Below are 124,102 nucleotides of genomic sequence, written 5' to 3'. Positions count from 1 at the left end.
GGCATGGGTAAATGATAGCTATTCAGATTTATCTGTTAACAAAAAAATGTCCTTGTGCCTTGATATTTACTACTGCCTGCAGTTTCCTTTTCTGCTCTACATATACACTGGAGTGACTGGAAAGTGCCCATCCTCTTCCCCGGGAGACAGAGAGAGAGTTGTATCAGTCATAAATTCATCTTTAAAGCTGAAACCAGGTTTCTTGCTAAACCATATACTCTCTCTCCCTCAGAGAGAGAGAGAGAGGGAGAGAGAGAGAGTCAGGCAATCACCCAATCAATGAACAGACTTTACATATTTTGCTACCTTCCAGTACTTTGCCCTCTTTTAGAGGCATCTCACCTACCTGAACTACCTATTGTATATGACAGACTTGGCCTTGCTTGATAGCTCTGCTTCAGAGACTAATACCCCCTATCCCCACACCCTTCCTGGGAAAGAAAATGGAAAAAAATTGTGTGTCCATGCACCTTCAAAATGAAGAGTCAACAGTACATTTCATTTCTTTCCTCCTTCCCCCATTCTCTCTTTGGTTTAAGAGTTACATCCCATGTTCTTCCTCACTCCCATTTATTAAAAACAAATATACAGTTACATTCCCTACAATACAGCATTACCATAATCTTCCTACAGCTTCTGGGATGACCTGAGATGAGAGGAATGGGATGCAATCAACAGCAAAATGCTGCTTATGTTTGAGAGAGTGAGAGTGAGTATGTATCAATGTATAAGGGAAGAGGTACATTTTGAAAAAGAGTATGGGCCAAGCAAGATTTTCTAGATAAATGTTGTTGATGATCCTTGGAGAATGGAGGTTGCATAGTTGACAAGAGGACTCCCAACCTCTTAGACCAGTGGTTCATTTATTTTATCAGAGTGGTCTGCAGGGATTGTGTTTGTAAAAAGTAGTCCATGTGTTCTTTTCTTGATGCCCTTTTTCCAAAAATGCATGCTGTTACAAGTTTATAAAATCACCACAGTATTGAAAATACTTTTATCTTCTAACAGTCATAAAAAATAAAAAGTACCTTGTACAAATATCCATTCTGGTTACAAATACATATTTTCAGAAAGTACTTTATAATAAAAATCTTTAAATCCCATATATTTACAACTTCATAAACTTTTACCAGGTCTCATAAAGTAACTGAGAAATTCTATAAGTAAAAACAATGGATTTTTCATCTCATAATAAAGGAAGCAAAAGGACTTGACAAAGAAGGGAAAAGGATATCAAAGGGCAACTATCTAGCCAAATGGGTACTCTCACTTCTCAGCATTTAATAAGAAACAAATGATAGAAGATGAGAAAAAAACCTAAATTTTGCTCTCAGGGACTCTGATAGATAGGTCTGAAGGTACTGAAAATCTGAAGGTACTGCTGTGAGCCTAATTATCCCTCCTCCTTCTGTAGTGGATGTTAGGCAGGAAGGGTGGGACTCCAAAGAGGAGAATTCAGTCAGTAGGAGGCTGGTTAGGAAGCAGTGAAGAGGAACAGCTTCCATTGGGGAGAAAAGGTGGGTTGGAGTCCAATGTTGAGTAGGATTGCTGCCTGTTCAAGCCTCTCTAAAGGGAAGGTAGACCTTGATAGGAGACTATTTGGATGTACACAAGCATTGCTGGTTGTCTTAAGTCAAGCTATGGCAAATAGTGTCCTGACAAGAGGGGGGTGGAGAGCTAAACCAAAAGGATGAATGACCTCAGAAATGCCGATAATTAAGATCAGCTGGGGCAAAGACTCCTCTACTTAGAGTATGGGGGGGTGGGAGGAATTTCTTTGGTGGTGGTTATTGTTTTTGCCTGTTAGTTTGGGCTGGGATTGAATTTTTGCGGTGACCTTATGGGTGGCTGAGCCACATAAACCACCAGAGCAGGTAGAAAATACTTGTTGGGTAAACTGAGGCAGAGAGCCTCCAGCACTATGCTTTGCCACAAGGAGAGGCAACTTGTGGACAGGGCTATCTCAGCTACATAGAAAGAGTAAGCAGATGCATCACTAATGGTGGTCCTCAAGTACAAATAAAATATTTCTCCAGTATTAAAATCTTAATCTAATTCAAATAATTCAAACCATGTTCTAAAAAAGAAACCCAGCCTGTGGCTGTTAGTCACTATGATTTCAAAGGGAGCTTACCTCCTAGACATTTTTGAAAATCCCACTAAGCACCTCTGCATCTTTAGGGGCCTCAATACGTTTAAAAATCTGGTTCTGTGGGCCAAATCATGTAGTCTTTACTTAGGTTTAATTCAGTCATTACTCAGGCAAAAAATAACTCATCTCAGTGCTTAGTTTGTTGACTTCAATAGGATTTTTTTGAGTAAAATATGAATTAAGACTTCAGAATTTGTGTACTGAGCAGAAGTGTCCTCTACAAGTGATGTCTCCTTTATCTGGAAAATGATAAAATGGTTATATAAAAAGATACAGAAAGAGAGGGGAAATCTGACAATACAAAAGTGGGGAAGCTGAGAGTATCAGTCTGTGCGTGTGTGGGCAGGGGTGGGTGGGGGGAATAATACATGCAAGGACAAAAAAATCAATGTCTTTTAAAAGGCTGAGGCAGAAAGAGACCAAAATCAAAGAGTGAGCAAAACACAGAGAAGACACGAAAACAGAGGCCAAAGAGCCAAAAATAATCAAGGCAATGGATAACTACTTTCTGGCTACCTAAAATTTCCCCTGTAACTTCAATTTGCAAACTTCTGTTTACTTATCCTCCAGAAAATTGTCATGTCAAGTTATTGACGCAGAATGGCATTAATACTTAACCCCATGGGGGGGGCTGCATTTCAGTACTGATGACTGATCCATGTATATGCAGCAGTCTGTATAATACACTGGGATCATTCAAGATGGTGATATAAAACAAGTTATTGTTATTGGAGGCTGAATAAAAGAGACCAAATAGAAATGAAGGTATAGTCTGACACATGCTCAAGAAAGAAGAAACTATAGTACAAATGAAAGAATATGAACTATTAAAACCAAAAAAGAGTCAAATATTGAAGGAGAGAGAAAATAAGCTAAAAACAATTAGAAACAAGTGGTGAAACAAAAGGAGTGAAAAGGGAAAATAGATACTGCAAGGCTATTGTAGTCAATATAATGGAACAATAATATATCAGTATCCCTTTCTATAAAGTTCTGATTTTCTTTCTCTTTCCCTTTTGTACCCAAAAAACATTCAGTAGAGAACTCAATTTTTAGAACTAGCTTGAAAAATAAAAACCTCAAAGTAGAAATCAGACAATTGTTTTCTTAATATCAGAAGAGGAAGAAATAAATATGACTGAGGTATATAGAATCATGTGTAAAGAAGACTAATTGGGTATTCCTATTTTACCTTTCCCATAATGCAAGTACAAAAAGGCAATCAATCAATCAAAGGCAGAAAATCTGAAATGGATAAAAGGAATTATATGTTTAGTTGGTGTGTGTGTGTGTGTGTATAACATAGAATTCATTGCTACAGTATATCTTTAGACAAATAGTTTAGTAAGATTTTTAAAGGAGTACTTATTTATCTGTCTAGGATAAACGTGCAGTTACACAAATTAAAATAAAATTGCAAAGACTATTGATCATCATGCTTCGGAGTTTATCTGTGTTTTTCAGCATGCTAGGTGATGGGAGGAGGGGAAAGGAAAAGAGCAGAAGGGGTGGAGAATATTACATGACACATCCTCCACCCCAAGCAGCATGCGGCCTTCTGGTGAGTGGGAAACAGGTATGGGAGCCAAAAAATGAGAGAAAAAGCAGAAAGGAGAAAAATAAAAGCAGAGAAGAAGGGACAGATTTTGGAGATGTTGTGGTAGATTTTAGTAACAGCATCAGTGTGGCAGGGTTGAAGGAAGAAGAGTTGAAGAGAGGAAGGATGTTCCTGTATTTAAGACAGCAGCCTGGGACTCAGGAGATTTGTGTTCAATTCCTATCTCTGCTGCAGACCTTAAGTAAGTCATTTAATCTCTCTGTGCCTCAGCTCCCTGTCTGTTAAATGGAAATAATACTTCCTTTATCTGTCTCTTCTATTAGGACTGTAAACTGTTATTGGCGGGGATTGTCTCTTACTGTGTCTGTACAGTGCCTAGCACAATGGGCCCTTGATCTTGGTTGAGGTCTCTAGGCACTACCGTCACACAAATAATAAAGAATGATAAAAAACAAACTGATAGGTGGTGAACCTGTGGGACAGTGAGAAAAGTGGAGTTGTCGGCAGTTAATGGAGAAGATAGGGGAAGTGCAACCACTGAGGGGAATGAATGACATCTCTCCACCAACATTTTACTATCCTGCCTATTCTCATTCCTCTCCCTCCCTCTCTCCCAGCCCAACCCAACTCAACCTTTTTCATGTGGTTGCACCAGGGGTTTGGGAGAAAAGATTATTCCAGGTTTTAACATGTTGAGTATGAATTGTAGGTGGGACATCCAGGAAGAGATGTCAAAGAGATACTCAGAGGGCGTTTTTGAAGGGAAGAAAATATTAGGGGTGGATAAGTAGTTCTGTGAGTCATCAGCACAGTCACTGTAATGACTGGATGAAGTTGTCTAGGAATAAAGTGTAAAGGTGATGGTCAAGGAGAGGTCCTTGAGGAGTGGATATGGTATATTAGTTACCAAATCCTGCTTTTTAACAAAATATTTCCCTGATTCACAAGCATTTGCCACTGCCAGACAAAATAATGGACTGGATGGATCATTGGTCTGTTTCATTTTTACAATTCCTATGTCTCTGGGAAAAGATGCAATGCCTCTTTTTTGTTTTTATAAAAGAGAAAACAAAACAATTACCAACATGTTAAAATATTATCTCATTAGAATTCAGCTAAGCAAAGGGCAAAATGAACTCACTTAAAAAGGAAAGTGAAAAAATGATATAATCATAAAATGTATGTTAAATAATGCAGGAACCTAATGCAGTATTATTAAATATGTACTTTAATATGCAAAGCAGTACACCTAATCAGGGACAATCACCTGTACTTTTAAAAGACATTCTTAGAATAATTGAACATTCAGATTTAATTTTAAATATGCTTTACATGTTTGGAATATCATAAAACGTGTCTATGAATAAAACAGCCATCTGTTAAACCGCCATTTTAAATCGTTCAGCAACAACACAACATTAGAAAATGTGAACAGATGGTTAATTGCAGTGCTCGTGATTGAATATCATTTGCTTATTCATACGTTACTGTTTTGTGTTATGAACACATACACATCCTGTAAGGAAGGTTTTTATGGTTATGTCAACCAATTAATATCTCCTGTATTGTAGAAAACTACTGTGTTATAAAACCTTTAATTCTTAGGTGCGCTTCTCACTGTCTTGGAAATACGTATTTAGGGCCTATCCAGCCAGTATTGAATCCACAGCTGATGGATCTCTAAAACTGCACTAGAACCTAAGAACTAGCAGCCAAAAGGTTGATCCTGATTCTAAGGGTGAGTAAAGTCTTGCCTATTCAAGGATTCTGTGACCATCCAAGACTCCCATGAGACTGTGAAAAAGGGTCAATTTTACATAATAGATGCTCTTTTTAATGGTTTTATAAACCTCAATTCATAATCAATAGGACATGTCAAGGATGCTTTGTGACTCACCCAGCATCCTAATGCAGACTAGTACAATAACTGAGGTAGTCTTCACAAGATGACAACCCAAAGATACAGCAGGGCTCCATTTTAAAGCAGAGCCAGGTAAAGGAAGAGAAGAGCCATGCAGCCCAAAGATTATGTCCACCTAAAAACTGGTGTTTAAGAAGACCTGCCTATGTTGTTATCAGTAAGATTTCTGCTGAGAAGAGAATGAAGGGTGTCCTCTTTCAGACATTTTCCAAGTCTCTGAAATGACCCCTTTTTGTACATCTTTAATAGAAGCATCTAGATACAGGGCTTGGTCCTGCACAGGGCCAGCTCCAGGCACCAGCTTTCCAAGCAGGTGCTTGAGGCGGCATTGAGAATGGGGCGGCAGTCAGTGTCCCGCAGCAGCAATTCGGCAGCAGCTCCACTGCTCTTCTGGACACCAGCTACACCGCTCTTCCGGGCATGGCGGCAATTCGGCAGCGACTGCTTGGGGCGGCAAAATTGGTAGAGCCGCCCCTGGTCCTGCAAACTCTATGTCAATAGGAGTTTTGCACACAGAGGTTTTTACAGGATCAGGCCCCCTGTTTCTCAGGGTTTGTGCTTTTGGGGCAAAGAGCCTGCTTCTCTGCAGCTCCAGAGGCCCATTGGCAGTGGAACTAATGTTGTTCTACTGTGCAAGGGCAGAGAACTGAATGCAGAGTGACCCTCTCTGGGCAAGCATCCTGTATAGCAGCACACAGGGGCAGGAAGAAGTGGAACATGGGTAGCCTGAGTTATTGATTGGGATATGACTGGAGGATTTGCTATTGCATGGGTCCTCTTGTCCTTTCTTCCCTTACAGAGGGAATGTGTAATGGCACATGGAGTCTACAGCAGACACTGAGTTGAAGCAGGCTCCATGGAGCAGCTGCTCTGCTGCTTGGGGAGTGGATGTTTCCCATCATCACTGTAGCTTATAGGAGGGTTGTTTGGTTATGTTAAGCAGAAATATATTAAAGAGTTAATAGAAAATAGGTTTTGGCCAAAGTTAGCCTCAGTATAGAGGAGTATGGGAAATGGAGCTTTTTAGTGTAAGTAAAAGTTGGGGACAGTAAGATGAGAAAACAAGATAGCAAGGACGGGACCTAGGGTTATGTTGAGGTTGTTTAGGTTATAAGTGGTTTTAGTAGGATTTTTAATGAATGTTTTTGAGAATTTTGGATGTTTTATTACCATGCTATTTATACTGATAGTATAGGAAGGACGTTGGTGCAGATGTTAATTTGAATAATGTATAATGTAAACAACCAATGAAGAGGTGGTAGAAATGTGAATATGGTAATAGATAGGTTTAATATAAATTAGTATTATAATGGTTTATAAAAAGGAGTAGCCTTGCTAAATTGGGAGAGTGTCGATTAGCATCTAAAGTGTAAGCATCTAAAGGTTACAGGTAGGGCTGTCGATTAATCGCAGTTAACTCACATGATGAACTCAAAAAATTTATTGTGATAAAAAAATTAATTGTGATTAATTGCACTTTTAATCACACTGTTAAACAATAAAATACCAATAATTCATATTTATTAAATATTTTGGATGTTTTTCTACTTTTTCATATATATTATATTCTATGTAGTAATTGAAATCAAAGTGTATATTTTTGATTACAAATATTTGCATTGTAAAAATGATAAAAAAAAGAAATAGTATTTTTCAGTTCACCTCATACAAGTACTGTAGTGCAATCTCTTTATCGTGAAAATGCAACTTACAAATGTAGATTTTTTTTTGTTACATAACTGCACACAAAAACAAAACAATGTAAAACTACAGAGCCTACAAGTCCACTCAGTCCTACCTCTTCTTCAGCCAATCACTAAGACAAACAAGTTTGTTTACATTCACAGGAGATAATGCTGCCCTCTTCTTATTTACAATGTCAATAGAAATTGAGAACATGCATTTGCATGGTACTTTTGTCGCCGGCATTGCAAGGTATTTACGTGCCAGATATGATAAACATTCGTATGCCCCTTCATGCTTCGGCCACCATTCCAGAGGACATGCTTCCATGCTGATGACGCTCATTAAAAATGTAATGTGTTAATCAAATTTGTGACTGAACTCCTTGGGGGGAGAACTGTATGTCTCCTGCTCTGTTTTACGCATATTCTGCCATATATTTCATGTTATAGCAGTCTTGGATGATGACCCAGCACATGTTGTTTGTTTTAAGAACATGAGCACTGCAGATTTGACAAAATCCAAAGAAGGTACCAATGTAAGAATTCTAAAGATAGCTATAGCACTTGATCCAAGGTTTAAGAATCTGAAGTGCCTTCCAAAATCTGAGAGGGACAAGGTGTACAGCATACTTTCAGAAGTCTTTAAAGAGCAACACTCCGATGCAGAAACTACAGAACCCGAACCACCAAAAAGGAAAATCAACTTTCTGCTGGTGGCATCTGACTCAGATAATGAAAATGAACATGCATTGGTCTGCACTGCTTTGGAATGTTATCAAGCAGAACCCGTCATCAGCATGGATGCATATCCTCTGGAATAGTGGTTGAAGCATGAAAGGACATATGAATCTTTAGTGCATCTGGCACATAAATATCTTGTGATGCTGGCTACAATAGTGCCATGAGAATGCCTGTTCTCACTTTCAGATGACACTGTTGTGACGTTGCACCCCATAATGCTTTATGGAAATATGCTTATGAAAGTAAATATGACATAACTGGAATATGTTTATGCTAGATATGCCATGTAACATAGCTCTGCAAAGGTTATGATCCACTAGATATATTCATGCTATTTATATGCATATATCATTTTTGTATTTGAAGTTATGAATATTGGCTATGTACTTGTTAGTTTTAAGTAGCCTCAGTGAAGCAGCTGGTCAGCTTCCTGAGAAAAGACTATTCTCAGTAAGTGCCCAATCAAGAAACACTTAAGCTAACAATGAACTTGGAGATGCCATTCCACATCTGAGCTTTCCTGGGAATGTGGCCTTGCTGGTAAGGAACTCAGTCATGCATGGACATGTGACTTGCCCATGTGACCCCAAAACTCCATCTTGGAGCTGGATTCTGGCTAGGAGAGAGAAGGGGGTCTCCACCTGCAAAAAAAAGTCTATTTAAGCCCCTGGAAGACCCCTCCATTTTGTCTTCAACTGGCTTAAGACATAGCCTCTCCACCCCAAAGGATACCTGAAAGAAACTGAAACAAAGGACAGTGTGACAGGGTCAGGCCAGATGGCTATAGGAGAGTAATTATTTTTTTTAAGCAGAAAAGAATTTTATTTATGTAACACTTACAAAGAATCACCAAAGAGGATAAAGCAAAACTATGCAACAAAACAAAAGCAAACAGAAGGTATAACACAGCAGCCTTCAGGAGGGAGAAGTGTTCAGGCTAGCCTGGGCCCAGAGCGAGGGGGCTTCCTTGACACTTGTGGGCTTTCACCCTCCTGAGTTACCTGGTGGCCTAAAGCGAGGGGGCTTCCTCGACACTCGTGGTCTTCCACCCCCTCGAGTTACCTAGTGTCACGCCCAGTGTCACCGATTATTCCTCTCCTGAGAGTGCCCGACAAGATGGGCATGGCTGTGGGGTGGGCGGTTTGGGGTGGGAGGGATTACACCCACGTGTTATAGGACCCCTCCTAGGTAACAGTGATGATGGTATCCACAGCGGCAACGGCTGGGGCTGGCGTCTCTCGCTCTTCCCCTCAATCAAAGGGTCAGACGGAGGGAACCGGACGGGGTCACCGAGCAGAGAACCCTGGACAGCGCCCACCGCTCCTCGAAGGCGTCAAGGGAGTCGGCGGACGCCGCCCAGAGGAACTCCGCCCGGATACGTGAATGTACTGAGGATCGGAAAAAGGCCCTACAATCGCAGGACGCTTCATGGGCCAACCTCCTCTCTCTGGTTTTATAAATGGCTGTTTTAGCCAAGGCTAGGAGGAGGTTGACCAGGAGATCCCGCGATTTTGTGGGGCCACAGATGGGAAGTGTATAGATAAAAAGGTGAGGGGAGAAATGAAGCCAGAAGCGCAATAGAATATTTGTGAGGAGCCGGAAAAGGGGCTGCAATCTGGCACACTCTAAATATACGTGCGCCAGGGTTTCCCTCACATTACAAAAAGGGCAAGTATCCGGAATGGGGGTAAACCGTGTCAGAAACATGCCCGTGCTCACAGCTCCATGAAGGAGCCGCCAACTGATGTCCCCGACGGGCCTCGGGACCAAGGTGGAATACAGGCTGGCCCATCGAGGTTGCTCACCCTCCAAAGGTGGCAGGAGGTCCCGCCACTTTGTATCGGGGCGGGGCACCAGGGTGTGGGCGTGAAGGGTGAGTGTGTATAAATATTTCCGTGGCGCGATTTGGAAGCTGACTGGCTGCAGTTCATGCAACCGGCTTGCAGTGAAAGGGTGAGGGGTTTGTTGGGATCGGCAGGGTAGGGACCCAATTGAAAGGTCCGGCGGGCCTGGGGTAGAGGGTGGGCGGGGTGCGCTCTCGCGCAGGGCTCGGTTGAGTTAAGCCCAAGCAGCGGGCGTCAAGGTGGCCTTCACCTCCTGAAGAACGCGCCGGGGGGTACGAGGGCTGGAGAGCCCCATGCACCGAGCGAACGTCAGGGGATCCAGCCAGTCTCCCCGGTTGTAGTCCAGGAGGTCTCCGACTCTTGTCACTTCCGCCAGGACCAAACTCTGGCGCACCGAGCAGGACTCCGCCACCTGCACACGGAGCTGGGGGTTGTGTAGCAGGGGCTCCGTGAGGAGATCTGCTCCCACAGTGGCCGCCATGGACCTGGTTGTTTAAAACAGTTTCCAGGTCCGGAGGAGGTCCTGATAGAAGACCGGCAGCCCGGAGCGGTCTCGCGTAAAACCTCTCGGACAGAGATAAAAGAGCTGCCAGTCGTATCGGAGCCCTTGGAAGCGGCGCAGGAAGGCGTGCGCCAATATGCTCCACGTCGAACTTCCTGCACTATAAAGGAGCCTCTGCAGGGCCTGGAGGCGGAAGACACGGACCTGAGTGTGCAGACACTTCAGGCCCTGCCCTCCATCCCAACAGGGACCCAGTGCATTCCTGACCAAAAGAACTCTAGAATCGATGTCCGGACGTTGCTCAGGAAACCCGGGGCCGGGACCAGGGTGTTGAGCCGGTACCAGAGCGTGGACAGGACTAGTTGGTTAAGCACCAGTGCTCTCCCTCGGAGGGAGAGACATCGGAGTAGCCTCGTCCATTTCCGGAGCCGCTCTATCACCCCACCCTCTAAATTTTGCCAGTTCTCCGGCGGGGAAGGGTGCGTGGCAGAAAGGTAAATGCCTAGGTAGAGCAGTGGACCCGCACTCCACCGGATGGTCTGAAGCGTGGGTGGGAGGGAGCTCACCTGCCGCCAGTCCCCCACCGCCAAGCCAGAGCTCTTGACCCAGTTGACTCGGGCGGAGGAGACTGCTGAATAGATGGCCTGGCAAGCCTTCACACGTGCCAAGTCGCCCGGGTCCTGGACCACGAGGAGCACGTCATCGGCGTACGCCGACAGGACCAGCCGCAGCTCCGGCTCCCACAGCACCAACCCTGTCAACCTCCTGCGGAGGAGACAGAGGAAAGGCTCGATCGCCAGAGCGTACAGCTGACCCGAGAGGGGGCACCCGTGCTGTACTCCTCGCCCAAAGCTGACCGGCTCGGTCAGTGTCCAGTTGAGCCTAACCAAACACTCCGCGGGGGCGTACAGCACCCGGAGAAAACTCACAAACTGAGGTCCGAATCCAAACGCCTGCAGAGTGCTCAGGAGGTACCCATGGTCTACTCTATCGAATGCCTTCTCCTGATCGAGAGACAGGAGGGCGAACGACAGACCGTCTCTACGCCCGAGTTCCAAAAGGTCTCGGACTAGAAATAGGTTGTCAAAAATGCTGCGACCCGGGACAGTAAAGGTCTGGTCTGGGTGGATCACGTCCGCCATCACGGACCCTAGCCACAGCGAGATTGCTTTCACTACGATTTTGTAGTCCGTGCTAAGGAGTGAGACGGGACGCCAGTTTCGTAAATCGCAGAGGTCCCCCTTCTTCGGCAACAAGGCGAGCACTGCTCGCCTGCACGAAAGAGAGAGGACCCCGCCCTGCAAAGACTCAGCCCAGACGGTGGCTAGGTCTGGGCCGAGAATGTCCCAGAACGCGCAGTAAAACTCCACGGTCAGCCCGTCCATGCCCGGAGATTTATTGGTGGGCATGTGACGGAGGGCTTCTGAGAACTTGACCAGGGTGAGAGGCAGCTCTAGCCGGTCTCGGTCACCCACGCTGACCGTGGGGACTTCCTACCAGAGCACCTTGCAAGTGCCAGGATCGGTCAGATCCGGGGAGAAAAGGCTTGTGTAGAAGTCCCGGGCCCTCCCACACATCTCCACCGGATCCGTGAGGGGTGCGCCGTCTTCTGCTAGAAGGCAGGTGACGTGTTTCTTGGCCCCCCTCGTTTTCTCCAGGGCATAGAAGAAGCAGGAGCCGCGGTCCATCTCCCGAAGGAGGCGGATGCGGGACCGAATGAAGGCACCTCGGGCCCGGTGGTCCTCGAGGGCCTGGAGCTCCTCCCGCTTCTCCCGGCACGCTCCGCAGAGGAACGGGTCCTCGGGGCTGGCGGCCAGATGCCTCTCCATCTCTAAGACCTCCCGTTCCAACTGCTCTATCACTGCATTTCTCCGTCGGCTGGTGCCCCGGGTGTAGTCACGGCAGAAGAGCTTGGCGTGCACCTTCCCTAGATCCCACCATCGCCGCGCCGAGGGAAAGGCACGCCGCTGCTCTCGCCAGGCCAGCCAAAACTCCCGGAAGGACGTCACAAAGCCCTCATCCTCCAACAAGCTGTTGTTAAAGTGCCAATAGGCCAGCCCCGGCCTCTCTGCATGGAGGGAGGCTGTTATGGTGGCTAGATGATGGTCGGAAAATGGGGCCGGCCGAATGTTGGAGGAGTGGGCCTGTGAAAGATGGAAACGGGATAGATAAATATGGTCCAATCCAGAGTGGTGTGAACGATGGGCCTCCACCCAAACAAAGGTGAACGTGGAAGTGTCATCTGGGTGGTGGTCACTCCAGACGTCTACTAGGGAGTGATATTCAACTATTTCTCGGAGAATGTTCGCAGCAGCCGGGCTCAGCACGGGGCTCAGCACCCCATTCCTCGAGGGTGGTGTTAAAGTCCCCTCCCAGGACTAGGCACTCGTGAGAATCTAGGGTGCCGAGGAAGTCCGACACCCGTTGATAGAATTGTGGCTGTTTCAGGCTCGTAGTCGGGGCATAGATATTAACAAAGTTGACCACGAGCCTCTCCATACGGACTCGGAGATGCAGCAGGTGGCCTGGCACGGCCTCAGTGACCCCTAGCACCTCGGGCCGTAGGTTGAGGGAGAACAGGGTCGCCACTCCAGCTTGCCACATCATGAAGTGGCTAAAGTAGACCCCGTCCCCCCACTCCAGCCACCAGCTGTCCTTGGCGGTCGGATCCGTATGGGTCTCCGTTCCCGAAGGTAAGAGAGCACCTGGGACCTGCGGAGAGCCATCCTACAGCCCCTGGTGTTCAAGGTTGCGATAATGAGAGGCGTCATGCGGAGGGCTGGGGGGGTGGGGGTTCCTTATTGGCGGGGGGGTTCGCGGCCCCCGACGGGTCACGCAACAATCCGTGACCCATCCCGTAAGTGAGTAAATCATTACGGAAGCCGCGGGCCCTCCTGTAGGCCGCAGCACCGCGCCTTCCTTTCCCTCTACCCTCCTCTGTAAGGGCCCTTGTGGCCTGGAGGATTTGATCAAAGTCCCCCCATAGCTAGAGAGCCAGCTGTACCCTGTTGCGGGCGCCTCGGATGTTTTCTAAAAACTTCCGCAATGCATTTTGCAGGTCATGCGGGGGTGGGGTTGCAATTTCCGGGTTGTTCTCTGGTGGGGCTCTTGGTGCAGCCTCGTGGTCCGCTGAGGCGGGCAGGCAGGGTGCGGACCACCGACGGGGTGTCTGACAGGCTAAAGTTATTAGGTCCATCTCACGCCTTGGGGTAGAAGGGGATGGCAGAGGGAAAATTGCAGCTTCTAATGGGTCGTGGCAGGAAAATGCAAAGGCTGCTCCCTGGGGGGAATCCGCAAAAAACGGAAAAGAAATAATCCCAGGGGTGGCAATAGCATTGCAGGAGGAGGTGTATTGGGCAGGGACAGGGGTGGGGGCGGGGGCAGAGGCAGAGGCAAGGCTCTGGGCTTCGGGAGGCAAGCAGCTGAAAGGTGGTGTCTCCTGAGCAGATTCGAGGGTTGGGGGTGGGGGAGGGGGCTCCCAGTGATGCTAGGCGCAGGCTCTGTGGTGGATTTGGCAGCCATGGCATCAGGTGGTGGACCACCTTCTGTAGGGTGCCCGCCCAGGAGGGCGGTTAGGGGGAGGGAGCATGGGGAAAGGGGGACTGGGGTGAGGTTGCCCAGCTCGAGGCCAGCCGGCAGTAAATCATCCTCTCCCTGGGTGACCGGGGTCAAACCTAGGGCCTCAATCTCCTCATACATGGAGGAGAGGTCGTCTTCTGCTACCCTGGGGGCCCCTCCTCTGGGGCCCGCCTTGACGGTCGCTTCGGGGTTCGCAGGGGGTTCGGGTGGTATCCGGGTAGAAGGGGTTTCCTCAGGGGTCTCGGAGGGGAGGGTCTCCCGTGGAGGGGAGATTCTACCTTCCAATGCCATTCTGTCTTCCCCTCGCGACACTGGCGGATGGATCTGACTCGTGGGCATAGCGGAAGGCTCAGTATCAGTGCCTCCCTTCCTGGTCTTCCGGGGGGCCTCCGCATCGGATGGGTGAAGTGGAGCTCGAGCCTTCCGCTTGCCTCGCTTCCCCTGGACTAGGGTCCAGCCCTCCATAGCGTCGTCTGGGGGTTGATTAGCAGGGGTCGTGTCGGGGGCAGAGGCGATAGTTCAGGGGTTCGGGGGGGTAATGGTGAGGCAGCATGAGGGGTGGGGAGTTCTCCTTGGGGCGGGCCCTCTCCTATACCCGGTAATAGCTTTGCTGCACCCTCCTCTATAGGCTCTGCTGGATTGTTAATAGCAAGGGTGGGACTTCCTTGCTCGTCTGGGCGTTGTAGGGGAGGTGTCTCTTGGGCCCGGATGGGAGCAGCGGTGGGTCGAGCAGGAGGAGAGGTGGTTTCAGGTGCCGGGTGGCCAGGGGCATCGGCAACGACGGAGCCGACGTCCTGCTGGGTCTCGGGGGGCTCGGGTGCCCCTCCCCGCTGGGTCAAAGGGCAGTCTCTTCGGATATGCCCCGCTGATCGGCAGAGGTAGCACCGGGTCTCTCCGGTGGAGTAAAAGACCCGATAGCGGGCTCCCTGGTAGGGGACTAGGAAAGACCCCTCGAGCGCCTCTCCGTCACGCACCGGCGCCGGCGGTAGAAGCTGCACTTGCTGTCGGAATGAGAGGACGTGACGGAGGGTGGGGTCCTTGCAGCCCAACGGGAGAGGGCTGATGACAGAAACAAGTTTCCCCAGGGTGGAGAGAGCAGGCAACAGGGGGGCATTGGGTAGAAAGGGAGGGACGGAGGTGAGGACTAGGCGAACGCCCAGGTACTCTAGCGGCTCCAGGGGGACAAAGACCCCCCCCACTGCCAGGCCCTTCTCCACCGCCTCCTGGGCGGCAGCCTCCAATGCTAAGAAAAAGACGACCTTCCCGTACATTTTGGAGGCCACCACGATAGCCGTGGGTCCTACCACCCTCGCCAATGCCTGCACGTATGTCTCCACGTGGGGCAAGGCGGGCACCAGGAGGCAACGGACTCCGTGCTTCCTGGTCATGGTGGGAAAGGGGCCCCGGCCGCTATTGATGGTAGCGGAGGTGGTGGGTGGGCGAGATGACTAGGTGGCAGGCGGGGGGGGTGCCACCACCCAGGCATACATCCCGGGGGCCGGGGAAGGGACGCTCGCAGAGCTGGTGGAGGGAACAGCGGGGAGGGACGCCATGGTTGATGACGAGGCCACAGCTGTGGGGGCAGCCCCTGCCATGCGAGGGCCTGGTGGTTTTAGCGGGGCCCTTTCCTTTCTTCACACCCTGGCCTTTCCGGCCAACTTGGGGGGGTTTCCTAGAATCTGCGGGGGCGGTGGACATTACAGCGGCAGTAATCACCTGGGTGCCTCCTGCTGCCGATGCCCCAGCGGGGGCGATGGCAGACGTTTTGACAGCAGTGGTGGGGGGGAGGGCTTGAGGGTTGGGTACGGGGGAAGGTGGGGGAGGGGCAGCTGAGGTTGTTAGAGGGGCCTCACCCCTCTCATTCCCCGCCATTGTGAGCAGGGAGAGACGGAGAGACACCAGAAGGAGGACGGGGGGAGGGGGAAGCAGATTAACCACTCCTCTCTGCTGGGCTGCAGGCGGGGGGGGGGTGCCAAATGGGTCGGACTGGACGGGGAGGAAAACAGGAATTGGGGTCCGGTAATAGGGGCAAACTGTGGGGTAAACAGTCCGGGGGGGGGGGGAACGGGGACGTGGACCCACGCACGTTTGTCCAAAGAGTCTCGTTTGGTCGGCTGTTGTGTCCGGTCCGAACGGCAAAATTCAAAGCAAAAAGCTGAATCCAAAGGCAGGTGGCAAGTTGCCAGCAGGGACGGACGGCGGGGAGGGCCGTGACGGTTGTAATAGTGTTGGGGGGGCACCGATGGATCGGGGGGCAGCTCCGTGCCACACCCCCTGTGCCCCCACAAACGCAATTAAAACACAGTCAAACTCCCCCCACATGAGAGTACAATTTAAAAGTTACTCAGTCTTACGACCCCCTCCACGATGGTTCGTAGCTTCCCTGGGTGATTTTTTTCTGTCGGCTATCTTCTCTTCCAGCTTTGTAATGAGGCTTTCTGCAGGCCAAGAATGTTGCAGAGATAAGAAGAATCTTCCTAGTTGAGTACGGGTTTAGAAACAACAGCAAAACGGCTGGGTCTGGGGGCTTCCACTCCCCTCCTCGGGTAGCGGGTCAGCAGTCCTCCCCCCCTCCTCCGGGGGTTTCAGCTGGAGCAAAAGCGGTGTCCGAGAGCAGGCGTGGGGGGGGGGGGGGGGCTGGCACCAAGCTGGCAACCGACCAGCACTCAAACGGCAGCAAAAAAACAGCAAAAAAAGAAACAAAACAAAAAAAAGCGTCTGGCCCGGTCGGGGGGGGGAACTAAGCAGGGTCAAAAAGTAAGAAAATCCAGGCCAGGGGGCTTTAGGAGAGAATAGAAAGCAAATAGAGTAGCAGCAAGCGAAGGAGGACCCTTTTCCCTGGGTAATGGAGCAGGGAAGGTTTTTCTTTTTTTTTTGAAACAGAAAGGAAGTTTATTTGTAACACTTACAAGAATTACCAGAGGAAACAAAACAACTATGCAACAAAACAGCGCAAACAGAAGGTATAACACAGCAGCTTTCAGGAGGGAGAAGTGTTCAGGCTAGCCTGGGCCCAGAGCGGGGGGGCTTCCTCGACACTCGTGGTCTTCCACCCTCCTAATTTCCTTGGTGGCCTAAAGTGGGGGGGCTTCCTTGACACTCGTGGTCTTCCACCCCCTCGAGTTACCTAGTGCTGCGCCCAGTGTCACCGATCCTCCCTCTCCTGAGAGTGCCCGGCAAGATGGGCACGGCTGCGGGGTGGGCAGTTTACGGGTGGGGGGGTAGACACCCATGTAGTATAGGACCCTTCTTAGATGACAGTAATAATGGTATCCACAGCGGCAACGGCTGGGGCTGGCGTCTCTCGCTCTTCCCCTCAATCAAAGGGTCAGACGGAGGGAACCGGACGGGGTCACCGAGCAGAGAACCCTGGACAGCGCCCACCGCTCCTCGAAGGCGTCAAGGGAGTCGGCGGACGCCGCCCAGAGGAACTCCGCCCGGATACGTGAATGTACTGAGGATCGGAAAAAGGCCCTACAATCGCAGGACGCTTCATGGGCCAACCTCCTCTCTCTGGTTTTATAAATGGCTGTTTTAGCCAAGGCTAGGAGGAGGTTGACCAGGAGATCCCGCGATTTTGTGGGGCCACAGATGGGAAGTGTATAGATAAAAAGGTGAGGGGAGAAATGAAGCCAGAAGCGCAATAGAATATTTGTGAGGAGCCGGAAAAGGGGCTGCAATCTGGCACACTCTAAATATACGTGCGCCAGGGTTTCCCTCACATTACAAAAAGGGCAAGTATCCGGAATGGGGGTAAACCGTGTCAGAAACATGCCCGTGCTCACAGCTCCATGAAGGAGCCGCCAACTGATGTCCCCGACGGGCCTCGGGACCAAGGTGGAATACAGGCTGGCCCATCGAGGTTGCTCACCCTCCAAAGGTGGCAGGAGGTCCCGCCACTTTGTATCGGGGCGGGGCACCAGGGTGTGGGCGTGAAGGGTGTGAAGCGTGAGTGTGTATAAATATTTCCGTGGTGCTATTTGAAAACTGACCAGCTGCAGTTCATGCAGCCGGCTTGCAGTGAAAGGGTGAGGGGTTTGTTGGGATCGGCAGGGTAGGGGCCCAATGGAAAGGTCCGACGGGCTTGGGGTAGAGGATGGGCGGGGTGCGCCCTCGCGCAAGGCTCGGTTGACATAAGCCCGAGCAGCGGGGGTCAAAGCGGCCTTCACCTCCTGAAGTACGCGCCGGGGGGTACGAGGGCTGGAGAGCCCCATGCGCCGAGTGAGCATCAGGGGATCCAGCCAGTCTCTCCGGTTGTAGTCCAGGAGGTCTCCGACCCTCGTGACTTCCGCCAGGACCAACCTCTGGCGCACCGGGCGAGACTCCGCCGCCTGCACACGGAGTTGGGGATTGTGCAGCAGGGGCTCTGTGAGGAGATCTGCTTCCACGGTGGCCGCCCTGGACCTGGTCATTAGAAACAGTTTCCAGGTCCAGAGGAGGTCCTGGTAGAAGACCGGCAACTCGGAGACGTCTCGCGGAAAACCTCTCGGACAAAGATAAAAGAGCTCCCGGTCGTATCGGAGCCCTTGGAAGCGGCGCAGGAAGGCATGCGCCAGTATGCTCCACGCTGAACTACTTACACTATAAAAGAGCCTCTGCAGGGCCTGGAGGCGGAAAACGCGGACCTGAGTGTGCAGACACTTCAGGCCCTGCCCTCCTTCCTTCAGGGGTAAATGAAGAACTCCAACCAGTGACCAGTGCATTCCTGACCAGAAGAACTCTAGAATCAATCTCCGGAGGTGGGTCAGGAAACCCGGGGCTGGGACCAGGGTGTTGAGCCGGTACCAGAGCGTGGACAGGACTAGTTGGTTAAGCACCAGTGCTCTCCCTCGGAGGGAGAGACATTGGAGTAGCCTCGTCCATTTCCGGATCCGCTCTATCACCCCGCCCTCTAAATTTTGCCAGTTCTCCCGCGGGGAAGGGTGCGTAGCGGAAAGGTAAATGCCAAGATAGAGCAGTGGACCCGCACTCCACCGGATGGTCTGAAGCGCGGGTGGGAGGGAGCTTACCTGCCGCCAGTTCCCCACCACCAAGCCAGAGCTCTTGACCCAGTTGACTCGGGCGGAGGAGGCTGCCGAATAGATGGCCTGGCATGCCTCCACTCACGCCAAGTCGCCCGGGTCCTGGACCACGAGGCGTACGTCATCGGCGTATGCCGACAGGGCCAGCCACAGCTCCGGCTCCCGCAGCACCAACCTGTCATCCTCCTGCAGAGGAGACAGAGGAAAGGCTCGATCGCCAGAGCGTACAACTGGCCCGAGAGGAGGCACCCCTGCCGCACTCCTCGCCCGAAGCTGACCGGTTCAGTCAGGGTCCAGTTGAGCCTAACCAAACACTCCGCGGAGGCATACAGCACCCGGAGAAAACTCACAAACTGAGGTCCGAATCCAAATGCCTGCAGAGTGCTCAGGAGGTACCCATGGTCTACTCTATCGAATGCCTTCTCCTGATCAAGAGACAGGAGGGCGAACGACAGACCGTCTCTATGCCCGAGTTCCAAAAGGTCTCGGACTAGAAATAGGTTGTCAAAAATGCTGCGACCCGGGACAGTATAGGTCTGGTCTGGATGGATCACGTCCGCCATCACGGACCCTAGCCACAGCGAGATTGCTTTTGCTACGATTTTGTAGTCCGTGCTAAGGAGTGAGATGGGACGCCAGTTTCGTAAATCACAGAGGTCCCCCTTCTTCGGCAGCAAGGCGAGCACCGCTCACCTGCATGACAGAGGGAGGACACCGCTCTGCAAGGACTCAGCTCAGACGGTGACTAGGTCTGGGCCGAGGATGTCCCAGAACGCGCGGTAAAACTCCACGGTCAGCCCGTCCATGCCCGGAGATTTATTGGTGGGCATGCGACGGTAGGCTTCCGAGAACTCGGCCAGGGTGAGAGGCAGCTCTAGTCGGTCTCGGTCGCCCACGCTGACCGTGGGGAGTTCCTCCCAGAGCACCCCACAAGCGCCAGGATCAGTCGGATCCGGGGAGAAAAGGCTTGTGTAGAAGTCCCGGGCCCTCCCACACATCTCCTCCGGATCCGTGAGGGGGGTGCCGGTTTCCGCAAGAAGGCAGGTGACGTGTTTCTTGGCCCCCCTCATTTTCTCCAGGGCATAGAAGAAGCAGGAGCCGTGGTCCATCTCCTGAAGGAGGCGGATGCGGGACCGAACGAAGGCACCTCGGGCCCGGTGGTCCTCGAGGGCCTGGAGCTCCTCCCGCTTCTCCCGGCACGCTCCGCAGAGGAACGGGTCCTCGGGGCTGGCGGCCAGATGCCTCTCCATCTCTAAGACCTCCCGTTCCAACTGCTCTATCACTGCATTTCTCCGTCGGCTGGTGCCCCGGGTGTAGTCACGGCAGAAGAGCTTGGCGTGCACCTTCCCGAGATCCCACCATCGCCGCACCGAAGGAAAGGCACGCCACTGCTCTCACCAGGCCAGCCAAAACTCCCGGAAGGACATCACGAAGCTCTCGTCCTCCAACAGGCTGTTGTTAAAGTGCCAATAGGCTGGCCCCGGTCTCTCTGCACGGAGGGAGACCGTTATGGTGACTAAATGATGGTCGGAGAATGGGGCTGGCCAAATGGCGGAGGAGTGGGCCTGTGAAAGATGGAAATGGGATAAGTAAATACGGTCCAACCGAGAGTGGTGTGACCGATGGGCCTCCACCCGGACAAAAGTGAACGTGGAAGTGTCATCTGGGTGATGGTCACGCCAGACATCCACTAGGGAGTGATGTTCAACTAACCCTCGGAGAACATTCGCGGCGGCCGTAGGTTGGGGGAGAACAGGGTCGCCACTCCAGCTTGCCAAGTCGTGAAGTGGCTAAAGTATACCTCGTCCCCCCACTCCAGCCGCCACCTGTCCTCGGCGGTCGGGTCCGTATGGGTCTCCTGCAGGAAAACTACAGAGTACCCCCCTTCCTGAAGGTAAGAGAGCACCTGGAACCTGCGGAGAGCCATCCTACAGCCCCTGGTATTCAGGGTTGTAATAATAAGAGGCGTCATGCGGAGGGCTGGGGGGGTGGGGGTTTCTTGTTGGTGGGGGTGTTCAGGCCCCCAGCGGGTTGCGCAGCAACCCGTGACCCATCCCGTGGATGAGTAGATCGTTTCGGAAGCCGCGGGCTCGCTCATAGGCCGCAGCACCGCGCCTTCCTTGCCCCCTGCCCTCCTGTATAACGGCCCTTGTGGCCTGGAGGATTTGGTCAGAGTCCCCCCATAGCTGAAGAGCCAGCTGTACCCTATCGCAGGCGCCACGGGTGTGTTCTAGAAACTTCCGTAGTGCATGCCACAGCTCATCGGGGGGTGGGGTTACAATTTCCGGGGTATTCCCTGGTGGGGCTCTTAATACAGCCTCGTGGTCCGCTAAGGCGGGTAGACAAGGTGCGGACCACCGACGAGGCGTCTGACAGGTTGGGGTTATTAAATTCATTTCACGCCTTGGGGTGGAGGGGGATGGCAGGGAAAAAATTGCAACTCCTAATGGGTCGCGACTAGAAAGTGCAAAGACTGCTCCCTGGGGGGAATCTGCGAAAGGCGGGAAGGAAATAACCCCAGGGGCGGCATTAGCATTGCAGGAGGAGGGGACTTGGGCAGGGACAGGGGTGGGGGCAGGGGCAGGGGTAAGGCTCTGGGGTTCAGGAGGCAAGCAGCTAAAGGAAAGTGCCTCCTGAGCAGAGTCAAGGGTTAAGGGGTAAGGGAGGGGGCTCCCAGTAATGCTAGGCGCTGGCTCTGTGGTGGTCTTGGCAGCCATGGCATCAGGTGGTGGACCACCTTCTGCAGGGTGCTCGCCCGGGAAGGCAATTGGGGGAGGGAGCATGGGGAAAGGGGGACTGGGGTAAGGTTGCCCAGCTCGAGGCCAGCCGGCAGCAAATCATCCTCTCCCTGGGTGACCGGGGTCAAATCTAGGGCCTCAATCTCCGCATACACGGAGGAGAGGCCAGCTCCTGCTACCCCGGGGGTCTCTCCTCTAGGGCCTGCCTCAACGGTCGCCTCGGGTTTGGTTGGTATCCAGGCAGAAGGGGCATCCTCAGGAGTCTCGGAGGGGAGGGTCTCCTGTGGAGGGGGGACTCTGCCCTCCAATGCCAGTCCGTCTTCCCCTCCCGACACCAGCAGATGGATCTCACTCGTGGCCGTAGCGGGAGGCTCAATATCAGTGCCTCCTTTCCTGGTCTTCCAGGGGGCTTCCGCGTCGGATGGATGCAGCGGAGCTCGAGCCTTCCGCTTGCCTCGCTTCCCCTGGACTAGGGTCCAGCCCTCCATAGCGTCGTCTGGGGGTTGGTTAGCAGGGGTCGTGTAGGGGGGCGGAGGCGATGGTTCAGGGGTTCGGGGGGGTACCGGTGAGGCAGCATGGGGGGTGGGGGGTTCTCCTTGGGGCGGGCCCTCTCCTGTACCCGGTAATATCCTTGCCACACCCTCCTCCATAGGCTCTGCTGGATTGGTAATAGCAAGGGTGGAACTCCCTTGCTCGCCCGGGCGTTGTAGGAAAGGTATCTCTTGGGCCCGGACGGGAGCAGCGATGGGTCGTGTAGGAAGAGGGTTGGTTTCAGGTGCCGGGCAGCCAGGGGCATCGGCAGCGACGGGGCCGATGTCCTGCCGGGTCTCGGGGGTCTCGGATGCCCCTCCCCCCCGGGCCTAAGGGCAGTCTCTGCGGACATGCCCCGCTGAGCGGCAGAGGTAGCACCGGGCCTCTCCGGTGGAGTAAAAGACCCGAAAGCAGGCTCCCTGGTAGGGGACTAGGAAAGACCCCTCGAGCGCCTCTCCGTCACGCGCCCCCGCCGGCGGTAGAAGCTGCACTTGCCGGCGGAACGAGAGGACGTGACGGAGGGTGGGGTCCTTGCAGCCCAACGGGAGAGGGCTGATGACAGAGACAAGTTTCCCCAGGGTGGAGAGAGCGGGTAACGGGGCAACATTGGGTAAGAAGGGAGGAACGGAGGTGAGGACGAGGCGAATGCGCAGGTCTTTTAGCGACACCGTGCCTTCTGGTCAAGGCGGGGGAAGGGCCCCGGCCACTGGTGATGGTAGCGGAGGGGGGGGGGAGATGACGAGGCGGCAGGCGGGGGGAGCCCGTCACCGCCCAGGCATACGTCCTGGGGCCGCGGGAGGGACAATCGCAGAGCTGGTGGAGGGAAACGCAGGGAGGGGCGCCACGGTCGATGACGAGGCCACAGCGGTGGGGGCAGCCCCTGCCATGGAGGGCCTAGTGGTTTTAGCGGGGCCCTTTCCTTTCTTCCCGCCCTGGCCCTTCTGGCCAGCTGGGGGGGGTTCCTAGAATCTGGGGGGGCGGTGGGCGCAGCAGCAGCAGTAATCACCCAAGTGCCTCCTGCTGCCGGTGCCCCAGCGGTGGGGGTGGCAAGTATCTTAACAATGGTGGTGGTGGGGGGACCTTGGGGGTTGGGCGGGGGGGAGGTGGGGGAGGGACAACTGATCTTGTTAGAGGGGCCTCGCCCCTCTCATTCCCCGCCATTGTGAGCAGGGAGAGACGGGGAGACACCGGAAGGAGGAGGAGGGAGGGGTAAGCAAAGTAACCGCTCCTCCCTGCTGGGCTGCAGGCAAGGGTGGGGGGGAATGCCGAAGGGGTTGGACTGGGGGTGGGGGGAACAAATCGGGGTCCGGTAATAGGGGCAAGCTGTGGGATAAGCAATCCGGGGGGGAGTGCAGACCCACGCACGTTTGTCCAAAGAGTCTCGGTTGGTCGGCTGTTATGTCCGGTCCGAAAGGCAAAGATCAAAGCGAACAGCTGGATCCGAAGGTAGATGGCAGGTTGCCAGCAGGGACGGATGGCGGGGGGGGGGGCGTAACAGTTGTAGTAATGGTGGGGGGGTTAGGGGCACTGATGGATTGTGGGGGGCTCCGCGCCACACCCCCTGTGCTGCCACAAACGCAAATAAACCACAGTCAAACTCCCCCCCACGAGAGTATAATTCAGAAAATTACTCAGTCTTACGGCCCCCTTCACGATGATTTGCAGCTTCCCGGGGTTATTTCTCCTGTCTTCTGAAATCTTCTTCTCCAGCTGTGTTGGCTGTGTTCCAAGGCTTCCAGCATGCTGAGAATGTTGTAAAGATAAGAAGTAAAATCCGAGCTGCCAGCAAAACGGCTGGGTCTGGGGGTTTCCACTCCCCCCTCCGGATAGCAAAATCGGCAATCTTCCCCCCCCTCCTCCGGGGGGCTCAGCTGAGGCAAATAGCTGTGCCCGAAAGCAGGTGGGGGGTGCTGGTGGCAAGCTGGAGGCCGACCAGCATATAAACGGCAAGAAGAAAAAAATAACAAAAAATCAAACCAAAACAAAAAGCGTCTGGCCCGGTCGGAGGGGGAAACTAAGGCAGGTTCAAAAAGTAAGAAAAATCCAGGCCAGGGGGCTTTAGAAAAGAATAGAAAGCAGGTAGCTGAGGAGCAAGCAAAGGACGTTCCGTTTCCCAACAGGGAAGGTTCCAGAACAATCAGGAACGTTCTGGAGACAATTAAGACAGACAAGCTGATTAGAACACCTGCAGCCAATCAAGAAGCTGCTAGAATCAATTAAGGCAGGCTAATCGGGGCACCTGGGTTTTAAAAAGGAGCTCACTTCAGTTTGTGGTGTGCGTGTGAGGAGCTGGAAGCAAGAGGCACTAGGAACTGAGAGTGAGAGCGCGGACTGTTGGAGGACTGAGGTGTACAAGCATTATCAGACACCAGGAGGAAGGTCCTATTGTGAAGATAAAGAAGGTGTTGGGAGGAGGCCATGGGGAAGTAGCTCAGGGAGTTGTAGCTGTCGCACAGCTGTTCCAGGAGGCACTCTAGACAGCTGCATTCCACAGGGCCCTGGGCTGGAACCCGGAGTAGAGGGCAGGCCCGGGTTCCCCCCAAATCCTCCCAACTCCTGGTCAGACACAGGAGGAGTTGACCTGGACTGTGGGTTCAGAAAAACGGCCAAGCTGAGGGCTGCCGTGAAGCTCCAAGGCGAGCAAATCCGTCAATAAGCGCAAGACCCACTAAGGTAGAGCAGGAACTTTGTCGCAACAGTAATCACAGGGGTGTGAGTGATTGCTGGACCCAGACTAGAAGAAGACTAGTCTGTAAAAGAAGCTTACTGGAACATCTCTGATGATGAGACTTCATCTGTAATCACTTTCCTACGATAAAAGGCTTAGAGTTATGTGTTTTACTTTATTTTGCTTGGTAGTTCACTTTGTTCTGTCCGTTATTACTTGGAACCACTTAAATCCTACTTTTTGTCTTTAATAAAATCACTTTTTACTTATTAATTAACCCAGAGTATGTATTAATACCTGGGGGAGGGGGGCAAACAGCTATGCATATCTCTCTCAGTGTTATAGAGGGTGAACAATTTATGAGTTTATCCTGTATAAGCATTATACAGGGTAAAACAGATTCATTTGGGGTTTGGACCCCATTGGGAGCTGGGAATCTGAGTGTTGGAGACAGGAACACTTCTTAAACTGTTTTCAGTTAAGCCTGCAGTTTGTGGGACATAGTTCAGACCTGGGTCTGTGTTTGTAGCAGGCTAGTGTGTCTGGCTCAAACAAGGCAAGGTTCTGAAGTCCCAAGCTGCCAGGGAAAACAGGCTCAGAGGTAGTCTCAGCATATTGGTTGGCAGTCCCAAGGGGGTTTCTGTGATCCAACCCATCACAACTGTAAACAAGAAGCAGGCAGCATTATCTCCTGCAAATGTAAACAAACTTGTTTATCTGAGCAACTGACTGAACAAGAAGTAGGACTGAGTGAACTTGTAGGCTGTAAAATTTTACATTGTTTTATTTTTGAATGCAGTTTTTTTGTACATAATTCCACATTTGTAAGTACAGTTTTCATGATAAAGAGATTGCACTACAGTACTTGTATTAGGTGAATTGAAAAATACTATTTCTTTTGTTTTTTACAGTGCAAATACTTGCAATCAAAAATAAATATAAAGTGAGCAGTGTATTTTGTATTCTGTGTTGTAATTGAAATCAATATATTTGAAAATGTAGGAAACATCCAAAAATATTTAAATAAATGGTATTCTATTATTGTTTAACAGTGCAATTAATCGTGCAATTAATCGCGATTAATTTTTGTAATTGCTTGACAGCCCTAGTTACAGGATTATAAGGCTATACTTCATTCTGTTGTCAGTGGACTGATCACCCATTGATTCACCATTCCATTTCTCAAAAAAATAAAAGGAGTACTTGTGGCACCTCAGAGACTAACAAATTTATTTGAGCATAAGCTTTCGTGAGCTACAGCTCACTTCATCGGATGCATTCAGTGGAAAATACAGTGGGGAGATTTATATACATAGAGAACATGAAACAATGGGTGTTACCATACACACTGTAACGAGAGTGATCAGGTCTGTAATTGAGTGACCAAAGAGATTGAAGTGTTCTCCAACTGGTTTTTGAACGTTATAATTCTTGACGTCTGATTTGTGTCCATTTATTCTTTTACGTAGAGACTGTTGCAGCACAAGTAGAGTAGGGATATTAGGGGACGAGAGCTGAGGAAGTGTTGTTCTAAGTCAGCCATAAAAATGTTGGCATACTGTGGGGCCATGTGGGTACCCATAGCAGTGCCACTGATTTGAAGGTATACATTGTCTCCAAATGTGAAATAGTTATGGGTGAGGACAAAGTCACAAAGTTCAGCCACCAGGTTTGCTGTGACATTATCGGGGATACTGTTCCTGACGGCTTGTAGTCTATCTTTGTGTGGCTGCGGTGGGGACTGGAGCCATGGCTGTCAGTTCCCCATTGGGCTCCAGCTGTCGTTCCTTCCCCCCCGAAGGCCTCTCTCCCCCATTATTTTTAGGGCCAACAAAGAAAATAACAGAACTCCACTAGCCATCACCTTCAGCCCCCAACAAAAACCTCTCCAGCGCATCGTCAAAGGTCTACAACCTATCCTGAAGGACGACCCATCACTCTCACAGATCTTGGGAGACAGGCCAGTCCTTGCTTACAGACTGCCCCCCAACCTGAAGCAAATACTCACCAGCAACCACACACCACAAAACAGAACCACTAACCCAGGAACCTATCCTTGCAACAAAGCCCGTTGCCAACTGGGTCCACATATCTATTCAGGGAACACCATCATAGGACCTAATCACATCAGCCACACTATCAGAGGCTCATTCACCTGCGTATCAATGTGATACATGCCATCATGTGCCATCAATGACCCTCTGCCATGTACATTGGTCAAACTGGACAGTCTCTAAGTAGAAGAATAAATGGACACAAATCAGATGTCAAGAATTATAACATTAAAAAACCAGTCAGAGAACACTTCAATCTCTTTGGTCACTCGATTACAGACCTAAAAGTTGCAATTCTTCGACAAAAAAACTTCAAAAACAGACTCCAATGAGAGATTGCTGAATTGGAATTAATTTGCAAACTAGATACAATTAATTTAGGCTTGAATAAAGACTGGGAGTGGATGGGTCATTACACAAAGTAAAACTATTTCCCCATGTTTATTCCACCCCCCCACCATGGTTCCTTAGATGTTCTTGTCAACTGCTAGAAATGGCCCACCTTGATTATCACTACAAAAGGTCCCCACCCCCCCACTCTCCTGCTGGTAATAGCTCACCTTACCTGATCACTCTCGTTACAGTGTGTATGGTAACACCCATTGTTTCATGTTCTCTGTGTATATAAATCTCCCCACTATATTTTCCACTGAATGCATCTGAAGAAGTGAGCTGTAGCTCAAGAAAGTTTATGCTCAAATAAATTTGTTAGTCTCTAAAGTGCCACAAGTACTCCTTTTCTTTTTGCAGATACAGACTAACACAGCTGATACTCTGAAACATTCCATTTCTGAATGTGAGTACAACTATGTAAATTGTAGTTGTATGCTTCTTTGCTTAACCAATCGTTTTTCTCTTAAATACAGTTTAGTTCTATCATTCAAAGTGACATCCAGGGTCTTCCACTCAGTTAAATTGTCTGTAACCAACCTAGCAGCTCAAACCAGAAAACTAAGTTTCGTTTATTTCATCCTTAGGTTTATTAACTGGAATATTTAAACATCAAGATTACACCACATCTCATATCTGCCTAGTACTCTGTCCAGCTACTTGAGCTGGTTGCTGGGCCCTGGATTATGCCTTATACACTGGATCCATATTTTAATTCCCTGTAATGGAGGAGGATGGTGTTGTTAAGGCATAGGACTGGGAGTCAGGAGACCTAAATGCCATTCCCTGTTCTGTTACAGACTTCTTGTGTGATCTTGGGCAGTTCACCTAACTTCTCTTTGCCTTAGTTTCCTCATTTGTGAAATGGGGATAACAATATTTTCCTACTTCACATGATTGTAAAGAGGTCAAAGTGCTTTCAGATCCTTCCATGCAATGTGTTATAAAAGTTTAAAGAATTATTATAATGCAGCTCTTAATTTTTTTAAATCTTTGAGAATCGAGCCTTATTTGCAAGAATACTGCTTTTCAGAATAGCTAGCTTATTTTCAAGACTTTCACCTATGATAGATGAACTTTTCTTCAGAGCAAAAGTATATTTAACTTTTTTGCTCTTCAACCAGATTGTTTACAGTTTGCCTGTTTCCGTATTTTATTTTTAAAAAATCTTAACAATTTCATTAATTAAATAATCGTTGTTTTCAAACAAATTTCGTTCCTTAATTTCTGTCAGAAGTGGATCAGCTGTCATGGTGATCTTAGATGGCAGTATATTTGAGTTCAGTTTATTGAAACAGAAATGACAGAATGTCAATTTGCTTTCCTGCCACACGCCATATATAAGAATCAAATAAACAATTGTGCAAGGCCAAACTGAATGTTTTGCAATATCAGACAGGTGAGCACTTTTTTGTTCACAGTAAAAAAAAAGTCTCTTCTGCGAGCAACTAACACATTCAAACTTATTTATTATTGGTAACTAGTACAAAGCATACAGATATGTTTGTGATGTGGGAATTGGACTCAAATGCATCTCAGATAGGGACTACCAAATATTCATTAAATGGGAACAGTTTTTATCCCTGCTGAGTTGGGCAGGAGTCACACAGGTGACCTAGAAGTGAAAGACGGTTATAACTCATTAGAAATGGCGGAGGCCCCCATAAGCATTTATGTTATACCTATGAGAATGGGGATTGCTTCTAGAAAGATAAATTATCAGTTCAAGTTTTGAGCTTCTTGGATTTGACGCCGGCAGAGTCTTTTACTCACTGGGCACACAGACCAAATCTCCCATACACATCTCCCAGTCTCAAACACTCTGTAAATCGGCCACCACTTATTCTTAAAGAGACAGCTCCCATTAACCAAACACCAATAATAAAAATACAGCAGTAAAATAAATATTAGAACATCTAAATTAATTTTGAAATATGTTTTGCAACATAACTGTTCCTACAGTTATTCCAGAGCTCTTACCCTCACTTATACAGTGGGGAAAGGCTCTGGAAGCTCCCTGCTGCTGGAGTCCTTCCTGGCTGCCTCCCACCTGCCAGAGCCCTACACTGCTGCATGTAGCTACACACCACAGTGTGGACGCAGCCGACTTTTCACTTTGGCATGTAGCCCCACATATCCTACACTGCTGCCAGTGTAGACCAGGCGTACATGGACCAACCCACAAAAGGAGACACAACATCCCCATTGCTGGTGGGTTATATTCCTAGTTATGTAACAGCAGTGGAATGCTGGGCATCAAGATTCTTGGTTTTCGTTCCTGGCTCTGGGGGCAGAGTGTGGTCTAGTGGTTAAAGATATCATAGCCATGGTGTATCACATACACCACCACCACCATTTCAGTTGTCTGTGGTGAGGACTGAATCCCCTGATCTCTGGAAGTAAAAATGTGAGCCTCTGCAATTTCAGCCAAAGAACCAGTCCTCTTAACATGCAGCAGAGTTTTAAACCTCTCTATGGGCACATCTACACAGCAGTGAAAACCAGGCCAAAATCAGGTTTCCTGTGATAAATTCACAAGGGCCTGTGGTGGGATGATCATACCCCAAATTGGATTAAGTAGGGAAGGAGTTAATTCCCTACAAAGGGAAGCAGGCAGAGATCCTTGCCTGCCCGACCCTGCTTGCCAATTAAGGAAAGAATTTCCACCTGGACTCAGACAGTTACTTAAGCCAGAGAGGAAGCAGCTTTTACTCATGTTAAGGGGAAAGAAAGAAATGTTCTGTTCCTGCTTGCCTCAGTCTGAAAGGGCAGAATTGAGAAAAGCAGGGGCCTGAATGTCTAGAACAAGGTTACTACAATCCAGTCAGAGAAGTAAATTGCTGAACTGAGATCTCAGATAAGTGTTACTTTGGTTTCCTTTACCTTAATTGCCCTCAGCTGGAGATGCCTGCTGTCAGATAGGGTGGTGTAAAGGAACGTCTGCCAACCAGCACAGGGAAGTAGTCTTGAGGGGAAAATATAGCTGTTTGCAGCAGAAGCAGAGGGCTGCTTCTATAGCTAAGGTCAGTGGGCTGGAATGCATAGTGGGGGAAGGGTATGGACTCGCCTACATCTTGGTGCTGATTCCTAAGTGGAGTGGGCATTTCAGCAAACAAGGGCTGAAGGACTACTCGTGAAGAAGATCCTTAGTTTGACTGGAGGGGAATACTACCCTACCAGCAGAGGAAGACTTGGACTTGTCAAGGGCACATCTGCTGATGAGGTAAAATTGTGCTGGGCATCATATGAACACAAAGAAATAATCTCTGCCCAGGAGGTTGTGCATTCTAGTGGAGGGCTGTTTTAAAATGCATATCCGATAGAGCCATCTACTCCAAGGGGCTGGACCACCAGGTAGGATTAGGCCCTAAATGTGTGTGATTATTATAGCTGTTTTGGAAGTGAGAAGGCTGCAAGGAGGAGCTAGACTCTGCAGTATGCTCCTATTGGAACAAGGTGGATTGTTGTGAACCTAGGGACTTGGATAGATCAGTGTAACATATGTTTTTTTACATTACCATTTTATCCATCTGGAAGCTATTGCTGATGGAAACAGCTATAACTTTCCTCTCTGCTCTTTCTTCTCTCTTAATCCTTAATATAAAACTCAGAGAATGACAGTGCAGATCTGAAGGCAGAGTCTGACCCATTATCCTTCATTGCTTTCTACAAAGTACAGATAAAGATATTATAATTCAAGAAAATTGGGTTTTGGGGTAAGACTTGTGGCCATTTATAGAACTGATATCTGAAAAGAGACTTTCACAAACTGTGCCACTGATTTGATCAGAAAATGCAATGATCAGTTATCTGACTAGAAAAATGATTCAGCAATTTGTCTGCTTGCCAGTACATGTGGCTTATTTTTAAGATAAATATATGCAGTGCAGGTAATGACTTCTATAACTAAGGTTGCCTGATGGTTTCCATTGTAAGAGCCTGTTTTCAGTTTGCTAAATGTAACTACTTGAGCTGACACTTTCTATGTCAAGTGTGTGCCTAAAGCTGAATTCTTTGGGAAGTTTAGTTAAAACAGTTCAGCTGTTTCCAAGAAGGAGCTTAAGGGGGAAAAATAGTTTTGTTTTTCATGTTAAACAAATTTGTACAGCAATTTTGTTGAGATGCTCTAGTACTGCCATACTTTGGAGCGGGGACTTGAAATTTGGTAGAGAGATGTGCTTTTTGCTGTCCCTGTAAAAAATGTGCCTAAATTTGGTTAGTTGCCACTGGAAAGAATTTGATTCTGCTTTTGTGATTCTGGTCAAGTCTCATCAAACAAAATGTTCACAAGTGGCCACTATGTGTTGCTCACCCTCTGGGTACCCAGGTTGAGACACTTGAGGTCTGATTTGCAGGAGTGCTGAGCACTTGCAACAGAGGTGAATAGGCGCTCTGCACTGAACATATAAAGTGCTATAAAATGTTAAGTTCTCTGAAAAATTATACTGTAGACTTCTCATATTAGACAATCAAAAGTAGCTGATGCTTTTGAATTCTGTGAGGAACTGCCCTCTTTCAAGATGGCTGCCATCTCCCACTATTGTCAATGGGTCTGAGTGTCTCACCTGACCACACAGGAGGCTTCCATTTTCCCTGATGCAGGGGAATGTGGGGGTGGCAAGGAGGCAAGACAGATGGTAATGGAGAGGGTTGTTTGGGGGCAGAAGGGAGAATATGGTAATTTGCAAAAAGAAAAGGAGTACTTGTGGCACCTTAGAGACTAACCAATTTATTTGAGCATGAGCTTTCATGAGCTACAGCTCACTTCATCAGATGTATACCGTGGAAACTGCAGCAGACTTTATATACACACAGAGAATATGAAACAATATCTCCTCCCACCCCACTATTACCAGCAGGACAGTGGGGTGGGAGGAGGTATTGTTTCATATTCTCTGTGTGTATATAAAGTCTGCTGCAGTTTCCACGGTATACATCTGATGAAGTGAGCTGTAGCTCACGAAAGCTCATGCTCAAATAAATTGGTTAGTCTCTAAGGTGCCACAAGTACTCCTTTTCTTTTTGCGAATACAGACTAACACGGCTGTTCCTCTGAAACCTATGGTAATTTGGGAGCTTGAGGAATATGCTCTGGCTGCTCTGTGTGCTGCTCCAGGGTGATATAAAGCAACCAGAAGGTACTGGAGAATCTGGTCCTAAAAGTAAGATTTCAGATGGAATAAAAGAAGATTGATACACAATCTTCAGATCACTGGAGAAATATTCTCTGAGGTTTTTATTTGGTTCTCATGTATGAAACTTCTAATTAAACCAACTCCCAGACAAAAGCTATTAAGCAGGAGCTAAGACTGAATACATAGCATTAACATAAGGGTAAAAACATCACAGGGATGTTGTAACTATCCCCAAAACAAATATGGAACTGTAAGACATCTAGAGTTTAAGTACCTCCCAGAAAGGACATTATGTCGGCCACAATCTGCTCTCCATTACAACGTAAATCAGGAGCAACTTCACTGAAATTAGCTAATTTTTTCTAGATTTATACCCAGTATTACTAAAATTGTATTGTGTGCATGCAAGTCCTCCACTGGCACATGCATACAGGGAACTGCATGCATTCATAAGTACATGTATACTCTGAAAATTGAACTGTTAATAGCCAGGCAAGTGATTATTTGAGGCAAATTAAAACCTATAAGTTACAAACTACTAATAAAAATTGCATCATGGAACTAAGAGATGCCATAATATTGAGTGAGAGAAAGAGAAATGAATGAACCAAAAGCCCATTAATAGGCTGCCAGTTTCTGCTTTCAATAGATGCTAAGTAATAACTGATAAAGGTAGAGCTATAGCTATATATTCTCCAACTCATTTAGTACAACATATAAAAATGTAACTTGAAAAACTGAATAGTTCCTTCTTGTGGACACAGTGCTAATTCATCTTCATCAGCGCAAGACACATTTTTCCAGATTCATATCCACTGGGTTATTGCTGGCCTTCTTAACAAGGTATGTTCATCTGATTTCTGTTGGCTTCCAATATATAATTCAATGCAAATAACTGTTAAAAGTTTTCTTTTCCTCCAAGGAGGCACAATGAATCACTTAAACTCAGGAAATGTTACACAACTCTAACTTTGCTCCCTTTAGTGCATGCATTTTTATATCACTATAATTATATGATTTTAAGCTAGATTTTTCCATACTACTCCTACCTCACTCAGCACACTGTTTGGTTGGTACTTAATGAATGAGGAAACTGTTAATTTTTTTTTATCCTCACTGTTCAATGAATGAACTTTCTTCATTCATTCCAGGCCTTCCGAATTGCACACTGATTGAGCCAGGAATCCAAGGGATGCCCACCTCATTCACTACAACCCTGTCTCATACTGCATATGTTCATCCAAACTCACTGAGGGTCTAAGTGTACTCTCACTTGTACTGATGTAATTTAAGATTTAGTCTATTGGAGTTACCATGGTAACTGCAAATAAAATTGGTTAACAGAAGGCATAGATCTGAAGAATCACCTGTTTCGCTATGTCTGTACTTGGCTCATGCACTGAGTACTGTCCAGCCTGCGCAATGAATGAAGCAAAGGTGTTGTGGAGAATTGCATAAAATCACAGGATTAAATACTAAAATGCATGTGTACAGCAAGGGGACAGAATTAAGGTTGTCTGACCAACCTTAACTCTGTCATTTCCATACTGCTACAGTAGCCAACTGAAGCAGTTTGTAGGTGATGCTGGAGATTCTAGGTGTGCTGGGAAAATTTTGCTTAGCTACCCATGACTTGGATATCTTTGGGGAAAGGCTTAGGAACTGTGTTCATCTGGAAAGCCAATTGTCCAGTTCTCTACAGTCTTATACTTTGAAGGCAAGATGTCTTCAGTAGATGTACCTTGTCACTGAAACGCCCTCCTAATGAATGCATCTAAATCTGACTCTGGCCACATTCAGAAATCATCCTACAATCTATATGTCTCAAGGTGGGTTTTTTATTTTTTTTTATTTTTTGCTTACTGACTAATTCATTACCACTAACTTGTCTATTGTCAGTGTTTTCCTCTGTCTTTCAACATAGTCTAGATAATACTTAGTCCTCCCACGAGTGCAGGGGACTACACTAAATGACCTCTTGAGGTCCCGTCCAGTCCTACCTATGACTGTGTTGCTGAGGGATGTATGTTAGCTCCTTATGATTGGGAAATGTTTGTCTTTGTAATTTAAGACATGTAGAGTATACTTAGGTTCTAGGGTATAGGAGCCATAAAATGGTCTTAAACATTCTAGTGAACTATCCTATCACATGGTTCCTTGCCACTGCTAGCTGCTTTTTTAAAAAAAATTAGTAATGTGTTTCTTCAACAATTGGTATTTGTGTAATAAACAACTACTTTGTCTGCAGTGTTGTTGCAGCTATGTTGGTCCCATAGACAAGGTGGATGAGGCAATCTATTTTATTGGACCAACTTGTGGCTAGTGAAAGATGCAAGCTTTGGCACTTTCCCAGACCTGAGGAACAGCTCTGTGTAAGTTGCTCCGTGTCATAGCTTGAAACAGATTGCTTCCATTTTGTATTTAACTGTGACACTGAATACCTTTTTCAGAACTGAAGTTTGTGTAAGCTTCAAAGCTTGCCTCTTTCACCAACCACAAGTTGATCCAATAAAGTAGAATATCTCACCCCACCCACCTTGTCTCTAAGCAATTACTTTCTTTGGTATGTTTTTGCTGCTAATATCTTACCAGAACAATAAATACAGATTACTTCCCTGTGTCCTCATGTTAGTCTTCATTTATACCTGCATTGGAACTCTGACTTCAGTTTGGCACATTTGCACAGCTGTGAAAGAAAGCCACCAATGGCTGAACAGATTCAAGAATTGTTGCTCAGGATAAGAGTGTGCAGCTGATGAGGTTGAACCCTCTCATCATTCTGCAGGTGCCAAACCTTCCCCACATGGAGAAGAAAATCAAATTTCCTGCCCCCTAAGCAGCTTTTCCCATGTGTTTAGTCATCGACTATAAGATGCAGAAGTACAAGAAACACTATTAGTTTCTAGAACAATGACCACAGGCTAGTCTATCTTGTGCGTGTTGCAATGAGGGGGAAGTGGAGATTATATTAACATATACTGCAGTATATTTTCTTATGTTCTGATGCTATAATCCTCCCAATACTTGAGAAAATAGATGAGATACTTACAAAGGAACTTGATCTGCAAAAATTAGGAGACCTTGAGATAATTACAAGGAGCTTTTTCATCATTCAAAATAAGATGGGGAACTTGGCATTTATTTTACTGATGAATGTCATGCAGAAAATGTCATGCATTCAAAAATGGCATCTGTACAACTTGTGTACTTAAAAACTAATCACGATCCCTTATTGAATTAGTTCATGAATATGCATAGGGTACTGTATCTGTCTTCAGGTAAAGTAGGGCAGCCATCAAGAACCGCATGTGATTGACTGTGAGCTTCTCAAATTCTGCATATTCCACAGCCTACAAAGTCTCCTTTCAGTTGATTGCTAGAAGTGCAGCAGTATTCGAAAAATAAGCTTCAGCTTTTAATTAAAATCTGAAAAAAAGAGATTCAAATATAAGCTAACCTAAATTTCAGTTAATCTGATCTCTTCCTAATGCTTGATATACTTATGTATGTTACCTTCTTTGAAATTGAACTTCCTTTGTTTGTGTCATAAGAACCCCTAATCCTCTCTTCATCTCATCCCACTTCCTATAAAACTTATTGAGAAACTGTGATTTATTGGGTAAAGAGTAATGCCAAAGGATTTTACCTCTGGTATCTGGGGCCATATTTACAAATCTTGCACCCCTCATTTTTTCTTGCAATTTAAGTGATCTTTATCAGATATGTTCTTCTGGAATTTGCACACAGTTTGCCATAGTGGACAGTTGATGCATTTGGTGGACCTATGAGGTTGCCAGTGCTTTCCCTACCGCTAACTCTAATCCGTATTTGCAGGCCCTGGTATTTGAGAGCCAAATTCACCAGCATTGTGATATTTGTATCAAAAGATCATCTGTCATCACATACCTAGGACATAAGATGGATTTTTAAAATGGAAAAATACGTTTGTCCTCATTTTTCATCTGATCAGTTATATATAGGTTTTTATCAAGCTTGATGTTTCATTCAAAATAAGAAACATGACTGAAATCAATATTAGTATAAAAATGTTTGGATTCCCGTTCATTTATTTGTGCTGAAGTCTACAATACCTAGACATATTCATAGGAATGTAGGTTTCAACGTACCAGAACAGATCAATGGTCTAGCTACTCCAATATCCTGCCTTTGGAAGTGACCTTCAATTACTCTTTCAAAGTAGGGTAAAAAGTCCTATTTTTCACTCTTGATCAAGCTCATTTGTGTGGAAATACATACTCAAATCCTAGGCCTACAAGTGATCAATTTATGCCCTGAAGCACAAAGGGCATAAGTCATCCTAAATTTGATTATTCTCACCCCGCCCCCCCACACACTGTCTTTCTTTAATCTTCCTTTGGTACTTTGAACCAAAGGTGTTCTGAAGTCAATGCAAAAAACTAGATTTCTTTGGCAAAAGGTTTTAGGTGATTACCTCTCTCCTTTTTTTTTTTTTTTAATAATTGCATAGGTTTCAGCAACAGGAACTATAAAATTCTAGAGCACAGAATTTAGTTTCTCCACATATTTATCCAGATACTTTCCTTGGAAGCTACATCCCTACTATTACTGCCTTAACTCATAGCTAATAGAGGTCATACTCTGGGTTAATAGCCTGCAGCTCAACGTTCATTAAGTCATTCATTGATCATTAAAACATCCTGAAAGGGCTTTGTGTTGAAGTTTTAATAGCTGTAATATATGAAGGCTTGGTGTACTAAAATACTACTAATGTTCTTTCAAGATGGCCAGAAAGTATTTGCATATAGCAGTTGACATTAATCTCAAGTACCAGTTTATTTCTCTTGTCTTGCAGTTATCATGCTAGAATTTGTGCACTTTTTAAAATCAGGCCAGGAGACAGCATTTGGATGAGTAATGTTTTCAAGCTGAGGAATTTCCTCAGTTCAGGGGGTGCAAATGGTTAGAAATGCATTCAAAACAATGAATTGCAGAAGACTGGATGTCTTCACGCTCTTAAGTTTCATTTTGGACACTTTTTTTTTTTATAAGGCCCAGTATCCACATGGGTTTTTCTTAGGCAACTTTTTTTCTGTCTGATTAAAGGGCAGTTTCTAAAAATGCATCTTGGTTTATGGCACCGTAGGGGCTAGATTCACAAACACACAGATGCTGTGGCCTTGCAATGTTGAGCATCACCACCCCTAACTTTCATGCTTAGAAAATCACTGAACATCACAAAGCATGAGTTCAGCACTTAGGTGCCCTATAAAAAGAACGGGGAGAGATAGGCACCTCAGAATGGGATTCACAAAAGCCAGCATGCTAGTGTAAGCAGGGGAATGGTCCCGCTATTGTGGAGAACTTTCCTGGCTTATACACTCTCTCCCGGTGAAATGGGCTAGCAATAGGATCTGAGTCCTCGCTCCCATTTCCTTTACCTAGGGGCCTGCCTGACCTCAAGGGCTCCACTTCCACTCTCCTGTGTGGTAGAGTCCTTGTAATCCCAACAAGGTTGGGCCCGGATTCCTGGGGTGCTCGACCCCCAACTTTGTTGTGCTCACTTAGGGCGGGGACTAGGATGTCCCCACTCCAGGGTGCTCTCTCTGCACTGGATGCTTCCTTGACCCACAGATCGTTACATACAGTTCAAAGCACACACAATTTATTAAAGAGCAATCAATTAAAAAAAATAAGGAAAAAATGGGAAAGGTTAAAGGAAAACACGTAACCCCGCTCTGTTGCATAGGGACATCACAACCAGCGTTTCTGGAATGTAAGGGAAGTTTTGCCATTGAGTTTTGCCATTGACTTCAGTGGAATGAGGATTGGATCCTTGGTTAGGCATCTGTTAGCAGAAGTGCAAACTCTCTTTGGTGTGTGTGTGGGTGTGTTCAGTTCGAAGAGTTCTGAATTCAGTCTGTTATAGGCTTTCAGATGTCGTCTTTGGCTTGCAAAATGAAAATAATACTTCCACTTGAAATTAGCGGCTAACAACCCAATACGTGTGTGGGTGCAATACTGCCCATCCTAGTGCATGTGACGTTTTGGTAGACAAGTACCTAAAATGCTTGACAGCAATGGAAAAAGTGTGACTTTGACTTTAATTAAATATTTCAACTAACACTCAGATTTATAATTGTTTTAAAGAACAAAATAGTTATTCTTACAGTTGTTCCTCCTGTTTCAAGTTTGCCAGAAGATTCCCAAGCCAAATACTTTATGCAGCGCTTTCTAAATGTTTGACGTTTTCTTCTTTGTCTCTAGCAGAGCCAAGACACTGTAAGGCAGTATGATACAGTGGATTGAGCATGGGACTGGGAGCCAAGATCTCTCAAATTAGAACTCTTTTTGCCCACATCCATATAGCAAGTCAGTGATGGAATCACTTAACATGGCTTACTTTCTCCTCTGTCAAATGGAGATGATAATGCAGGCTTAATCCAACAAGGATGCTGTATGGATTAATTAGCTAGTATTTCTTTGTACAGCACTCTTAAAAAATGTAAAATTCTATGTGTGGGGAGAAAGGGATCAGTCAGAACTGAAGCTACTTTAGTTGACATTATGACATGGTGGAAAGATTGTGTGTATACTCATCTCGCTATAATGAAAGTAAGTATGGAATTTTGAGATTCTAACTCCATGTGTCAATCAGATGCTGGGTTATGAAACTTTAGTATGTTAGATCACAACTAGTATGGAAGTTAGCTTTATGTTTTCAAAATATATTTCTCCCTGGTTTGTTCCAAGCTCAGAGAACTATAAAAATGGTAAAAAGAAAAGGAGTACTTGTGGCACCTTAGAGACTAGCCAATTTATTTGAGCATAAGCTTTCGTGAGCTACAGTTCACTTCATTGGATGCATACTGTGGAAAGTGTAGAAGATCTTTTTATACACACAAAGCATGAAAAAATACCTCCCCCTACCCCACTCTCCTGCTGGTAATAAGAACAAGCTTTAATTAAAATTAGAGACACCCCAAATTTTCATTTTGGGGCTAAAAGCAGGCATGGAAAAAAATATAGCCCTCATAAGTAATCTAGGGCAAGTTGGGTTTTGATAAGCACCTTTAAACAGAGCCTTTATGGTATTTATTATATCAACTATGACTATTGTGACATTTCCCAGAGTAGAATCTGGACTGCTGAGCAGCTGTGTCCCTGCAATTCTCCAACCTCAGTTGTGTTTTATACCGCTTTATTGCGAGAGCCACCACTCCTGGCCTGCTCACACACAGCATCTAGCGTGTAAATTACTCCCAGCTGAGTTATGAGTGCTCTAGCCAGCCACTCCTGAATTATATTCCAGAGTGACACCAGTGAATTCCCAGTCCCAGACTTGTGTCCAGAAATGTGCGTCTTGTACTGCCCAGTACTTTCCTTCTGGACAATACAAGCTCATACAAAATTCATCATTTTGTTAATAGGATTTGTGCATATTATTTTCTATTATCTCAAAAGAGTGTTTCCCAAACACTTCAATCAACACTGGTTTAGATTAAAAAAACCTTTAACTTAGTTATTACAAGTAATGAGGCATAAAAGTCAGAATTGATTACAAAGAAATAAAAGGTAAAAGGCAAACTAATACTTAACTTAACAAGCTAAGTGAATTTAAAGCAAAAAGGTTCTCACCACATGCTTACAGTGATCTGGCTGGATTCCTTTTAGCCAGGATCCATCCCCCAGTTCTATGGTGCTTCCTCTGTCGTTCAAGTATTGTTGATGCCAAGAGTAGAGATGAGGGAGAGAGGCAATCTGAGGAGTTTGCTCCCCTTATAGAATTTCTCTTCTTTGAGAATCATCTCTAGCTGGGGTTCAGGCAACAGCAAGTCTGTGGGTCAGGAACTTCCAGCTGTTTCTTTGCCACCTTGTACATTTCTTGCTCCAAACCCTTTTTCCACCAAAGAATGGCTGCTTAACCAGGTGATAGTCCACTTGATTTTGTTGACACCTTGCTGAGGTACCAGTTTGCCTTTTGCCTCCGAGGAACTTGTTTGTGCCTGCTTTTCTAAACTTGGAACCTGTCTTATACAGTAGAATTTCATAACTTTACATACGAGGTTGCCACACATTTTACCAGGACAATATTGTTCAGCAGTTTGTTTTCACATGATACCTCACAAGGCATACTTTATATCAAATTTATTATAGTCTTATAGAAAGGGTAAACATAGGGATACAGACTGTCACAACTAAGTAACATCAAAGCTGTATTATGGGGCTAGCAAACACTGTACACAAGTTATGAAATGAAACATCTATTTATATCTGATATTAAATGGAAAAAAACCTTCATTAACTCAAAGCTAAGGCTGCCCAGTGATAACTTGCGCTCTTCCAGAATGCTGATTTCAGCAAAACTCAAACTTCTGAAAAATAGGAAATACAGAGTTAAAGTAAATGCCCATGAACCTTAACTCTGCCCCCTTGGAGCAGGCAGTAGCTACTGGGAATTATTTTCATACATTCCCACTGCATTTACTGTGCTGGGGTAGCTGTATTGCATGTCAGAGGAGTAAACCGAAGCATCTTGGGAGAGCTGAGATTGTGCTATGAGATTTGGGATTAGTTGAGGAGCGTCACAGAGTTGTGAATGTGATATGAGGAGAGCTGAGTCTAAGTCACCAGCCCATGTGTGTTATCAAAGGAATGAGGTGTGTGCACCCTGGGATTCCTCTCTGCATTATTTCAATACAGAATTGCATAGGTTGTGCGAGTAGCAGGGCACTGGGGTGGTCTTGCCATTGGTATTGTCTGTAGTGAGGTGGGATATGACAGCAGCCTGTGGATTTAATGATGGGTAAGGGAAGGTAATTATAGGTTTAGGTGGTATCCTGGGTGCAAGTATGAAGGGATTGTAAAAGGGTATGAAGTTGTTAAATTTTATAAGTGTGGTATTCTGTTAGGGGAGTGGACTCGGTATTTGAGCCCAGGGCAAGTGCGGACAGCTCTTGTCCATTTACAGTGAAAAGGTAGAGTGGAAATGTGGGGGGGGGGGGCGGGGAGGGGAAGGGGAGATAAAAAAGTGAGGGGTGTATGGGGCAAAAAAGGCAGTATTACGGTTGAGTGGGTGTTTACTTTAACTCTGGAATTTCCTGGTGTTCAGTTGTGTGAGTTTTGCTGAACTTGACACACTGTAAGGCCACGAGCTATCACTGGGCAATCTTAACTCTGAGTTAATACAGCTTTTTGCCAATTAAAATCTATTAGAATAAAGCCATGGAATATTATGCTGAAAAATCTAAATTTGTGATGTAAATGTTGTAGTCTTGTAGATATGGCATAATTGTTTTCTATTGAAATGTGTATACAAGCAGCAAGAAGTCTCTGAATGTGTGTATAGATTCACTAATGGTTTTGCAGTCTCACTTAAATAAGTTTTTTGGAAGAAAGCTGCGAGTATTTAAAATACTGCTTTAAAATGCCTGTTTGTATTAAATGTAAACTCTAAACAAAAAATACCGTTTTAGAAAACACTAAGGTTGCGAAGATATGCACTGAAAAATCAGTAAATGCCTTAGTTAGGACTGTACATGAAACCTTACCCTCTTGTACATATATATTGCAATGCAGGGCCAGATTCTTGTTTGCATTCTGCCCCCCTTGTATTGACTCATTAGCACAAAATGGCTGGGAAACAGCTGGATCTGCTCCAGCTGTGCTAAGCAGGCATATGGTCACTTGAGGTCTGTAGCCCGAGAGGAGAAGTTAGTGATCACCAAGTTGCTATAAACTCTGATACTCATAGCAGTATGGATCCACTGAGAGAGTCAGGGAGTTGTAACGAGCTCCCAACTCACTTGGTGAGGCAGAGGATCTGGACCATAGTCCTTAATTGCATCATACTATCATTTCCCCAAGATCCCTGTTTCTATTGAGTGTTTTGCCAGACATGAGTAATGTGTCCATCCCAGCCTTACAGATAAAGCGTTCATGATATGGTGTCATGAATTGTTTCTTTATAACACAGAGATGGTATTTTATGTGTGCGTACACACACATGCAGCCCAGGTGCTTGCATGAAATAAAGAAGACCATCCTCTTATCTGCTTCTAAAACAGCAGCACCACAACCACCAGCACTAGATAAGCCCTCCTTCTGGCTGATGATTGCATTAGTATTTATGGGAATTGTTGTGTAAAGTTACATATGGTTCTCTCAATGCCAAAGGCTCGATCTAATATTTTGTCCTTAAGGTGAATCAGTCATGTGACTAATTTCCTCTTTATAGATTCAAGCAATATGAGACTGCATTTTCAGACATTCCTGGGTAGGTTCCAATCCAGTATTCACAAATCCATTGATTCCACTGAGAAAATGAGAAGGGACAAAAGAGCAGAAACAAAGTCAATGCCAAATAGGAAGAGTGAGTCAGTCTATTACCTGTGTGGGAGGATTATAAGTATATCAATCAGGGACACGTTTAAGAAATGGTTATGAATCGCTGAATTCTGTTTCTAGGTAACATAGAAGCTTATGTTACTGAGGTGTTGTGATTGTTTCTTATTTTTTAATTCTGCTTTTAAAAAACATACTTCTGCCATGTGCCTGTTTCATCACAGGATTGGGACCTATCAAAAAAAAAAAACTTGTTTGAATACTCAAACAGGCTCCATCTTTCTTCATCTCTGGGTTGCAAGACGCCTTGCTACCACCTGCCTTTAGCATGAGGAAACTCGGCCTGTCTGCCTGGGTCAGCTCCCTGACTTCTCCCTTCTCAGACTACCCTGACTCCACAGTGCCTTTTCAGGTAAGCACAGAGGTGAGAGTGTGCCGGTAGGACGTACCAGTAAGAAGTGGCCACTAGTATCGGCCTGTACACATCTCATGTTAAAGCGCTGCCACGGCTCCTTCCCTCCCCTTCCCCTTGTGTGTTTACCTCAATCTACACACATTCCTTTCTTTTAGTAAAGACCTATTTAATGACTTTTGCCCAGTCAGGGCTGTGAGGGTTTGAACATGTGCTTCCAACATCATATAGGGAAAACTCGTAACTTTATATCTAATGTTGCTACCTACATTTCACCAGGATATTATTAACAAACAAGCTATTCTTTTTCAAATGATAACTCACAAGGCATATTTTGTACAAAGAGTATTACAGTGGTGGGTAGGGCGTGAATACAGGGGTGCTTTTGGTTACAGACGGGGTAGAGACACTTTGCACAACTGTTTTGGTTAAAGTTTAACTATTTGAGGGCTACATAAGCCTGGGGCTCAGAATGATGCTCTGCTTCCTTGTGTCCTAGCCTGGGAGAGTCAAAAAGGGACACGGGATCTGGCACTACAAACATCTGTTCCTAGAATTCTACCAGACTTTCTGACCTCTCTCACTTGTCGAGTGCCTAATAACTAAACAAATAAAAATAGTTACGTTATCAAGATGTGTGCAGTTATGCAAGACACTCAGCTGCCTCAAAGACACTTACTTTTTAAAATTTCATTTAAAAGACTGAAAGCTAGGTTATCAATTATACTTGAATCCTGTTCAGCAACTGAAAGTCCTCTCAGGATGAACAGACACACTGTTCAGATTGAGAATGTTGCTTTCAACTAACATTGCTCTTGCATACAGACATGGTTTCTGGCTGCCTTCACACCCCTAACCATCTGTTAAGTTGGCATTCAGCCAATTTAGAAATCTGAGTTTTGTTTCATGAAGGCCCAGGTGCCAAGCAATAATGGGTTTCGATGGACAAGCCCACATAATACTGTAACTGTCACTTCTAGTGCTGGAAGTCTCTTCCACAAAAGGACGGCCAATCACCTGCCTTATTCCCTTGTAAGGCAGTCTGATACCATGGTAATGAGAGCAATGGAAGGATTAAAAGAATATTGATGATGTACTACCAGATGATAAAAAACATAAGAATGGCCATGCTGGATCAGACCAATGGTCGATCTAGCCACAGTATCCTGTCTTCCGACAGTGGCCAGTGCCAGAAGCTTCAGAGGGAATGATCAGAACAGGTCAATTAGCGAGCAATCCACTCCCAGGTTCTGGCAGCCAGAGGCTTAGGGACACTCAGAGCATGGAGTTGCATCCTTGATCATCTTGCTAATAGCTATCCTCCATGAACTTCTCTAATTCTTTTTTGAACCCCGTTACTTTTGGCCATAACAACATGCCCTGGTGAGTTCCACAGTTCACTGTGCATTGTGTGAAGCAGTACTTCATTAGGTTTGTTTTTAAACCTGCTGTCTGTTAATTTAATTGGGTGGCCCATGGCTCTTGTTTTTATGTCAAGTGGTAAATAAAACTTCCCTATTCACTTTCTCCACACAATTCATGATTTTATAGACCTATATCCATCCCTCCTTAGTTATCTCTTTTCTAAAATGAAAAATCCCAGTCTTTTTAATCCCTCCTCGTATGGAAGCTGCTCTAAACTCCTAATCATTTTTGGTGCCCTTCTCTGTACTTTTTCCAGTTGTAATATATCTGTTTTGAGATGGGTCGACCAGAATTGCATGCAGTATTCAAAGTGTGAACATACTAGAGAGGCATTATGCTATTTTCTGTCTTATCTATCCCTTTCCTAATGGTTCCTAGCATTTTGTTAGATTCCTGACTATCACTGCACATTGAGCAAATGTTTTCAGAGGACTCTCCACAATGACTCCAAAATCTTTCTTGGGTGGTAATAGCTAATTTAGACACCATCATTTTGTATGTGTAATTAGGATTGTTTTCCAGTGTGCATTACTTGGTACTTATCAACAATGAATTTCATCTGCCATTTTGTTGTCCTGTCATCCAGTTTAGTGAGATGCCTGTGTAACTCTTCAGTCAGTTTTGGATTTGACTATCCTGAGTAATTTTGCATTGTCTGCATACGTTCCCATCTCACTCTTCACTCCGTTTTCCTGATCATTTATGAATATGTTGAACAAAAAAAGTCTCAGTACTGACCACATATTCCTGGCCTTTGTTTCATATCTTTTAACCAGTTACTGATCTACGCGAGGACCTTCTCTCTTATCCCATGACTGTTTACTTTACTTAAGACCCTTTGGCATGGTCCATTGTCAAAGGCTTTCTGAAAGTCCACATGCACTATTTCAACTGTGAATCGTCCATGTGCTTCTTGACACCCTTCAAGAATTCTAATAGATTGGTGAGGCATGATTCTCCTTTACAGAAGCCATGTTGACTTTCCCCAACATATTCATCTGTTTCTGATTATTCTGTTCTTTATGAAAGTTTCACAAATTTGCCTAGTATTGAAGTTAGGCTTGCTGACCTGTAATTTCCAGGATTATCTCTGGAACCTTTCTGAAAAATTGGCATTACTTTAGCTAACCTCCAGTAATCTGGTACAGAGGCTGATCTAAGTGATAGGTTACATGCCACATTTAGTTGGTCTGCAATTTTGCATCTGAGTTCCTTCAGAATTCTTGGGTGAATACCATCTAGTCCTGGTGACTTATTACAGTTTAATTTATCAATTTGTTCTAAACCCTCCTCTATTGACACCTCAGTTTGGGACAGTTTCCCACACCTGAGCCATTCTTTTTAGGTAAGAAATATGAGAATCTCCTTCACAACCTCTACGGTGAAGACCTATGCAAAGTATTAATTTTGCTTCTCCACAATGGTCTTGTCTTCCTTGAGTGCTCTGTTAGCACCTGGGCTATGCAGTGGCCCCACTGACTGTGTAGCAGGTTTCTTGCTTCGTTGATGTACTTGACAAAAACTAACAGCAATTTTTTTTTGCTAGTTGCTCTTCAAATTCTTTTTGGCCTTCCCCATTACACTTTTACATTAGACTGGCAGAGTTTATGCTCCTTTCTAGTTTCCTTAGTAGGATTTGACCTCAACTTTTTAAAGGACCTCTTCTTTTGCCTCTGATCACCTCTTTTATTCTGTTTAGCTGTGCTATGAGGATAAACTGGCATGTGAAGTTTTGCATGCAAGAGGGGGGAAAATGTCTGTCTGTTGCAATACAGATTAAAAAACTATTGGTTTGCATTGCAGGAAGTAAATGTGAATGCTATTCACTTTATTACATTTCTAAACTTACTTGCCAAGATGACTTCCATGTAATCCATAATTTTAGTTACTAAAGGATCTCAGAAAAACTACTGTGAAAATCTATATAACAAGACCAACATTCACAAGAATATTATTTATCAACAGATGTATCTGAAAGCACTTCTTGTATATGTACATGTTTCTATAATTGCTTCACCTGTCAGTGGGATGGAACACAGCAACTGTTTAACCATGCACAAAAACAAATACTAAATGCCTCAGGACTGAGAGAGAATATTGTAGTGTATCCAGTTGCAATTATTTGAATATACAGTATCTTTCCATTGTTTGCCATGACACCACCCAATCCAGGCCTATTGATTTATGTCTGATCTGCTTTAGTTGCCTAATATTTTTAGAGACTCAGTAGTTTTACTGAGTCCCTTCCTTCTCCTGCCATTTACACTAGAATTGTCTGTGCTGCTAAATTTTTTTTCTGGAATCACCTTTGCTAGCTAACTCCTGAGGGTTGCCAGTAAGTGAATTCCCCTTACACTCCCACTAGTTTTGCTTGCCCCTGAATCCATATGCAGGTCTGTCTGTCTGTCTCTCTGTCATTTGGATCATCCAAACAATGGTTGTGGTGTTGGAGTAGTCCTTGTGTTACTGACACACATGAGCTTGATGCAACTCTTTGCATGTGCAGCCTTCCCTTTCATCTCTTGTCTCTGTCATTAGGTAGGGTTACCATATTTGAACATTCAAAAAAGAGGATACTCCATGGGGAGGGATATTTGCTCTCGCCCCCATTCCAACGCCTCCCCCAAAGTCTCCGCCCCCTCCCTGCCCCATTGGACCCCTTCCCCAAATCCCCGCCCCAGCCCGGCCTCCTCCCCTGAGCATGCTGCGTTCCACCTCCTCCCGCCTCCCTCCCAGCCACGTGAAACAGCTGTTTTGCGGTGCAAGCGCTGGGAGCTAGAGGGGAAAAGCGGGCACTTTCTTTCTCGAATGATCAACATTCACTCTCTTTCTTGAATGATCAACTCTTCTTTGGGGGGAAAATAATAGTGGCAAAATCCCAGACGTTTTTAGATATTTAAAAATTCCTTCCGGGCAGCGATTTAAGACCCAAAAGCCGGATATGTCAGGGAAAATACGGACGTATGGTAACCCTATCATTAGATGCTGATTTAGGTGCTCATTAATATGTATCATGTTCATAGAACCAATCTTTTAGTTCATCAGTAGTCCTATTTTGCTTCCTGTCACTACTGTTTAGTTTGTTCTGTCACCTTTTCCACTACTGCTGGCTTCAAATGTTTATTTACTGTAGGCAGGGTGTGTGTGATGGGACACAAGACCTTGCCCATGCTTTCTGTTGGTGTATTTCTCCAGTCCAGTTATAATCGATGGAGCTTTATTATCTCCATGTGCCTTTCTTAAATAGCTTCCTGGCAATCTTGACAGCAGTTTCTGCTTTGCTATTATATTGGCCATGATCTGAGAAGGGTGTGATACGTGCAAATTTTGCTGATACTGCAAACTATGAAAATTCTTGATGGGCAAACTAACACCCATTATTTGTAATCAGTTTGTATGGAATGGAATTCCAATAACTTAAGTTTGGGGCAGAGGGTGTGTGTGTATGTACAAAATAATGGGGATATAAATCCAGGGCTAGTTTGCTCCCTGATATTTCATGCATTATGAGTTATTTACTAGGAGTTCCTTGCAGAGGCTGCATGGTTCACTTCACTGCTGATATTTGTGCATGTCTTGGGCCTAGCATAGTCATGCTTCAGCATCAGTCTAATTCAAATGTATGCAGGTTAGCATTTCAGGATGAATATCTCCAGGTATCTTGACCCTACTGTCTTATTTGTGTGTGGTGCGTAATTTCTGTTATTTCTAATGCTTTCAATTTTTGTTGAAGTTTCTCTGCTTGTTCACTGCTGCAGCATATATCAACAGACGGAGTAAGTTCCAACTCTTGACTGGCACATGTGTTCTGGTTTTATCATCTTTGGTACCTAAAACTATACAATCTCTACATTCATCTGTAAATGTGCCATATTTGCATGATGAGACTAACTGGTGCATCCTGGTTGCATATTGGTCTATAACTGCAGTTTAACTTTGATCAAATGTATTGACAATATATGCTATAAAAGGCATATATGAGCCCCTCCAGGTAGTGGTATTTCTCAGGAGGTGTTACACCTGAGTGATTTTGCCTAATCACCTCCGATTGTTCTTGGGGTATGTCTACACTGCATTTTAAAAAACTTACAGTAGTGAGTCTTAGAGTCCAGGTCTACAGACTTGCGCTTGCAGGGCTCATGCTACGAGGCTAAAAACAGCAGGGTAGACAGTGGAACTTGGGCTCTGAAACCCGCCCTCCTCCCTGAGCTCCAGATCCCAAGCGTAAGTGTCTACACAACTGTTTCTAGCACTGTAACACCAGTCCTGCAAGCCTGAGTCTGTAGACTCAGCCTCTGAGACTCACTGCTGCAAGTTTTAAAATGCAGTGTACATGTGCCCTGCATTCCTGGAGGGCTGTCGTCTCCCTCCCACTTGGAAATCTAATCCATGGCCCACAATGACACATTAACTTGATTCAATAGGGTTTGTCCAGGATATTGTAGGAAATTACCATGTCTGTCAAAGTTAGTTTACCTACTTCTGTTATTTACCATTACCAGCACTGGCTCTGAAGGTCTAATTTTAGACCCAGCAATCTCGAAACTGTCAATTTAAGTCAATACCAGGTATCTGAAATTACGTTTGAGGTGTTTTTTTTGTGGTGTGATTTGTAACAACGGTACATTTTCTTCCTCCTAGATTTCCCTCTCCACCCCAATAAAAGATGAACATTTCAGAAAATAGCAGCTGCAGCTACACTACCTCTCCTAGCATGACATTATGAGGGCTCTTAATTCTTGTGTGAAAGTGTATAAATCTGATGGCTTTGGGAAGAAATGTCTGTTTAGGGTGCATTAATGCACAATTTGATGCATTATGCCTTCCTCTGCAGCATCCAGAATTGGCCACTGTCAGAGACAGGATATTGCTCTAGATGCATGATTGGTCTGTCCAATGTGTCAGTTCTGTGTTTCTCTCTGTAGCAACGAGGAAGATACAAGGTGTTTTTTCCTGGGTCTGCAATTCGTTCAGCTCTTTCATGTATGTTTCACTTTACATAGCTCTGGAACAATATTGAGTTCAACAGCAAACATAGTTCATTAAGAATCCCTGCCAGAGGCATATAACCTCTCCTGCTTAAATCAGGAAAGAAAGGAAGAGGAGGTCAAAAGATGAAGCTCAAATATATCATTCATATTGCAGTATCAACACATTGTATAGTAGATTATACTACAGTTGTTAATGTATTGATTTTTCTACATGCCTAATATTTTTATCAGTATCCAGGACATATGAGGGAGATTGGTGAAGGGCAAAACGTTTCTCAGTACAGTAAAGGATAGAACCATATTTAACAGACCTTAAATTTTATTTGATTTCATGTCTCATGGGAAGCTAACTGGGTGATCTTTGCTTAGTGAGCTGTGGATGGTTGTCCATAACTATTTCCTCCATGCACAATTTAGTATGTGACTGGTAGTTCTTATGTTGAAAATCGAAAAGAAAATAAAAACAACTTCAGTACTACAAATCAGCAATCATGTCTCTGGATGCAGGACGACAAATTTTTCCATTTAGCTAATAGCACTTATTTCTTCCCAGGGATGATTGTTCATTAACTAAGGGCTCCTAACTGCCTCTTCCATGGAAAACTGCTGCTAAAATGCCCCAAGGTTGATTGTAGGAAGTGAAAGCCTCTGAAAGGGTGAAGAGGTTTGCAGTCTTGCAAGTGTGATAGAGGCAGGGCTGGCTCTAGGTTTTTTTTGCCTCCCCAAGCAAAAAAAAAAAATGACTGGAACGCCGCCCCTGGAACTGTGCCACCCCAAGCACGTGCTTGCTTTGCTGGTGCCTAGAGCTGGTCCTGGATAGAGGACATTTCCTGCAGATCCTAAATCGCCAAGCGAAAGTAGGACCTAAACCTGGGAAACGCCCTTCCCTCGCTGGCCGTCCCCTCTCTCCTGGCACTGGGCTTCTGAGGGAGCCAGGCTGTCACTGGCAGCACATCTGTGCCCTCCTGCCCACAGCTGCAAACAGGGGAGAGGTGCAGAGGGGTAGGTAGCACTTCATACGCAATTATCTGTCTCTTGATCCTGTCCCTGTTTATGGCATGTATAGTTAAAGAAAACAAATACAAATAAAATTACAAACACCAAATCAGTCCAAAAGAACCCCTAGCAGCTGAGAGCTTTAACTTGCATATGGTTAAGTGGGTCAATTTACCACAATTCCAATGGATAAATAATTCCTGTCAAACAGTCAGATTATGGTCACTCTTATCACTGATCTGCATGCTGTTTGTTTGTTCCCTTTTTCCACCCACTTGCAAGGAACTACAGGCTGGTTTAATCCCCCTAATGGTATGCAAAGGGAAGGCTTTGATTTACAGGGACATCTCCTCCACAGAGTTAGTTCATTATTGCTTTTAGAAAATGTCTCCAAGTGAGATGACCATTTCAGTTTATAAATAGTGTTAATAAAGTTCTGCAAGCAGATGAGCTGGACTTTTGTATTTTGACGCTTATTAAAAGGCAAGCCAGGATGAATTAGTATGCACCACTGAACTGTCTGGGTCTTATAATGGTGACATTATTGATTTTTAATGTAATCACACAGGATGACAGTTGGCACTGAAAGAAGATAAAGAATAAAAAGCTGGCATTTGCAGAGGAGCAACAGCATGACCAGTTTCAATAGCTCTGTGCAGACCTTTATGCTTGAGACATTGAGGGTGGGGTGAATAAAGGGGTCAGCATCTCCCTTCTCTTCTTTTGTGATTTATTTCCTTTAGACCTGTAAGGGCAAATCCAGCCATTTACTTGAATGACCTTACACCTGGGATGAACGTGGCTTCTCATGACCAAAGAATAATCTGTGTGTTTTGATTTGGACAAAAGCATCAGTAGCTTGACTTATATTTTTGGGAAAGGCTTTAGCTGAACCTAACTGCAGATGATGTTAACATGTAAACAAGTTGTGTGTGTCTGAGGGGGTGGGTAATCAAGTTTCTTCAAAATGGTGCATTTAGGTATTAGAATCAGAACTTTTATACAAGTTGAATACCGCTGATGTTGCGAATATTCTATGAACCGCTTTTTATTTAAGGACGCTCTTCACCTACCTGTGTATCCATACACACCTTGATCCTGGTCTCATTTAAACCAGCAAAAATGTGAAGTAACTCCACTGAAGACAGTGGAGTCACTCCAGTTTTACACTGGAGTAATCTGGGAACAGAATCAGCTCCACAGAGAGTGGGGTTTTTATGACATCATCATCTGTTAAAATTAGTGCTCTTTGCAGCGTTGAATTCTGGCACTGACCTCTCGCTATAATTGCTCCGTTTTTCATCCTGTGTCTATTACATTCTGAGAAATAGCAAGTATTACTGGCTCTTCCTAAGTTTTAATTGCCAGTTCATCAACTGCTAAGCATCTGTCTTAATATTACTGTGGAGCTGACTTGCATTAAAGCAGCCATTTGCCCTGTCAGCAAGGTGGCAATATTTCATGCAAGTGAATGGAGCACTGGTATGTTCACAGAAACTTGCTTAACCAAATGAAAGGAGCAAAAGAACTTTTATTCAGAGTCACTGGAGTCTTTTTTTTAGTGTCTTTTAACATGCAACTGAGACCATGAGGTAATTTCAGAAAATTCACGCTGAATTTTGCTGTGTTCCCCAAATCACCCTTTTTGCAGTATTTTTTTTTCTTTTCCCATTGTTAAGTAGCAGTTCTCAGACTTAGATGTTGGGCTTGCAAAAGTAAGTATAGAGTTTGAAAGTAAAGTGACCAAATGTCCCAATTTTATAGGGACAGTCATATTTAGGTGTTTGTCTTATATAGGTGCCTATTACCCCCCCCCCCCCATCCCCTGTCTGGATTTTTCACACTTGCTGTCTGGTCACCCTATCTGGAAGATCACTTCAGTTCTGGAAGTGAACTGAAGTGATCCAAGTGATCATACAAGTGATCCAGAGTTAGGAAACAACAGACATCAGATTGCTGAGGTAAATAAGTCACGGAGAGGACTTCCTACCTAGCTCATGCCTAACCTGAAGGAATTGGCAGTACTCCTGCATGCCGCTCTAGTTTAGGGAGGTGCCTGAGGGGTTCTCTTAAAGCTGTAAGACAGACATCCCAAACAGTGTACACACATGCATTCAGATGGTGAGTGCGATAGAAGTGAATGGTTTATTTGACTGATGTCCGCTAACCTAATTAAAACTAAAGAGAAAAATGGATGCTGATTTGAAGCAGTTCAGTCTGGCTTGTGTGCTGCATGTGGCTTTTTTTCTGGCCTGGTGGGCAGCTGGAGATAAAGATATTCCTACCTAGTTGGAAGGGGGTTTATGTCCTGGCTATTTAGGAGATGATTTACATGCTGTTTGGCAACTATCTTTCTTTTTATCACTGAATTCCCAAATCACTAAAACTTTTAATCCATAGCTCTGCTCTTCAGTTGATGCCTAGAAGGAAGCAGGCAAAACCAATCAGGTGGATTTCCATCCTCTTTCTCATTAAGATTTGTTTAAACTGCTCTTGATTACAACTTAATCAAGTCAATTCAATCAGGTCATGGATACAGAGTTTATGCCAACCTGTCTTGATATGGTGAACCTAAAGTTTCATACTTCTTTGCAAAATTACAATAAAAGATAAGTGTAGCTAGGAAGCCTCTCTCACCTATCTCCAAATGAGGATTTATTTGGTTTTGTACAGATCAGAAAGCAATGGCCTAACTCTCGCCTTGAATCTATTCTGAATTCCGTGGATCTTTGTAAAAGTTAATATCCTCCATAGATAAATTAGTAAATGAAAAAGGAAGCTTTGTCAGATCTAGGCTCGGAGAGCCCTGGAAGAATGTTCTGGACAGCTGACTGATGTCAAATATTGATTTATTATTGGTACTTATCTTTGAATTTAATTTATTTCAATCAATGGAGTTAGGCATAAAAATTGAGACCCCAGTGGTAAATCAGGGTCTTGGGGCCCAAATCCCCACAGGTGTTCAGGCATTTAACTTGGATACCTACAATAAGTCCATATTTAGGCTCCCAAACAGAGGTGCCGACTTCATGATTTCCCCAGTATGCTGGACCCCCGCTCTGCCCCAGGCCCTGCCCCCCGCTCCTCCCCCCCCTCCCCCGCACCTTCTGAATGCTGCTGAATAGCTGATTGTAGGCAGGAGGCACTGGAGGGAGGGGACGGAGCTCATCGGCAGGGCCCGCCAGCAGGTGGGAGGTGCTGGGGAAAGGGAAAGGAACTGATCTGCAGGGATGCCAGTGGGTGTTGAGAACCCACTAGTTGGCGCCTATGCTTCCACATAAGTGGAGCTGAGCATTTGCAACTGCTATTCGAGCTCTGAGAGCTCACTCAGCCCATCTGCAAATCAGGCCACTAATTGAATAGTCCAATTATGGATTTAGTTGCCTACTTGTTGCCCCAGTATGTTCAGTCCTGGATGACTATATGACTGTGCAAGGTCACATAAGAGGACTTTGACAGAGCACGGAATTGAACCCAGAACTCTTAGTTCCCAATCACTTTTCATCTCCACTACAACTAGGAAAAATTGTACAAGGCAGAGCAGGAAAGCTTAATGGGGGGCAAAACCCACTGCAGTTTGCACCTATTTCAGAGCCCAGTACTTTTTTTACATTCAGTGTTCAAACAGCACAGTTCAGCACACCCTGCAAAGCAGGCCTACTCCCATGCAATCTTCGAGAGAGGGACTAATGGAGTTGTTAGTTTTAAAATATTGTGCCTAATAAGTTTAATATTTTAAAAGTTCCTCTGCCATGCTAGTGTCTCTGTACACATTGTGTTACATTCTCATGATCCACAGGGACTCTTTGCTTATTGGGAAGGCTGTAAACCCTTAAGTATATCCTAAGCATGAATATTTGAATGACCAATCTTCCTCGCACTGTGCTATTTAAACTCTTTCCTCTCGCTCTCTCTCCTTTCTTCAACTGCCCAGGAAGGACGAGAGGCTTGGTTTGATTCATTCTAATAACCTTGAGAGATTCGGGGCAGCAATTTAATGAGACTGAGCAAATGGAAAAGAGGAGGAGGATGAAAAAGATGATCAGATAACTGGGGATATTCACAGGAGCTTCCTGTCACATTGATAGCCAGCAGGGATTAATGCTTCAAATACCCCTGGGGTTGATGGCTCCAAGCTGTGGAACAGTAAATGGTGGAAGATTCTGCAGTACGCGAGAAGAATTCATTAGGAGGGCAAACACAGAGCTGGAATGAAATGCTAATAAGGTCAAAATGACCATCAGCTCTTGTAATAGGTATTGTAAAAATGATATGCCTTGCTATATAATATAAAAAGGAGAAACCTCTCAAATGCTGCTTAAACATTTTAAATGTCACTACTGCCATTTAAATTTATTAATCAAGCTCTGTATCTTGAACAATCTCCCCCTTTCAAATGTTCACAAAGACACGGGTTTAGAAAGCTGCTAGACATGTGTGGGCAGCAGGGGCGGTGTTAATTTATACCTTCTTGACAAGAGGCTAACTGCATTCAGGTGACACTTCAGTGCTGTGAGAGGTAATTTCTTGCACTTGCCAATAAACATTTAATAAAATGGCTAATCAAAATAGGATTATTTCAGTCTAATGAATGAGCTAGTAAAATGCGTGAATGACTAATTTGGGGATTTAATTTTTTTTCACTTCACACCAAATCATTTACTACCTACAGCTGCCACCAATAGGAGTACAAATAGGTTTGGAAGTTTGTTTGTTCATTTAAATGTTTTATATATTTACTGTGTTTCACTTGTGTGGTGTTTGAGGGAAAGTATGACTCCACGATTGCGCCTGTTGACTTAACTGCAATAGAAAACATGTTTGTGTAGCACTTATTTTCCTGTCTGCGTTGCTAAATGCCTACATTTTTATTTGATATTGTTTTCAAGATTTCCCAGTGGATATAATTATTTTTAAATACAGCTAGAGTAGAATTTTCAAAAATGCCTGGCACTTAAGGCTTCTAAATCTCTTGGGCACCTCTGAAAATGTTACCTTTAGTGCACTTGCATTAGACCCTGTCCCGTGTTTGGCCACAAAAGTGGGATGGTGACTCTAATATAGATGCTAGACATGCAAGCTTCCTGCCAAAGTGATCCAATCCAGAGTGGGAGGGCCCAGGTGGCCATGGCCTCATCTCATTTAAAATTGGGAGGGCTATACCCCTGCTTTTTACCAGCTGTAAGGGTGAAGAAGTGAGGGGGGTCAGGGTCTTGGGAAGGGGGGGAGAAGTGGCACGGGAGTGGGGGCTCTGGGAGAAGGGGCAGTGCAAGAGTGGGGCCACGGTTCTCCACCACTCCCGTGAGGGACCACCTGTATGGGTAAGAAGGTAACTGAATTTTCATGCTCTTCAATTATGGGTCTCTCTGCTAAACCCCCAAGTCACTTAGCTGTCCAGGCCAGAATGGTGCATTTGAGGTACTGCATTGGGATTTGTGAAATCTGAGTTCAGTTCCTGGCTCTGTGTGAAAGTCACATAACCTCACTGTGCCTCAGTTCTCCAGCTACAAAAAGGGGATACCAGTGCTTCCCTATCTCACAGAAGTTTACACTGTGAGGATAAATACATTAGTGTTTCTGAAGTGTTCAGACCCCATGGTGCAGGGTGGGCACATAAGAACCTAACCAGATAACTTGTATAGTCTATGATATTTATCTAAAAGGACTAGCTAAACAATGCAGCAAGTGGAAAATGTAGCATGATGAAGTAGCCACAAGGCCTTCTCTTGCCACTTATTGTCTAGGCCTTTGGGTGTGGATCGTTTGCTTATTTAAGGGATGTATTCCTTAGGTAGAACGCAGACATTTCCTTATTTCCATGTGACCTTCAAACTTTCACAACTGGGGAAGCAGGCTGAGTGGGAAAGGGTCTTCCCTGTATTAAAGAGAAAGGTTACTGTACTGGTCACCAAGGAGTTTTTGGATTGTTGGGGTACACTAGATCTTTTTTTTCTGGGGAGCCAATAAGAGTCCGAGATTTATAAATAAATGATGTTGTTTGAAACCTGCCAAATGGCATAACAAAAATAAAACGTTTTGCTTACTGATGCTGTATAAGCTAGGTTTGTGACCAGAGTGATGCAACCTGCTAGTCAGGCAATTCAGAATTGAGGATGGGTTGGAGAGAGAGGTGGACAACCCACTGCAGCAGTCAGTTTGAAGAAAAAATGGAGTATCTTGCTGAGAAGTTTAAGGCCACTGTGTGCCACAAATACATGGTCACGGTCAAGATGTTTACTATTTTTTTTTCCCTTTGCAATTCACAGAGAAATGGCACTTGGATCAGATTGGCAGGGCTGGCTTCAATCTTATTACCTCACACAACTGTACTCTCTTATGATGCACCAATTCTATATTTAACATTGTGATTGCTGACTGACTTTGGTTGGTTTAAATGCAAGTCCTTTGCCCAGCTACATAATTGATTAGTGACTGTCCTCTAATTTGTCAAACCATATCTGGATTTTCCAGGCGTGTTTTAATTAATGTTTGTTCTCATTGTGCAGGCAGGGTAAAAAAATAAAATGCAACTCTCATTACCTCCACACTATTTTTTAAAGTGCTAATTGGCTTTGCTTGCTACTATGTCACTGAAATATGGCATGTTTTGATCTTTGCCCTTTTTTAAAGCTTTTAGGAATCATTAATTTTAAATGATCCTCCTATTTCACTTAAGCTACATAACTACCCCGAGGAGCTGTAGAAGCCCTCAAATCCATAACGATAGGCACTAGACAGGAATGACTTACAGGATGTGCATCTTTCCCACTACCTACTAGGCTGAGCCCTTTGCATTCTAGTGCTTGCTAATACATTTGGTGCATACCTCTCCTCTTCTCTTATGTTGTATTCATGTAGGAGAAAGGGGTACCACTGAACCCTCTGACTCACCAGCCTGGGCTCCCTCTCAGCACTGTGCTGCTGTGACAAGCCATTTGCATAGGCTGGGACAAACCCAGCTACAGTTACATGCAGGCTGACCAGCCACTGCATGAACCAACAATAAGGCTACAGCCAAAATAACCCCCAGTCCAGGACCCCAGAGCTGTATCATCCTGCCCTGAGTGAAACCCCAATCACTACAACTTTATTATCCTGTTATTCCTCTCCACGTTGAGGGAGAGGCAATGCACACTTCTTGAAACCAAGATGAGATTTTCCCCAGACACTTCAGTCAAAGGCACACTGGTTTAGATTAAAACATAAAACTGTATTAACTACAAAAAGATAGCCTTTAAGTAATTATAAGTGATAGCAAAGAGATCAAAGCAGATTACCTAGCAAATAAACAAAACCACAAACTACACCTAAGCTACTAGACCGATTGAATATGAATTAGCATTTCTCACCCTGACTGATGATACAAACAGGCTTGCAGAGTCTCCAGGCACAAGCTTCACTTGCTTTGCAGCTTGGGCTCCTCATCCCCATTCCAAGTCCTTTTCTTTCTGAGCTTCTTTCAGGTATTCAGTTGTGGGGGAGGGAAGAGCAACAGACAATGGCACTCCCTGCCTTATATAGCTTTAGCATTGGGCAGGCACCCTTTGTTCCAAAAACAGTTCCCAGCCCAGTTGGTGGGAAAATACAGGCCCCCAAAATAGGCTGGTCACATGCCCTTGCAGAGTCATAGCAGCCATTACTTAACAGGCTGGCCTAAATATCCGCAGAAAGGCTCACTAGGTGGTGGTCGTGGGACGGGAGGGTAAGCTTCTCCTGAGGCCTATTGTTTTCCCTAATGGTCCTTTACCCTGAATGGGCCCTTCACAATAAGCTATTTAGACTGGAAGCATCTTGCCTAGTGCGTGTCACCCAGATGTGACTACATGTGAAATACAGATACATAGTCAATATTCATAACTTCAGATACAAAAATGATACATGCATACAAATAGGATAATCACATTCAGCAAATCATAATTTACCTTACATGCCCCATCTTGTACAAAATGCATCATAATTAATACCATAATCATATAATAATATAACTATGAAGAATATGGGGTGCATGTCCCAAGTGGAGTTACCTTTGTGATCCTAGCAAGGCATGTATAGTGGCATAAAGTTGGAAGCGGGGTTACAGCGTACACAGTGAGATGGGTGGCAGTAGTAATATAAAATGTAATGTTTACTTGTAGCAAAAAGGTTAACACTAGGGTGACGAGAGCAAGTGTGGAAAATCAGGACACCTTCTTTCAGGGAGGGAAGGGGGGATAGTTGCATATATCAGACAAATCCCCTACTATCGGAACATCTGGTCACCCTAGTTAATACAGACACAGAGTAGATGTTCTCATTGTCTGGCTAAACCTTTTAAAAATCCTCCTCAGTTCTTGCCCTTCGTGATATCTTATGGAAATCAGTTTCCTGGGCCAATTATGCAGTATTAGAAAAAGGGGACAGCTGTTCAATATACTGTTTTTTTTAATATTTGCTGCCTTTCTGTTTCAGTTAATATCTTGTCACTTCATTATTAGAAATAGTAAAGAGGAATACCTGTCGGATTCATACATTCTCAATACCATTCTCTATTTTTATATTTCAGTTGTGACCTCCTATTACTTATCTTCCGTATAAACTAAACAGGCCCCAGCTCCTTGGTGTGGAAGTTTCCATAACTTTTCGATCTTGTTACCTGTCTTGCAAGCCCTTCTATTAATGCTATTTCCCTTTTTGAGACGGGTGATCAGATTATAACACTAGTCCAGTTGAGGACGTTAGTCTTTGACATACATAATGGCATTAGATCTATAGTATTTTCTATACTATCCTTTATACCTCCTAATACTTGCATTGCATTTAGGCCACTGCTGTGCATTGAGCAGAAGTTTACATTGAATTGTTCACAATGATAAGTGGGTCTTTTTCCCTGAGTGGTTACAGTTAGTTTTGAAATGCAGCAATGTTGAGGAGAATCGCAGATTTATTCTTTTCAATGTGCACTACTACAGATTTGTTAATGAATTTCATCTACCATCCTGCTTCCTAGCCACCTCCTCAGAGCTTGGTAAAGTCCCTTTGAGTTTTCTCCAGTTGACTAACCTACGTAATTTTGTGCCAGCTGCAACTTTTGCCACTTCATTGCTCACCCCTTATTAGAGATCAAGAATATAGTTACCACCACCACCAGTTCTACTAATGACCCTTGTGGCACTCTCGTGTTAACTCTTTCCCATGTTGAAAATCATTTTATACGTATGCTTTCTCTGTCTCTTGACAGTACATGACTTGAGAGCATTCTGTTTCCTAAGCCTCTTGTGAGGGATTTTGTTAAAGATTTTTTTGAAAGTCTTCTATTAATTAATCCACAAAATAGTGGATAAGTAGATGTAATTTATGTAAAGCATTACAGTAGCTAAAAGGGGAATGATTTTCTTTTACAGAAGCTGTGTGATTTGTCCCTACCATGTCACTTGAGTCTATTTTTTATTATCCTTTTAACCACTTCTGCTAATGAAATAAGGCTTACGGACCTGTAATTCTCAAATAGGCCCTAGAACCATTTTTAAAGTACATTTTCTACCCTCCAGTTCTCCAGCATAGATGCTGATTGCATGTTTTTGCTAGCAGCCCACCTGGACTCCTTTGGAGCTCTTGGGTGCGTACTATCCAAGTCTGGTGCCCTGTTTCTTTTTTGTCACTTTGTTTCAGCACCACCCCTGACAATACCTCATTTTTATTAGCAGAAAAGAGTAGGTATCTCCCTAGCACCCTGAAGAAACAGATCAGTGTAACTGCAATTTCTTTACCTTCAGTTGCTCCTTTTGAATCTTTATTAAGCCATCAGCCCTACCAATCTTCTCATAAGTTTCCTGCTTCTGCTGTACTTAATGGAATTTTATGTCCTTGGCTATTTAGGTGGTCCTCCTTCACCTTCCTAATTTCCACCTTAAATTTATGTGCCAGAGCTTCTCTTCTACTCTTTTTCTATGGGCCCCTCCAGGGTTGAGTTTCCATTTTCAGAACAGTACACCTGCTGGGTTTGAACAGATTCTCAAACTTTGCCATTTACCATACACTGTTTTTTCTTCTTTCCTGTTTTGTTCAGGGGTATGCATGTCTTCCATGGCTCGAGCTCTAGCCTCAGTTTAAGGATTTTAATTTCCTTATGTTTGAGGATCTTTTTGACTAGCTTTGTTAGATGTATGACACTTTTTTTTTTGAAAGCTTTCCTCCCAGCTGTTACTTGCTCCCCTATCGGAAGAAAGCCCCCACTGCTTAACCATTCCAGAATTTCCCATCTTCCCACCCCCACCAGCCATCCATGGGAAATTCCCACCTAACATACCTGCTACTACTGGCCAGTCTGTGTCCCCTCTGCCTTAATCCCAGCTCTCTGAGCTTGCTGCTCACGGCTTTGAATGTGTTCTACCATCCAACTAACATTTTCTTCTCATTCCTACCCCTATGACAAGGCAAGATCCTGAACAGAGGAGGTGGGTCACGTGTGTTGTGCTGGGGACTCAGTGAGAGTTTCTGGAAGAAGAGCACCCTTCATGCAAGTGTCCCCACCACTACTAACTCCTATTGTGCATATCTCCAAAAGCCTTGGAAATTAGCTACTTCCTATGCTTTAAATCCCTGTGAAACAGACAGTTTCCTAAAGGTTAATGACACTTTAAACTAATGCACATGTTAAAGTACCCCCAGGTACTTAGATTTATGCTTAGTTACAATCAGCAATTATACATTAAACACCTAACATGCATAGAAGTGATATTGAACCATTATAAAACTGAACCTGAGCTCATTGCCAGGTTTGGTCATGTGTATCATTGGCCTCTTAAAGTCGTCTCCTGCAAGACAGCTCCTCCATAGTGGTAAGATGGCATGTTATAAATGGCTAAGGCCAGCGGATCACCGTGGAGCCATTTACTCTGTGTTCACATACACAAACTGTCCCTGGTTTGTGATACCCTCCTTGTGCTCAACACTGCTGCCCTAATGAGGCAAAACTTCCATATAACTAATGGGAGTGTTACTTGCTTCATCCTTTTCCTACTCCTGTATTTCCCCTTCTTTTCAATGTTTCTTTTGGGGCACAAACCATTATGCCCCCACTCCAGTTATTCTTTGTGGCTCTAAGGATAACAATTAGGGGAATGGGGTTGCTGTATCCTCTGCTGGCTGTCTACCAGCTCAAGAATCAAGTGGCAAATTCTTAAACTAACATGGTTAGTGTTTGGTTAACAATTAAAAAAAAAACCCAAAAAACATTGACCATTCCTGACCAGCTACAGTTACGCATAACTGGTTCCCTTTTTAATAAAGTGACAATGTCCACAGCCACATTTTCCGATACTAACTTGGCCAATTATTTAGGTCAGTTTTTCCAATTGGTGTTTATTCAAAATAGGAAAACTTGTAACTATCCTACACTACAGACTAAACATCAAAATTTCTTTAAAAACAATGTACAAGTTTCAAAACATAATTTTTACCATTTCCATTCATGGCTGGTGCTTAAATAGTATGGTGCTGATGGTCACTTGTCTAAAAACTTCGCTCACTAAAATTTGTATAAAAATAAAGAACTGACTGCTGAGAGGATGGCTTCCACTTTCCTGTTAACATCCAGAAAGTAAGGGGGATGGGCAGGTTCTTTATTCTGCAGTGAAACCTATGGGAAAGAATAGCTGGTTGAATACCATTTGTAGTCAAAGATTCAATATGTATCTTCCCAGTAAACAATTCTTTTATTTCTTTCAGATGCAGATGGGAAATCTGTGCCCAGTACCTCTAAGCAATGGTCCTTTCCTGGTTTGTTTCGGCTCACTACTTAACCACTCTGCATGTGGACCACTGCATTTTGGAAGTTGTGGTCCACACAGCTGCACTTCCATGTTAAAGGGGAGGGCTGAAAACATTTGGTGCAAGTATTTGATTAAAAAACAAACTAACAAATCTATTACGTGTAGAATATTAGATTAAAAAACACACCCCTAACTGGAGGTGGGCAAACTACAGCCTGCAGGCCCCTCCTGCCTGGCCCCTGAGCTCCTACCTGGGGAGGCTTGACCCCAGCCCCTCCCCTGCTGTTCCCTATCCCCCACAGCCTCAGCTCACCGCACTGTTGGTGCAGTGCTCTGGGCAGGGAGGCTGTGAGCTCCTGGGGCAGCACAGCTGCAGAGCCCAGCCTGACCTGGTGCTCTGTGCTGCATGGTTGGCTCCAGCCGGGTGGCACAGCTGCCTGTCCTGGTGCAGCCACGCTGCCAGGCAGCCTGGTAAGGGGACAGGGGAGTTTGGGGGGTGGGGAACACAGGCGTTGAATGGGGGGCAGGGGTGCCAGGGGCAGTCAAGGAAAAAGGGGGCAGGGGCCAGGCCATGTCTGACTGTTTGGGAAGGCACAGCCTCCCCTAACCGGCCCTCCATACAATTTCTGAAATCTGATGCAGCCCGCAGGCCAAAAAGTTTGCCCACCCCTGTCCCAAACCAATGTTATGTTGGAATACTAACCCTAGGCCTTCACAGCTGTGGGACTTCTCAAATAGTTGCATTGTTTTGGTTAAACAGAGATCCAACACTTCCATTCCTTCTGCCATGCTTTTGTGATTTTTGCTTTGTAAGTGTATGAAATGCGCAGGAACAGCATAAGATATTGCTGAATAATCATTCCATCTTTTGTACTTTAAATCAATTGACACTTGTAAAAATTACTTCTTAATGCTGCTTTAAAACTAGTCTATGCATTGCACTTAAATATTGAGACCAGTTTTGGTATCAACACTTCCAAAAATGTTGAAAAACTGGAAGGAATTTAGAGAAGTGACAGTATGATTGGATGACTGGAAAACATGCCTCTGAGAAAGACCTAAGCCTAATCTATTTAGGGCCTCAGAGAGAAGCTGAGGTGATTTGACCATGATCTAGCAGTAACTCCACAAGAAGATGATTGCTGATAGGGAACTCTTTAACCTAACAGAGAGAGAGAAATACATGCTAATGACTAAAGTCAAAGCTTGATAAATTTAATTTACTGTTAAAAATCCAAAGCAAAGGTCACCATTGGAACAATTTGCCCAAAGACGTAGTGGATTCTCCATCACTTAATCCTTAAAGCTAGAGTGGATATCTTTCCTAAAGTAATTTGTGGTTGAACTACAGCATTATGGGTGTGAGGCAGAAATTACCAGCTCCAGAGCTTGGATTATGTGAGAGATGGGAATAGTTGTGATCACCATAGTCATCTGCTCTGCCCTTCTCAGCAACGCTCAGAGAAAGACCTCCTTACTAGTTTGAATTTATTCTACAAAGGGGATATGTAGTGTAGCATATTTTAGGAGTGAGAATCTAAGATGCTATAACTTGCATTCTACTAGATCATAGGTTAGGGGGCAATCTACACAGCATGTAAGCAGATTTAAATTAAAATTAGGGGGCTCAATTCTGCATTAGCTTTCACCTTTTTCCTAGGTGTGGCCAGGGTCCCATGTAGTCACAACTGAGACACAATTCCCTTATGGTTGGGAAGATAACCTAAAGCTGGAACGTAACGCAAGCAGTGCTGTTAGACTAAAAAATAGCTGAAAACAGCCATGTAAAACACCCCCCCTGCCCCACCCTTCAATGATAAAAGGAACACTCAAATTTTATTTGGATTGCCAAAGGACCCTTCTGCTCTTGTGGATTATTTAAAGGGCTTCTGAGCACCACAGGTGCTGTGAGCCTAAAAACATGGTCTGGTGCTTCTCTGATACATTCCCATTACAAGCAACACATTTTGAAAATAGTGACATCTGTCCTGGCATATTAATTTGTAGCGAGCTTCTTTAAGCAAAAATTATAGCAAAGTGGAGTAGTATTCATGTAGTTTTTCAAAAAACATGAGATGGATACCACTAATTAATTTTCAGTGAAATTTACATTCCCAATAAACCACTAATGTATCAATCCTAATACTGAACTTCAGATTTTTCATAAACCTAATTGAACCTTCTTTCAATCGAGGGGAGAAATCATCTCATGGAACACTGTTAAAACCTGCATTTAATTTAATTTGACAACAAAGTAATGTGGTAGTAGCTGGGATAATCTTGGGAGAAAAGGCTCATTCTTAGCCACATTCCATAGTCAGTCATGTAGCAGTGGTGTGCACCATGCTGACATGTTCATATTTCTGCACTTCTCATACTCTACTGCAACTGTGGGGTGATGAAGGTAACAGCATACTTGATTTCTGACTGCTACAAGTCAGACCGTAAATTAAGCAACAGAGGGTTTCTTGGACAACTGTGTCAGACAGACCCTCTTTTAGCAGGCTGCCCTTCTAGAGAAGGTTGTGTGGTCAGTGTGTTTTATCAAGAATGTAAAAATGCCTCTCTACACAGAAGTACAAAGGTGACTAACACCTTAACTTTTCAACTCTCATCAGTAATGAGTAACTTTAACAATTCATAATGGGAGTGGTGCTGGTAAAAATACCTTAAACGGATGCTTTAATTTTAATAAAGTATTCAAAACATTACACTGAAGTTAAATCCAAACAGACGCATTGTAATATTTTTAGTAAACTCAACTGTCTCCTTGAAAATGGGCCGTGCTCTGTTGACAGGATAAAAACCATTAGCTGAAACCCTAGAACTATGGTTTCAGAACAAAAAATAACCGATTTCCTTTCAGGTCAAGTGTTACTTCAAACAACTAGCACAGAAATTTCTACATAAACTGAACGCAACCAAATACATACCTGTCATTCGTCATGTGCTGGCAATGTGCTCATTCTGAGCAGCTCTCCTCAGTTCACCCACTGAAGGATTTTAACACTCCTGTCTAAAGTGCCTCTTACAAAATTGTTTGATATAAAAAAAGTGTATAACTTTGGTAAAGTGCTCTCTCCTACTTCATACAAAAGAAAATCTTTTACACTAATCCAGAAGGGCTGGAGCACAGGCTTCTCTCCCACCTCAGGCTTATAATCAGAATCTTCTCTTCGGTTGCCCCCCCCGGCAAGTTTTCTGTAATTCAATTACGACACAAAGTCAGCTGTTCAACCAAAACCTACTGCATAAAGATGGACATTAGTAGAATGCACATGATCTATACCAGTGACTAACCTGTACCACATACTTTATTTGGACACAAATTTGACAGTCCAACAGTTATTAGAATACAAGACCTCTTCACAAGAGGTATCAAGAGGAGGAGGAGAAATAGTAGCATCCAGACAGTCACTGGCTAGGTACCAGGGTCCATTTTGGTGAAATTTCTCCCCTCCACCAAAAAAAAAAAAAAAAAAAAAAAATACTAGCTATTAATTCTCCTCTCCTGGACCAAGCTCTGTACAGCAGTTGTGGCAGCTCAGAATATGACTTGCATCCGGAAATGCATCTGCTTTGTAGCATTGTTACTCATTCCCGTCTTCAGCATCCACTTAGACTTCATCCTCTGTAGATACTGCATGTCACGTTCACGTGCTAGGGCTGCTCCTTTTGTAAAGGAGAAAAGGGTGAAAAGTCAGTAGCTTGCAAGACTGCAGAATGATTTAAAGTATAAGGCCTTGCCTCCAATTACACCAGTCTAGTTGCAGCAATATAGTTACCCTGGTCTAACCTTCTGGGTAGGCACTTATTCTGCAGTAAGAATGGCATTTTTCATTTTAGCTTTACCCTCTTCCCAAGCAATGTAAACTAAGCTGAAAAGAGGCTTCATGCTGGAATAAGAGTGTCCAAGAGAGGCTTATAAGCTGTGTACCCATCTCTTTAAATTCACTCCTTCCCTTATTCTTCTGTACCTTTCCCAGAAAGACAAAATCTAAGTGGCTTAATCCTGCAATGAGCTCTACATGTGGACAAGGGTTTGCTTGCTCTGAGCTCATGAGAGGATCAAGATCTAAGTAATGGGGGGGGGGGGGGGGGAGAGGAAGTTTTTCTGAATGGCTACCGATCTGAAACAGACCTAAATTAATTGAATGATTTGAAGCATGTCTCTCTCTGTTCAAACAAATCTTAATTTTCTTTTATTTTTTTTTAAAGTTATTTACCAAATAACTTCTGCAAATCATTCTTCATCTGGAGCTCATTCACTGCAAGTATCCAACCTTGAATTGTTCTTTGACAGTCCCAATCAAAACCGTTTATGCTGGGGTCATGTATTACCATATTAAATGGCAAGACATTAAATGGCAAGCATTGACAGCTGAAGGAAAGAGTGCCACACAAATGGACAGATAATCTTAATTACCGTCAACCACCTCTAGCAAAGAAACTATTAACGACAGAACTTGACACATTAAGGGAGACAGCCTTCCTTTGTGGTCAGTACAACATTTATGTTCCTATCCGAGTATCAAAATACATGTTTAGAATTCAATTCTAGATTAATCCTCTGAAGTATTCTGCAATACTTTACACTTACACAACAGGCTTGTGCATAGCACTGTTCAGACAAAACATTTGAACTACACAGTTACAGGGGCATACATATAGATGCAGTAGTGCAGGAGCGAAAAGAAGTACAGTAGCACAAACTAAGGGAGAATATGTCATAACTGGAAACAGGATTTGAATTTAGCAGTCAGGGACAGTCTATGCAACTTCTAGTTCTGAAAAGCCAACCTCGCCTTTGTGTATTTTGTACATTAGCCTAGATTCATCCCTCATAACTTCACATCACCCAACTATGACAGGAAGTTTCAGGGTTGTACACAAATGCACTTTTGCTCTAAGAAGCAGTGGGACCACAATTAGTTTGTGTATATGCAGGGCTTGCCTTCTCAAAAAGCAGGGCTGGAATGGCAAATTTCTACACTGTATTGTGCTTATGTGCCAGAAATGAAGAGGACTAAAACAGAAGGGGATACCCAAAAGTCACATACTGTGCAAGAGACAAGGTCCAAGCTTTTACCACAGAACAGTGATGCTCTTCTCCATCTTCATGTGCCAGAAGTTTAGTTCCCACTGCAAAAGTGATACTGCTCTTTGCTAGGAAGTGAAGCCCCAAATCTGAGAGCACCTAGCAGTAACTATATGGACAGAATTCAAGCATGTAAATGCTAGTATAAGGAGACTGCTCTAAGGGTGTACCTACACAGGGCGTGGCAGCAAGTCTCAGAGCCTGGGAGGACAGACTCAGACTCAGGCGCATGTACAGCACTAAAAATAGCCGTGTAGATGGTTGAGCTGGGCTGGAAACCAGGCTCTGACACTCACCCCCCTCTAAGAATACAGGCTCAAAAGAGAGTTTAAAGAACTTAAGTTTGTCACCTACCTGTACTGCTTGTCCAGCCCAGAGCTTTGTACTGTTGCAACACCCTGCCCACTGCCTTCTTATTTTTAGCAACAGCCACTGCTCTTGACAAACCAAACCGCTGCTTGTAGTACCTCATCAAAGAACGGTGACCAACCCTGGCACCTGTTACACAAGAGAATATTTTACAGTTTAAGTCAAGAACAGCGAAGCAGCTTTTGAGGCAAAGTAATCACATTGATTACTTTTAAAAGGGTCTGACGTTTTAGGACTATGATAGAGTGTGACTAATGTAGCAGCGTCTATAGTATACCACATGCTGAAGAGAGGAAAGGCAGAAAAAGACCAGCAGCTCAACTAAAGGATGGCTAGGAATTATAAAAGCCTCCAGGAAGATTTAATTAAAGGCAGGAAATGGAGAGGACGACTGACTGTTAGTTTTGTTGCAAGGATTTGGGCCAGCTTTTTAATGCTAAAAGAAACTTTGACAATCAGCCAGTCTAAAGAATACAGACCAAAGAATTTCACCTAGTAATTCCTGCATCAAGCCCAATAATTTCTGGTTGAACTAGAGCATCTCATCTAGAAAGCCATCCCATGGGTAGGAGTTACTGTCCTAATGACAAAACTATAAAAATTCACTAAGGTTCTCTACTCCTTGCAAAACAGTGGAGATGATCAATCTGAGCTGTGGCGAGTCAGAAAATATGGGCTCAACATCAAGATTTATATAGCACGATTAGCATAGAGAATTTACATGGCACCGTGTTTTGCAACTGGTCAAATAGTCAGGCAGCAGGTTAACACCATATTTTACAATTCGAGACTACAGGAGAGATTTTCTAATTACATTTTTACTGCCAAACCAGAACATGAAGATTGGTAGTGTAAGTTTTGTTAGTTATAACAGTCCCTTCTTGTTTCCTGACATTTTATGAATAAAGCCTGGGCCTATCACTGGAATAAATCTTATTTCCCTCCCTACCTATTTTTTTTCTTTTTAAACAAATTGACAATTTGGTAGGTTATACTAAGTAGTGAAAACAGGAAAGGTAATTTCATGACAAAATACAGCCCCAATCCTGCAGGCTGCAGTGTAAATGCTTTGGGGAGACCCAGGGCTCCAACCACACAATAGCTTGCAGGATTGGAATCCAAAACTCTGAATTCCCTCGAGACATGCATCCGAGGAAGTGGGTGTTCACCCTTGAAAGCTTATGCTCCAATACATCTGTAAGTCTATAAGGTGCCACAGGACTCTCTGCCGCTTTTTCTCGAGATTTTCAGTTACTACTTTGTGATCCGCTGTGGAACCCCTGCATAAACAAACCGAACTGGAATGGCTAACATTCCCCCTCTCGCTGGATAATAAAGAAAAATGGGGATCAGGTAACGAAGGGACAGACTCTGCAGCCAAATTGCTTAATTCCACAAAGATGAGCACTTATGACAAAAGACCAAATGCTTGTTTTCCTGTTTGTCAACAGTGACCGTCAACCCCTACCTGCTAACAATTATCTAATTTTGATGACCGCTTTTATATTTTCCTGAAGCGAAACAGACTTAATGAGTAAGAAAACTCTTTAATTTAAAACCACGTATATTTTTTAAAAAATAAACCTATTTAAAATTAAATTTGAAATGATCAGTCTATTAAAATAATTTAAATTAAAAACAATATTCAAGCAGTATGTTTCCTGCTGAAGTTTTAAAAAAAGTCAAACCACTGAATTGGTGGCAGTCACTGGCTAAGCACCTGGAACTACAGAGTTTGTTAAAGACTAGGGCTGTTGATTAATCACAGTTAACTCATGCGATTAATTTTTTTTCAGTTAATTGCAGTTTTAATCACACTCTTAAGCAATAGAATACCAAGTGAAATTTATTAAATATTTTTGGATGTTTTTTGACATTTTCAACTATATTGATTTAAATTACAATACAGAATACAAAGTGTACAGTGCTCATATTGCAGATATAAGTAATAAAAAATGATACTCTAAAAATTATAAAACAAAAGAAATAGTATTTTTCACTTCATACAAATACTAGAATGCAATCTCTTTATTGTGAAAATGCAACTTAGAAATGTAGATTTTGTGTTACATAACTGCAATCAAAAACAAAACAATGCAAAACTCTAGGGCCTACAAGTCCACTTAGTCCTACTTCTTGTTCAGCCAATCACTAAGACAAACAAGTTTGTTTACATTTACAGGACATTATGCTGTCCGCTTATTATTTATGTCACCTGAAAGTGACAACAGACGTTTGCATGGCACTTTTGTAGCTGGCATTGCAAGGTATTTACATGCCAGATACACTAAACATTTGTATGCCCCTTCGTGCTTTGGCCACCATTCCAAAGGACATGCTTCCATGCTGACGATGCTTGTTAAAAAAATAATGTGTTAATTAAATTTGTGATTGAACCCTATGGGGGAGAATTTTAGTCTCCTGCTCTGTTTTACCTGCATTCTATCATATAGTTCATGTTATAGCAGTCTCAGATGATGACCCAGCACATGTTGTTTGTTTTAAGAACACTTTCATTGCAGATCTGACAAAACACAAAGAAGGTACCAATGTGAGATTTCTAAAGATAGTTATAGCAGTCAACCCAAGGTTTAAAAATCTGAAGTGCCTTCCAAAATCGGAGAGGAGCGAGGTGTGGAGCGTGCTTTCAGAAGTCTTAAAAGAACAACACTCCGAAGCGGAAACTACAGAACCTGAACCACCAAAAAAGAGAATCAACCTTCAGCTGGTGGCATCTAACTACGATGATGAAAATGAACATGCATCGGTTTGCTCTGCTTTGGATTGTTATCGAGCAGAACCAGTCATCAGCATGGACGCATGTCCTCTGGAATGGTGGTTGAAGCACGAAGGGACATCTAACTCTTTAGGGCATTTGGCATGTAAATATCTTGTGATTCTGGCTACAACAGTGCCATGTGAACGCCTGTTCTCACTTTCAGGTGACATTGTAAACAAGAAGCTGGCAGCATTATCTCCTGCAAATGTAAACAAACTTGTTTGTCTGAGCTGAACAAGAAGTAGGACTGAGTGGACTTGCAGGCGCTAAAGTTTTACGTTGTTTTATTTTTGAATGCAGGTGTTTTTTTAAACAATTCAACTTTCAAGGGATTGCACTACAGTAGTTGCAATAGGGAAATTGAAAAATATTATTTCTTTTGTTTTATACAGTGCAAATATTTGTAATAAAAAAACTGAGCACTGTAGACTTTGTATTCTGTGCTGTAATGGAAATTAATATATTTGAAAATGTAGCATACATCCAAATATATTTAGATAAATGGTATTCTATTACTGATTAATCACGCGATAATCATGGCTTGACAGCTCTACTGAAGACCAAAACCAGCTTCTGAGAGCAGTTTCCTCTTCTACAGGTGCAGAGAGAAGACTTTCATTTCATTTCATTCAACTAGTTCAGTTCAATAACTAAGTCAGTCAAAGCTGAGAAACCAACTGGGAGGTGAAAAAGCAGGAAAGCTTGTTTTCCGCCTCCAATCTATAAACAGATGATAGCTTGAGCTAATAGTCCTAAAATCTTGAAGGCTATGGTGTTCAAGTTATTTGTTCAATTCAATTAATCAGTTCAATTAATTAATTACTGAGAATACTTCCTTTCTTTAATAAATGAATTAGTTTTAAATACAAAACGTGTTTTGATAAATGTGCTGGGAAAAAGTGTCTAAGATAGTTTTATTTTAAAAATGCTGGTTTTCTAGTTTTGGTGCATTTTTAATTGAATTCCAACTTGCATCCAAATGGGCACAAATTCCAAGTTAAAAAAAAAAAAAAGATCAATGTAGAATGAAAGACATGAACCATTCACCATTTTCAAACAAAAATTAAGCAGCTGAATCAATGTGTATTAAGCAATATACTTGCTTAAATAAGTGTGCTGATACCGTGTATCCTCCTGGTTAAAACTAAAGTACAAAATTTAGCATGTTTTAATTAAAACATGTTTTAATAGTTATCAACAACTAAGAATCAACCTTTCCTTAGAAAAATAACTGAAGTACGCAAATGCATAATAAGATTAAAATCAATAATTTAATTCCCACCTTGCCTGGAAGTGTATTTTTATCATTCCAGTCTCCCTAAGTGGACTTTCACATACTCCATTGTTCCACTCACATATCTTGCAAACGAATTACAAACCTAGTATCTACAAGTCTGATAATTAGATTTGTTTAAAAAGTGTCCTGTCTTTAATATTAAAATGGCAGTTTAGCAAATAAGCTAGATAACCTCATCTCACACCAACCAAATCTGCTCTAGAAATACAAGTATTTCACAACAGACAGGAACATAGATGGCTAGAAAAATTAACTTTTGAGTGCAGCTGTATTAGCCCTTCCATGCACTGAAATGGTGATTGATTAAAACAACTTTATCATAATAACATGCAACAAACACCTATAAAACCTTTGCAGAGAAAGGCTGTCTGATTATTTGCACATTGTAGAATAAAAAAATAAAAGATTTAAAGCACCACAGTGCCCCCTACTGGTTTCCCCATCACCGATAAATTTAGAGATGAAAAGATACTTTGTGTATCACTAGACAAGACAGCCACTAGAGAAGCTACAATTTAGTGAGAAAACCATCAGTTCTTCCATTTATGTGCCAGTAGTTTCCAATGTTTTTCACCCACAAAACTAAAAGGGACCAGAACTAAAAACCGAAGCATTTGTACTTTTATATTTTTTTTTCTTCTTCATGATAAAAAGGCAGACAGATCAAGAAGTGTTTTGTTTTTTAAACCATAAATGTCAGGTCTGGTCTGGCATATGTTTGATATTACACCAAAAGGATGGGATTTTTCACAAAAGTCTTTAATAGTTTCTCTCATATAGTCAGTTTCACTTTTTATATGCTGCAGGTCTATAAACTGGTTGTTACTCAAAGGAGGAAGATTTTCAGAGGAATAAAAGGGATTTTGGCACTCATCTCCCACTGAAAGTCTCCCCCAGACTGCAGTAAAACAAAAACAGAAGAGAAAGCTTCTCCTCTAACCTTTCAGTTCTAGCCATTTTAGGATTAGTTGCTCCTGGTAACAATAGTAAGTGTTATTTTTAAGATGGGGGCCCTTCAGCTCAGGTGCTTAAGAGGAAGGCTGAGAAAGCTCCTACTTTGGTTCTCTGGTCTTCAAGGAGTCCTTCAGTAAAAATAGAATACAAAATGCAATATTCCTGATATTTTTGAAGTTTAAAAAAAACCAAACAGCCGCCCTTACTGCACCACAGCTGCTTTTCACGCCATCTTTATCCACTGTAAGTTGTAATAAATCAAAGAACCAAAAAACCAGTACAAAAGCAAGATCACCTTTAAAGAAACATCAATTTATTCACTATCTGCATTTTCTTTAAAACCTACTACTGTTTCAAGTAATACACACAAGACTATTGTAACTAAGATTGGAAGAAAGATCTCTTTTGCCATTTTCACTGTCTACTTGATAGCACTTTACGGGATCATGGGGATGTGTTCATATCTCAGTGTGGAACCATACACCATTGCAAAGCATTAGACTTACAGTGTAGAAATTAATATACAAAGAACAATATGTGGTTTTTTAAGGAAATTAATATCTGAATAAGAGATTGTAAAAATTAGTTACCTATGACCAGCTTACATTGCACAGAACTACACTGGAAGAACTTACTTTCCATAAAACGTACTGCAATAAAGTACACATTACATCCTTGCATGGGTGAAGTCAGTCAAAGGTAAATAAGAGGAAGTGATGCTCAAACACAAACACCATCCCTCCCCCCATCCCCCAAACAATGCAGGAGGATGACAAGTTCGAAAGACTAAGAAATCTTATAAATTTCAATTTGAGCTAATTGAATAAGATTATTTTTAAATGGAAACAGATCTTCAATCTGAAAACTGGAATAGCAGAATTTGAGATCAAAGCAGATGAAGGACAAGTGAATGGCAAACTGTCCGCTTCATGGCACAAATCGGAATTTCACATGACAATCTGTCTTTGTTGGCAATAATTTAAACTACAGCAAAGCCAAGAAGATAAATACTGCATCAAAAGTACCTATTATACATACCTGAAGGGAGGATCAATTCCATACTTTCATCATCATATTCTAAATTCTTCCCTGCTGGGAGCTCTCCAGACATTACCACATCCTCCCCTTCCTTGTGATCAGGGTAACTGCTCCTGTGGAACAACAGCAGCAGCTGCCAAATTACACATGAGCAGCAGCTCCATCTCAGAACTGTCCTATATAAACTTGGCATGCTATAAACCCGTTATGTCCCAGAACACTGACAAGCTCCATTTATATCAGGGTTCCCAAACTTTTTCTCTATGTTTTAATATAGACAGTTGTCTTGGAGCACCTCTCCACCCCTTCCCAATTCAATTATACAGCATCAATGTTGCAACAAACTTTTAAATGCAATGTATATCAAAAAGCCCACTGCTGTATGACCAGCCAGCTCTCCACTGACTACCAGTGAGTGCTCCAAATTGAACACTTGGGAAACTCTGCTGTACAGCCCACCATAATAGACGCTGTTATGATCAAAATGAATATAGTTTAACAAAATTCTTAAATCATGCTTGCAGATTAAGAAGAGACCAAAACCATATCTTCGTCTCCTGCAATGTTTAAAAACAAATACAAAAAACAACCCCACCATATACCAATGGGGTCTGCGGGGGCAGTGCTTGCAGGCAGCACACAGAGGCCCACTGCCCCAAGGGGGGGTGGAGAGATGTGCCAGTAGCAGCCACTTCTGGGAGTGGCATGGGGCCACAGCATGCAGGCATCTTGCCTGAGCCCTGCTGTGCTGCTGGCCAGGAGCCGCCTGTGGTAAGTGCCTCCCGGCCAGAGCCTGAGCTCACACCGACTCCTGCACCCCAACCCCCCTGCCCCAGCCCGGAGCCCCCTCCTGCACCAAACTCCCTCCCAGAGCCCACACTCCTCACCCTCTCTTGCACCAGTCTGGAGCTCCCTCCTACAGCCAAACTCCCTCCCAGACCCTGCACCTCCTCAATTAATATAGTAGAAGTGGGTGGCCTATGACGACTTACCAAAATTCACGGAGTGGCCCCCCTGCAAAAAATTATTGCCCACCCCTGGTATGAATGGATAACAGCATCCTAATAGGTCTAACATTTCATTTTAAATAAATAAATAAAACCACACACCGACCAACAGCACATACCATTAAGCACTTACAAACTTGGAAAGGTTGTTTAATATATTATTAGTATTAAAGTGAACGCTTAAGGTGTTATTTTTTCTCATGTGCGCAGTAGCTTTGTCTCCAAGACAGCTTCTGACTGATGAATTGATTTTCCAAGAACTGCTAGGACCTTAAGTGTAAACATTAGAAATAGGTCTAGTTTTTAGAAGGTCAACAGTGGAAAAAATGGGTTTCAAGTTTCAACACTTCTTTCTGCTTCCAACTCTGTGGCAAGAAAGAAAAACAAATGTCCTCACCTAAAATCATAGAAGTCTGCAAATTCCAAGGCAGCATCCCCATCTGTGAAGAGTTTGCAGTGGCTTTTATCGTTCATATGACCCTGCACCGCCTCTGTTGAGTAGAAGGATTTCCCCTTCTCATTGCACCACAGGCAGATTTTCCCAACACCAACTTTTTCTCCTGGGCAGCAGAAAAAAATATAAATATATATATATATATATATATTTTGAGTTTACATTCAATTCAATGATCAATTTCAACATCCCTGAAGTGGTTATCTCCACTTGGAGTCACAGGCACGGTAAATGACTTTCTCCAAGTTAGAAAGTCACTGCCAGAAACTGAATTAGGGCCATGGTCCCCCTGTACTCTAACCACACTCTGCCTCTTCACGGACGAAGTCCATGTGTTTAAAGAATAATTCAAATGACACAACAGAGGGCATCACACACACTGGGCAAAAACTCTCTGTGAGATGCTATAAAAAAGGTTTTGTTTCGTGCATTTTCTTGCTCATTCCAAGAAGTCAGTTGCTGTGGAAGAGCTTTAGTGAGGATAGATAAATTTAATATGAATCTAGTTTGATTATAGGAAACATTCCATTTGCAGTGGAGCTGCTTTCTCATAACTGTTATAGTACTTTGGCAAATATTTGCATCATCATTCACTAGGAGAGCTATGCGTCCAAGTAATAGGCACACCCAGTGTAAATATTTTAGAACTTGAGGTTTTTTGCATAAACCTCAAGCTGTTTAAACCAATACTCCTCAGAGATCAGGTTAAGACCTAATATGGGGGCAGAATAACCGAAAGCTGTCCAATGCAGGGTTCTTATACCTTCCCCTGAACCATCTGGTACTGGTCACTGTCAGAGACAGTACATTGAACTAAACAGACCTGAGGCCTGATATAATATGGTTATTCCTATATCTACTAGAATTAAGTCATACATGTGACTGAATGAAAGTCATGAATACCATCTGACACTGAAGCCATAGCTCAAATCTGTTTATTGCAATAGAACAGGGTATTTAACCTTGTTGGAGTAGGGGGAGGGGAAGAAGAGTCATGCTTACCCAAGTACTTAATCAGTCCTCTGAGATCCACAAGGTATTCTATATCTGGAATAAAGAAACTATGGGCTTTTGTCATGTGGGCCATGTTTTTCATGAGAGAGCTTGAATGGTGAGGACAAAACAAGCAGTCTGTGAGTGGTACTGCACCAGCAGCAATCTGTTTCTCATCTTCATCCACTGCACTGTCCATCTGCTCATCTTCAGACTCTCCAACTTCATCAGAATCCACATCCTCCCAGCCTTTCAGTGCAAGTTAAAACATTAGGTTTATTTACATAATCTTTTTTTCAGGCAAACAAGCGTAATCTGTATGCTCTAGTACAGAATATGCTGACAACACCAATAATAATTATAAACGGATATAAAACGCTGTATGTTCTAATTACCATACAGACATTTAAATCAATCAAGTGGTGAGCTCATACCACTGTCAAAATTAACTTACAAAGAAATGATGGAAGCTTAAGGTAAAATTCAAAACTGCTCATGAAAGGATCACCAGATCTACGAATTTAGTTACAATCGTCTCTAGTATGAAAATCCTTTTGCTGTTTAGGAGCAACATTATTATTGTACCATGCAGCATTAAAACAAAGCATAACTGGTAAAACACAACACAATTCTCTCATAAACATGAGGATTTTGATTTCCTGTAGTGACTTAGCAGCATGAGCAGAAAGTTATAAAACCAAACATACTCTTTTTCATACATACATCTTTACGACAAAAGAAACATTCTAAGTTATCTATAAGCAGGAGTTCTTAAAGTAACTGGAGCTATGCAATTGTTTTTGTGTCCCTTGTACTTCTTCCAGTCATGGTTATTTCTCCTCTGATACTCATGCAAGATCCCATACATTGCTCTGCCAATAGTTTTCAAATTTCACTGGGAAGGGTGAGAGTATGGGGGGGGGTTCAAGATAATTTCCCGTGACACTTTCATCTTCTGTAAGTGCCAAAAACAGTGCCAACTGGGAGAAGGCTGTTTGTGATGTCCACTAGCAACTCAAAGACAATAAACTCATTTCACATAGGCCACTAAAGAGTTCTCAGATGGTAACTATTAATTACCAACCTAGATGTGATTCAAACCAGTGACCTGGTAACGTTAATATCGGATATTGGTTTCTAGCTTTAAAAGCCTCAAACTGACAATCCTTTGACCTGTGTTTGCAGTATTGCTGTAGCTGCGTTAGTCCCAGGATAATCAGAGAGAGACTACTCCTTTCTTCCTCTCTCTAATCCTTTCACCGTACACTCTGAACGAACAGCACTGGTAGAAAAATAGTCCTGATCAAAAAGTTAAAGGTAAAATGAACGCTTAGAAACTTCCTGAGACAGTGTTACAACTTAAATATATCTTAATGCAAAATAGTTTCACGTTTGTTTCTTCTTTATGTATCTTCCAAAATAGAGTACAGAAACATGGGTTTACCGAACAACAGTTGATGATGTGTCTAACATCTAACACATGGGGCCCTGATCCCCACTGACATCAATGGAATTACTTCAGCATAAATCTGCTGTAACAGAGTGGAGCATTAAGCTAAAGAGTGCAGGTCCCTGCACTGCTTTTGATGGACATGATAGAAGCAGCAGTTATAAGAGAAAACACATGACCTCTATTCTTAGTAACTAGAAAACTTTTCAGTTTATCTTTAAAAAGAAAAAAAAAGTGATGAATGAGTTCACTGGCCACTAAACCTTGCTAGACTTGAATCTTTCTTCCCTCTTCATGGCAAATATTTTTTGGTGGGAACCTCTGCTGTGTGAAGTTTCATAAGAAAAAAGCCTCCCCCAGAGAATTGTTAAGAATGTTTTCCTGCCTGGAGAAATTTTATTTAAAAAAATTAAAAAAAAAAAAAAAAAAAACACCAAACCCAACAACAACATGGGGCTTCTACCCAAAACCAACCACTAAGTTTGCTTACCCAGAGCCACCATTTTACCACCTTGCTGGTTTTCTTACCTTCTTCCATCTCCTCATCTTGCTCCTCATCCTCTGCATCCTGTTTTGCCAGCTTCCTTGCCTGCTGTTCAAACCACTGTAGCCTTGGAGGTTTTTCCAGTTGCTCTCTGCTCTGTGACAAATTACCTCCAGCAGAAGGTGGAGAGCTGCTTGTATCAGTTAGGAGCAATGGTATCTTCTTAGGAGACAAGGATGGTTGGGGCCTGATGGCTTGCTGAATAGCTGTATTCATTGCATCTTTGTTTGGACTCTCCTGGGCCAGCCCCTTTTCCAGGTTCTTCTCATTTAAGGTTTCTACTTTCTTGTTGACAGCCTGGACAGCTTTTTTTTCAAGTTCTAGGTGCTTCTTGGACTTCAAATGATTCTCATAGGCATTCAAAGTGGAGAACCTCTTGCTGCAAGCTGTGCAGTAGGTGGCAGTGACTTTGTTCTGTTCCTCTGTCACCGCTCTCTGAGCTAGGACTCTCTCTTGGAAATTCTCGGCAGTGACAGGTGGCATGTCAGCAACTTTCCGTTTTAGATTATATCTATGCCAGTCGGTTTTGTAGTGGGCACGCTGAATGTCAGCATCCTTAAAAGCCACACGGCAAGTGATGCAGGTATAAGATGCCATTACTTGGAAGGAAAGAAAGGCAGCATGTCAAAAGAAAGTGATCAAAATATGGCGGGAGGAGAAGACATAAACAAGCCAGTGTCAGGTCCTTGCCTGTCTGAGCAATTGCACATTTGATGCAATCCTGGTGCAAGTGTGTTAGTAAAGTTTATGAAACACTGTTAATGCGTTAGACATTGCAAAGGATGAAACGAAGATATAAAATTAGTCCCAGCTATCAAAGATGTATTACTATTTATTATTTGTATTATCATAGCACCTAGAAGGCCTCATCATGGAGAAGGGCAAGGACCCCTAGGCCAAGTACACACACAAAGCAAAAGGTTGGCCCATGCCCCAAAGAGACTTATTTATAGGTCTCTCCACTTTTAACCAAAGAGCAAACGCCGGAAGTCTCTAGTCAGTAGGATGCAAGCCATAGGTCTTTAAAAAAGGGACATGATCATTTTAAAGAAAAAAATATGTTTGATTTTTTGTAAGCCTTCTATTGTCACAAGAAATGACTAAGATAATACAATGCGAAAGAGACAGAGAAAGCTTTCAGTTGGTTTTCAGCCTTTTGTGTACAATGACATTTTTTGCCCTCCTATCAGTCGTTTCCCCCTTTTGTATGTGAGGGTCTCCCACACAGCAACAGGGGAGAGTTAAATAGAAAAATGTGACTACAAAACAACAAAAACTGTCAGAGAGAGCGAGGGACCATATTTTACTGTATGTTTGTAAAGCACTCAGCATAATGAGGCCCTCTGCTTGATTGGAGATCACTGTGTACAATAACACAAATACATAGCAACTATTGCTAAAGTTATCATTAACTTTTCTTTAATTTGAGTAGATGCAATGCTGATGGAGTCACTTTAAAACTATAAGGGATTGTAAGCTCTCTAAGGCAGGGACTGTCTTTTTGTTGTGTGTCTGTACAGGACTCAGAACAATGGGGTCCTGGTCCAGGACTAGGGCTGCTAGATGCTACGGAGGTAACGAACAACAAAACAAACACAAGCAGAAGGTCACAGATTGAGATCAAACCTTAGACTAATATATGACTAATCTAAGGAAAGCATGATTCAACCCATGGGAAGAAGCCTGTAATATGCAGGGGAAAAATCAAGTCCCAAACAGCATACAAAAACTGCAATCCCTCCAAGGGTATCAACAGACAGAATTCAACATTAAAAAACTCCCCCACAAACACTAGACTGAGCCTGTACAGCCTGGAAAGGTGTGGATTTTAATCAGATAACAGGTACATTACAGAACTGAAATTTCCTGTTAGAAACCAGCATTTGCTTTTGCTGTATTTCTTATCTGTAACTGCAGAGTAAAAAACACGTACGCATGAGAAAACATGAAAAATGGTCATTTATAAGCAGTAAAAAAATAAACCAGTAAATTATTATACATAAGAACCATTTAATTTAGATGAGAAAAAGTCACTCATTCTTCACTGTGAAATGTCTATGTTCACTCAAATAGTTATGCTTTGTTTCAGTCAGGATCAGCTTCACTCCCTGCTTTCTAATTCAAGTATGTACCACTTAACCACTGTAAATTGACATGAGCACCTGTTTCTATTCAGCAGCATGTGGTCCTTGAAAGGAAAAAATGGTAACTCTACAAGCCATCTAAGCAGCACTTTCTGCTGTATAATTTAGACAGGTTCTTTTAAAACGGTATTTGCTAACTCTTGTTAGAGTTATATGGAAAGCAAGAATGTTGCTAGATTCCTCTCTGACCAATTTCAGAAATAAAATTAAAACACAAGAAAATCCAGAACAACCAAAAATATTTACATCTGCTAACTCACCAAAGGAATAATTCATTTTGTTCGATGGTATAAAATAGAAGAGACTAACTATTGGATCACATGCTGCTATGCCAGCATTTCTTTTATACACACTTACTTTCATCCATAATTTTAACCTAAAAAAAAAGCACAACTCCATTTTTTCTCTCTCACGTGTCTGCATGTGTGTGTTGAGGGGGCAAAATTTAAATGTAACTGAATTTTTGGAGTCCAAGAACAGACTTGTTTCATCTAATGTTTGGAAGAGTTAACTTGTTTGCTGTTGGTCCTCTACTGCACCTGATTTCTGCTACTTTACCATGACACCAAATCAACAGACGAGAGAACATAAGCACAGCCATACTGGGTCAGACCAATGGTCCATCTACCCCAGTAGCCTGTCTTCCAACAGTGGCCAATGCCATGTGCTTCAGAGGGAATCATCAAGTGTCCATTTGTGTTGCCCATGCACAGCTTCTGGCAAACGGAGGCTAGGGACACTTCAGAACATGGCTTGCATCCCTGCCCATCCTGGCTAACAGACATTGATGGACCTATCCTCCATGAACTTATCTAGTTCTTTATTAACCCTGTTATAGTCTTGGCCTTCACAACATGCTCTGGCACAGGTTGACTGTGCGTTGTGTGAAGAAATACTTCCTTTTGTTCGTTTTAAACCTCCTACCTATTAATTTTATTTGGTGACCCCCCAGTTCTTGTGTTATGAGAAGGAGTAACACTTCCTTATTTACTTTCTCCACACCAGTCGTGATTTTATAGATCTCGATCATATCCCCCCAAGTCATTTCTTTTCCAAGCTGAGAATTTCCAGTCTTATTAATCTCTCTTCATACGGAAATTGTTGCATACCCCTAATCCTTTTTGTTGCCCTTTTCTGAACCTTTTCCAATTCCAGCATAGTATTAGAAAGACAGCTGCTAAACAGAAATTAGTAGAATATAAGAGCTTCTGTTATGTAAGTTAGGAACTATAATACCTAGACAAAAATGGCTTGACAAATAAATCAATTTCTGCCTTCACTTTGCATTTCCTTTTTGGTGGTTTTAAATCAGATCAGCCCAAAGTTACTTTTAAACACCGTGAGTTGAGTTTAATGTCAAAAGAAATTCAGCTACAGATAAAATATACAGTGACTGTATAAAACTTACTAAACCTAGGATGACAGGAATGAGGTATAGACACTCTGCAGCAGAGAGAGCATTAAAACAGGGTTGACAGGATTAACGTCATGACTGGCTGGCTCATCAACTCATCAAAGCTAATTTACTGCGACCACTCCGGTCTCGGTGCCCTACACCCACGCCTGGCACACCCGACAGAGCCCGGGCACGGAGCAGGCCCGTCTGAAGTCCTGGGTGCCGAGTCAGCTTCATGGTCTGCCATTAGCTGCGGCTGCTCACAGCAGCCCGGCGGCCGGGCACTCGACAACGGGGCACAGCGCAGCACCAGAGCGGCCTCTGCGGCGCGAGGCCAGGGCCCCACGCACCCGGGGAAAGCCTCAGGCAAGCGGCCCTAGCTGCCGGAGCGCGGGGCGGAAGGGGCTGGGCGCCGGCGGAGGCGCGGCGGACACAGCGCGAGCCGGCCCCGAGTCCCGCCGCCGCCCAGGTCGGGGCTTCTCGGGCCTCCCCCGCAGGCCCAGGCCGGGGCCACAGGCCGCTCGCGCGCAGCAGAGCGGGGGGAAGGGCCGGGGGCGACCGGGCGGCGCAAGGGGGCGGTTGGTTCCAACCCCGCCCCCGGGGGTCTCGGGCACCAACCTGCGGGGCGCGCGCCTCCTGGGCGGGCCAGAACGCGGGGACAATGAGGCTGGAACGCTCGGCCCGCGGGGATTCCAAAATGGGGCGGCCACAATTCCTCCGGCAGCAGAGGCCGCCCGCCGTGTGACGCGCCGGCCGAGGCAGCAGGGAGGCGCCTCTAGCTGCTCTGACGGAGGCCACCGCCCCCTGCCGGCCCGGCGGGCTCCACGGAGCGTCCTGCCGCGCCTCTGCCCTCATGGCGGCCCCCTGCCGGCTGCCCAGCGCCACCTCAGTGGCCAGCAAAGCGCTGCGGGGGGGCGGCCCCCGCACTGGCCCGGTCCCTGGGCGGCGCAGCCTGATGCACCCCCCGGGGACGGCCAGGGGGCAAGAGCCGCATCCTGGAGTTTAGTACAAGGCGGGGGATCCCGCCCCGCCCCGCCCCGCCCCGCTCCTGGCACTGGGGGGAAGGGCGCGCGCGGCGGGCTCAGTGCTGGGGGCCCAGGCCTGGATCGCAGGACTCCTGGAGTCAGTTCCCGTGTGCAGCAGCCGCTTACACACAGCCCTTCCTTTGTGCCCGGGGGGCCGCGGGCGCAGCGCGTTCCTAGGAGACGTCTCTGGACCGGGGGGGTGATGGTTTTGAAAGAGCCCTCCCGCTACCGCCGCTGTGTTCCGGGCTGACGGTATCAAAAGGGGGAGACATGGCGGGGGGGGGGGGGGGGGCAGCCCACACACAGCCCGAAACAGCAGGCATTCCAGGTCATCACGTTGCTCACAGAAGCCCAAAAGGCACAACCCCGTTTTTAAAAAGCAGTTGCGTGTCACCTTTAATACATCTGCTGGGGGGAGGGGGAAGTGTCACGGAACTATTTGGTAAATATAGAGCCGGCAGGAATGGACACGATTTAAAAAAAAAAAAATCAAAATTCAAGTTTCTTTTTTTATCAGCTCTAGCTACATAGCACTGCACTGCGCTGTCTTGTAAAAGGCAATGAGCATGCAAATAAGGAGAGTGAGATCGATACAGGAATTTCCTGCCATATCCTGGACGGTCTTCACTGCATCAAAGCCTCTGGAAAGAAAGCAAAGAGCAGACACTGGCCTTTTAGGCAGTCTGGCGTGCTGCGGATATCACATTGTACCTATTGGGTTCTGAGGAGTGGGCCGGCGGGTGCTCGCCCTCCTCCCCCCCAGTCGAAAGGGAGGATCTACAGGACCTGGAAACCAAATGATTCTGTGGACAACTAATTTTGCTAGCAGGTTGGGGCAGTTAAAAATACAGATTACACCTGATACTACCTTAAGTTTGGTTTATGGTGCCAAGGTACCATTGGAATGGACATCTGTACCTACTGTAGGCAGGGAATTGTGCAGCCTGGAAAAATCCAGTCAGGAGGGAGAGAGACATGGGTCTCTGCCCAAGAAAGATGACAGCTAAGAGCCAGGAGCCAAGGTTGGGTGTCCTTGCTGGCTCACAGAGTGGGAATATAGGTGCAGTTGCCCTGAACTGTGACAAACAGTACAACGATTGAAGGCGAGGATGAGGTAGTTGTGACCAGCAGTAAATGCTTGTTTAAAGCAGTATGGGGCAAGCCACCTTAGGTTGCCTCATGAACTGTATTGCATGCTGCCACTGTTACACAGAAGTCAGTCAAAGTCTGCTCAGAGAAAAAATAAATATAACTGGGACTAAAACAGAGTTGGGAAATAGTAAAAAAAAAGAATTATGTAAATAAAATAGCTAACATTTAATTTTTGTAAATTTATTTTTCTTTTTGAGCTATATTTCCATACTGGATGGTATTTTGTATGTCAGTAATGTCTCTAAGGTTCATTAGAAATGAAGAAATTGAGAAGGGGTGTTTGTGTTATGGGAAAGGTGTGGAATTTAGGCATTAATCATATTTGAAATGAGGTAGCAAAGTGAAACTCTCTGGTCTTGTCTACACTTCAAACTTTGGCTGATACAAGTTACGTTGGCATCAAGCTGCCCAAGTTATATTGTTCATATGCGTGCACACGTGCGCTGGGAGTGCTTGTGTTGATGCAAAGTATAGTGTATCCTGTGTAGATAGTCCCAGTGTACCACGCTGTGGTGTTTATAGATGTTGCTTGTAATTATTAGAATTGGGAGCACTGGCTGTTGGGAGTCTGAAAGGACATGAAACAGGAAGGAGGGGGGAGGAGTTGAGGGGCTGGGAGAAAGCTACAGAGAGTGCAGCAGCAGCTTGGTAAAGAGGTTTCCACTTTGAAAATAAAGTCCTGGTTGATACAACATTTTGGTGATCTCCTGCCTCTGAACCCTGTCTGCAAAGGCCAGGTGAGCCTCCAACTGGTTTTACTACCTGAATCCATATGTTTGAGACTTATCTGCTTGCAATCAGTGCTACATAGATTTCTGAAGTAAGAAAGTATGCTCTGCTAATCCACTGCCTTGGAGCAGAAGGGCAGTGTATATTTTACACTTTTCCCCTTGCAGATGATAAATATGAGACTGCACTCACTGCATTAAAGCATTTTTTGGTACCAAAAGTGAATGTAGTAGCTAATTGCTACAGATTTCGCCAGCGTGAACAGAAACAAGGGGAAACTATAATGCAGTATATTGATTCCCTGAGGAGTTTGATTATAACTTGTTTCAGAGGAACAGCCGTGTTAGTCTGTATTCGCAAAAAGAAAAGGAGTACTTGTGGCACCTTAGAGACTAACCAATTTATTTGAGCATGAGCTTTCGTGAGCTACAGCTCACTTCATCAGATGAAGTGAGCTGTAGCTCACGAAAGCTCATGCTCAAATAAATTGGTTAGTCTCTAAGGTGCCACAAGTACTCCTTTTCTTTTTGATTATAACTTGTGACTTTGGGAATATGGCAGATGAGATTATTAGAGACCAGCTCATTGAGAAAACAACCATGCTTCATGTAAGAGAACGCTTGCTTCTAGAACCAGAACTTACACTAGAAAAAGCAATAACCTTTGGTATTCAGATTGAGTCAACTACAGCTGAAGCCAAAATAATGAGCATGGATACAGGAGGCACAGTCCAGGCTGTGATTCCTTTGCAGAAAAGTTCATTACCACTGCAGACACACAATTTCAAGAGGAAAACTAATGAAAAACCACCGAATCAGCAAATTCAAAATACAGTAAAAGCATGTTTTCGCTGTGGATCCCCACAACACCTTGCAAGCTACACAGGATGTCCGGCAAAAGTAGCTCAGTGCAATCATTGCAAAAAGATTGGACACTTTGCGAAAGTATATCGCAGTAGCCAGTTCAATCAACAGGTGCATGCTATTACAACACTAGGTGTTACTGTGCAGAGCGTGGACAAAATCACTACTGCACATATTCCAGAAGAGATAAAGTGCATTGTAAACGTTTCCGCCATACCCTCAGGCAGACCACACTCTATTCAGCTAATGTTGGACACCGGCTCAGCAGTATCTATACTACCTGATTCCATCTATCTGCATTACTTTAAAGATGTGCCTCTTACTGAACCCATGCTTCACTTGGTGTGCTATTTGAAAAACCATATTCCTGTACATGGCTGCCTGCCAGCAATAGTTACTTTTGGTGATTGTTGTGTAACTGCAGAGTTCTACATTGTCCACAAAGGCACTCCTATCCTTGGCAGAGATTTATTGGTTGCTTTAAATCTCAGGGTAGTTAATGGACGAATTGATCTTCCTCAGCAAAGCACTCTTGCGGTACACACACCAGTTTCAGCTGGGACCCAACACCAGGTTGAGGAGAAACTCGGCTATGCTTATGGGTTTCTGCATAAAGTTAAAATGCGGAATAATGTGATGCCTGTATGACAGAAGTTACGGCGCTTACCATTTTCAGTCAGGGAAGCTGTTTCAGAGGAACTTAGAAAACTTGTTCAAAAGGACATTATTGAAGAGATCGACTCCTCGGAATGGGATTCGCCTATAGTAATGATGCAGAAGAAGGGTGGAGGCATTCACCTTTGTGTGGCTTTAAGGGAGCCAAATAAAGCTATTGTGATTGACAGCCATCCTCTTTCTCACATAGAAGAAGTATTTGCAGAACTCCGTGGAGCAAAGATGTTTTCTACTCTTGATTTGTAGAGTGCATACCACCAGGTTATGTTGCATGAAGATAGCAGAGACCTCACAGCATTTATTACACGAGGGACTATTTCATTTTAAACATGTTCCATACGGTCTCGCATCTGCCCCAAGTGCCTTTCAAAAAATGATGTCATTGATTCTGAAGAATCCACATGGAGTTCAGTGCTATCTGGATGACATTATCATGTTTGGAAATACTGCTGAGGAGCATGACAGTAACCTGCAGTCTGTACTAAACTGCATCAGCACAGCAGGCCTCCCAGCTCAATAGGTCCAAATGCAAATTTAGACAAACTGAACTCTCCTTTTTGGGGCATACAATTTCACAGGCTGGACTAAAACCTGATCCAGATCATATCCGGGCAATTTCAAATGCTCCTCCTCCAACAGATTTGCAAACCTTACGTTCCTTCTTGGGTCTTACCCCCTGGTATGCAAAATTCATTCCCAATTATGCTTCTGTCATTGAACCGTTATGGGAATTACTATGGAGAAGTTCAGCTTTAGTGTGGACAACGGAGGCACAAGCTAGTTTGAAAATGGTGAAAGACTTGATTGTCCATAGTCCAGTACTTGCACTATTCAGTCCTGCATTGTCCACAATTGTAACTACTGATGCTTCTGATTATGGACTTGGGGCTGTTCTCACACAACTGCATGAGGACAACACAGAGAGGACTGTTGCATTTGCTTCAAGGACACTTAGTAACGCTGAGAGAAAATATTCTACCGTCGAAAAAGCAGCACTTGCTTGTGTCTGGGCTACTAAAAAATGGAGAACTTACCTGTGGAGCCGCATGTTCAAGTTGCGCACAGACCACAGCCCTTTGACGACGTTGCTCACATGGAAGGACTGGGAAGAGCAGGATACCGTATTGCTCGATGGTCTGCAAGGCTACTCTCTTTCAATTATGAACTGGAATATAAGCCTGGAAACCAAAATGTGGTCGCTGATTGCCTTTCTCGCCTGCCTTTGCCTTCACCAGATGGTCCACTGGAGGATGAGGATGTAGTGGTTGCGCTTATTACAAGCGCTCTTGCTGCAGTTACAAGAGAACAATTTCAAGCTGCTTGTTCAGCATGTCCAATTCAACAAAAACTACGGGAATTTCTGACAAATAGATGGCCCAGTCACCCTAAAAACCTTGACCCAGTTTTGCTGCCTTATTTTAGAGTTCGGGATGAACTTTCTTTGTTTGATTGCTGTGTGCTACGAGGTACACACTGGCTCTTTGTGCCAGAAGCATTACAGTCAAAACTCTTACACCTGGCACATAATACTCATCAAGGAATTGTCCGAACCAAACAACAATTACGGGATCCATATTGGTGTCCAGAGATGGATTCTCAAACTGAAGCACTCATAAAATCCTGTGTCATTTGCCAAATGCATGATAAGACAGCAGTGACATGTACCCCTCCATTACAGCCTGTTCCTCTTCCTGAATCTGCATGGGAAAAAGTGGCGATTGACCTTGTAGGACCCTTTAATATTGCTCCAATTGACTGCCGTTATGCCATCACTTTAATAGACTATTTCAGTAAATGGCCTGAGGTAGTGTTTACATCGCAAATCTCTTCTGCTACCGTAATTAAGTTCCTCTCTTCAGTTTTTAGCAGGGAAGGTAACCCCAAAGAACTAGTTTCAGATAATGGTAGTCAATTTACTTCCCTGGAGTTTGAAACTTTTCTAGCACAGAGGAACATTTTACACAGAAGGTCGTCCCTATATTACCCTCAAGCCAATGGGGAAATCGAACGGTTTAACAGAAGTTTGAATGAGAATTTGCAAACGGCTAAACTGGAAGGGCGATTGTGGATACCCTTCACTACTGATTTCTTGCAAGCATACCGGGCTACGCAACATGCCACAACGCAAAGATCACCCGCAGAGTTACTGCTTGGGAAACAGATGAATACGAAACTGAACATAGCTGGATTGTTGAAGGCATGACCTGATGCCCCAATCAGGGATGATGTGAGAAAAACAGTTGAACAGAGCCAAGCAAAGTCTAAGGCTTTCACAGACAAATGGCAGGGGGCTAAGGACCCAAAGTTTGAGTGTGGTTCCTTCTTTAGAATACGAAAACCTGGAATTTTATGCAAAGGGGACCATAAATTCACAGCTCCTCTTAAAATCATAGAGAAGAAGGAACCTTACACCTATTGACTTTCTGATGGGCAGGTATGGAATGCTTCTTATCTTGCACCTGCCTATGCACCAAGAGGAGATTTTGCCAACACCCAGTCTGCATTGGATGACTTCACCATAGTACCAACACAACAAGACATTGCACTGGAACCGGGGCTTGAGAGATGGCCTGTTAGACCCAGACGACCACCTGTCTGGACTAGAGACTATGTTATGTAGTATCTTCAGTGTTTTCAGTGTGATATTTCTGCCAACAGTATAGTGTCTTGTTTCATATTTGTTCCTGTGGTTAGAACAATAATGTTTATTTTAATTGGGAGAGTTTCTTAAGAGAGGAGGGAATGTGCTGTTTAGATGTTGCTTGTAATTATTATAATTGGGAGCACTGGCTGTTGGAAGTCTGAAAGGACAGGAAACAGGAAGGATGGGGGAGGAGTTGAGAGGCTAGGAGAAAGCTACAGAGGGTGCAGCAGCAGCTTGGTAAAGAGGTTTCCACTTTGAAAATAAAGTCCTTTTGAAGCTTGTTAGTACCTTGCCTGGTTGATACAACACACGCGTCACTGTCTGGTGCAGTGCCTTCTGGGGAGTTTTCAGTGTGTTGAGGGATAGAAATGACTCACCCAGAGGTCTCTAGGAGCTAGAGTTCCCAACATGCAACTTTCTCCATCCCATAATGCCATCAATATCCCATAATTTTTGTGCCTTTTTAAAAAAAATCTCTCTCAAACCCATGTGGCACTTTTCACTGACTGCCATCTCTGACAGAAGCATGGAGCCCACACAATGCTGTGTTCATAAACATCGCAAATACAGGACACACGATCCTCTGGTATTTGCTGGACCCGCAGGAAGACCCACAACGCTGGGGGACATGATGATTTCTTCAAGGAGACATAGTTAGGGGACATAGCGAGAAACAATTCAAGGTTGTTGGTGACATTCAAAGAACAGCTTCAGATGGCCTAGTGCTGCTTCTGGGCCCAGGTTATGAGCATTGATTGGTGGAATTGCATCATAATGAAGGTTTGGGATGATGAGCAGTGGCTACAGAACTTTTGGAGGCAAAAGGCCACATTCCTTGATCTGTGTGATCAGCTTGCCCTAGCCCTGCAGCACATGGATACCAGAATGAGAGCTGTACTGACAGCTGAGAAGCAAGTTGTGATTGCACTATGGACGCTTGAACCACCGGATTGCTACCGGTCAGTGGGAAATTCTGGTTGGAAAATCGACAGTGGGGGCTGTTGTCATGCAAGTGTGTAGGGCAATTAATCATCTCTTGCTACACAGGACTGTGACTCTCAGTAATGTGCAGGACACAGTGGATGGATTTGTGGCAGCGGTGTTCTCGAACTGCAGTGGGGTGATACATATTCTTTCCCAACAAGTGGATTGCCATTGGTGATACTGAAATGCCCGTAGTAATCCTGGGCGTGGGTGGTGCGTCGCATGGGCTGGGGAAGGCTATGCCTCCCCAAACAGCCTGGCGTGGCCACGCCCACGCTCCTCCCTGTAGCGCCCTGCTGCTTGCCCTTCCCTTTTGGCCCCAGCCTGTGTCTGGTTAACTTGGGGACAGGCCAGGCACCCTCTTTACATTTAAACATTATAAGGGAAAATGCAGGTGCACACTTACCTGAGGTTCCTTCTCTGTCAATGGGCTTGTCCACACTTGGCTGGCGAGGCTAGCTAGATGGCAGCAGACTCTTTAACAGGACCTGGCTCACAGGATAGCTGGACACACCCACTATGTCCTCCCTCCCTCCTCACAGCACAGGTCTGTGTCTCAGACTCCTCTGAGGTATCCATGGTGTTCTGCAGGGTGCTGGTGGAATCTCTGCCAATTATGGCATGCAGCATTTTGTAAAAGCAGCAGGTGTATGGCTCAGCACCAGATCAGTTGTTGGCCTCCCCAGCCTTGTGGTTCACCTGCTGGATTTCCTTTGCTTTTCCACAGCGCTGCTGCTGATCCATCATACCCCTTTCCCTGCATCCCCGTGCAAGTTTTCCATAGATGTCCATGTTTCTATGGCTAGACCATAGCTGTGCTTGCACAGCATCTTCTCCCTTCAGGCCCAGGAGATCCGGTGCCTCCTGTCTACTCCAGCCAGAAGAGGGCTTCCAGGCTCCATGACCCTTGGACAGTTGAGTTGACAATCGTGACCAGAGCTGTCACTGTCCGGCATTGTGGGACAGCTGCTGGAGGAATGTAAGTGTCAATACAGATCACACTCGCACTGTGTTGACCTCTGTAGGTCGACCATGGTTTTACTGCATCCCCTTAACAGGGCTGCAGACAAATTTGAGTTTAGACACATGCATCAATGTTGAGTTTAGACGCATGCATCAAGGTTGACGCAAAGCGACTTACGTTGACCTAACTTTGTAATATAGATCAGGCCTCTTTCCAGAAGGTAGCCTGATTTTCAAAAGTGCTCAGAGGTCACAGCTCCTGGTGCCTTCTGTGTATCTTCAAAACAAAACCATAGAAATTGAAATGGGATCACTTCAGTGATGAGCTGCCAAAATCTTAACAACCGGTTCCCTATAAAAAGTTCTGATTTAAGGGATGTGCCACAGTCTGTATTTTTTGTACCAACAGGGTTACCATACCTCCGTATTTCCCCGGGAAATTTAAAATTTAAATTTAAAAATTCCTCCCGGACCGTGATTTAAGAACCAGAAAGCCTGACCTGTCCGGGAAAATACGGGTGTGTGTTAACCCTGCCTCAAGTTCTTTTTTAAAAAGATGGGCCTGAACTAGAAATGAGCTCCGTTTCACATGTGTGGGTCCCCGCCACTCCTTGGGGGTATGCTAGGTTGACCAGATGTCCCAATTTTATGGGGACAGTCCTGATTTTGGGGTCTTATATAGGCTCCTATTACCCCCCACCCGCTGTCCTGATTTTTCACATTTGCTGTCTGGTCTCCCTAGGGTGTGCACGTGTGGGTCCCAGCTGCTCCCTGCCCCCCTCATTGAAGCAGGTGTGCAGGGTTACTGCCCTGGGAACTGCAGGACATCAGTGGATGTGGGGCTAGCTGCAGACAGGGGTGTGGGGCAGGGTCAGCTGGAGGCAAGGGGTGCAGGGCTGGCTGCAGGCAGGGCAGGGGGTGCAGAGCTGGCTGGAGACAGAAGGGTGTGGGGTTGGCTGGAGGCAAGGGGGTGTGGGGCTGGCTGGAGACAGGGCAGGGGCCGACTGGAGGTAGGGGCTGGCTGCAGGCAGGGCAGGGGGGTGCAGGGCTGGCTGGAGACAGGAGGTGTAGGGGGTGGCTGGAGGCAGGGCAGGGGGTGGCTGGAGACGGGGGCTGGCTGCAGGCAGGGGGTGCAGGGCTGGCTGTGGGCAGGGGGTGCGGGGCTGGCTGCAGACAGGGTGGTGGGTACTCACGGGGAGAGCAGCCTGAGCAGCCCAGGCCCAGCAGAGCAGCCGGGGACCCACCAGGCAGCAGCGGGAGCCCCAGGGCCAGGAGTCAGGGGAGCAGCAGCAGCAGCAGGGCTCATGCCTAGAGCCAGGCGGCAGCCCACATGGCTCCCGCAGCGCCCCCGGCGGCCGGAGGAGGAATTACATCACTTCCCAGCCAGAGCCCATCAAAGCCTCAGCGCCCCCTGCAGGGAAGTGGGTTAACTGCTTCAAAATTTAACAACCAGTTCCGGTGAACTGGTGCAAACCGGCTCCAGCTCACCACTGGACCACTTATTAATTTCACATAATCCAAGCAGTGATCAAATGACATCTTTCAGTCACTAATGATGTGGACTGGGATTCAGTTGGTGAGCTTACCTTTTGGGGGCAACCAAGGAATCTGAATTCTTCAATCACAGCATATTGTCCAGTTAGAACATCTTAGAACAGTCCCAATATTGTCTCTTGCTGTAACCCTTCTGCCAGGTGGAGTCAGCAGCAACAAGGGCCGGCTTCAATATTGGGAGGTTCCTCTTAACAATACAAAACAGAACTGGCTTGAGCCCCACCCAGTAACCTGGAAAAACTTAAAACTACCCCTAGGAGTCTGTAAGACAGAGGTGGACAAACTCTGGCCACAACCACATCCATCCTGACTGGCCCTTAAGCTCCCAGCTGGGGAGGCTAGCCCCCGGACCCTCCCCTGCTGTCCGTCCTCCCCCGCAGCCATGGGACCGTGTGGGCAGTGCGGCTGGCTCTGGGTGACGCAGCTGCCAGTCCTGCCACTCTGAGCTGCATGGTAAGGGGGCAAGGGGCGGGGGGGTTGGATAAGGGGCATGGGGTCCCGGGGGCAGTCAGGGGACTGGGAGCAGGGGGCAGTTGGATGGGGCGGAGGTTCTGTGGGGGGCGGTCGGGGATGGGGAACATGGGTGGTTGGATAGGCGTGGGAGTCCCGGGGGGGTTGTCAGGGGGTGGGGGTGTGGATAGGGGTCGGGGCAGTCAGGTGACAGGGAGCGGGGGGGCGGGGTTGGTCCCAGGAGGGGGTGGCCAGGAGACAAGGAGCAGGGGGGATTGGATGGGTCGGGGGTTCAGAGGGGGGCAGTCGGGGGGCAGGAAGTGGGAGGGGATGGATAGGGGGTGAGGGGCAGGCTGTTTGGGGAGGCACAGCCTTCCCTACCTGGCCCTCCATACAGTTTTGCAACCCCGATGTGGCCTTCAGGCTAAAAAGTTTGCCCACCCCTGCTCTAAGAGGTATTGCTTCCCCCCTCACAAGCAATGAGACTGTGTATGACCAAAAAAAAGCAACTTTTAATAAAAGGCATTAATTTGGGAAAACACCAAAAGCATAATTTGAAAGCATGTGACCATGAGCAAAAAAAGTATAGGCAGGCCAAAAAAGAATTTGAAGAGCAAGTAGCCAAAGACTCAAAAATTAACAGCAATTTTTTTTAAGTACATCATAAGCAGGAAGCCTGCCAAACAATCAGTGGGGCACTGGACGATTGAGGTACTAAAGGAGCACTCAAGGAAGACAAGGCCATCGTGGAGAAGCTAAATGAATTCTTTGCATCAGTCTTCACTGCAGAGGAAGTGAGGGAAATTCTCACACCTGAGCCATTCTTTTTAGGTGACAAATCTGAGGCACTGTCCCAGATTGAGGTTTCAATAGAGATGGTTCTGGAACAAATTGATAAATTAAACAATAAGGCCCCAGGACCAGATGGTATTCACCAAAGAGTTCTGAAGGAACTCAAATATGAAATTGTGGAACTACTAAGTGTGGTACATAACCTATCAGCTTCTGTACCAGATGACTGGAGGATAGCTAACGTGATACCATTTTTTTAAAAAAGGCTCCAGAGATGATCCTAGCAATGACAAGCTGGTAGGCCTAACTTGAGTACCAGGCAAATTTGGTTCAAAGTATAGTAAAGAACAAAATTATCAGACACATAGGTGAACACAATTTGTTGTGGAAGAGTCAATATGGCTTTTGTAAATGGTACTTATACCTCACAAATCTATTAGAATTCTTTGAGGGGATCAACAAACACATGGACAAGGGTGATCCAGTGGTTATAGTGTACTTGGACTTTCAGAAAGCCTTTGACAAGGTCCCTCACACCAAAGGCTCTTAAAGGAAAGCAAGCAATTATGGGATAAGAGGGAAGGTCCTTTCATGGATCATGGTTAAAAGATAGAAAACAAAGGGTATGAGTAAATGGTCAGTTTTCAGATTGGAGAGTGGAAAATAGTGGTGTCCCCCAGGGATCTGTATTGGGACAGGTGCTGTTCAACATATTCATAAATGACCTGGAAAAGCGGGTAAACAGTGAGGTGGCAAAATTTGCAGACGATACAAAATTACTTAAGATAGTTAAATCCAAAACAGACTGCGAAGACTTACAAAGGAATCTCACAAAACTGGGTGACTGGGCAACAAAATGTGGATAAATGCAAAGTAATGCACATTGGAAAACATAATCCCAACTATACATAAAAAATGATGGGGACTAAATTAGCTGCTACCACTCAAGAAAGAGCTTGGAGTCATTGTGGATAGTTCTCTGAAAACATCTGCTCAATGTGCAGTGTTAGGAGCCATTAAGAAAGGGATAGATAAGACAGAAAATATCATAATGCCACTATATAAATCCATGGAGCACTCATACCTTGAATACTGTGTGTAGTTCTGGTCGCCCTATCTCAAAAAAGTCATATTGGAATTGGAAAAGTTACAGAGAAGGGCAACAAAAATGAATAAAGGTGTGGAACAGCTTCTGTAGGAGGAGAGAGAGAAAAAGATGGGATTTTTCAGCTTTGAAAAAAGGTGACAAGGGGGGCTATGACAGAGGTCTAGAAAATCATGACTGATTTGGAGAAAATGAATAAGGAAGTGTTTCTTATTCCTTCACGTAACACAAGAGCCAGGGGTCACCCAATGATATTAATAGGCAGCAGGTTTAAAACAAACAAAAGGATGTACTTCTTCACACAACACAGTCAACCTGTAGAACTCATTGCCAGGGAATGTTCTGAAGGCCACAACTATAATGAGGTTCAAAAGAGAACTAGATAAGCTCATTGAGAATAGGTCCGTCACTGGCTATTAGCCAAGATGATCTGGGATACAACTCTGTGCTCTGGGTGTCCCTAGCCTCTGATTGCCAGAGGCTGAGAGTGTCTGACGGTGGATGGATCACTCAATGATTGCCTGTTCTGTTCATTCCCTCTGGGGCACCTGATGTTGGCCACTGTTGGAAGACAGGATACTGGGCTAGATGGACCATTGGTTTGACCCGGTATGGCTGTTCTTATGTACATTTAAACACCCACCCCAGAGTACGTTGGAAAGTGTCTTTTGCTCTCACCTTGCAGTGTGAAAGTCCAACAAATGTTCCTTTAACTTGCCATTGCCCTCTCCTTCCACTTCACCTTACTCATAGTTACTGTGCTAGGTCAGTGAAGGCCTGTAATTCAGAGCTGTGTTCATGTGAGTTCACCTCGCACCCCGGGGAGTGGGCAAAGGCATCAAGCAGTGCCTCAGCTGCTGCAGCCATCTCAGCAACAGCCATCTCACAGTTGCTGCCACTCGCTCTCCTGCCATTGTTCACTCTGCCACTGCTGGCCACTGCCACCACCATTCATTCTGATGTCACATTCTGACGTTCACCATTAACCCAGCTCTCAATTATTTCAGTAGGTAGTGGGGAACCTCCCTGCAGGCTGGGTACTCTCTTTCACCACCATACTGTCACTGTGCTCAGCACAGTGGTTATCGGTGGTTTCAGCTGTAGTGATCACTTAACAAAGACTCTCAATGCGTGTAGTCAGCTCTGTCTTTAAACAGTGGAGAGAGGAAGGATCTTTAGACAGAACCCACACCACCAGGTATAAACACCCATTCCCATCCTCTCTGTTTTTCAAGTGGAATTTGGCATCCCTACCCACTGCTTAAAGAGTGAAGTTCAGTATGGGGTAACCCCCATCAATCAGGGCAAATTAAGTACAGTTCTGCTGCCCTTTACTCAGATAACCAGGATAACAACATTCTATTACTCCTGCATTCAAATACTAGAGTGATTTGTAACCCAACACAAGCTCAAATTGATCATTTTGACAGAGCAGTTCCCTCTGCTGTGTACCTAAGCAGAGTAGGTGTGCCTATGCAAATACAGTCTGTTCCTCCAGCTCACCACAATATGTCAGCGGAGAGCTCATTCACACCCTGCTTACATGGATAAAGTTCTAAAATTATCAGGCTGTAGCTGAGAGCTAAGATTATTTATTTAGTATGACCCTCCACACTATTAAAACAGTGGTTCACATCAGATTAGGAAAAAAGCCCAACAAGTGGCGGCATTAACTTGACTGAAGTTATTTTTTTGGAATAACAAACATACAATTTTATATAATGAAAGATAAAAACTACCATATTTATTAAATGGTTTTACAAACAATTACTATAATAATAATAATAATAATTAATAAGTATTCCATGTTTATAAAACAGTAATCATATTAGGTAAAGTGCTGCAAAATATTTTAAACAGTTTAAGACATTTTGTAATTTTCCAGTTTCTGGTTACCTGGATAGATTGTATCTAGAAACCATTAATTGTTTTCATATTAAATAAATGGAGATCAACATACATCTGTTCAACAGAGTGCTTAGTTAAATGGACATTTGTCTGGAATAAGTGCAAAATGAACTAAAGAAGTAAAATCTGTATTTTTTCATATTTAGTAATGTCCTATTTATCTGTGCTCAAATAAACTAAGCTATCCCTCCTCATTATAGACTCAATTGAAAAAAGAAACAAGCTCACTAAACGATGAAAGGTATGCATTTATGATTATATATGTGCCAAAAAGGCTTCTATATCCCAAGTTTAAGCTTTTTGAAAGGTTCCTTTATTCTGGATTTAACATATTGTTCAAGAAACAGGAGTGACATAATTACGGCCCCCAGTTCAGCCATCCTTACTAGGACAACAGGCTCAATGAAGTCAATAGGAATTTTATTGAGTAAGAAGGACTGAACTAGGGTCCATATATACTCTTCTAACAAATGGAGAAATCCCTTAAAGATACAATCACCATCTAGCTCGATATGTGTTTATTATATTTTTCAATATATTGTGTCAAAACTGTTTTCTATAAGCAAATATACACTTTTACACTATTTAATTTACTCATACAGCTTTGTTTCTGTAATTTTATTAATTTTTGAAGGTGGGTGGACTCTTGGTAGGAAAGAAGCTATGAGAATTATTGCGAGATTGTTAACTGTTGTAATTCTTCAGTAACTTATTTTGTTGCTGCTGCTGAGTGCAGCAAAATTAATATCCCTAATATTAATTCCAACTGAACACACTCTGGACGGGATCTTTTTGAAAGCCAGAAAATGTTTCTTTGTGCTCAAATATCCAACTAATGCAAAGGGAATGCATAACCAATATTTCTTAATTATTTCTGAACCAAGTACTTCTGACTTACGCTGTCTTTTTTTGAGAAAGTTCTGCAGAAAATCATGGCATGCTCAATTACTTACTATTCAGATCCCAAAGCCTTCTTTTTCAGCTCTCACAGATGCTCATGGGTCAGTCTGATATTAATAAAGTATGAAAGGATATGCTATAATTTTATTACTACCAATAATTTTTACTAAGTCCTCTTCTTCCAATCCTGCAGTATTTGGGGTCTTGAACAAAGAGTTAATTATACTTTAACTACTATAAAAACAGAAGAACAAAATATTTTAAAAAGCTAAACACAGGGTAATGAGCAATTGTGCTCCCACATTTCAGTATGTTGTATGTTCAGATTTGTTTTGCCTTGCTTCCTTATGGACAATTCAGGACTTATTCCACACTAGAACACGTAGTCCAAATTGATTTACCTTTCTATCTTGAAACCAGAAAATGGATCATTTACAAAAAGTCTGAGCAACTCCTCCTGCAACTGCTTTTGTTCCTTGATGTAATTTGCATTTCTGTAAGAGTGCCCCTGTATTTTATAATTTTGTAACCACAAATATTCTTCAGAAAACAATAAAGTGCACACTTGTTACAATGCCACCATTGACAGCAAGCCTCATCATCCACTTACAGTCTTGTTAAAAACCTCCCCCTCTCCAGCCCTGCCCATCCAGTTTCTTCATGTGTTGTAACCTGTTAATCTTCTTGTTACTTGTACCATCACACAGGGAAGCATACTATTGTCATGATGTTCTGTAAAGCTTCATTGGTGACTTGTAACTTGTACTCGTCTGACTATGTAGATTGTCTTAAACATGCATTAAGGAAACAGTGTTCTTTATTCATCTGAAATTGGGTTTACACTCACTAATTTCGTGGCCACAGCCTTTGTGTTTGTTTGTTTGTTTATTAAATGGGAATGCACAAGCTGGGAAAAAGTCATAAAAAACTTAACAGCTAACAACATATAAAATATGTGGCTGTATTTTATTTATTTTTCAGAAACTTGTATTAAATGTCAGGATGATGTAATTTAAAAAACTACGTTTGTGGGCTTTATATCCAGTTTTCACTTCTTTCAGGATGGGTTAGATAATGAAGGCACAGGCTCACTTTTGTACTGATAAAGGACAGCAAACACAGTTAATATGCATTACTGACGCATAAGCACAAGCAACAATAAAGCTAGTGTCAAAAGTCTTCCATAGCTTTCCTTTACCTAAAATCTTTTTGGCAATCTGTCTAGCTTTTAAATGCCTCAGAAAGAAAAACAAATTTAAAATGGTACTATTTTAAAACAAGTTTTTTTTCTAAAAATAGTCTATTATGGAAGAAAAGCTGACCTTGTTATAAGCTTGGTTTATACTTTCCGACAGTCCTAGATAACAACATTCACCTGTTAAAATGCCAGCAAATAGGGAATCACAAAGATTAGTGATAACAGCTGACATGGTCCCTCAACCCTGCTTACAATTTATAGCACATTAATAAAACTAGCTTTACTTCTTCCTATTAATCTTTGTTTACCTTAAATGGGCATTGCCTTTCATCTTTGTTTAAAGGTGAACCAAAAATCTTGAAAAAAATGGAGTAAGTTACTTGTTTAAGATCCCAAGCCAGTCTGAGTATGTGAGGAGTTAAAAATTACAAATAAATATTTTTAAACAAGTTCCTCCTTCACTTGTATGCCAAGAAGTTTCTGTGTTTCTTCTATAACATCTGGCCTCACTGAACACCAGATACATCTTAAAGAATAACTCTCCAATGACTTCAATTAGTAGTGATAGCAGCTGTCTCATGAGAAAAACAGAACCTTGACTGCAGGAATTGGCAGGTAAAAAGCCTCTCTCCTCACCTTTAATATTCTTGGCTTCCCTATTCCAAACTAAAATTAAAAAACAAAACAACAAAAGCCTTGTTCAGTTTACATGATATTCATAATCTCAAGTGTAACATTGTTTTTGCCTTGCTTTTTATGGACATTATTGCCCAGTACCAGACTCTAGCAGAAAATACAGCAGGTGGTCAATTTAGTAGCATGCCATTTCATAACTCTACAAGCCTAAAACATCAGAGATAACTTGGAAATGTATCAGCTTATCAAAAAATTAATTTGAAAGTCTACATATGCAACAGAACTTTTGTTAATTTTGATGGCGTTGCACACATCCTTAAATTCAAGGCTTATGCTAATAAAGTGTTCATTGACATCAAACGTGCCACAAACAATAACCATAGGGATCTAGATATTTCACTATAATAGAGGCAGATAAGAAGATTTTGCTTATCTCACTGCATCCTATTCATAATTTCTCTTCACTATACATATTGTTAACTGCTTTGGATGCTTGAAAACTAAGTGTAAACAAACAGAAGGTGGAGAGCATTTTGGCTGAGGACCCCAAAATCTAGATTTGGCAATTTAATTTTTTCTTAAATAACAACTGACCTCTAACATTCATCAGTGACCAAAGAGTGGCTAGATACTTCATTTCATGCTACTACACTGAGGCATAACTATCAGAAACATTAAACTATCAAGGTCAGCTGATATGTATCCAATTAATTCACTCTGTGTAAGGAAATTATTACAACACATCTGAAGTAATAGTTAAAGCTTACAGCTGAGCATTTTCCTTTTTTGCATTTGATTTTTTGTTTCATTTCTGCTATGTTACTAGCTCCAATTTCCAGGTTAATGACCTCCAAGCAGATTTGAAAGGAAGCCTGAAGATTTCTTTTTTTCCTGTGGCTTTTCTTCTTGGCCTTGTGTAAGCCCCAGTTCACCCTCAATCTGCTCAAGCTCTGATTGGTCAAGCAGTTCAAAATCATCAGCTTCTTCTGCGTCTGTCTCCTCACTCAAACTGGGGACTACCGGTGAGGGTGCTTGCCGTGTGGACTGCAACTGGTCTTTGATGGCGGCAGACACTGCAGCTGCAATAACATCACCAGCAATATCACTCACTAAGTTAAAGGTTTGGTCACTGGTCAAAGGAAGGGAAAGGCCTGTGGCAGACTGCCTCTCTTTCCTCTGTCTGGGAGAATGAGCCACTTTGGAAGGCATCTGTTCCTTTTTTCTCTTCTGCTGGATGGGCATGCCAATGCTTGAGTCATCATCATCATTTGTTCCTGCACCATTTTCTAAAGAGGGAAATTCTGCAAGATCTCTGGCAAAAGCTTCTTCATGATCACTAGGTCGGTCAAAATCTATTAAGAGATTAGCAATTGAAAATACTGTTAGCAAACAAGGGAGAATGAAAGAACACAATTATTATTAGTAAAGTTTATTCCCTACCACAATTTTGTGATTTAACAAGGAGAGCTTTCTGACACCATTCAAATTAGATGTTTCTCAGATTATATACTCAGTATTTCAAAGCTACAAACATCACTGTTGCTCAAAATCTGACTATATTACTTCAGTGAGAAAACAATAATATAATGGGAGAATGTCAGGTTAAAAGTAAATATTAAAAGCTTCCTTAGATTATTAAAAATGTAAAAATTAAATTTCCTTTTACCGTTTACACTGTTTACATTTTACTTTTCACTGGGCCTACAAAATGAAAATTTCCTGGTGAAACTCATCTTGTGGTCCTCATGCATGAGCACCATGCTGATGGGGGTCGGTTGTAAAATCTGCTCGGGAATGTCTGAATCCATAAACAAATCTCTTTTCATTAAGGTATGAAAAAATATCATGAAAACATTTTTGTTAACATCAAAGTTGTATGTAAAACATCCTCCACAAATATTGAACACAAAACCTTAGCAAAACTGACCAGTGTAGTTTCACTTTTAATTGTTAAAAGTAAATTGGATTTCAATGGTTTTGTTTTTAGTAATCCAAAGTGTTATTAGTAACATAATGAATTTTTAAAAAAATTAAAACTTCACAAAAAGAAAAGGAGTATTAGTGGCACCTTCGAAACTAACCAATTTATGTGAGCATAAACTTTCATGAGTTACAGCTCACTTCATCGGATGCATTCAGTGGAATACAGTGAGGAGATTTATATATACACAGAACATGAAAAAATGGGTGTTATCATACACATGGTAAGGAGAGTGATCACTTAAGATGAGCTATTACCAGCAGGATAACACCCATTTTTTCATGTTCTGTGTGTATATAAATCTCCTCACTGTATTTTCCACTGAATGCATCCGATGAAGTGAGTTGTAGCTCACAAAAGCTTATGCTCAAATAAATTGGTTAGTCTCTAAGGTGCCACTAGTACTCCTTTTCTTTTTGCAAATACAGACTAACACGGCTGCTACTCTAAAACTTCACAGTGTGCTTTTATGACCCGATGCTAGAGTCCTTACTCTACTAAAACACCAACTGACCATAGGCTTGTAAACCAGGCCTTAAGGAAATGAATTAAGGAGAATATATATGAAAAGAACCTTTGTTCTAATGTGCACTGAGGATATAAAAAAAAATTAATCTGATTGAATTTATTTTGTTTCATAAGAACAAGTGATGAGGCGTTTTGATAAAGGCTAAAAGATATAAAAGCCCTGAAGTTTAAAAGATTAAAATGAATCATACATATTTATCATTAACTTGTATTTTTCCACCAAATAGTGCTGTTTGATTACAACTTGTGATAGCTACTTTAAAAAAAGAAAGAATTAAATGATGTTGATTTGGCATTTATAACTATCCTGCAATACTATCCTAACTTGTAATTTTAAGTAACCTCCAGCTTAGAAGAAAAATACAGGACCTGCAGAATAGAAGAACAACTAACTGAATAGATTACATCAAGACTACTGTAGTGACACCAGATACAGCATATACAATATCAGTAACATTTATAATACTCTATGGTCCTTCTCTTGATCTGGCTAGCTGGAAGTTCTCCATAACCTATCCAGAGTGCCAGATACTGAACTCCTTACTTTTCTTCTACTCAGTCCTCACTCAGGCAAATTCCCACTGGGAGATTGGTTGAGTAAAAACAGAGTAAGGATCTCATGATTTAGCCTTTAAAGAGGTGTCCTTGAGTATCTCCTAGCCTATGAGCCTCCCCCTCCAATCCTGGCTCGATGCTGTCCATCTCCCGCAAGATTCTATTATTTGGAGCCCATTAATGCTTTTCTTTAATTGACTTCTGGAGTGGTTACCCAACATATCAAGATATGCTCTTCCTCTTCCTTCCTTTATACCAACATGGCACATACACACACTCCAAAGAGCAAGAGGATAAATCCTATTTTTCCATGCTGCCTGAGAACTCTGGTGGAGATAGCTGGTCTTGCTGGTTATGAGCATGTTTAATTTAGTCTTTGCTGCTGATGTTATTTAAGTTATACATTAATGTGCTGCATAATGTACAAGACACAGATAATCCTTGTCCAGCAGATGTCCCCAAAACACAATAAATTAAACCTATTGCGGTATACACCTCTACCCTGATATAACGCAGTCCTTGGGAGCCAAAAAATCTTACCGCATTATAGGTGAAACCGCATTATATAAGGGTAGAGGGATTAGAGTGTACAAAGAAATAATGTTTTTTGAAATTTTACTAGGAAAGATATTTTTATTCCTTTAGGATAAAAATGTTTGTAAACTTGCAAACTAAATCATTTTTGTTTGTAGGGGCAGAGGGTTTTGGGCAGGGGCACAGGAGGGAGGCAGGAGCAGAGTGAAGCGGCAGCGGCGGCAAAACCGCCCAGCCTGGTGGAGCACGTAGCACCCCCTGGCCGGGGCACAGGAGGCAGGGAGCTGGGGCCAGGGCTGCAGCACGGACCCGCTCCCTCTGGCCCCAGGCACCCAGGCTGGGGCATGAACTTCCAGCCATGAGCCGCCCCCCGGGTCGCCACAGCCTGGCCGAGCCTCCTATGCTATCCCTGCACATCTGAATCGACCCCTGTTCCCCCTCCCCCTATGGCCCCATTATCCAACCCCTCAGCCCCGGCCCAGCACCCTTAACACACTGCTCAGAGCAGCGTGTGGGAGCCAGACATGCTGATCCGCTGGAGCGTGCAGCCACGCCCCCCAGAGCGCTGTTTTACCACATTATATCTGAATTTGCGTTATATCGGACCGTGTTATATTGGGGTAGAGGTGTATTTTAATAAAAAAAAGTCAGCTTTTACAAGGAATTGTCATGTCCTGATGTACCCTAAAAATTTTAGATAATTTCCAGTAATGTAATAAATGAAGACTTAAATGAAACCATTACATACCATCAGATGTGTCTGTCTGTGGAGTGTATCCCTCAGATAAATTAAAGGTCCCATTATCAGTCCAAGATACCTCTGATACATCTGTGTCAGACACCGATAGCTCTTTAGCAATAACTGTAGGACTAATCTATAAATATATAAAAATACATGAAATGTGGCATTCTTACACTCAGAGAATTCATTTTACAGTTAAGTTAATGCCTAGACATTGAAAAGCAATGTAATGCATCTTGCTTGTGATATCATGTAGACCAGGGGTGGGCAAACTATGGCCCAGGGACCACATCTGGCCAGACATTTTAATCCAACCCTCAAGCTCCTGCCGGGGAATAGGGTCTGGGGATTGCCCGGCTCTGGCGCTCCAGTTGGGGAGCGGGGTCAGGGGCTTGCCCAGCTCCGTGCGGCTCCTGGAAGCAGTGGCATATCTCCCATCCGGCTCCTACATGTAGGGGCAGCCAAGGGGCTCCGTACTCTGCCCCCACCCCAAGTGCCGTCCCCACAGCTCCCATTGGCTGGGAACCACGGCCAATGGGCCTGCAGGGGTGGTGCCTGCGGACAGGGCAGTGTGCAGAGCTGCTTGGCCACGCCTCCATGTAGGAGCTGGAGTGGGGACATGTCGCTGCTTCTGGGAGCTGCTTGAGGTAAGTGCTGCCCGGAGCCTGCACCCCTGACCCCCTCCCCGACCCCCTGCCCCAATCCCCCTCCTGCCCTCTGAACTCCTTGGTCCCAGCCCAGAGCACCCTCCCGCACCCCAAACCGTCATCCCCAGCCCCACCCCAGAGCCCGCAGCCGGAACACTCACCCCCTTCTACATCCCAGCCCCCAATTTCATGAGCATTCATGGCCCGCCATACAATTTCCATACCCAGATGTGGGCCGTGGGCCAAAAAGTTTGCCCACCCCTGACATAGACAGTCTTTCCAGCTTAAATGTAGAAACAAGTAGGTAACACTTACAGTACATCTATGCTGCAGCTGTGAGCATACCTCCCAGCTTAGGTAGACAGACATGTGCTAGCTCTGCTTGAGCTAGTGTGCTAAAAATAGCAGTGTAGCTGGGGGTAGAACTGGTGGCAGTTTAGGCTAGCTACCTGAATATGTACCCAAGGGGCTGGGCAGGTTTGTACTCAGGTGGCTAGCCCAAGATACTGCCCAAGCTACTCCCCAGCTACACTGTTATTTTTAGAGCACTAGCTTGAGCAGGGCTAGTGCATCTGTCTACCTGAGCTGGGAAGCTGCAGTGTAGATGTACCTTAGTGGTATGATGTATTTGAACATATGCAATTATAAAACACATTTTGATGTCTCTGATGTTATCCCTGCTTGTTGCTCCAGCCTCCTTTCCCACCATTTGAAATCAGACTATGCTAAGCAAGCCCGGGAAAACACCTCGCTCATAGATATATAGTCATTGTTTACTCTCAGTCATATTTTATGTAGATGCTTATTCTATTTGCAATGAGAACTGCAGCACTCTGCAAATACAGCATGTGTATTCATGCTTTATACACAAAGCAAAACCAAACCTAGCTAAACTTGAAAATAATTATTCTGATAATGTTTTATCTACATATGTCCAGTCACACTAGCTATAGTTTTTTATCCTATTGAAAAAAAACCTTATGCTTCAGAGCACAAAACTACCATTAAGTGCTCAGGATTGACTTCCTCTACAGCATCTAGTAGCATCTGTTGTCAGAGTCAGGTTTCAGGAGTACATGGACTATTTGGTCTAATCCAGTATGGGAATTTCTAGCCCTAAGAATTGATATCAAATAATTGTCATTTAATGCACTCTCTCTGACTATACTGAGAAGAGCCATGGTATACAGTTATACAGCATACTAACATAGGCTGGAAGTATTTTAAAGTCTTTTTGTTGTATGTATTATCAAAGCTACATAACTCTGCAAAGGCTGCACGGTATATTCATTTACATGCAATATAACACCACATAAAAAGTGGTCATATGGGTTTAAATGATTCCGCAAGTCTTTGACAAAATATGTGGTTTAACAATAGAAAGAAGTTGTTCCTCACCTTGTGCGTCCCTGTGAGTGCTCCACTGTAGGCGTCTGCATCCCTGCACTGGTGATCAGAGAACTTTGGTAGCACATGCACTAGCTCTCTTCGTGCTGCGCCATGAGGCTAGCCAGTATGCACGGGCTATCCATCCTTCTCTACCAAAAAGTCCCATATTGGGAACTGTGAAGTGGAAGGGAGAAGGGCAGGTTGTGGAGCACCCCTAAGGGGACACATCTTGAAGAACCTCTTTTACTGCACAAGGTGAGTAATTGCTTCTTCGAGCAGCATCCCTACGGGTGCTCCACTGTACCCCTTTTGGAGGGCTGGACTGTGGTGGCCATGCCTGCAGACTGTCAACATCAGCAAAATGTCTCAGAGCCCGCAATCAGATTACCCTGATGGGCCACATGTGACCTGCAGGTTGTCCACCACTGGTCTAAGGAGTGCCGGGAGGTAACTCACACTTCCACCAGTATAAGGAGTTTTTGATCCTTGTAGGTAGTGACAGGGATTTGTCCAGCCTGTCTCCGTTCGATCTGTGAACCGAACTGAACCACAGTTGGAGGTATCACATGCGGAGTCTGGTGTGTGGTATCACAGCCGTTCCTGCCACCATATGCCCCAACAGTTGAAGGCAAAGTCTGGATGGTATCTGTGGACTGCATTGAGCCGTGTCTATGAGTGAGATGAGGGATAGGAACCTGTGTTGAGGTAGGAAGGCTTTGGCCTGTAGAGCATCGAGGTCGGCTCCTATGAATTCCAGGTGCTGCACTGTCCTGAGGGTTGAATTCTGGGTATTGATCTGTAAGCTCAGTTCTGTAAACAAGTGTATTGTGGTGTCAATGGCTCGATGAACCTCCTGAAGTGATCAGGCTCTGCGGAGACAATTGTCCAGGTATGGGTAGATCATTATCCCTTGTGAGTGTAAATGAGTGGCTACCACTGGGAGAACTTTGGAAAATACTCTTGGGGCCAATGAGAGTCCGAACGAAGGACTCTGTATTGGTAATGGTCGTGTCCCAGAGTGAATCTGAGAAATCGTCTGTGAGCTGGTTGGATCGAAATGTTAAAGTAGACATCCTGTAGGTCAAGGGCTGAAAACCAGTCTCCCTGTTCCAGTGATGGAATAATCATCAATAAGCTGACCATCTTGAACTTCTGAGCTTTGACAAACTTGTTGAGAGCTCTGAGGTCCAGTATGGGTCTCCAACCTCGCTTTCTTTTGGGTATTAGGAAGTAACGAGAGTAGAACCCTTTGCCTCATAGATGTTGAGGTACTGGTTCTATGGCTCCTAACTGGAAGAGTCGATCTATCTCCTGTCGTAGTAGACTCTCGTGAGAAGGGTCCCTGAAGAGGGACAGGGAAGAGTGTGGTGGAGGGGGCAGGGAGGTGAAGTGGATGGAGTATCTGGATAAGATGATCTCTAAGACCCATCTGTCCAACGTTACGTGTTCCGAGGCATTGCGCAACGCTGCCATATAGGTGCACAATCATAGTCAGTTGCAGGGAGTGGTCTTGTGGCACCTTGGTCTGCCCATCAAAAGTGGTGCTTACCGGCAGGGGGCTGGATCGAAGATTGTGGACTGGATGGCTTGAGCTTTGGGAATTTCCCCTTTTTTCTTTGTGGCTCATAATGGTGCTGTTATGGTAATTGAGTCATATATGGTCTGTGTTGGAATTGGGCGCTAAACCGTCTCTTTTGCCCTGGTGTATAGATTCCCAGCAACCTGAGGGTGGCCCTGGAATTCTTCAAGGTATGGAGGGAGGCATCGGTCTTCTCAGCGAAGAGCTTTGCATCCTTTTAGGGGAGGTCTTCTACTGTGGTCTGCATCTCCTTCAGGAATCCTGACAAGTGGCGCCATGACACCTGCCTCATCACCACAGCCATGGAGATGGATCTAACTGCCATGTTGGTGGTGTCGAGGGCTGACTGTAGCAATGTTTTGGCACTAGTTGTCTCTCCTTAATGATGGCCTTGAAGGATTCCCGATGACTCTTTGGCAGTTTATCAATAAAGTCATTCAACTTACTGTAGCTTGTATAATCGTATTTTGCCGTGAGAGCTTGATAGTTGGCAATGCGGAATTGTAAGGAGCATGAGGAATACACCCTCCTGCCAAAGAGATCAAGGCACTTCCTATCCCTGTTGTAGGGTGTTGCCCTGGAATGGTGTTGTCGGCCATGGGAATTTACGGCATCTATCACAATGGAATGGTGGTGGATGGGAGAAAAGGAAGTCGGATTCCTTTGTGGGGACATAATATTTCTTGTATGCACACTTACATGCTGGAGCTATCGATGCCGGGGTTTGCCACACCGTTTTAGCCAGGTCTAAGATGGCTTCACTAATTGGGAGGGCAATCTTCAAGAAGGATATCAAGGAGCTGGTGTATATCCTTGACCTCCTCCAGTGGATGGAAATTGTCTACTAAGGACAGTCGTAAAGGCATGACTGCTTCATCCGGGGAAGAGAATATGGCTTTAGATGTTCCGTCCTCCTCTGTGTCAGTCTTTTGCTCCTCCATTTCCTGAGGCTCTGAGGCCCTTGTTGCCATGGCCAAAGGAGTGTTCTGGGAGGGTTTTCGGGCGAGGCTCGAAGCTTGCGAGGCAGGCTCTCGGTGTGCTGCCTACGGGTCCCAATATGGCCATTATGGTGGCATATGGCCTGGTAGAGGTTCCCATGGGTGGCTGTACCAAGATGGTGGTGGTATACCATCTGCTGGTACATTCCCAGATTCTCTTGATAGTTGGAACCATACGGAGCTTGGGAGGAGCCCTGTGATACTTCCTCTGGCTCACTATCTGACCCCTCACTAGATAGTGGAGGAGCATGGCATGATTGCAGGGATATCCCCTGCGCCCAGCAAAAACATGATGCCCTGATGTTGGTAGTGAGCAGTGAAGACTCAGCTGCCTTCATCATGCAGAAGTCTCTGGTCTGGTGGAATTCCGCTGATACCGATCCTTCTGGTGTCAGGGGAGATGGAGACCTTGCCTGTTCCGGTCTCTCCAGTGCTGGGCGGGCTACTGTTGCTAGCAGTACTGAGGTTGACTTGCATACTAGGAGTATCTCCCTCGGGTGTTTGTCCTCATCTTTCAGTACAGATGATTCAGTGCCCATGCCCAACGGGTCTGTGGGCCTGTGAGTGGTACTGGATACCAATGGTTGCCAAGAGGCGTGAGTGCTGGATTGAGCTCTCGGTGCCAAGGATACTGAGTGAGATGGCTATTGCCTATGGCTATCCCTATCACTGCTCTCTTTTTTTGACTTGAGAGAGGAGTCCCCATTCCGTTTCCTCCACCCACTGTCTTTCGAAGTTGAAGGCTGTGGGGAAGACCGTCCACTGGAAGCTTGAGGTCAAAGAACTGCCTCCATGAAGATACTTTTTTGGTGAAGCTCTCTGTCCTTGAGGGATCTCGGCCAGATCTGCTGCCAGAAGGTACACCTTTGTTTGATGTAACCCTCGCGGAAGGAGTGGATGCACTGAAAGTGCTTGTTCGCAACAGGGATCACCTCGCTGCAAGTGCGGCACTTCTTGAAGCCAGGGGAGCTGGGCATACCCTTTTTTGGGGGAGGGGGTGTCCTCCCGCTCATCGGGGGGTTGACAAAAGAATAAAGTCCTTTTCTTTTTCCTTTCCTTTTCTTTTTTTTTTTATGCAACAGATAAAAAAAGCAAATGAAGAAAAGAGGCTTCAGAGGAAGCTAAAAATTTAGCAATTGTAAAAGGGGTTAACGATCTGTGAACAGACAGCTAATGGCTCGTCTCTAGCCAGGGGTGGCTGAGAAAGAACTGAGGACAGTTAGCCTGTGCATACTGGCTAGCCTCCTGGCACAGCATGAGGAGAGAGAAGGCATGTGCTGGCTCAACAGACACTGCTACCAAAGCTTTCAGAGTAGCAGCCGTGTTAGTCTGTATTCGCAAAAAGAAAAGGAGGACTTGTGGCACCTTAGAGACTAACCAATTTATTTGAGCATAAGCTTTCGTGAGCTACAGCTCACTTCATCGGATGCATAAAGTGGAAAAAGCTGTAGCTCACGAAAGCTTATGCTCAAATAAATTGGTTAGTCTCTAAGGTGCCACAAGTACTCCTGTTCTTCTTATTGCTACCAAAGTTCTCCTATCAGCAGCGCAGGGGTGCAGGCACACCTACAGTGGAGCACCCACATAGACTCTACTTGAAGAAGGTTTCGTTACATATTTTGAGGTTAGAGAGGGGGCGCGACAAATAGCAAAATGAATCTGCTTTACAATGATGTCAGTTGGGCCTCTAGGCATTATTGTAATAATAATAAGAATCTGTATCTCCACTCTTGAGAAGTGGGATAGATTCAATTGCTGTGAAATTCTGGTATAGTTCTTATGCAGCAAATACCATAGGGGTGTAACATCTTGTAGCTTCCCCAGATGAATAGCCCAGTGGGCCACAGATATTTGAGGGACCTATAGTCATAGATGTGGTTAGTTTGTGTGTCAGTTTCTCAGGATGGAGATAATATGAGTCACTTTTAGAACATGTGATGCACATGGCTGTGTTCCTGGTCAGCAACAGCATGTCTCTTACTGGGGGGGAAAAACACAGACACCAAGAGAAGTTTTCATGGTTTTCAGTGCTTTTTTACATAAACGGAAAGAGCTGGCTAAAATCCAGTCACCTTAGGACACAGGGCTGATATGTCTAATTCACTGTCATCTTCTGTGGATTTTGGTTTTGCAGTTTCTGAAAGAAAGAAAATTACAGTTAGTTATTTTCTAGCTTATCCTGATGACAAAGCATTTCTGAGTTATTTCTATTGACTCCGTTGAGATACCGCTCCTTAAATAATTCAGTCATATTATGGGCTTCATTTGTTAACACAATGAATGATTCATATATTATATACAATAGGCTGGTGATGTAAAACAAGCTGACTCAGAAGCTGGATATTTATTGAGATGTTATTCTGTAACATATATAGCCAGAGAGACAACATTCTTCTGCACCATCTTCCTGCATACTCATCTGCCTTTATTATGTTTATTTCTTTTAAAAACCTGTTACTCCTTGCTGTGTGAAGTGCTTTGACACTATACATCCCTGAAAGTACACTGTGAGTTCAAGTTAACACAAATAAAACAATTCAAGTAACTACAATTCAAAACTATGCCTTCCACATAGCTAGTCTAGTGTTGAGATGGCTGTATTTTATGGATTTAAAATAGGCAGTGGGTATGCAAGCTATGCTATTTTCATATTGATTAAAATGTATGTAATTTCTGGATATGTGCATATAGGTCTTCATGCACAGGATTTTTCCCTCCTTTGTATCCACTCATTCTTTCCCTTGCATTCATACTACCTACCTTAAAATTTGCACTGAAAGTGACTAAGCCCTGGTCTACACTAGGACTTTAGGTCGAGTTTAGCAGCGTTAAAATCGATGTAAACCTGCACCCGTCCACACGATGAAGCCCTTTATTTCGACTTAAAGGGCTCTTAAAATTGATTTCCGTACTCCACCCCTGACAAGTGGATTAGCACTTAAATCGGCCTTGCCGGGTCAAATTTGGGGTACTGTGGACACAATTTGACGGTACTGGCCTCCGGGAGCTATCCCAGAGTGCTCCATTGTGACCGCTCTGGACAGCACTGTCAACTCAGATGCACTGGCCAGGTAGACAGGAAAAGAACCGCAAACTTTTGAATCTCATTTCCTGTTTGGCCAGCGTGGCAAGCTGCAGGTGACCATGCAGAGCTCATCAGCAGAGGTGACCATGATGGAGTCCCAGAATCACAAAAGAGCTCCAGCATGGACTGAACGGGAGGTACGGGATCTGATCGCTGTATGGGGAGAGGAATCCGTGCTATCAGAACTCCGTTCCAGTTTTCGAAATGCCAAAACCTTTGTCAAAATCTCCCAGGGCATGAAGGACAGAGGCCATAACAAGGATCCGAAGCAGTGCCGCGTGAAACTTAAGGAGCTGAGGCAAGCCTACCAGAAAACCAGAGGGGCGAACGGCCACTCCGGGTCAGAGCCCCAAACATGCCGCTTCTATGATGAGCTGCATGCTATTTTAGGGGGTTCAGCCACCACTACCCCAGCCGTGTTGTTTGACTCCTTCAATGGAGATGGAGGCAACATGGAAGCAGGTTTTGGGGACAAAGAAGATGATGATGATGATGAGGTTCTAGATAGCTCACAGCAAGGAAGCGGAGAAACCGGTTTTCCCGACCGCCAGGAACTGTTTCTCACCCTGGACCTGGAGCCAGTACCCCCCGAACGAACCCAAGGCTGCCTCCTGGACCCGGAAGGCGGAGAAGGGACCTCTGGTGAGTGTACCTTTTAAAATACTATACATGGTTTAAAAGCAAGCATGTGAAAGGATTACTTTGCCCTGGCATTCGCGGCTCTCCTGGATGTACTCCCAAAGCCTTTGCAAAAGGTTTCTGGGGAGGGCAGCCTTATTGCGTCCTTCATGGTAGGACACTTTACCACTCCAGGCCAGTAACATGTACTCAGGAATCATTGTACAACAAAGCATTGCAGTGTATGTTTGCTGGCGTTCAAACAACATCTGTTCTTTATCTCTCTGTGTTATCCTCAGGAGCGTGAGATATCATTCATGGTCTCCTGGTTGAAATAGGCTGCTTTTCTTAAGGGGACATTCAGAGGAGCCCGTTCCTGCTGAGCTGTTTGCCTGCAGCTGAACACAAATGTTCCCCGCTGTTAGCCCTGGGGAGTAGGGAGGGTTGAGGGGGTAGCCACGCGTTGGGGGGAGGCAAAATGCGACCTTGTAACAAAAGCACATGTGCTATGTATGTAATGTTAACAGCAAGGTTTACCCTGAAAGACTGTAGCCACTGTTTTATAAAATGTGTCTTTTTAAATACCGCTGTCCCTTTTTTTTTTCTCCACCAGCTGCATGTGTTTCAATGATCACAGGATCTTCTCCTTCCCAGAGGCTAGTGAAGATTAGAAAGAAAAAAAAAAGCACTCGAGATGAAATGTTCTCTGAACTCACGCTGTCCTCCCACACTGACAGAGCACAGATGAATGCGTGGAGGCAAATAATGTCAGAGTGCAGGAAAGCACAAAATGACCGGGAGGAGAGGTGGCGGGCTGAAGAGAGTAAGTGGCGGGCTGAAGACAGGGCTGAAGCTCAAATGTGGCGGCAACGTGATGAGAGGAGGCAGGATTCAATGCTGAGGCTGCTGGAGGACCAAACCAGTATGTTCCAGTGTATGGTTGAGCTGCAGCAAAGGCAGCTGGAGCACAGACTGCCACTACAGCCCCTGTGTAACCATCCGCCCTCCTCCCCAAGTTCCATAGCCTCCACACCCAGAAGCCCAAGAACGCGGTGGGGAGGCCACCGGCCAACCAGCCACTCCGCCACAGAGGATTGCCCCAAAAAAAGAAGGCTGGCATTCAATAAATTTTAAAGTTGTAAACTTTTAAAGTGCTGTGTGGCATTTTCCTTCCCTCCTCCACCACCCCTCCTGGGCTACCTTGGTAGTCGTCCCCCTATTTGTGTGATGAATGAATAAAGAATGCATGAATGTGAAGCAACTATGACTTTCTTGCCTCTGCAAGCAATGATTAAAGGGAGGAGAGGAGGGTGGTTAGCTTGCAGGGAAGTAGAGTGAACCAAGGGGCGGGGGGTTTCATCAAGGAGAAACAAAGAGAACTTTCACACCGTAGCCTGGCCAGTCATGAAACTTGTTTTCAAAGCTTCTCTGATGCGTACTGCGCCCTCCTGTGCTCTTCTAACCGCCCTGGTGTCTGGCTGCACGTAAACAGCAGCCAGGCGATTTGCCTCAACCTCCCACCCCGCCATAAACGTCTCCCCCTTACTCTCACAGATATTGTGGAGCACACAGCAAGCAGTAATAACAGTGGGAATACTGGTTTCACTGAGGTCTAAGCGAGTCAGTAAACTGCGCCAACACGCCTTTAAACGTCCAAATGCACATTCTACCACCATTCTGCACTTGCTCAGCCTGTAGTTGAACAGCTCCTGACTACTGTCCAGGCTGCCTGTGTACGGCTTCATGAGCCATGGCATTAAGGGGTTGGCTGGGTCCCCAAGGATACATATAGGCATTTCAACGTCCCCAACAGTTATTTTCTGATCTGGGAATAAAGTCCCTTCCTGCAGCTTTTGAAACAGACCAGAGTTCCTGAAGATGCGAGTGGCCCTTTCCCGGCCATCCCACGTTGATGTTGGTGAAACGTCCCTTGTGATCCACCAGAGCTTGCAGCACTATTGAAAAGTACCCCTTGCGGTTTATGTACTCGCCGGCTTGGTGCTCTGGTGCCAAGATAGGGATATGGGTTCCTTCTATGGCCCCACCACAGTTAGGAAATCCCATTGCAGGAAAGCGATCCACTATGACCTGCACATTTCCCAGGGTCACTACCCTTGATATCAGCAGATCTTTGATTGCGTGGGCTACTTGCATCACAGCAGCCCCAACAATAGATTTGCCCACTCCAAATTGATTCCCAACTGACTGGTAGCTGTCTGGCGTTGCAAGCTTCCACAGGGCTATCGCCACGCGCTTCTCAACTGTGAGGGCTGCTCTCATCTTGGTATTCATGCACTTCAGGGCAGGGGAAAGCAAGTCACAAAGTTCCATGAAAGTGCCCTTATGCATGTGAAAGTTTCGCAGCCACTGGGAATCGTCCCAGACCTGCAACACTATGCGGTCCCACCAGTCTGTGCTTGTTTCCCGAGCCCAGAATCGGCGTTCCACAGCATGAACCTGCCCCATTAGCACCATGATGCATGCATTGGCAAGGCCCATGCTTTCAGAGAAATCTGTGTCCATGTCCTGATCATTCACGTGACCCCGCTGACATCGCCTCCTCGCCCGGTATCGCTCTGCCAGGTTCTGGTGCTGCATATACTGCTGGATAATGCGTGTGGTGTTTAATGTGCTCCTAATTGCCAAAGTGAGCTGAGCAGCCTCCATGCTTTCCTTGGTTTGGCGTCCGCACAGAAAAAAGGCACGGAACGATTGTCTGCCATTTCTCTGACGGAGGGAGGGGCGACTGACGACATGGCTTACAGGGTTGGCTTCAGGGAGCTAAAATCAACAAAGGGGGTGGCTTTACATCAAGGAGTATTTCAGGCAGGACTTCACGGAGGGTTCCAATAAGAAATGGTGCACCTAAGTTATTGTTCTTATTGGAACAAGGAGGTTAGCCTGGCCTCTGATTGATACATGGCTAGATTTACCTCGCTGCACCTTCTCTGTGAGTGACTGCAGTGTGACCTAGAGGAATGAGTCCCCTAGACGGGGGAGGGCGGGGGACACAAATGAGTACAAAACAAATCTGGTCTATTTCTTGTTTTGATCCACTCCATCTATCTTTTACATCTTTGGCTGGCAGCAGACGGTACAGAAGGACTGCATGCCATCCACATCTCATGGCTGCCCGGCAGAAGATGATGCAGTAGGACTGCTAGCAATCCGTATCGCCTGCCTGCTCGCCATAAGACGGTTCAATAGGACTGACTGAAGGACTAAAGAGAATGACCTGGTCAAGTCACTGCAAATTTAGTCCCTGCGCCCATGTCTGCCCAGGCGCTCCTGGTGGACGTGGCCAGGAGCACCTCGGACATGACGATGATGGCTACCAGTCGTACTGTACCGTCTGCTGCCACAAGGCAAGGGGTTGATGCTGCTTTGTAGCAATGCAGTACCACGTCTGCCAGCACCCAGGAGTCATAGGGTGACGGTTACCTGAGTGGGCTCCATGCTTGCCGTGGTATGGCGTCTGCACAGGTAACTCAAGAAAAAAGGCGCGAAACGATTGTCTGCCCTTGCTTTCACGGAGGGAGGGAGGGAACGGGGGCCTGACGATATGTACCCAGAACCACCCGCGACAATGTTTTAGCCCCATCAGAGTGCTCCATTGTGACTGCTCTGGACAGCACTCTCAACTCAGATGCACGATTGTTTGTCGTTGCTCTGACACAGGAAGGGGCGACTGAGGACACGGCTTCCAGGGTTGGCTTCAGGGAGCTAAAATCAACAAAGGGGGTGGCTTTACATCAAGGAGTATTTCAGGCAGGACTTCACGGAGGGTTCCAATAAGAAATGGTGCACCTAAGTAATTGTTCTTATTGGAACAAGGAGGTTAGTCTGGCCACTGATTGATACATGGCTAGATTTACCTCACAGCACCTTCTCTGTGAGTGACTGCAGTTTGACCTAGAGGAAGTAGTCCCCTAGACAGGGGAGGGGGGGAAGCAAATGAGTACAAAACAAATCTGGTCTATTTCTTGTTTTGATCCACTTCATCTATCTTTTACATCTTTGGCTGGCAGCAGACGGTGCAGAAGGACTGCATGCCATCCACATCTCATGGCTGCTCGGCAGAAGATGGTGCAATATGACTGCTATCCATCCTCATCTCTTGCCTGCCCGGCAGAAGATGGTACAGTATGATTGTTAGCAATCCGTATCACCTGCCTGCTCACCATAAGACGGTTCAATAGGACTGACTGAAGGACTAAAGAGAATGACCTGGTCAAGTCACTCCAAATTTAGTTCTTGCGCCCATGTCTGTCCAGGCGCTCCCGGTCGACGTGGCCAGGAGCACCTCGGACATGACGATGACGGCTACCAGTCATATTGCACTGTCTGCTGCCAGAAGGCAATGGGTTGCTGCTACTGTGTAGCAATGCAGTACCACGTCTGCCAGCACCCAGGAGACATATGGTGACGGTTACCTGAGAGGGCTCCATGCTTGCCATGGTATGGCGTCTGCACAGGTAACTCAGGAAAAAAGGCGCGAAACGATTGTCTGCCTTTGCTTTCATGGAGGGAGGGAGGGAACGGGGGCTGACGATATGTACCCAGAACCACCCGCGATAATGTTTTAGCCCCATCAGGCATTGGGATCTCAACCCAGAATTCCAATGGGCAGCGGAGACTGTGGGAACTGTGGGATAGCTACCCACAGTGCAACACTCCGGAAGTCGATGCTTGCCTCGGTACTGTGGAAGCACTCCGCCGAGTTAATGCACTTAGAGCATTTTCTGTGTGGACACACACACTCGAATATATAAAACCGATTTCTAAAAAAACAACTTCTATAAATTCGACCTAATTCCATAGTGTAGACATACCCTAAGTAGGTCTGGTAGTTTTTGTTGCGTCACAGGTGTCTCCAATGAACATACAAGGAACACACATTTTGCCTTCTCCCTTCTCTGCCCATCTGTCAGAAAGAGGAAGTTACTCACCTTGTGCAGTAATGATGGTTCTTCGAGGTGTGTGTCCCTATGGGTGTTCCACTTTAGGTGTCTGTGTGCCCCTGCACCTCTAAACGGAGTTTGGTAGCAGTGTCCCGTTGAGCACGTGCATGTGCTCTCCCTCCCTCATGGTCTGCCTCAAGTCTATTTTGAACTGCACAGAGGAACCCCCCTCACTTCCTTCTCTACCACAGAGCCCTATAGAGAACTCCGAAGTAGAGGAGAGGAGGGCGGGTTGTGGAGCACCCATAGGGACACACATCTCGAAGAACCATCATTACTGCACATGGTGAGTAACTTCCTCTTCTTCTTCGAGTAGTGTCCCTGTGGTGCTCCACTTTAGGTGACTCCGGAGCAGTACCGACCACTGGAGGCTGGGACTTCGGAGCGGAGTCTTTTACTACAGAGAGTACTGTGGAGTTGAGGATGGTGTCAGCGGCCAAATCTTCAGCGATCGCATAATGTTCTGTGAAAGTATGGACAGAGGCCACAGTCATTGCTCTATAGATTGCGGAGATAGGGGTATCCCTATGGAATGTGGTTGAAGTAGGAACTAATCTCATGGAGTGCATATGGACAGAAGCAAGTTGCGCCCTTGCTAAGTGATTAATGCAACTAGAGACCCATCTGGATATTCTTTGAGGAGATATCACAGAGCTTTTGGATCTTTCTGTGGACGAAAGGAAGAGTTTAGGGGATTTCCTGAAGTCCTTAGTTCTGTCCAAGTAGAATGCTAATGTACTTCTAATATCTAGCATATCCACAATTGTCTCCCAGTTGTCACAATGTGGTTTTGGGAAAAAACAGGGAGATGGAACTGTTGATTCATATGGAAAGTGCAGAAAAAGTAGGGAGAAACTTGGGATATGGCCTTAGAGTTATAAAATAATTAATTAATTAATTAATTATTTTTAAAGACAAAGGCCATGAATGATGGGTGTGTCATCAGTGCTGCTATTTCTCCTATGTGCCTAGCTGAGGTGATGGCAACTAGAAATGCTGTCGTCATGGACAGGTGTAAGAGAGAACAAGTTGCCCTGGACTCGGAGGGAGGTCTAGTCCAAGCCACGAGAACTAGATTGAAGTCCCAGGCTGGATCAGGTGGTGTCACATGGAGGAAGAGTGTCCTAATGCCCTTAAAGAATCTACGCATTAGTGGTTGAGCAAACTCCAAGTGGGAAGCCATTTTCGCCATGAGATGTACCTTAAGGGAGCTGAGTGAGAGTTTAAAATGTAGTGCAAAATCAGAGAGAGGAAAGATGAGGTTGGGTCTGTCCATTTGGAATGGTACAAACTTGGAGTTGTTTCCATTTTGTAGACAGGTATGTGGAGTGGTCAACTTGTGGTTGTGTTGCAACATGTGTTTCAGCTTGTCAGATCATTCTGCTTCTAAGCCTTGAAACAAAGAAAGATCCATGCCTGTAGGCGGAGGACCCATGGGTTTGGGTGAAGGGTCAGCCCATTGTTTTAAGAGAGTGGGTGAGGAATGGGCTGACGTCAAAGGAACAGAAGGACATATTGCCATCTGCGTCAGGTAAGGGAGCCAGACTTGTCATAGTCAAGAGGGGCAATCACAATAACTCTTGCTTTGTTTCATTGAATTTTCAACAGATTCTTGGATAGGGTAGGAAACTGGGAAAAGGCATATAAGTGGGCCCTGTCCGCTGGGAAGATGAGGGCAACTGCCAGTGAAAGTTTCCCCAAGCCAGCCCTGTAGCAGTAACAAGGATCTTTCTTGTTCCGATAAGTAGCGAAGAGATCGATAGGCTGGGTTCCCCAAAGGGTGGCTATATCTTGAAGCACCTCTGAATTCAGTGTACACTCATTATCGTGAGAAAATTCCAACTGAGACTATTGGTTGTCCTATTCTGTATCCCTTGTAGACAGACAACTGAGATGAGCACATTGTGATGGGTGCATCAGTTCCAAAGTTTGAATGCTGTCTTGCAGAGGGAGGAAGATCTGGCAGCTCTTTGGCAGTTTATACAAAACATACAGGTCACATTAAGTCCATCATAACCTTTGTGTGTTGTTTTTGATGAAAGGCAGAGTTTGTGCACAGACACTCCTGACAGCCCTTAGCCCCAAAAAAGTGATATGGAAGGTCATTTCTGTGGAAGGCCATTTGTCCTGAACCTTGTTGTTGCGTAGGTGAGCTCCCCAGCATATTAGGGAGACGTGTCCCAGGGTGGTGAATGTGCGTAGTGAGAAGAGTGCTCTCGCTTGTACTGCATCAGGTTGGTGCTGATAAAGTCCAGTCACTGTACTGGCGTTAGTATGCCACTACAATGAAGTGAACCTTGGAGAATACCCTGTGTGGAGCAGTCTGTACCTATAATGATCCTGCCCCAAAGGTAAGCAGGAGGAAATCTCCTGTACGATGGTTGTATTGAGATATGGAAGTAGGCACCCTGTAGGTTCAGGGCTAGAAATTAATCTCTTTGCTCTAGAGCTGGTCCTAACTGCTGTGAAGTAAGGTAAGGTGACATCTGAGTGGCGTGACAGGTGTATAGATGGCAGCTGATGTTGTAAGGTATCATTGTTCAGGTCCCTGACCAGCTCAAAGTGCTTATAAGGGGCAGTTTGAGAGGTCATGGACTGGGGTGCACACTGTTCTCACTTTTGATCCCTGGGCCTCTTACATTATGGCTCATAACAGCACAGAGATGGTGAGTATTGAGAAGATTGTGATCTGTGGTGTGGTTGAGAGGTATATCTTCTCTTCTGTTCCACAGTGTAGATTCCTAAGGAGTGTAGTACAGTCCCAGAATCCTTCAGGATGTGGAGAGAAAAATCTGTCTTCTCTGCAGAGTTTGGCCCTTCAAATTGGAAGTCTGCAACTCTTTGGGCAATCTAGAGAGGTGTAGCGAAGGGAAAAAAACACCCACAACCCACCTCAGTAACACTATCATGGAGATTGGGTGAGCAGCTGTAACAGCTACATCCAGTAGTGTCTCTAGGACCGGTCTGGCTATTAACTAACCTCTAAGAATGGTCTGAATCTGTTCTTTTTGTGTTTCCAGTAATGTTTCAGAAACATCCTGAGTTTCCCAAGATTAACAAAATTGTTTTGGCCATGACAGTTTGGTAATTTATGACTCTAAATAGTAATGTTGTTGATGAATATGCCATCTTGCAAAGTCTGATCATATGGAGTTGACTTGGCATTATGTTGCTTGCTTCATGCATTAACCACATCCACTATGATGGAGTTGGGCTGCGGATGTTGAAAACAAAGCCTGCCTCTTTGGGTAGAGATGTAGGGTTGTTTTTGTTTACACTCTGTTGCTGGTTGGTGTGATGGAGGCTGGCTCTGCCAGATGATTTTGGTAGGATCTAGAATCAGCTCATTAATTGGGAGGACAGTTCTAGATGAGAAGGTAGTGTGCAAAATTTTCACCAGCTTGTGATGTGTATCTGCCACCTCCTGTAAGGGAATCTGCAGCTCCTCTGCCACCCTCTTGGTAAGATCCAGAAAGTTCTTAAATCTTCACCGAGTGATGAGGGGTGGGCAGCACAGTCTCATCTGGGAGAGATGAGGAGAAGTGTGCTGAAGAGGAGGCTTCCTCTTCAGGTGTTCCCCCCCCCCCCCTTCTTTCCTGTTCTGAAAAAGCTTTCTCCTGTCCTGGCTCAGGTGCTCTCCTGCCTGGCTGAGGTGCCAGGCTGTAGCAAACCATCTGGTGGACTCTCCCTAAGAGACACTGGAGATGGTTGCTCTGTGTGTGTGTATACACCCAAAGAGTTACAATATGGCCTTGGGAGGGAGAGGCAGGAAGGCAGGCACGGGCGGTTGGCGTGATGGAATTGGGGATGACCCTTGTAGTGTGGTGGTGGGCCACCTTGAGGGGCCAGGGAATTATCACCTCCTGGCCAGTGTCAGATTCGTTAGTGGGTAAGGGTGCCGCTGACTGGGATATTGGCAGTGCTAAGAGCGATTCTGGGTGCCGGGATGTGCTTGATACCGGGGTCCAGGTACCAAGTAATGGGGATTGTGGTTCTTCCCCAATCATCAGGTCTCCAGGGTACCAGAGCTCATGCAGTACCATGGGTTCATTTGGTACCACAGAGGAGGGTCCGTGGTACATTGTCAGTACCGATAGTTGGGCAGAGCACTCCCTAAATGAGAGTTTTGCCCAGTATAAAAACTTTGTTGGTGCCGCTTCTTAAGAGACGATATGGTAATTGTCTCTCCCTGGGTACTGAGGCCACAGGTCTCCAGAGTATCAGAACACCTGTGTTATCATGGGCTCATCCGGAACCCCAGAGGAGTGTCTGTAGTTGGTATCAATGGTTGGGAAGGTGCAGAACACTTCCTAGATGTGAGTTTTGTTGCATCTGGTACCAAAGGGTTTCTCTATGCTGCTCTTTTAGAGATGGTACAGTAACTGTCACCTCTCCTTAGGGGGTGGTACCATTGCCTGAGAGCATGAGGGTGGAAGCCTCTGGTGTCTTGGTGCCCAAGCAGAGCTGACAGCAGGGCTTCTCTGTGTCGCTCTTTTAGGGATGGTAACTGTGTCCTCTGGGTGCAGTAGTTGCCCAGAGTAGAGCTCAGAGCAGCACAGAGCTTACAGAAGCCCCTTGTCATGTGGAGAGCAGAGCTCAGAGCAGGGCAGAGCTCAGAGCAGGAAGCCCCTTCTCAGGTTTCAGTTTCCAGAGCTTCCATAAGGAAAGAAGGAACATAAGGCAGCTGAGCTCACAGCTGGAGGTTCCTCTGCTGGTGTTGTCGGGGATCGGTGCCAAGATGCCTGCACTGGGGAACACCCCTCTGGCTGGCCAGTTCCTCGGAGGAGCCTTTCCAGGGGGAGTCTGCTGGTGGCTCTCCCCCCACCCTTCTCCTCTTCACCACTCCACCCCTTTTGAAGTGAAGGCTCCCGGGATGATCTGGGGTCACCACCCACGGAGTCCCCTGCAGACTGAAGTGTTTTCTCTATAGGGAGGAATTTTTACTTCAGCTCCCGTGAGGCTGCAGTTTTAGGTGTGGCAGGTAAAGCACTTCTGTGAGGGTCTCCCAGTCATAGTGAGTGTCTGGCCATTACAGGAACTGACTCTTGGCGGAGAGGCACTGCTTGGAGCAGAGAGAGCCAGGCAAGCCCCTGGGCAGGGGGTTGTCATCCTCTAGCAGGGAGGAATATGAAGAAGAACATCGTCTTTACTTTTTTTTTAAACTGAAAAAGAAAATAATTATGAGTCTATTAGATGCGGGGGGGGGGGGGGGGAATGCCCTCAGACAGGGAAGGAAAGTGAAATTCTTTTCCTTTTTCTTTTAAACCAAAGGAAAAAAATAAAATAAAACAAAACACTAGCCTGAGTACTTTTAGGGAGAACAAAGGTAACAAAACAAACACTACTTATGCTAGGTTTCAGAGTAACAGCCGTGTTGGTCTGTATTCGCAAAAAGAACAGGAGGACTTGTGGCACCTTAGAGACTAACCGATTTATTTGAGCATGAGCTTTCGTGAGCTACAGCTCACTTCATCGGATGCATACCGTGGAAACTGCAGCAGACATTATATACACACAGAGATCATGAAACAATGCCTCCTCCCACCCCACTGTCCTGCTGGTAATAGCTTATCTAAAGTGATCATCAAGTTGGGCCATTTCCAGCACAAATCCAGGTTTTCTCACCCTCCACCCCCCCCACACACAAACTCACTCTCCTGCTGATAATAGCTCATCCAAAGTGACCACTCTCCCTACAATGTGCATGGTAATCAAGGTGGGCCATGTCCAGTACAAATCCAGGCTCTCTCATCCCCCCCTTTTATGCTAATGACACAGATAAGGAAGGGACAACTGCTCCTTCCCTCAGAGGCCAAAGGTGGTAGAGAAGGAAGTGTGTGTGTGTGTGTGTGTGTGTGTGGAGGGGGGGGGGGGGCGTGTTCGCCCGTTGCTACCAAAAATCTCCGATTAGAGGTGCAGGGGCACACAGACACCTAAAGTGGAGCACCCATAGGGACACTATTCGAAGAAACACAGTCTCATCCTCCATCCATTTCTTTTAAAGGAAGTTAACTGGAAGCAGCATTGCAGCCTAGCAGAAAAGCTGATAGACTCCTGCGCCCCTTCAAATGTAATTTTTACTTATCTCTGATAGCACCCACAATACATATTAAGATGAAGAAAAACACAGCTGGGGAATAGAGCACTGCAAGATGCATGGTTATATGGCAAGAAAATTTTTAAATGAATGTGCATTCTACTGGTCCAACATTTAAGTGACTGAAGAGTCAAGCTCCATAAATACATGCAATGTGCCCAAGTACAGTTGTGGGAAACATAACATTGTACTTGCTGATTTTCAGCTTAAAATTACAATATAAATTAAAAAAATCATTGAGGCAAAGTTAGCAGAAGTTTATAAATAGAAATTTGCTCCTGATATAGATTTAGTTCTTAACAAAGCCTATACAATTTGCTGTAATCTATGTCTGACAGGAACATGGGTGTGATAAGAATTCTTATTTTAGATTTGCTTTTCTCTCTAAATGATCATTTTGATTTATTTGTTGTTTGGACTGTCTTATTGCAATTCCCTCAAACGTTTATTGAATCTTTGGAAAAAATGATATTTTAAGAAGTGTAATTTTTTTCATGTAGTCTAGCTGGAAAAAGGCAGATGTAGATGCTGGGTCTGGAGTCCAATCTCCTAATGTAGGTTGTATTCCTGGTTCTGTCACGTACTACTTTGTGTCCTTGGGTAGTTCTCTAGATTTATGTGCCAGAGTTTTCCTCATCTAAAAAGGGAATGCCTCCCCCTAAGGATGGTGAAAAGCTTAATTACATTTGTTTTTGTAGAGCTATGTAAAATCTTACAATGAAGGTGCTAAAGAAGCATTACCAATCAGCCTCATACCAATAAGAAAACACATTTTCCCAATATCACTTGCTTTCTCCCTGTAATGGGGTGCATGCTGTGCCCTGTAGGATTTGGCCCCCTGGTCCTGCTCTTTAAAGACTTGGGATACTCC

General features: G+C 44.7%; 2 protein-coding genes and 1 long non-coding RNA gene across 6 annotated transcripts in view; 1 reads left to right on the top strand and 2 right to left on the bottom strand.

Moving 5' to 3' along the window:
- Nucleotides 1-3,636: 3,636 nt before the first annotated feature.
- LOC142071109 (uncharacterized) lies at nucleotides 3,637-62,793 on the top strand. The gene is made up of 3 exons (XR_012667083.1): nucleotides 3,637-3,951; nucleotides 43,067-43,254; nucleotides 62,373-62,793. It is a non-coding gene; the product is annotated as an uncharacterized LOC142071109 (long non-coding RNA).
- A 2,919-nt stretch (nucleotides 62,794-65,712) lies between these two features.
- Nucleotides 65,713-82,814, bottom strand: ZNF622 (zinc finger protein 622). 2 transcript variants are annotated; one of them, XM_075125437.1, is made up of 7 exons: nucleotides 82,558-82,814; nucleotides 78,384-78,998; nucleotides 76,415-76,654; nucleotides 75,356-75,518; nucleotides 73,952-74,064; nucleotides 67,869-68,012; nucleotides 65,713-66,088 (listed from the first exon to the last, which is right to left on the bottom strand). In XM_075125437.1, the coding sequence occupies exons 2-7, from the start codon at nucleotides 78,994-78,996 to the stop codon at nucleotides 65,961-65,963; spliced, it is 1,401 nt and encodes a 466-aa protein (XP_074981538.1). In that variant the 5' UTR covers nucleotides 78,997-78,998; nucleotides 82,558-82,814; the 3' UTR covers nucleotides 65,713-65,960. The 2 variants fall into 2 exon arrangements, with proteins under 2 accessions (XP_074981538.1, XP_074981539.1); XM_075125438.1 differs by lacking the exon at nucleotides 82,558-82,814 and adding an exon at nucleotides 81,952-82,258.
- Nucleotides 82,815-96,451: 13,637 nt separating this feature from the next.
- The window catches only part of RETREG1 (reticulophagy regulator 1), a 145,209-nt gene continuing 117,558 nt past the window's right edge, over nucleotides 96,452-124,102 (bottom strand). For all 3 annotated transcript variants that reach the window (XM_075125433.1, XM_075125434.1, XM_075125435.1), the window contains 3 exons: nucleotides 110,543-110,607; nucleotides 103,864-103,990; nucleotides 96,452-100,869 (listed from right to left, as the gene is read on the bottom strand). In XM_075125433.1, coding sequence (XP_074981534.1) covers nucleotides 100,358-100,869; nucleotides 103,864-103,990; nucleotides 110,543-110,607 — 704 coding nt within the window. In that variant the 3' untranslated portion in view covers nucleotides 96,452-100,357. The remainder of the gene's footprint in view (nucleotides 100,870-103,863; nucleotides 103,991-110,542; nucleotides 110,608-124,102) is intronic.

The sequence above is a fragment of the Caretta caretta genome, chromosome 2 (genome assembly GCF_965140235.1).
Source record: "Caretta caretta isolate rCarCar2 chromosome 2, rCarCar1.hap1, whole genome shotgun sequence".
Taxonomy (NCBI): domain Eukaryota; kingdom Metazoa; phylum Chordata; order Testudines; family Cheloniidae; genus Caretta; species Caretta caretta.
Note: the sequence above shows the minus strand (reverse complement) of the source record. Positions and strands in the feature narration are given on the sequence as shown.

Bases quoted from the DNA above. Each gene is read 5' to 3' on its own strand.
- ZNF622 (XM_075125437.1), bottom strand. From the start codon at position 78,996: ATGGCATCTTATACCTGCATCACTTGCCGTGTGGCTTTTAAGGATGCT. The intron at 75,519-76,414 runs GTAAGCATGACT...TCTGCTGCCCAG, and splicing joins AGGACTGATTAAGTACTTGG to GAGAAAAAGTTGGTGTTGGG. The intron at 68,013-73,951 runs GTATGTATAATA...CTTGTGTAACAG, and splicing joins GGAATTGATCCTCCCTTCAG to GTGCCAGGGTTGGTCACCGT.